This window comes from Misgurnus anguillicaudatus, chromosome 18 (assembly GCF_027580225.2).
Source record: "Misgurnus anguillicaudatus chromosome 18, ASM2758022v2, whole genome shotgun sequence".
In the NCBI taxonomy this organism is placed as follows: Eukaryota; Metazoa; Chordata; class Actinopteri; order Cypriniformes; family Cobitidae; genus Misgurnus; species Misgurnus anguillicaudatus.
Window position 1 is genome coordinate 1,630,865 of NC_073354.2, and position 144,179 is coordinate 1,775,043.

Below are 144,179 nucleotides of genomic sequence, written 5' to 3' on the forward strand. Positions count from 1 at the left end.
AGGCTTCCTGGTTTAATGGGGTTATTTTTGTTTATACAGCTTGTTAAAGGGCCATAACTTTTTAGTCACTTTACTAGTTGTTCTTAATCAATAATGTTAAATGTACATTTTCTTTATATTGTTGCAGTATTTTCAGTTTACGTGCAGTTTACTATAGTTATAGTCTATACTTTACAGATATTTGTGTACAGAAGTGTGTTGCTGTCCAAGGTCCTGAAACAAATCAGCACTCCATTTGCCATGGCCACAGAAATTCAAAGTCAGGACTTCAGCTTTACTGTTATAAAGATGTATGCTTGGAAGTGCTGGTGGGGTAGCTTGTGTAAGAAATGCTTCCTGGTTTGGTGGGGTTACTTGTTCACACAGCTTGTTAAAAGACCCCAACCTTTTAGTCACTTTCCAATTTGTTCTTAATCAATAGTGCTAAATGTAGGATACATTTTATTTATATTTATAGTATTATAACAAAATATTTAATGTACATTATCATTCAAAAGTTACTATTTACAATATTAATAGAAATTATATGATACCTGTCGTATCTCATACTAATAGGCTAAATGTGTCAAAAAAGTATACTGTAATTAGTCAACTTTTATCAATATACCATTTCCTTACAGACAATTCTCTTTACAGTTAGTATCACTACTATACTTCTTACAGAACATTTGATGTTGTTAATATGACTGTTAATATAATATTCCAATTACAGTCCTTTAGACTGCTCATTCTAACAAACCAAAACTAAAACCACCAACACTAACACATGTATTGCAATGAATTGCAATTTGATTCCTGTGAAAGAAGGTGAAATGTGCTTTGCTAAAGAGATAATTCCCTAAGTCTAGTTTTGTCTGAATCCTAAAAAGGGTTAGGGAGACCAACCTATAAGAGCCTTGAAGGAAAAGGATTCACCTCCTCATAAAGACTTTGATCCTCTGGTATTGTAACTAACACATTTTTGGTCAGAAATATCAAGCTGAAGACCAACATTATAAACTAAATACTGCATGAATTTAAAATTCTCATGCTGCGCAGCCACAAAGCGACACTGTCCATTATTTGTCCCAATTTCGCAATAAATGAATCCAATAGATTTCTGTCTGATATAAATGTACTCTCACAGATTGTTAGATTTAGGATTGGGTTAGAGGCTTTTCAAAAATTAATCTAAAACTATTATTTCACACTAATTTCAGGAGTAAAAATCTGTTACCCATACGGCAAAAAAATCTGGTCAAAAATATATTTTAAATACATGCTAAATAAATTTTGCGTGAAGTAAAGCTTAATTAAATATATTTCTTAATTTGACAATATAGTTTTATATTTATACAGTCCCCTCCAAAAGTATTGGAACAGTGAGGACTATTCCTTTATTTTTTCTGTAGACTGAAAACATTTGGGTTTGATCAATTTTTCAGCTTTTATTTCCAGGCATTTACATCTGCATCTGATACACAACTTAGAAGATACAAGGTGTGTTCGAGATCATCCGACGCCGCACAGACCTATCGGCGAGGTTTGCCGCTTGCAGTCAAGGGAGGAACTCAAGACGGAGCCGTCAAGCCGGACACCTGCTGCTTGTCGTAGTTACGTGTGAGCCGTGTTTCCTTGTTTTTAATCGCAAATGAAGTGAATTAGATTCTGAATTTGATAAAAACAAACCTTTTAATAAAAAGTTGCAACCAGAAACATTTTATATCGAATATTTTAATTGCTGCTTATACTGTATATAAAAATAACGGGATCCCGAAAATAACGGGAAACAAGCCTATATTATTAAAATACCAATAGAGTTTGTTATTTTCATTTTTCTTTTATTACACTACACAATATAACATATTTAAGCATATTAAAGTGTTTTTTCCTGTTTTAAAACATGAATTTATAATGTTTATTAGTGGAACTAAAGGTTGGATTAAACTTGAAACGCACGTGATCGTTGTCATCAGTGAGGCGACCAATCACGTAAAGCTGTTACGTCATCACAACTCCGTGCAGCCGCTCTGGAGAAGCTGCACCGGCTGAGCTAGCCGGCAACTCTTAAAACACTCTCGCGGTACTTAAAAACCATATGACACAGTCACGTGCCTGCAGCGCCAGCTGAAGTCGGACAAAATTACTCACCGGCATGCACTGCTTCAAGTCAGCCGCCGATCGGTCGGTCTGCGCAGCGCCGCATGAAGTCGAACACACCTATAACCTTTTGTTTGAACCCACCCATTTCTCATGTGACCAAAAGTATTGGAACATGTGACTGACAGGTGCGTTTTGTTGCCCTGGTGTGTCCTATTGATTATTCAAACAATAAATAGCACTAAATGTCTGCACTCAGTTTCAGATTTGGGTTTTGCCTGTGCTGACCAGAGTATGTGAGCGGTGCGGAATGGGAGCGGAGCGAGGAGTGGAGTGGCGTGATTTTGCCAGGAGCGAGGAACGGATTTTTTGAATGTCGGAGCGTCGTGATTTTCTCTCGCTCCGAAAAAGCTCCACTATCACTCAGTCACGAGCAAGAACCAAGAGCACTGAAAATGTTTCTAAACATATATTTTGGCCCCAATTGCATTTGTTTTGTATTGTTTAACTACACAAACATTAATATAATATCATGTTATTTATTATTTAAGTTTTAAATTATATTTTACTGACCCATTCGCGATTTCTGCCTTTGCATTATATGATGGATGAATTCATAAGTTATTAATAAGCACAGTTAAAGAAAGACAGAAATAAAGAGTTTCTGAAATACTACAGTGCAAGGGGGGAAAATACAAAAGTATTTTAAAAGGTAATGATGACAAAGAAGAACGCGATTGCGGGGAGGTGATTACAACATCAACAGATTCCTTGTGTAATAAGTTTTCTGCTTAAACTTGGAAAGAAAATCTAAAGGTCGGTATTAATACAGCTTTAACAACCTAAACCACCAACACAGAATAAAAGAAAAAGCCATTTAAATTTGTAAATAATTTGCGGCATTTACCTTGCTACAGCGCGGTCCGTGACACGCTTATGCCATATGCTTTATTAAAGTTGAACAATAAATGGCGTATTCTGCTACAGAACTGCAATGGACTCTGATGTTTTAACGAGCCAACGAGGTTGGTGTTGTTTCAAAAGAGAATTAAAATTTACAATGGAGCGAACGCGGCGCGAGGAGTCAATAAGGAAGGCGTGGGGAGGGAGCGAGGAGCGGAATATTGTACACCCAGAGCGGAGCTTTGAGCGGAGTTATTATGAAATGCTTTGAGCGCGGAGCGCAAATTCTTTCCACTCCATTCTGCTCACATACTCTGCTATAGTTAGAGGTGTAACCAACATGAAAACCAGAGAGCTGCCTATAGGTGAAAAAATTGTGAAGCTGAGAGAAGATGAAAAATCAATCAGAGCCATTGCACAAACATTGACCATAGCAAGTACAACCATTTGGAATATCCTGAAGAAGAAAGAAACCACTGGTGTACTAAGTAACAGACCTCGAATGGGTAGACCAAGAAAAACATCAGCTGTTGACGACAGAAACATTGTGAGAGCTGTAAAGAAAGACCCTAAAACAACTGTTAGTGACATCAGCAACAACCTCCAGAGGGCAGGAGTGAAGGTATCACAATCTACTGTCCCCAGAAGACTTCATGAACAAAAGTACAGAGGCAACACCAGAAGATGCAAACCTCTCATTAGCAAGAAGAATAAGGCCAGGCTGGAATTTGCCAAAAACTACAGAGACAAGCCTCAAACATTCTGGGGCAAAGTTTTATGGACTGATGAGACAAAGATTAACCTCTACCAAAGTGATGGAAAGGCTAAAGTTTGGAGAAAAAAAAAGAATCTGCTCATGACCCCAAACATACAAGCTCATCTGTGAAACACGGTGGAGGTAATGTCATGGCTCAGGCTTGCATGGCTTCTTCTGGGACGGGCTCATTAATCTTCACTGATGATGTAACACATGATGGCAGCAGCAAAATGAACTCTGAAGTTTACAGAACATTTTTTTCGGCCAATTTACAGAAAAATGCAACCAAACTGATTGGGAGATCCTTCATCATGCAGCAAGATAATGACCCAAAAACACAGTGCCAAAGCAACAAAGGAGTTCATCAGGGGCAAAAAGTGAAAGGTTTTAGACTGGCCCAGTCAATCTCCAGACTTAAACCCTATAGAGCATCAATTTTACCTGCTAAAAAAGAGACTGAAGGCAGTAACCCCCCAAAACAAACAACAACTGAAAGAGGCTGCAGTGGAAGCCTGGAAAAGCATTACAAAAGAAGAATGCAAAAGTTTGGTGATGTCAATGGGTCACAGGCTTGATGCAGTCATTGCAAGCAAAGGATTTTCAACTAAATATTAAGTCTTATTCACTTTAATCTATTTTAAGTTAATCTGTTCCAATACTTTTGGTCACATGAGAAATGAGTGGGTTCAAACAAAAGGTTATATCTTCTAAGTTGTGTATCAGATCTGGATGTAAATGCCTGGAAATAAAAGCTGAAAGATTGATCTTTTGTCTCATGTCAAACCCAACTGTTTTCAGTCTACAGAAAAAAATAAAGGAATAGTCCTCACTTTTCCAATACTTTTGGAGGGGACTGTATATTTGTCAGCAGCTTTTATCCAAAGTGACTTAAAGTGCATTACAAGCTATACATTTTATCTTAATTAGGCTTTGACATAATTCGAACACTGAATTTGACTGATGGCGCTCTGAAAAGTAATCAGACATCAAATATATATGTGCTGAATTAGAGATGGTAAAAATGAGTGGGAACTAAAATTGGTCTTAACAAGTGGGTGGGTGTTGTCCCACCTACATACAACGGTTCTGGCACTAATGGCTTGTTTTAAATTTAAAACAAGGGTTCTCAAACTTTTTACAGCCAATTACCGCTTACAGGAGAGAAAAAAATTCAAGGACCCCCCTTAAAATTCTAAGCACTTGTAACAAGGGCTGCTTAGAGAGAGAGAGAGAGAGAGAGAGAGAGAGAGAGAGAGAGAATCCAAATACAAGGAGGTTTATTGTAAAAATCCCAGAAGGGCAAGCAAACAAATCCAAAGGGTAATCCACAAAAGTAGTCCAAAAGCAGGCAATGGTCATAACATGAATACAGGATACAAAACAAGAAACAAGAATGCTTGGTATGCAGGGTTACACTGACAATACTTAGCAAAGTGTGATGGTGAATGAACAGGCTTTATAGGCCCTGTCCCAAATGGCGCACTTCATGTGGACTTTTGGTCTCGTGGCCTTAAATTGCATGTGCTCGCTTAGTCCACGAGTCCGTAGGGTGTCCCATCTGTCATTTTTATGCTTTGAAGTGTGCTCATCAGCGCCTCCTTTGCCCCCTTGATGCGGCCTTCAGCGAAGCCCGCACTGCAGACTTCAAACAAGACTTCAAAATAAAAGACCCAAACAACACAAGACAAAACCATTACAGCACTGAGGACCACCAAGGGTCCCTAGAGCTCACTTCGAGAACCCCCCAAAATACTAGCCATGTTCACATAAACCTCTGAACAAATGAGTTAAGTAACTGAGTAATTGAGTGCAGGGGCATAGCACAGGATTGTGGGCCAAATACAAAGAAACTGTGCAGGGGCCCCCTTTATCACTTTTTTAAATGATAATAAAATGAATAGTAATTAGTATATTTTTTACTATACACAGGACATTTGATTCACTGCCTTACAGCATTGAAGTTGTATATCATGTGAATAAAGTACGTATAACAAAGTGTTATTTGCATTCATGCCCTATGTCAACCTCTGGGGCTCTCGCCATAATGCTGGATCAACAGCTACAAACTGAGAACTAAAATCATTCCTTTCCTTCTTTAACACTGCACATTACCCTTCTCACTGTCCTGTGGCTGTCATTTGCTTTTGTGTCTACACCTTCTCTGACGCTACTGCTGCATCCTGCATCTACAACTTTTTCTTTCTGTAGTGTGGGTACCTCTAGAATCATGAATACAGGATTACAATCTGATGTTTATTCAGTCATAAACCCAATGGGATTTACCCCGAGGAACAATACAGTCTCTTTTCTGAAATATCTGGCGAACATGTTTATTGTTACATTTCTTGTCATAAATGCCAATGCCGCCCAGCAACAAAGCCGACTCCTTTATATCTTTTTGGGTGTATAATAAGTGGCTCTTAACCAGATGCATTAGGCCTGAGGGAATGGCTCCAAAAACAGTATTATATTCTTTGAAAGGAATAGGGAAGTTATGGACAGTCATGAAGCGTTCATAGGACAAGATATTGCCAAAATCGTCAAATAAAGAAAGAATATAAATTAAACCTCTATTAAACCAATTAGTAAAAAAAAGGTATTTGTTCTAACAGTTATATCCATATTATTCCACAGGAGAGTTTTATGTGGTGAGAAGTTGTGAACATAACACAACTTCCAGGCAAGGAGAGCCTGTTGATGAAAATGAGCCAATTTAACCGGGAGTTTATTATGCATATAATTACATTTTAAGATAAAGGGGAGGCCTCCAATTTTATTGAATATATAATTAGGAATAAAAAACCATAAGGAATTTGGATTTATTAAACATCTTCTTAGCCAGTTAATTTTAAAGGTGTAAATGGTGTTATGAAAGTTTATAGCTTCCAGACCCCCATCACTTCTACAACTAGCTATCACTGCTTTTTTAAGTTTATGACACCTATTTTTCCATATAAAGTCAAAGAAAAGTTTATTAACACCTTTAATAGTACAATCCTTGACATATGAAGAAAGGGATGGATAGACGAAGCGAGAAAGACCTTCCTCTTTAGAGAGGAGAACCCTGCCATAAAGAGATAAGTCTCTTTGTAGCCAAAGATTAAAAATATTTTGAGTTTTCTTTAATCTACTAGAAAAATTAAGTTGTTGTCTGGCTATTAAATTTTTTGATACATAAATTCCTAAATACTTTATTGTATCTTTAAATGGAATTCCATCAATGAATGCGTCATCACATTTATGTAGTGACATTATCTCACATTTGGACAAATTTAGTTTGAATCCAGAAGCACACGAGAATTGTTGAATTATCTGAATAGCTATAGAGAGCTGACTTTTATCTTTTAAAAAAAGAGTGGTGTCATCAGCTAGTTGAGACATTTTAATTTCCCTGTCAGAAATCGAAATACCTTTTAAATTCTATTTATGCATAATACTTAAAGATAATAATTCAGTCACCAAAATAAATAAAAAAGGGGAAATCGGGCAGCCCTGTCTGACACCACGTTTTATAGAAAATCTTTGTGAGGTGAACATATTAACTATGACAGAGCTAGTAATTCCTTTATAAAACACAAACGAAAACACAAAACCAAACAATTTAAGAGATTGCAGAAGAAATTCATGCTCGGTGGTGTCAAAGGCTTTATAAAAGTCTAGGAAAAGTACAATAGCATCAGATTTCACAAAGTCAGCATAATCCAGTAAATCTAAAACAAGTCTTAAGTTATTACTAATATGTCTGCCTTTTACAAAGCCTGATTGTGTTTCTGAAATAATATGATTAAGCTTAACTTTTAATCTATTTGCATACACCAAGGCCAATACCTTATAATCAACTGTAAGAAGTGTGATTGGTCTCCAATTATCAATGAAGAGCTAGTCTTTCTCAGGCTTTGGGATAAGAGAAATAATGCCCTGTTTCATGGATGAAGCTTGATTAATTTGAAGATTTAACTCTCTTAAATGCAATTCTTCTTCCGGACTTAATTTTTTTTGCAATAAAATATTTATTTTATTTAATAGTTCACATATATTTTTATTTTTAGAGGCTTTTAATTCTTTACTTCGTTTAATAGCAATCTGCCTAGCCTTATATTTAAAGAATTCCCATTTCACTTTATAACTTTCCTCATATTTTTGGGAAAATATACTTGAAAGTAAGTTTTTAATACTATTATTAAAGGAAGCATCTTTTAAAAGTGAATTATTAAATTTCCAATAACCACGTAACCTAGGGATTTTATCAGTATTGCTACATAATTTTAAACTTATTTGTTTATGATCTGACAGGGGGCGCAAATGAGTGAGAAATATCTTTTACAAATGGAAATGCAAGAGTAACCTAACGTTGTCATACTCAATTCTAGTCAGAATTTGAGTCTGATACCGCTCCATTGAGCTATAATTATGAGGCGTGTCTCAACCGAAAAATGCCTCTGCACTCAATTGGATAGACCTACGACCAATCAGAGCAACGGAGTGTGTGACGTATGTTGAAATTACGTCTTTGCAACCTGACCGCTAGTTATTTTGCTACAATGACACTAACACTGTGATTATACTGAGTTAGCGAATGTACATCAACACCTATTATGTTTAAAACATTTCGTTTATATCACAACATGAAGTATTTACTAAGTCATAGAGTAAGACTATCTCTTACCATTTGTACGTTAGGTGAACTTCATCCACGACGATACCCATTACGTTGGCTTGAAAATATTGGAGCCTAGCATGTCCCTCCACTTATTCAGCAACCACGATTCCGGGCTTCCGAAAAGAAGCTGGCAACGACCGCTAATTATATCCATCTCGTCGTGCACGCTGAGTTGCATCGCTGTGATAACGTTAGCCATTTCAGTTGCGACCAACTTTTGCCGAATAGGAAGGATGGCAAAAACATCAACAAATGCCCTGCTCGCGTTTCTCTGTTCCTCTTTTAAAATCAATGCTCTGTCGATATCTTTTAGAACAGACTCAATGTCAGAATCCACACAGCTGAACTCTACAGCGGCAGCCATTAAACACACGCGCTCTTTGGTGACGTGGTTCATTACGTTACTGTTGATTATCTGTCCATCATCGTATAAAGCCCGCCCTGACAATTTGATTGGTTCGACCAGCATTTGTCCTAGCATAGTAGCTCCTCAACGCAGAAACCCCAGACCGATCTTCCCATTTTCTAAATCTAGTGGGTGGGGGGAAGATCGGCTGGCACCCAGGCTAGAGCAAGAGAGCAAAAAGAGATAAATTCTTGATTGGGAGGACCTATTTCTATTAGACTAAGTGAATTCGTGTAAATCAGGGTGAAAAAAACGCCATGTATCAGTAAGAGAAAATTCTGTACAAAATGATAAAATGTTGCTATTAACATGAAAACTGTCGTTACAATATACAATACACTTGATTTGATTAGACTTAACTTGACAGAGTACTCACAGGCTTGAAACAATGGCATGGAACAACAATGAACAAGCATAGAGTAGTGATGGTCGTTTTCGAAGCACTGCTTCGTGAGGCTTCGAAACATTTACGAATCATTTGTTTCGAATCACTGGTTCGGAACTTGTTTCAAACTGGCCAAAGTCACGTGATTTTAGCAAATGAGGCTTCATTACGTCATAACTTATCAAACGAATTACATTTACTCACGTTACTGTAATTGAGTAGTTGTTTTGTGTACTTTTACTTTTTTGAGTAGTTTTTAAAATCTGTACTTTTACTTTTACTTAAGTATGTTTTGATTAAAGTATTGTACTTCGTTACATTTTAAATCATATCCGTTACTGAGTAAAAAAATATTTAAAAAAGCAAGGTGATAAAGACACGCAACAGATGATTGATGGGCGGGGGAATGCGCAAAAAGAACCATGGAGACGGACGAGACAGGCGCGCGCTAATGCAGACCCGCCTCAGTTCAACTCTTATGAAAGAAACCCCTGGTCATATTTAAGCGACCACTTTCAACTGACGCGAAACGAGTGCTTCATTCCTATGAAAGGTAGCATTCATGCTCTTCAGTACGAAATGGCAGTTTAAAAGTCTAACATCAGGTACCCAGTTCAGGGAAGCTAGAAGACAATAAACGTGTCAAAAGTATATAGACATGGCACTCATCTCATTATATGCTCATTTAAACTAGGTATATAGTTTAATAAAATAATGTATGTTGCCAGCAATACATCAATTACAACCTTACTATAGTGATTGTATTTACTAGCTGCTGACCACCTTCATAAGTGCATAACTCACCTGTAAAAATCATTAAACAATTCCATAAATGTTTCTTAGTTTAAAAAAAGCTTTTTATTTTATTAACTTTTTGTTATTGCACTTTAATTGTAAAGATGTTCCTACAATTAGTTTGAGATTTATATTCCCTTGTCGTTTTTGAACTATACTAGAATCCTCCACCTCTTCCCGCTCTAAAAAAAGTAACTTTTACTCTGAGTAAAGTTAAAATGACTTACTTTTTACTTTTACTTGAGTAGATTTTTAGACAAGTAACTTTTACTTACTTAAGTAAAATATTTTTAAAGTAACTTTACTTTTACTTGAGTACAATATTTTATTACTTTTCCACCTCTGTCCAAAGTCACAGGGGCAAAGGCAAATTTTACAAAAATGTACAAATTGACAGGATTCTGCCGGAGTCTTGTTTGGTATTAATATCTAGTTCAGTATGGCAGGGTTCTGACAGTACAATGTTTTGTGTGTGAAAGCGTGGTCTTAGTATTGTTATATTAGACCACGTTTTTCCTGTGTCTCGTCACTTTTACCCCGTTCCCTTGTCATCCTCTCTTCATTATTGTTTAACTCATGTCACCTGTTCCCCTCTTGATTTGCTCCCTTATTTAATGCCCTTGTGTTTGCTGTGTCCTTGTTTTGATACCTGTGAGAAACTGTAAAATGTCAAGTCTAGGTCTTTGTATATTTAGTGTTTAGTCTAGAGTATTGTTTAGTGTTATCCAGTTTAGTGTTTAAGTGTAGTTTTGTGTCTTACCCTGTTTGGTATTCACTCCTGTTTTAGTTATCCTGTTTATGATGTTTTGCCCCCTCGTGGGTTTTGTTTTCTGTTTAGTTAATTAATAAAAGTCTTTCATGAAGATCTGCTGTCTGCATTTGGGTTCTATCCACCACCACACCCTAATATGGTCATGTGAAATACTCAGACCAGACCTGTCACCAACAACCATACAACGTTTAATGTCACCTACAGTAATCCCCTTTCTTCACCATGACTAGATGTCTAAATTGAGTTGCTGCCACATGATTGGCTAATTAACAATTTGTGTAAACAAGCAATTAGCGTGTCCAGTGAGTGTATATAAATTTACATTTTTTACTACAATCATTTTTCTTGAAAAATTCTGGTACTATAATACAACAAACTGAAAACCAAGTACTACAATATAAATGAGGAGAAGCCTATGTTGTACTAGTCCAAAAATACAAACACAAGATGTTACATTGGTAAGAAAATTAGTTGATGAATTATTTAATTAATGAACGAACGAACAAACAAAGAACAAACGAATGAATACTGAAATTAGGGTGACGATAAAACTGAAAACTGATTTTTGAAAGTTATTAAAAGATCCTTGCAGTGTTTAAAGATGATCTTATATAATCATAATAATAAGTGATGTTTGCAATTTTAGTGGGCTTAAGTGCTGTCCTAGTAATGGCATATAAGCCAGCTTTAAACTTGCATCAAAACTGACATCATAATGACTTTGTGGCTTAATTTAACCATATTGTCATAAAGTGACAGTAGTTTGATGTGCTTGCCTAGTGTATGATATGTAACCCATGCTCATTGTTTTCTGACGAGTTGTGACTGCATAAGATTTTTACAATGTTTAAAGAAGGTCCCTTATAAATATCATGGTTATAATTATGGTAGATGTTTGCAATTCTAGAGGGCGTAAGTGCTGTCCGAGTATTAAGTGCCTATGCCAGCTGAATAGCCTATTCGTTACGCAAACTGATGACTTCATGCACGGGTTAGCTTCTATGACGTAATGCAGACGAATTCGATGCTTGCTTGCAGCATTTCTTGCCAGCTGTCTAATATGCGTTTTGCCGTTGAATTTATTGCATGAAACAAATTCTCAAAATAAATCCCAAAAGCAGATGTATTTCTGACTGTCGGTGTCTGCACCAAAGAATCTTGACAGGAGGAGACGAGGCTCCGTAACATGAATATTACTCATAGCTGAACTTAGGATATCACAGAATCGGTTTTCTCAACACTTGCGCAACAGTGCAGTAAAAACGGGCGAGATTCAAGGAAAGCCGAGCTATAGCTGGAGCCCCGTTGGCGGTGTCTCAATACTGTGGCGGTTAAAAAGCTTCTAGAATAGTAAGACGTGAAGCGCTCCGACAATGCCTTCAACAGCGCGTGGACCTATGCTGCACTTTCACTGTTTACTCCTCACACAATAAGGTCTAATGCGTGGAAAATGGTGCAACTGGCAAAAGGCGGAGTAATCTGGGACTCTTCGGAAGCATAAGGAAGCAGAGGCAGAATCATGCTACTCCCGAATAATCTTCATTTCTCCACTCGTAAACCGCAAAACCAACACGCATGAAGATGATGTTTTCATGTTTGCGCTCATTTACCTCACTGTCTCGTTTAAAAACAAGGCATCAAAGGAAATTTGCTTCATAATCAAACGGTCACGTTGATACGTTTTTTAGCCTACTGTTAATCAGACGTGTTATTTCATGAATTAAATCGCAGCTCAAAATGAAATTTCCAACGGAAAACCCAACAAAACCGGGGAACTGGAACCCTCCACCAGGTAGGTTCATTTGATAAAATGCGTGTTCTGTATGTTAATTGACATTGAGATGTTGATGCATCATAGACAGATGTTATAAAAAGCATAGTTACGCACTAATGGCAGCCAATTGTTGTGTATATCAGTTGAATATTTCCACGTTCTACATTGATCTAAATGGTAAAATCGAATTAATTCAATAATAAAAGCACTTGGTCGTATGCGCAAAATATTTCAAACAGTTGTGGAACTGGGTTACCAGTGGGCGGTTTAGTATGGATAAGCTCTTGGTAAAAACAATGTAATGCACCTGTTCATTGTCATGATGGATATACCTTGACAAGAACGCATTGCCAGTGGTCATCCCAATTATGATTCATGTCCACGCGTTTCATAGCCAAACCCAGCATCGCTTGATGCAGGAAAGGTATGTGTTTCCCGAAACATAAACAGGCACGACATGCCCGACCTTTTAAACGTGTGGGGTTTTTGTGCAGTTTAGTTTAGCGAGTACGACCAAAGTCGTAGAGACTGAGTATAAAGGTTTTCTACAACTTAGCAGCATTACCAACAACAGCTACTAGGGCTATGCAGTGATACGCGCGATGCATAATTAAATGTGGGAGACACGCGTTACGTATAAGACGCAGGCACAGTTGAACAGATTACTCCCAAACGAAAGATCGTGGCGTTTATCTAAGCAGGTTCTTTGTCCAAGTGATAAATATTTCGGTTTATGTAGTTACCAGTCTATTAGTTATTTTATGTTTTGCTACATTTAGTGGGTGTTTGCAACTGATCACAACACCCCCTATCTTATTTGCATAGCTACATGGTTTATAACTATGTAATATGTATATTAATATCAATATATATCTTTATATATAAATAATTAAACTTTCTTATTTAGTGTCACTAAAATGATAAAAATTAGTGAATTAAACTCAGGTAAATAATAGCCTAGATTATAAACATCTACTTGTATTATCAAATGCAGACATCAAATAGACATCTACTTGTGCTATCTGTGTAGTCATTTTGTTGTTGTTGTTGTTGCTGTTTAAATATAAAGATTTAAAAGCAGGGTCAAACAAATTGACTTTTTGCATTTCTTCATCAAATTAATATATATTTAATAATATAATATTTGTTTGAATTTTAGTTATTATGGTTTTTTTTATCTACAAAGTCTACAGTAGTGTAGGCTCACATTGCTCCACCCAAGTACTGCTGCTTTCTACTGTAATGGGATTCCAGAGAGCCCACAAATGTGTGTGTGTGCACTGTGCAGGCGTGTGTGTGTGTGTGTGTGTGTGTGTGTGTGTGTGTGTGTGTGTGTGTGTGTGTGCGTGTGTGGGTATGCAGCAATAACCGGAGGCTCCATCTGAATCCATTACCTGTGAAAGACTATATTCTCACTCATCTAATGTAGTTACGTTCATTTCTAATCGTCTTTATTTCAAGAAAGAAAAAACAACAGAATAAATACAAAACTTAAAACATAAATTAAAGGAAGATCAGGACTTGATTGAAGTCAATGACCCATAAATGGCATGTCTCAGTCATTTAAACCATTTTCAATATATTTTGAGTAAATGATGTATATGACATGATATACGGAAAAGTTACAACTATGTTGTCTTCTCTCTTCTTCTTCTTCTCTCGTCAATAGTGCCAGTGCAGACAAACCTGGTACCACCAAAGAAAGTTCAGCCAGGGATGTTGCAGTCCAGCTTGGTGCAAGCAAGCGTGGCCACCATGCAGAACCCTATGGGGTGCTCCTTACCTCGCCTGTCTGTCTCACGACCCACAAGTATGGTGGCCAGCATGGAAGCGGTAGCGGATGGCTCAGCTTTGCTTACTGTCATGAAGTGGAAGACGGTTCTAGCTGTGTTTGTGGTGGTGGTTGCGTATCTCGTTGCCGGTGGTCTGGTGTTCAGAGCACTAGAGCAACCCTTCGAGAGCAACCAGAAAGATACCATTACCTTGAAGAAAGCAGCTTTCTTGCAGAAACATCCCTGTGTGACCCCCGTTGAGCTGGAAGAGCTCATCAAGGTAAAACAGTTGCTTCTCTGTTCTAGAGCTCTGTCAGTGTGGGATCTAGTGGAATCTCAGATCTAGTGTAATAATAGACATTTTATTGATCTATCAGAAACATGAGCTTCACTCATGGAGTAGAATGGAGGGGTATTGGTTTGACAATGCTAAATTGAGCAACAGATAGCAGTAAATGTAAAAGAAGTTAGAGCAGACTTATGATGCCAAGCGACTTGAAGTTTTTGATAAATAGTAACCATTATGGCAAAAATCTATCTATTTTAGCATTGTGCAAAAGTCATTTATTCTGAAACTGTTATTATGTAACAGGACCTTTCAGAAATGCTTTCAGCAGAGGACAAGTGTAGATTTAGATCCTTCAATAATTGAAATCTAGCATACATTACATTTTGGTAATAAGGGACCCTTTAAACTAATGAACTAAAATGTTTTTTATTCTTATATATATTAGATTTTACTTACATTTATAATGTAAGTGTTTGGTAGAAGGATACTGTGGAGTTCATGTTAAGGTCAAAGCAATATATGTACTGTATATGTAAACACTCTTTTTAGATTTGTTTTTTATGGTTAATTACGGAATAAAAAAAAACTACAAAATGTCCTTATAAGAAATGCGTACAAATTCTGCAATCTCTATTTAGCTTAGTTTACAAGGGTTATGCTCTGGTCATGACTGAAAGAAGGTGTTTGTCTTTTTTTACTTCAAGCTCTATTTTGCAAGTGCAGGAGTTTTTAGGGACCAGTGCTCACAGCTTCTCGTAAAAAGACAATGTGATATAAGCGCAGTCACCTGATTGATATTTACTCTGCTTTGCCAGTGACCTTCCAAGATGGTGGACAAAAGGTGAAAACCATTCATTATAAATCAATAATACATTAAATTAAGTTTAGCATAATTAAAACGTTCATCTAGCCTGGATGCCAGCCGATCTTAACCCCACCCACAACATTTTGAGGACAGGAAGATCAGTCTGGGGTTTCTCCGTTGAGGAGCTTCTATGCTAGACCCAAAGCTGGTCGAACCAATCAAATTGTCAGGGTGGGCTTTATACGATGATGGACAGATGATCAACAGTAACGTAATCAACCACGTCACCAAAGAGCGAGTGTGTTTAATCTGTTTACAACGAAATGGCTGCCGCTGTAGAATTTAGATGTGTATGTGGATTCTGACATTGAGTCTGTTCTAAAAGATATCGGCAGAGCATTGATTTTAAAAGAGAAACGCGATCAAGGCATTTGTTGATCGGAAAGATGTTTTTGCCGTCCTTCCTAAGGCATTCGGAAAACGTTTCATTAATCAGCTAGCTCCGATGGTCGTTATGAAGACGGGACATGAAAACCCTATTGTTGTTTCTTCTTTGGTCGCACTTATGGAGGACCAAGTTAAAGAAGCAACTGAAATGGATATCACTGCAATGCAACTCGGCGTGCACGATGAGATGGATATAATTATTGGTCGTTGCCAGCTTCTTTTCGAAAGCCCAGATGCGTGGCTGCTGAATAAGTGGAGGCACATTCTAGGCTCCGTTATTTTTCAAGCCAACGTAATGGGTATCGTCGTGGATGAAGTTCAACTAATGTACAAATGGTAAGAGATAGTCTTACTGTATGACTTAATGTTAAGATATAAATGAAATGTTGTAAACATAGTAGGTGTTGATGTACGTTCGCTAACTCAGACTTAGTATAATCACAATGTGTCATTGTAGCGAAATAACTAGCATTTCAACATACGTCACACACTCAGTTGCTCTGATTGGTCATAGGTCTATCCAATTGAGTGCAGAGGCATTTTTCGGTTGAGACACGCCCCATTATTATAGCCCAATGGAGCGGTATCAGACTCAAATTCTGACTAGAATTGAGTATGACAACATCAGGCTAACATTCATCCATTTTTTTTGGCACTTTGTATTCCTATTCCTATTAGAAATTCTGAGCTTACCTAATGCTTACCTCTGTTAAAATATCCCCTGCTTTTTAACATAGATACTGCCAATGAAAATAGTACAAAATCAGGATTTTGTCTTTGAAAATGGTTGTCTATTTAGACAAGGTATACATTTTAATGCATAGGTGTCTCTAACAATGCTCCTGGTGAGCTACTGTCCTGCAGACTTCAGTTCCAACCCAGCTCCAACACACATTCTGTATATGTAATTATCAAGCAGCCCTGAACACCTTGGGTGCATCCCAGTTCAAGGGCTGGATCCTTCTAAGGACCCGGACTTTAAACGTAAGACTCTGTTTTTGAAGGCTGTAGCCTCTGAAGTCCACGAAGCGAAATCAAATGGGTCGGTCTAGCCTATGGGAGAGGCTACATCACTTGCTGTTCCCACCCACCATCCTTGTCTGCGGGACACAAAAGCGGAGACCTTTCAGACTAAGGTCAAATAAATATGGAGCCAGATTTATATAAAATATTTATATAAAAGTATTTATATAAAATACATTGATGCAGATTAAACTACCCAACAAAATTTACCAACCTTAGAAATATACCAAAGTAAAACTCAACATGCACAATATTGCAGCAATAATATTAATTCACATTACTATAACACAATTTATAATAGTAAACCAGTGCCAAAGACTTTTAGTTTGCAAAATATACACTTTTATTTAACTACAGTTCTCAATGTTTATTTCAACCCACACGCCACAGGCACATTGAATCTTGTAAAGCTGTGAAGGATTCCTCTATGGATCCTAGGTTTCATGGGAGAAAGAGGGCTGGAGCTAGGATCTGGATGACGGTACAGTAGCTCACCAGGAGCAGGGTTGGAGACCCCTGCTCTAGGTCTATAATACTCATAAAAAATATAGTAGAAGTAGAAGATATAGCGTATAATCCCTACAAGACCTTGGCCCATATTACTGTAATCTGTCTGAAAAACCTTTTGATGTTTTACAATGGTAGGCAGTGGTATCTCAAAACAGACCCTGACAGACATGATTTACATTCATAACAAACTGAACTGGCAATGTAGGGGGGAGCGGGGCACAAACTAACATATGGTTAACGCAGCTACTTTACATATTTATACAGGGCCGAGCAATCTGTGCTTTTGGTCTTTTTCTCTTGCTGTCAGAAGATCTCCTGTGAATTGTGATGTGTTTTTTTATATATATATATATTGAACAAAGAGTGTTTTGGAGACATAAAAGTAAATTTATATTATTAAACTTATTAAACTTTATATTATTTTAATCACTTTCTTGTTACCTAAAACATTATACCATGCTGAAACATGTCAGCAACTCGTATCTGATAGCTGTAATTGAAATTTTTACACAGTGGGGTTAGTTGTCGCACAGTGTTACAAGCTAAGCCTCCAGAATACAATGATAATGAAATTAAAACAATGTAAATACTATTCATCAAAATGATAATTGTAAATACAATATCAGGGGAAATAACTCATAATTATGATGTTTATTGTCTTAATTGTGCAGCCCTTTCAAAAATATAAATTTCTATGCATTGATGCTTACAAGGATGGTTAGATGAAGGATCATGGATGGATGAATGTGTGGATATCTATCTATTATAGGCAGATATATAAACATTATCCACCTTTAATAACTAGACAGAATTGTATTGAATTATTTGTCTTTTAACCAAATTTTCTAGCAGGTGTTGCAACAAACGTAAGTAACGTTTGCACTCCTGTCACTTTCGGTGTAATTGTACAATAAGGGTAGGTCCCACACACTAATTTTAAGTGTTCATTTGTAGCAGAGATGTGTATGTTGATTGTGTAAAAAAATGTATCTAACCAAAGTTAAAGAACCAATAGAACCAAAGCCAAAAAGCGTTAGGTTGTGCCGTGCTCTCCCCTACTTCTTTACTTATATTTTTTACAACCAATAATGGACTAAACGATGGGAAGCAAGAATGTTATTATGTTATAGGAGGCAAATAAATTTCCAATCCAGAATCACTACTCTGAGCAGAAGACATAGTGGACGTGTTCACAGGCTTTCAAAAACTCTGGTCTTTGGATATACAGTATAGGATATATAGAATGCTTTGATTTTACTGTTTACCAGGCTGACTGGGTGGCAAACATCCAAAAACGTAGTTGTGTTTGTAGTGCCAACTGCAAAACAAGAGTAAAACAAACAATTATCCGATTAAATTATAGGCTGCCGAAATAAAGTGCTGGAATTTGCAAAAACAACTGTATTGGAGGAACCAATAAATTTAATTGCCACTTGGTCAGGCATGTTGAGGAAATCGAACACAAAGCTTATTACAAAAACACAAATTACAAAAACACAGAATATAAAATGCTTAATTTAATCAATGATTAGCCAATACCAGATAACCAAGTAGAAATTCACCCCAAACTTTGAACAAACCTGAGACAAAATGGAAACTGCAAACACATGTTTTAATACCTGGATGTTAGTTTATTTATTTATTTGTTTATTTGCAGGGACAATGCAGGGAGACACATTGTAACAGGTTACAGTAACTTGAACAGATGTGTTGCACACAGGGTTTCTAGCCGAAGCTAATTTGCAACCCCTGTCCCTGGTTAGGCTACATATATCCCCACCACCAATAAAGCCAAGACAAACAGCCGAAACAACAATAAAACATAAAAAATAACAATTAATAAAATCACAGTGACATAATCAGTGATCGCCGATTTGGTTTTGTTTCAGCCAGTATTTCACATTTTCATTAAATGGTTTCAGATTGGTTTCTGTTTTTATTTCTGTTGGTAGGGCATTCCAAAAATGTATCCCTTTTACAGAGAGCGATGACTGACCAAAACTAGTTTTACGCTGTGCCACCTTGCAGTTGCCATGTGCTGATCCCCTGGTGGTGATCCTATTACTACTTATTTTTTGTACATATGGACAAAGTGCTGGTGGCGCAAGATTATTTACACATTTAGAAATCAATTTGATGAAAGAAAACTTAATAAAACTATCATAGCTAAGAAAATTATACTTTTTCAGTATTATACAGTGATGCCATTTCATTGGTTTTTGATCCATTATTTTCAAAGCTTGTTTATATAATGAAATAATGGGTTTAACAGTAGACTGTGAACCCTGGCTCAATGCAGTAACACAATAAGAAAGATGGGAAAATATCATGGCATGCATAAACAATTGAGCTGCCTTAAGGGGTATGTAAAAGAGCCCTGCGCGGGACTGTTTTTTTAAACCCGCGCCCGCCCGCACCCGCTGAATTTATGACCAGTCCCGCCTGCTCCCGCAACCTGCGTGTTCCACTCCCGCCCGCGCCCGCAATATTTGTGTCCACTCCCGCGGATTTTCTCAGAGCTTGTGAAAACTGTACACAAATGCATGCTCATACAAAACATTGGTTCAGATTAACATCCAGAATAACAGACTTTCAACACTATTGTGTTTAAAATTAGGGATGTGCATGAATGGTCAAATATTTGATCTGCAATAATAATTCTAATGGAAAAGATGCTATTGGAATGTTAGTTTGTTTTTTAATGCGCCACCGCACTGACCGCAGGGTAAATGCTATTATTCATTTAATGTTTTCACTTCATGTATTGTCTTTTACAGTCTTTAATGTAAATATACATCAAATATAAATTACATATAAATGAAAATTTATTTGTTTGTATGTCTGATTGTTTTGGCAATTCAGATCGCAGGCTAATTTAAGTATTTAGAGTTTTAACACCGGGTTGTCTGTTTTTGTCCACCGGCTCAGGTTTAATTTAGACATGCTTCTCCGCCGCATCAGCGCGCATCATGAGAGATTTTTTAGCTTCTTGTTATGGCTTATTTTATTTTGTTATTACAGCTAAACGGGAAAGACATGGAAAACGAAACGGAGAACATTTATTATATGCGGTGCTCTATATGGAAAATGAAGCGGAACTGCAAATGCCTGTTTAAGCAGAGTTTTCTCCGCTGGCATTAAGAACAGGCTTTCACCGGAGCAAGTAGGCTAAATATGGTTGTCTTTCTTCATAAAACATGTCAAACCAAATAAAGATGATATTCATATGCCGACCGTGCAGTCTGTTATGTAGCCTATGTTTATTCGTTCGCTCTGGGCTCTTACTTGGTGTTTCGAGTCTGTTTGATAGCGTACTTTGTCATGTCCTCAAACTTTAAACTTTGCTTGCGTTTGGGGTTAGAGTATAATATTTGCTATACTATAATTTCTGTAAGATCAAACAGTACTGAATTCGTACTAACGACCGCATTGAAACCAAGGATTTGACTCAGCCTTCGCTCCGCGTAGGGTTTTACGCAGTTAAAATTACATAATTTTTTTAGCAGTGATTTGTAACATTAACCGTTTAAACAAAACCTCAGTTTTCAAATGTATACTGCATGATAAACACGCACCAAATGATTAACTAAACAAACAAACAGTTTAACTGTTAACAACCTGATTTGTCACTAGTGCTCACCAGTTCTTCCAGACGCGAGGCACATAGTGTATAACAGCATTGGGCATGTGCTTCCCGAAGTTGCCACGGTAAGTCCCACATAATGTTTAGCTTAATTTTCTTTTCAACTTCATGCGTTGACCCCATTTCTATTTCATGCCAAATCCCACCGGGACCCGCGGGTCTCCCGCAAAAAAATTCTGACCGCCCACTCCCGCCTGCAGCAAAGGTGAATCCCGCCCGCTCCTGCGAGATTTGCGTTGGGTCCCGCGGGTGATTTAAGTTCAGGGTCCAAAATTACACCTAAGAATTTAAAATCTTTGACTTCCTCTATCTCCTCTTGATTTAGTTTAATAATAAGCTTTTCTTTTACATTCCTTCTCATAGAAAAACACATTGACACAGTCTTTTTCAAATTCAGAGTTAGGTGATTGTTTTTAAGCCATAGGGATACTCCCTCCATTTCACTTGTTAATATTTCAGCTGCTGCCCGAGGGTTTTTGGCTGATAAACAAGGGCGTAGGTTTGATTCTGGCATTGGTGGGGACATAAATATAATGGTCGCATTGCAAAAACTGTTTATCACTGTTTACTTGACATAAACAACAGACAACTCAGTATGCACTTTACTCAGTGACATCTGACTCGCCACCCCCGGTGCCATCCCAAATTTTATGTACTATAATAAACAATTTGTTATGTCCTATAGAGCCTAATAAACAGTAACTGTTTAAGTCTTTGTCAAAAAAAGAAAATCACATTGTAACATATATCCAAATTTACTTAATAACATTGAAGAATATGCAATTAATATTTAATTCTTAATTTAATTTTGCCAAAAAAATCCCAGTGTTGAAGTAGGCATGTATATCATGCTGTTTCCTGAACAACATTTATTAACGTTTCTGTAGTTCACATTAAATCTTCTTTTCATTAACAGTTAATCAGTGTGAAAAAAATAGTTTAAGTTTAAAATGCAACCTTACATTATGTCTACATTTGTGCAAGTAATGACCACAGTGCAGTAATGTAAAGTATTCAGCAATCATGACATGAATTCATGTTTTTACCATGTTGGGTTTATTTTCTTTCATGGATTAGGGACCCCCTAAATAACCTTGCCACCCCATTTATAAAAGGTTGACACAAGTTTGCAACTCCTCAGGTTAACATGGGATTGGCGTGTATTGGTGAAAACACTGTCCTTGAATCATTATGTGACACAACTTTTTTTGTGCATGAAACAGTTACAGTGGGTATAATAATACTTTCTTCCTCACTTACCTGTAGCCCGAATAATCACCCGCGTCTTGTTGAGTGAACTTTGGCGCGTTGTACAAAGTGAAACCATCCTATCACACGTAGCGAGTAAAGACAAGCCCATCAGAAAGTAATGTGAGTTAGAGAGGCGGGACTCAAGAAATGCCAATCCAATCATATTAGCAATGTAAGTTAGAGAGGCAGGACTAAAGAAATGCAAAGCCAATCATATTAGCGATGTGAGTTACGGAGGCGGGCATTGCAGAGAACGAAAGCTGTTAACCGTTTGTGTACCACATAGAGCGTTATTTTTACAGAACGGAATCGCAAAAGATTTCTAATCTCATTTAAATGATTCCTGAAAAAAATATAATAAGTAAAAAATAGAAAACACAAGAATAAGACGGACATCAGTGGTTATATATAAATACAGATTAATTGTTTGGTCGAAATTATTGCTAGGGACAATTCAGTCTTCCCTGAATATTGGTAAGGACATGTTCCTAGCGTCCCACCCTAAATCTACGCCCATGCTGATAAATATATAATTGTATCATCAGCATACATCTGACATTCAGCTTTTTTACAACAAGATGGCAAGTCGTTTATATATAAGCTGAAGAGCAGAGGCCCCAAAATTGAGCCTTGAGGAATTCCCATTGTAGACTGTCTAGGGGTTGAATATTCTGTATTGATTTTTACACATTGCTCTCTTGATATGAGATAGGATGTAATCCAACCAGTTGCTTGCTCAGAAAAGTTAAACGTACTTAATTTGTTCAAAAGCAAGTTGTTTTGTGAATTGCAATGATGTACTGTATTTGTTTATTTTTCTTGTAGCTTTTGGTAATCTGTGAAAAGATACCTCAGTTTATTTTGTGTATTTGGTATTATACACTGTATTCACTTGTTTATGGTTCAAAAAACACATTATTTTTCACTTACCATACATTTTTGTAGCTCAAGATGTATCCTTGTCTTTTTGAAATGCACTGATTTGGTACAAAGCTCATTGATATGAAAACTGCTGTGTACCTGATTGGCCAGCTAATCTGTACGTTGGTATTGGTCTGAATACCTCTGACGTCAGCCGGAAATGTGAGGCTCCTTACCATGTTTGATAGATTCGCTCATAAAGCAATGCTAACAGGAGTTAACTTGCAGGCGGTCCAAAGCAGGCGGAATAATAATGTCAGTCTTGTCCATGTCAACAGGCCTATGAAGTAAACTGTTGCCTACAATCTGTGTGTTTGTTTTAGTGCAAGAAAAGAGATTTACGTTGGAGATGATAACTCGCGTCATCATTTACTTTGGGGTATGTACATTGTTAACATGTGCTAATACACACTTACACACCCAAGGAAATGTAAAATTGTGAATCGGACGATAGGCGCCTTTTAAAATATGTTTTTATCTCAAATAATACAGTCAATGACACAACAGCTCTTTTGCATTGTAAAAATGTTTTGTGTTTTTCTGCATTCAAGATGAACCATTAACATAACACAGTTTGCTCAGTGAGCGTAACCAAAGTCCTTTTAGAGAAGTTGCGTCACTCCGCCGGCATATTTGCAACGCCTCCAGGTAGGGCTGAACGATTTGACCTAAAATCAAAACCTCAGTTAATTTAACATTTGACATCGGTTACGATTAATAAACGATTATTATTATTTTTTGCCTCATAGTTCGCTAGCAAGGTTTGTATTTTAAATATGCTCAGATATAAGAGGTGGGATATATTTTTGATATATTTTTTTGAAAGGGCATTTGTTGTTATCTTTGTGATTTTAAAAGAATTAAGTGGAGAGGAAAGTATTAGTAGTTAAAGTTATTTATTGAACATTTTGACTAACTAAAATCAGAGCACACATTGCTTGAAATGAAAACAGTCACATTTTAGTTTACTGTATACTGCAAGTTTCCTAAAAAAAAAGGTAGAAAATAAATAACTTTTTTTTTAAGTCTAGTAATTCAGGGCTCCAGACTAACTTTTTTGTTATTAGGAGTACTGTACCCCCTGGAGTACCCCCTGACTGAAAATTTTAGGAGCACAAGCAGAAAATTTAGGGCACACCTTAAATCAGCCTGCAATGCAATTATTCACATTTACCCCCAAAATAACTGCATTACTAATAAAATACTAAATAGACTTGACCATATGCAGTTGCTGCACATGTTCAAAGCAAAAACTCCAGTGTTAAATGGACTCTCGCAGAGTTGATTTCAACACTTTTTCAGAGTTTATATAGCTCCACACCTATCAGAGTTAAATGAACACTTTCAAGAGAGTTAATTTTTTAACACTAGGTCAGAGTTAAAATTTTAACACGAGGTCAGAGTTTCTTTGACTCAAATAAGTGTTAGTTAATTTTTTAACAGTAGGTCAGAGTTAATATTTTAACACTAGGCCAGAGTTTCTTTGACTCAAAAAAGTGTTAAAGGGGTCATAATATGAGATTTCTAACATGTAAAATAACTCTTTGGTGTTCCCAGAGTGCAAATGTGAAGTTTTAGCTCAAAACACCCCACATGTAATTTACCTGTTAAAATTACCACTTTGTAGGTGCAGGCAAAAGTGTGCCATCTTTAGCTGTGACCATTAAAATTCAAATGACCTAATGAAATGGAAACACTGATCACAATGATGGTGACTTTAAATAAAACAGCCAACAAACTTTACAAGTTAGATGTAAAATGCCATTTTAGGTTTCAAACAGAGATGGTGATAGGGAAGATAAAGTTACAGAGGAGCATTAAAAAAAATAGTGTAAACAATTTAGTTTTACTTACAATTCAATCTGCAGGACACATGGAAATGGAAGACTGAAATGTGTGGGCGGAGTGTAATTACATCTCCAAGGAGTTAGTTTAACACCGCCATGATTAACTCTGTAGATTAACTCCAACTCTGAACAACAATTTACTCTAAATATGTTAAATTTACTCTTTGGGTGTTGAATTAAACTCAGAAATGTTTAACACTGAATTTTTAACTCTCCAGTTTTTGCTGTGTTATTATGCCCAATTGATTAAACTTTCAGAATAGGAACTTATGAACCAGATATTCATACAACCCACATGACTAATTCTAGCCATAATAAGATACATACATATACAATAAGCTATATACAGATAATGAGATAAATGGCATGGTAATACACATTGTATCCTTTACACCTTTATTCTTTTATTCAGTTTTCCTTAACTGGGCACTGCTATATAAGACCTTTACTCTCATCCATAATGTTTCTGGTGTAATGTAGATTAGAGGTTCTCGCGTTCTCTCTCTCTCATCTCTGCCATGTCGAATTAAACCTGCTTTCACGCGTCTTTTTGCGGTTCTGATGTATGTGTTGACTTTACCCGGGCTGCGTAGACTCATCAACAGATTCAACTGAGCGCAAGGTGACATAAAACTTTTACGCGTCACTTAAATTTGCGGTAATAACCCGATCACGCATTCCGTTGTTTTATCACGGGCACCCGCACATGCGCGACTACTTGGCACTAGATGACCTGCTCAGTTAACACCAGTGGTGGACAGGAACAAAGTAAATGTAATTTGTTACTGTACTTAAGTAGTTTTTTCACGTATCTGTACTTTACTCAAGTACTTTTATTTTGGGAGACTTTTACTTTTACTTTACTATTTATTTTAAAGTCAAATATCTTACTTTTTACTCAACTACATTTTGAAAATTCGGTCGTTCCTTTTTATTTATCAGTGGATAAAAATACTTAACTGGGCAAACTAAAGCTGCACGTTTTGAACTTGTTTTGGTTGCCGCGCTGGTTCACGTAAGCTACGCGAGTGCAGCAGCCAGCGTATCGTTTGGAGAGTGAATCCGCATTCACAAACAACGGAGGAAATAACTTGACCCGCCACAACAACAATGGCCTTATTTACGCGTTTTTTAAAGTCCTTGAATAAAAGAATGAGTCCTTTGTGTCTTCTCTGCCTGCCTTGAAACTGTGCTATTTCTTTTAACAAGAACACTCCTTCAAATCTAAGGAAACGCGTAGAGGTAAGCCATTTTTATTCTGGTTATATTTTTAAATGAGCAATCTTAACAGTAGCTTGCAGAAAACTGTTTCATTGTGTAGTTGAAATATATACGACGTTATCATGAAAGAATTTTAAGCAAGTTAGCTATGCAGGCTGAACTATTTTTAGCTGTATAGTTAGCTGTGTAGTTAGCTGTTTCACTTAAAGGAATAGATAGTCTACTCATTTTCAATATTTAAATATGTTATTACCTTAACTAAGAATTGTTGATACATCCCTCTATCATCTGTGTGCGTGCACGTAAGCGCTGGAGCGCGCTGCGACGCTTCGATAGCATTTAGCTTAGCCCCATTCATTCAATGGTACCAATCAGAGATACAGTTAGAAGTGACCAAACACATCAACGTTTTTCCTATTTAAGACGAGTAGTTATACAAGCAAGTTTGGTGGTACAAAATAAAACGTAGCGCTTTTCTAAGCGGATTTAAAAGAGGAACTATATTTTATGGCGTAATAGCACTTTTGGGAGTACTTCGACTCGCCTGAAAAGTCCGCTCCCCTTCTCACTCTCATAATGGGAGAGGGAGGGTGTTACTGCGCCGAGTCAAAGTACTCCCAAAAGTAATATTTTACCCTGGGTATCTTTACTTTTACTTAAGTACATGATTTGTGTAATTCGTCCACCACTGGTTAACACAGTGTAGAGTTCTCCTTCATGTGTCTCTATGCTACTGACTGGATTGGGCAGAGCCACGTAACATCACATGCGGTAGTGTGTTTTAAAGAGAAAGTATTAAAAACAGAAAATAACCGACATGATAAAATGGGGTCGGTTAACGTTTCTGAATTTCGGTTTCGGTTATTTTTCAATGAATCATGCAGCCCTACCTCCAGGTCTTGTTATAAACAAGACAAGCGAGACATGTGAATTCTGTGCATTCACAAAGTCCCTCTCGCAGCGGATTCCAAATGACATTTGCCTCTTTTTACTGGGAGGCAGGACTAAAGCGGCCATTTTGACTGTCTCAATCTTCCCCATGCATATCAATACCAGTAAAGCATCTTGTTAATATTAAATATCTTTGGTGTAACTGCAGTGACTTCCACCAGCCAGAGGCAGAGACAGGCAGTGGCGTGTTTACTTACCACGCAAAGCACGCAATTGTGAAAAAGGTGTGCGCAAGTATGTTACGTTTATTCAGACCCAAATCTAAGAAACAGATAAAGTACGCACGAGTGAGAGATGTGTGAGTTTGCACGCAGAATAATATTTGCGCACATCCTCGCGAGGGCACATATAGGCTACTTCATGAGCGAAACTCTACGGGAAAGCTCACAAATGCAGCCACACAAGTGCTGGAATGAGCACTTGCTCAACTCTCTCTGTGCTCTTGTAACTGCACAACATTTACTCGTTTACTTTAAAGACTTTGGGCTTCACACCTGTGATTGGTGGTTTGGTTTGATTAGTGACACGCATCCATCTTTACACACTCGTACAGGTATAGACATGATAAAGACACCACGCATGGGTTAAAATCATGTCAAAAATACATAAATCATGTTCTGTATCTCATCATTGTCATTAAAATCTCATCTTTAGTGTATGTCTAGTCTATATGCTTGTTGTATCTCACAGTAAGTTTGTTTTTGCAATATGAACATGAGAGTTATGTGATTCCCATCCATAAATTCAAGCAATAACCAACTCACAATTTTGTTTGCTGGTGTTTGTTAGTTCAGTTTGTTTGATCAGTCTGAATCGTAATCTAATGCTTCCTCTTTTTCCTCATTTAGTGTTTTTTAGTAAGATGTCAGACACTGAAGTTGCAGTATTAATTACATTGTTTTAAAACAGCCTAAAAGACATTTGCAAGCAAAAGATATATCTGAGAGGGGCGTGAAACATTTTTTTAAACCAAGAATTTTTGTCATACCAAACTGTAACAATTTAGTGTAATAAAAACAGGTGGTGGTCCTACATCTTCATATTATCATTAACATTTCACTACTCGCTTCATTATTTACTTTGATGTCTCTAGGGTTAAATATAAACTAAAACCCACAGCCAATGCAACATTTCATTACTGATAAAGGAATGTTTCATTCTCTTTTCATTGTAAGATGGTGTTTTCCCTTCTTTTGTGAAGTTGTAGATAATACACAAACACTTTTGTGGTTCCCAAGAATGTGGTAAATGAAGCATATGCAGTATGTGAATTTTTAATATTAAGTTTAAATCAAAAGAGCAAAAAGTGCAACTGTTTCTGAGCCATTTATGTTCAATGCACAGGACAGTAAATAATTCCTCTCAGATAACAGTCCTTCAGAGAAACTACCTGCAAGTGCTTAAATAACTTTACTTCAATTGCTTTTTTCTCATAACATATTTCTGACTACAATATTTACATAAAAATAAGAAAATTATGCTAAAATAAAAAGGAAATAATTTGGTTTGTTGCATTTGGTTTTTGGTTACGTAGGCAAATTTATTGATCCAGGAAAAGGACAATCCATTGGAATTAATTGATCCTCATTCATGTCTAAGAGACTCAATAATAATCTTTTACATTTTAATCCTTTAATTTTTCATATTTTAAAACGTTTATGTGCTCCTGCGCATCCATGTAATAAGCAAACACGCGTTGTTGTCCAATTTATAGGCGCATAACGCGCTCATTAAAGGTGGAAAAGAGGATGTTTGTTTAATACATTTTTGCAATGTTACCTGAAACTGTCTTTACTAAATGATAAAAGACTATTTATTAGGCGCACTGAAAGTAATAAAATTAATATATGTCATCTGTGCATAAGGTAGGGCCTTATAAACATCAGCCAATCGTTGATGCAATCATCGCAATCGTCATTGGCCCTCTGGCTTGTCAATCACTGCCATTACGTTTCTTGGGAGAGACGTGCGCGCTCCAGTAACGTTACACGAGTGACGCATGCGCATAGCGCATGAAACTCCGTCTTAAGTTTCGGTTTATTTTCATTTTCGCTCCTGCTTTCCTCCTCGAATCTGCACCATGGAAGAGAAGAAACCCGAAGGAGGACGCAAAAGAAAGAGTTTTTAAGTCGCTGAGAAGAGGAGAAATTTGTCAGAAGAATGTTATCTAACCAGAGTCGTTATTGGAGAAACATTTCAACACTGGAGAGCAATGAAGGAACAGAGAGGTGTCAAGACAGACGCGCAGGTCGCAAAAATTCTCTTCGACAGGTAACAGTGATTATTCTTTCTTTGTGGAATAATTATTGTTGTACTGTTATTCAGGTATATCGACGTTGTTCTTGTACTGTAGTTGTAAGTGACCAGGCTGCTACACGCTAGTTGAAATGGGAGTAGCGTCGACTGATCTAACTTTACGTCTTATGTGTTTATTATCATATCTTTTCACATAATGAATCCACTGACGCGACACAGCATATGCCAGTGGTAAACAAACACTCGTGTTCAAATACTCGTGCACGAGTTATGGAAGGCGTTTCCTAGATATGAGCTGTGAAGGAGGGAGGCTGTTCTTGCGCATGCGCTTATTTAAAAAACTCAGTAACGGTCTTTGGATTCTCAGTCGGCGGAAACATCCTCTTTTGCGCCTTTAAATAATAAAAACAATATTGCGCCATTGACTTTAGAGCAGGTTTTTGTTGGTCAATGGTGTAGTCTATTTTAGTTGCCTCAAAATAGCAACGCGCCAACAATGCGGCTGAACACACCTGATTTTCAGACCAGAACGCCAATGGACACAAAATTGGGCGCAAATGCATTTTCTATTTAAACAACGTGGCGCTAAACGTGAAAATTAAAATTGCGCCGTGTTGAAACTAGCAAAAGACACTTGCGTCCAGGTGTATGATAGAGCCCATACATTTTCTACATTGTGTAACTTCTTTTTGTGCAATAGCAGTTTTGATTATATATACTTTGTTCTGCCTACAGTAAATTCGCTCTTCATCCAATCTCACTGCTGTCTAGGAGAAACAAATAAGATATTAAAAAGACAAAATACCTAATTTGTAATTTTTACCTACATATGAGTATCCAGTGTTTGTATTATTAATTCCAAAGGTTTTGTTGGTGCTGGTAAAGTACACACATCTCATGATGTTCTTGAGAGTTAAATACAAGAGTAGTTATAGCTACCCTGCATATGTCAAAATTTGCTTTATGACCTAACAAAATGATTTATGACCCTCTTTGACAGGGGGCGGGACTATCAATCAAAAGCTGCACAAGCTGTCCAGTTTCTGGACTGTCGTATTTTATGCCTTAGACAGCGGCTGTCCGGAGCTGCGTGTGTTTTACGATGTGTCAATCAACTTGTTGTTTTTCCTCTGTGCATGTGTGTTTTTTGTCACGCGAATGTTGTCATGTTTATTGCTGTCAAAAAAAAGTTAAATGATTTAGACTGTCCAGTTTCTGGACTGTCAGCGATCTCTCTCAGATCTCTCTCCCCCTCCATTCTCACCAGCCCTCAGCCCACTGCGTGTCTCACAGCGGGGGCCGGTGTTCAGAGGTCCTGTCTGTTTCTTTAGACGAAAACCTATATATTTTAAACTAAATAAAATTGTAGCCGTTTCATGAGATCCGTGAGTCTTTTCACGACCCGTTCTCTATGTTCACGCGCATTAAAGCACGCTCACCGGCGGTGCCTGAGAACGCGCCGGGTGTGCGGCCATATCTGCAGTTTTAAAATAAACTTAATAAATGTAATGCCGTCCACGTTGACAAAAAGTAAAGGTTTATTTTAGATTTAGGGATTTCTTTAATCAAGTCTCTGATTAAAACTTTTGAGTGTAACATCACAAATATTTAATATATTCCGTATACGTGTATACTGCCCTCCAAAGGCTAAGTGCAGTATCTACGCAAACACTGAAACTGAGAAAAATGGCTTTAAAGTTTTTTACACCAGCCAGTCAAACATGTTACTGCAATTTTGGCACACACATTTCTCTGAAATGGGACAAAACTTAACCAGGAGACTTTGTCACAAGACACAACAGATCTCACAAAGCCCATTTTAACCTTAACTCAATTTTGACCAAATGCGTAGTTACTGCGCTTTCGCTTTGTAGGGCAGTATAGTTTAAGCAATCCCCTATGCCATAACCTTCGGCGCCGTCAATACTACTTTCTTTAGACTAAAGTGTATTTATTTTAACCTAAATAAAAGTTTATTCGCATCACGAACTCAGTGAAACTGTTCATGCACCGCAATCTATTGTTCATGCGCATTAAAGGTCGATCACCGGCGGTGACAGAGAACGCGTCGGGTGCACGTTCATATATTCCGTTAAGAAACTTTTAAACGATTAAAGACATTTTCATCTCATCTTCAGAGTTTGTTTTTATTATTGGCTTCTTAAAACCATGTGTGAATATGTGTATATTATACAACGAATCTTACATTGTCTGCTCTGACAAAAATAAAGTATTATTTTAGACTTTAGGTGAAGTGGCAGCGTGCATTTTATGACAAATACAGCTTGATATAAACGTTTGTTTTGTCAAGAGCTTCTTTAAAGTCACGCAAGAATCAAATATTTTAGTTGTATCTGGTTAAACTTAAATCTGCTATTATCTTTTCAACTATACGCTATTTTTCTGATCAGTCAACTTACAGAAGCTGATCTGTGAGCGTCTGTGTGTGTGTGTGTGTGTGAGATAATTCACAGCAGGGGCGTATTGTAAACTAGTGTCTTTTAAAACCGTGTTGGTACAATGTAACATGGTCCACTCTGACAAAAAGTAAAAGGTGTATTTTAGATTTAGATTTGTTATTTTAGTAACATCACAAATTTATTTAATGAAATATTCAGTACGTGTATAGCAATGAATTGTGCAAAAACCACCGGAGGCCTACAATTCTTTAGACCAAAGTCTATTTATTTTAAACTAAATAAAAGTTGAATCTTTTCATGCACAGTATTCTGTTCACGCCATTACAGATCGCGCTCCGGCGGGTACAATAGAAAACATACGCGGAAGCATGTTCATCTGTCGCTTTAAAATAAACTTAATAAATGTAATTCTGTCCGCTCTGGCAAAATAAGGGTTTATTTTAGATTTAGGGAATTCTTTAACCAAGTCTCTGATTAAAACACGTTATTGTTTTGGGCAATAAGCACATGCACACACATATCTGTGGTTTTAAAAATAAACTTTTTAAAGTTTAAAGCTCACGTAACACACGCTGTTTCTGCATTTCTGATGTTAATCTGGAGTACCTATAGAGTAGTATGACACCCTTTATATCTCTGAAGAGTCTTTAGTTTAATCAGATTTATAAAAGAAAGATTAGCTTTACCGAATCTTTCCGATAACGTACGAAAAAATGAAGAAGGAGGAGTTATACCGCGGGAGGAGCAAGTACGAGTCATGCAACACTATACAATAGTGCTGCACAATTAATCGCATCGCAATCGCAATCGCGATGTCAGCCTGTGCGATTATATGACAGCAAAATGTTGCAATTATATTAAATAAATAAATGTGTGGACTTGTTAACACAAACTTTCTGATAACAGTTTAAAAAAAGAAAGAAAAACGAACAAAAAAGGCAGTGCACGTGTGGCATGCATGTGTGGGGTGTGCGTCGTCACTTATACCAGAATGAAGATGGATGCAGAGGAGGTTGACAGTGATCTGGTAGCTAAAAAAAACTCTATGTCTGTTGTATGGCGGTATTTTGGATTTTAGGATTGCTGACGCTGAGCGGTTGCTGCGTCGCGTGGCGGTGCGAAAACATTTCTGGTTTTGCAGGTACACATTTTAGCTGGGCTGTGTGTGGATTTTCCTTAAAACCCATCAAGTTGACTCATGATACCATTTAGTATAATCGCAATCGCACATCGCAATATTAGCATCAATAACCGCAATGGGAAAAATTACCCAAATCGTGCAGCCCTACAACACTGTTTTAACGTATGATTCACTACATGTTCGTGTCATTTATATAATATGCACGCGACTATTTCCAACATAAGACAGAGGTCTTACTTACCGCGTGCAACTCGTCATGACCCGGTTGGGAAAATCCACTGCATCAAACACACATGCAAAACTCCGCTGCTACCCCGGATAATAAACTATATCCATTGTTTCCATAAGGCTGGATGTCTTATCCTTACATCCATAAACACACTTCTTCTTTCGTGGCATTGTTGACTTTTGAAATTAAACAAAGCTGAGTGGCGTGATAAGCTGTTAGCAGCTCTAGCGTCTCCTGCTGATTGACGGGTGGGCGGGGTTTTCCGGGGGAAGTTTTCCGGTGGAAGCTCATATAAAGAAGTGATACGTATCGAAAACCCCTGAAACGTCAGTTAGAACTGTAATTGAAAAAAATTTGTACGAACCCTGGCGAAGTGCATTCGGCACAGAAATACTCTGTAACACGTCCAACTGCTGTTTTGACACTTTGCCTACGTTTAGCATGAGGAAACAACTCTATAACTGTGTTAATAAGTCAGAATGCTTTAAATACCATTGAACCCCCCCCCCCCCTTTAAGACATTTAAACATTTACAAAATCTCAAACATAAGTTGACACTAGCAAAGAAAAAACTGAACAAAGTATGAAAAGACAAAAGTCTGAAGCCTGCCTAAGTTTGTTTAAGAAAACATAAGTAAGTACATCAGATGAGTTTACAAAATCTGAAACATAAGTTGACACTAGCGAAGAAAAACTATGAACAAAGTATGAGAAGACAAAAGTCTGAAGACTGCCTAAGTTTGAAAAGCAAAAGTTTGTTTAAGAAAAATACACGAGTAAGAACATCTGATGAATTTACAAAAATCTCATACACAAGTTGACACTAGCGAAGAAAAAAACTATGAACAACGTATGAAAAGACAAAAGTCTGAAGACTGCCTAAAGAAAACACAACTTGGAACATCTGATGAATTTACAAATCTCAGACATAAGTTGACACTAGCGAAGAAAAAATATGAACAAATGTATGAAAAGAAAACGTTTGCCTAAGAAAAAACACATGACTAGGAACATCAGTAACAAACCATAGGTAAATATAATTTCATGTTTGCTTATTACCCAATGATACATGCTAACCTAAGTTGAACCTAACCACACATGCTGACCAGGGGCTGCTCCGCTTCATAAAGGCCCTGCCATTGATCATTTGGGGCCCCTACCACGTGATAACCACGCACGCACACACATGCACACAAACGCACACACACTCACAGCCTCTCACACTCACACCCTACGCCACAAGCGCATAAACACACATAATACATAAACAGACACAAACACACACACAGACACGAACGCGACACGGTACGGTTCATATGACATTAGAATAAGTTTACTCAGACAAATCTAAAATGTTTGATTTTTTCAAATGTATAAAATGTCTTAAACTTTAAAAAGTTTATTTTTAAAACCACAGATGTGTGTGTGCATGTGCTTATTGCCCTAAGCAATAACGTGTCAGAGACTTGGTTAAAGAATTCCCCAAATCTAAAATAAACCTTTTATTTTGTCAGAGCGGACAGAATTACATTTATTAACTTTATTTTAAAACGACAGATATGAACACGCACCCGGTTCGTTCTCTGTCACCACCGGTGATCAACCTTTAATGCGCGTGAACAATAGATTGCGGTGCATGAACAGATTCACAGAGTTCGTGATGTGATTAAACTTTTATTTAGGTTAAAATAAATACCCTTTAGTCTAAAGAAAGTAGTATTGACGACCCCTCGGAGATTATGGCCTCAGGGGCATTGCTTATACACGTACTGTATAATTCATTAAATTCATGGTGTTACAAACTTTTAGAACCTGAAGTGTTAGGCGCTGGTGCACCGCCTAAAATCTAAAATAATCCTTTTACTTTTTGTCAATGTGGGCTGAATTACATTTATTTTACCGACACAAAGTTTTAGGAACAATACGGACCTCTGAACACTGGCCCCCGCTGTGAGACACGCAGTGGGGGCGAGTAGCGCGGACGGGAGAGCACACAGGACGGAGAAGCTGTCATAAAACCTTGCAGCCCACAAACTGGACAGCCTAAAACTATAAACCTTTTTTTTCACCTCAATAAATATGACAACATTCGCGTGACAAAAAACACGCACTGGAATACCATGTTCAAGAAACCCTTTTATTTTGACAATGCGTACCGTGTTACATTTATTGTAAATACACATGTACACATTTGGATGTTAGGTGACATTAATGAAATCAAACCAGTAGAGGGGCTGAAATGTCTTAAAACGTTTAAAACGTTCTTAACGCCAGATATAAGAGCGCATCAGCGTACGTTCTCTGGCAACGTTTTTGCGCGCATTTACATGTTTTAATCAGAGACTTGATTAAAGAAATCCCTAAATCTAAAATAAACCCTTATTTTGCCAGAGCGGACAGAATTACATTTATTAACATTTACTTTGGTCTAAAGAATTGTAGGCCTCTGGTGGTTTTGGCACAATTCATTGCTATACACGTACTGAATATTTCATTAAATAAATTTGTGATGTTACTAAAATAACAAATCTAAATCTAAAATAAACCTTTTACTTTTTGTCAGAGTGGACCATGTTACATTTTACCAACACGGTTTTAAAAGACACTAGTTTACAATCCGCCCCTGCTGTGAATTATCTCACACACACACACACACACAGACGCTCACAGATCAGCTTCTGTAAGTTGACTGATCAGAAAAATAGCGTATAGTTGAAAAGATAATAGCAGATTTAAGTTTAACCAGATACAATTAAAATATTTGATATTTGACACGCAGTGGGCTGAGGGCTGGTGAGAACGGAGGGGGAGAGAGATCGCTGACAGTCCAGAAACTGGACAGTCTAAAACAATAAACTTTTTTTTGACAGCAATAAACATGACAACATTCGCGTGACAAAAAACACACATGCACAGAGGAAAAACAACAAGTTGATTGACGCATCGTAAAACACACGCAGCTCCGGACAGCCGCTGTCTAAGGCATAAAATACGCAAGTCCAGAAACTGGACAGCTTGTGCAGCTTTTGATTGATAGTCCCGCCCCCTGTCAAAGAGGGTCATAAATCAATCAATTTTTGACATATGCAGGGTAGCTATAACTACTTACAAGACTGCCAGAAGTCAAAAGTAATAGAAGCTTCTCTAAAAGAAGAGCAGCAATAATAAACTGCAGGTGAAAACCACTCAAGACTAAAAGCATTTTTTAGGGTGTCAGTGAGTCTTTTTTACACTAACAGTGGTTCTCTGTGATAACTTTTAAAGAGGAGAATCATGTGCTTCTAAGAAGAATGGGCAGAGCAAACCGTGAAATCCACCATCACAAGGCTCTCATAATCTCACCCATAATTTAATCAATAACCTGACACCCATATTTAATCTTAAACCAGCAGCATTTGAAAGCAACATAACAAAACGAGCTAGCCTGACTGGCTCCGGTAGAGAAGAACATTGTTTGTTCAGGTAGGAGTTACAGTTACAGAGATGCAAAAGCTGCAAAGCATTGATGATGCAGGCTTGTGGTGCATGAATAAGCTGTTGCACCCTGCAAGCTGTGCATATGTATTGCAGTCTAGCATTTATGTAACTGGAGGTAATGACTTTGAATAAATGCCAAGACAGTTGCTGGAGCTGTATACTAGACAGAGAATGTACACTACTGCCTGTGGTAACGTGCAAAACAGTTTGGCCATTATCCATCTGTGTTTGCTAGTACAGGAAAAGAAATCTTCTACATTTGCTTTTATTTATTTCTGTTGGCCACATCTCTGAAAAGCACTATCTTTTTCTGATCTATATGGACCTGGTACAGCCAAACACCCCTGAAACAGTTAATAAATCACTTCTGCTACAGTATATTAAGTCTGACTTCACAGTACAATGAATCTCTTATTTGAATCTGCATACAGTTGTTTATAATAAACCCACTGAAGACATGGTACGCTTTAAATAAATTCTTTAATTTGCACCAATAACTAATTTAAACACCACAGATTGGGCATTACATTACATTCATCCGCTCAACAGGCATGACTGTGATTGGTTGTAATTCTTCACTGCTGCAAAATGATGTGTATAATGTAATCTGATGCAGATTGTCTTGAGTTTAGGGGGCATTTTTATTCATCTTTGTTGCATTTTTGCTCAAAGCCCTCATTTATTTCCTTCCTTTTTTTAAGATGTAAAATAAATCTTTGGTGTGCCCAGAGAACGTATGTGAAGATAGATTATTTATTATAACATGTTAAAATTGCCACTTTGTAGGTGTAAGAAAAAATGTGCCATTTTGTGTCCTTTAAAATGCAAATGATCTCTGCACTAAATGGCAGTGCCGTGATTGGATAGTGCAGAATAAGGGGCGGTATTATCCTCTTCTGACACCACAAGGGGAGCCAAATTTCAATGACGTATTTTTTCACATTCTTGCAGAAAATGATTTACCAAAACGTCTCGCCTACTATTGTAAACTCTGTTCCCTGAGAGACGGGAACGAGACATTGCATCCGGTGACGCTATGGGAACTCCTACCTCTTCTGGTCTCTCTGAAGCTTTTATTGAACAATGCCAGTGTACTGGCCAGTGCCGCCCATGACGACATATAGAGGCGGGATTTCCACTACTATTATAGCCTGTTTAGGCAGCAAAATACTCTGAACGAACAGTAGAGCGGATCTAAGCAGTGACATGGCAGCTTACGCAATATCTTGTTCCCGTCTCTCAGGGAACCAAGGTTACGATAGTAACCGAGACGTTCCCTATCGAGAGCAGTCACTCGACATTGCATCCGCTGACGCTATGTGAGATTGTATCCAATTACGCTGTGAGAACAGTGAAGAGCAGCCCAAGTTGAGCTTACTCAAGTCCATGCACCGCAATGCTTGGCGGAGTACATAGCACAATCACAACTTGAAGTAGATTGGATGCCTGAGTCTCTAGGGACTCAATCAAAGCTCATCCAGAACAGAGTGCATACAAGCACAGCCTGCATTTAGGTCTTATTGCAGCACTAAACAAGATAATCAAAATGTAACAGCATGACAGCAACGGCTAGGCTGAGACCAACGTGAGCAGTAGCAAGCATACCTGCTCTCAACATCTGCTGGCCTTAACATATGATGCACGATGAGCCAAGATAGGGTGAAAGAACGAGGATAAAGCAAAAACGCGGCTCTGTACCTCAACATCAGCAGTAATACTAGGGTGAACATACGTGCCATTTTTCCTGGACGCGTCCTGGCCATGATTTCGGTGCATTTTCCGGAAGTCGTATTTGTTGACCGCAAACGCCATTCAGTTAAAAACATAAGACATAGAGGATTATTATTATTATTAGATTATAGATTGTATGTCTTATGTTTTTAACTGAATGGCGTATGCGGTCAACAAATACGACTTCCGGAAGACAAACCCGAAATCCTGGACAGTACATGTCCAGGAAGAATGGCACATATGGTCACTCTAAGTAATACAGTGGTACTGGCAATGCGTTACACTGTCAGAAAAAAGGTACAAAGTTGTCGCTGGTTCTGTCGCTGGGGTGGTACCCTAAAGGGTACCTTTTTGTACCTTTATGGGTATAAAACACATTGAAATGTTGTACCTTATGGGGTACAATATTATACTCTAAGGACCTATTGTGTACCTTATGGAACAATTTTGTATCAGTTAAATTTCAGGGGTACAAAACAGTTAACTGTACCTTTAAAGGTACAAAATAGATCCTTAAGGAACAGTTATGTACCCCAAAAGGTACAACATTGTATTATGTTTATATACCTGTAAAATAAAAAAAATTCTGACAGTCTACAAACTTTTAATAAGCGTTGGATAGTACGACTGCCAAATTAGAAACACACCACTATCTTAGTGCGGTGGTAATGTGCTGCCCTCCCTTAGCACCTAATCCAACTCGATAGCCTCTGCGTTATAGAGACAGGCTGCCCACAGCCCATCTCTGAAGCATAAAGAGTGGAGTGCTCAGATAAACGTATAACACCCATAACGGGCATAGCTCACATCGGCTAAATGGGAGGTAGAAATGCAACCGTCTATGCTCTGGCTGCGCTGAGGGTGGTTTAGGCACATAGTCCCTTAAAGGCCAATACAGCCCATGACAGCACTACAGTAGGCGAGTGTTTCGGCCATTTCTCTCACTTACGAGAATGAATTGTGCCCAAGGCACCAGCATGAAACGCAGTAATTGCTTCGCTGTCATCTGCTCTTTGCTGCAAAGGTAGAACGTTCGACACGTGACAGCTCACCGGGTCATAGTCATGGGTTTACACCATTGCAGGCACTGCGTAAAGATGGCCATCTAGTAGAAAGGGCTTGTTGTCCTGAGCAATTTTGCGTGTATAAGCAGCAAAACCCAACTGGGCAATACGTAACTGCTAGCACTTGGCCGAGCACAACGTGTTTCATACAGGATCACAACAGGTAGAAGGACAAGCCGCATACTTTTCTCCCATCATGTACCGATTGATTAGGCCCGAAGCAATCTCAAAAGTCTAAACCCCTGAACAGCAAGTCTGTGTTGCATCTGTGGCGGCCGAGACATGGGCTGCCCAATGAAGAGCAGGTGCGCTGCGCACTTGTCAACCAGAGAGGCATTTGTCACCAGCGCAGTGTCTCGGGTGGAATAGCTCAGAGCAGACCAATATCTAGTAAACGCTCCTGAGAGAGAGGGGCTCGCATGAAGCCCGCGTCCATATCCCTAACCAAGCACATAAACGTAAAGCTGGTATGCAGACTGTGCTTATGTGATCGCACACACACATGCAGAAATCCCTTTAATGAAAAGAGTCAGTTTGTGGCCAGTTGGTACATCCCCAAATAGGCAACCAAGATAGCAGGATTGGCATTTCGCTCAGCCCCGCCGTAGTGCGCCTAGTAGCGCAATGGGTCATAGCCTAGGACAAGAGGAGGACCCGTAATCGACAGCACTGACATTGTGTCTAGCGCCTGGATAAACAGGAGACCTAGGAACACAAGATCTTTTAGGGTAGTCCAGCCAAGGCGCGATTTAACCCCTTAGTTTCCGAGCAGTCTGCTGTCTGCTGCTATTGCGGCTGTACTGTGTGAAATAAAGCAATAGGCATGACTTATACCCCACACAGCTGGTCAGGATTCAAGTGCAAGATTCAACCTCACGCACCTGGAACATTCTGTAATGGCTCGCAGCGCACAGGGTGCCAGTTAAATATTGTGTGGTGTAAAGCAACGGTGTGTGTTGCACAGAACCATAGAACAACAGAGCTTGGTTCTGCAGCAGCACCAAGCAAGGAGATAAAACTCCTTATATGCTGAAACAGGTAGTACTGGCCTGCCGCACGCGTGTCGGGTGCCAGGTATATACTGTGTGCTTTAAAGCAAGGTTGCTGTTGAATAGAGGGTTGTGTGCAGGATGTCAATGGCTGTACAATGATGTTGCAAACTCCTGAACTGTACCACACAGTGCGCAACGCAGACGTGCGTGCATAATCTAGTGGAGTGATCCGCTACAGGGCACCGGCTAGAAAACCAAGTTTGGGTCTGCAGAAGTTCGCTGCTTTGAGCAGAATTGGATGCAGAACCCGAGCGAGAACGAGAAACATTACCTTAATAATAGCTCGCTACATGCACGCAGGAAGTCAGATACCTGTGTTTGTAGTAGGGATGCCACAATTCTCAATACATTATTGAACCGTTCGGTTCGACCCCCACGGTGCAATACGCGCAGGTGAATTGCGGTTTTTCGGTTTATCCATCCAAATCTGTCAGTTTTATATTCCCTGCACTTTTGTTAATGTGCGCATGCGCGTGATCTGCACGCTTATAAACGCCACAGCGAGTTGATATCCAGTCACTGTGCGCTAACTGCGTTAAACTCTGCTTGAACTCTGCTTGCAATGCTGGTGTCAGATTTCATTCGCCTACACACACACCCAACAGAAGTACGACAACAAAAAGAAGCAGCACGACTGTCTTTTAAATTTGAGGTGTGGATTAATTATTTGCGCGTGTAGATTACATACAACATCAATGTAAAGATGCAAATTCGCGTAGTGCAATGCGAATGACGCAATTTGGGCTTGTTATTGATACAAACGCGCGTTATTTGCCTCAAACACGTCTTCCGCGCAAGTTCAAAAAGTTTAACTCAAGAAGAGAATGCGCATGATGCTAAAATAAATCCCACCAGTAATCTTGATTGAGGAACGCATTTTTGGTTTCTACACAGTACAGCATGATGTTGGATTTAACAGTAGTGCAGTAAGGTATAGCCTTCATTTACAATGTAAAGTTTAATTTACTGAGTACAGGTATATAAAATGGCCAATTTATGTAATGTAATGAATTCACATGTTCCCCAGTTTGAACAGGATATCATTTTTATATGTCTTTATTTAATTATATCTTATATTGTTGTATCAGTACACTAGAAATATGTAAGATGATTTTTGCATTTACATAAAATAAAGAGAACTGCAATTAAAACCAGTATTTTTTCTTCTTAACATCTCAATGTTCCTGTTACCTAAGCATAGAATAATTAAAAACACTTTAATAGGCCAAGGCATCAGAACCGAAACCGAACCGTAAACCGTGAACAAGAACCGAAATATGTATTGAACCGTGTATTGTTGCATCACTAGTTTGTAGTGAGATATTCTGCTGCTTATCACAAGCTTGTAAGGATAAACGTGCTGGCACAGCTGGGGACATAACCCCTAAAGAATTTTGCATCCACATCGGCTTGACGCATTCAGCCGAGGAGCTAAGTGCAGGATTGAGTGAGGAAAGAGATAACCTCTCTGTTCAATGCCAATATACATAAATAGCCAGGCATGCAGGCTGCTATTAGTAATGTATGTGTGTGTGTGTGTGTGTGTGTGTGTACCTGGTAATTATCACCAATTAATTAGGGAATGGGGTAGGTAAGGGGAATAGAACATACTATTTTAGAATGCATTACGTCTATGGAATGTCCCCACAAAACATGAAAACCAGAATGTGTGTGTGTGCACTGCTTGGGGTGTGTGCGCTAAGTTGAGACAGATCACAGTATAAAGTGAGTGGCCACACTTGACACACTTCGCTATGCTCTGCAGCTGATGTGTAATGGGTGCATTTTGTGAGTGGGGTTGAACATTATATTGAACAACAATATAAAAAACAAACCTAAACAATCTAAAAGTTCAAGCGTGTTAAAATTCCAAATGTGCAAAAGTTTTCACCGTGTATATACACTCCCTGACAAAAGTCTTGTCGCTTGTGTACAAATTGACCAGAGGCGGACAGAGTACACAGCTTCAGTACTTGAGTAAAAGTACAGTTACCCCTTGCTAAATTTTACTCAAGTAAAAGTAAAAGTACTATAGTCAGATGTCTACTTAAGTAAAAGTACAAAAGTACTTGTTTTTAAAAGTACTTGAGTCTCAAGAGTACAAGAGTACATTTTCTAAATGTTGCATTACTACTGCCACAGTGCACGTTGAACCATGTGAGATGATTGACAGCTGTACAGCAAATGATAGAGCTCTGAGCTCAAATCTGAAGCAAATCAGGAAGAGGAGACACAAATCGCTCTGTTCACTGTTTGAGCTCTTCAGATCGCATAAATCAGTGGAAAATTAATAGAAATGTTATTCTTTAAGACTAAATATTTTACTAACATGTGATAATTAATCATTATTTCCCCAAATATGCTCACCATTGTACTAATAGCCCCGGCGGATTCTGTATATTTTATCTATTTGAACACAAATAAACCAGAGAAGAACAGAATAAATGTTTTACGAATTATGATTTCTATTCAAAATAACGAGCGTTACAGATTCATTATTTTGGACCCCTGGCATAAATTAAGAAATTAATGTTACTGCAAACCAGTTTAATCATAAACAGTGGTCAAATGTCGAAGCTGGAGTCTTAAACCTGTCTTGTGATGCTGAGTTTGTCCAGATCAAGTAAGAGTGTGATGTTTTGACGAGTAATTCATTTTGAACAACAATAATCCGGGCTCACCAGTGATTCCGGCCGCTGAAGTTTTGTTTTGGTAAACACAGCAAACACTTGAAAAGAAAATGATCATTAACTTGTTCAGAAAATTTAAATAGTCTGGCGAGGTGGGGCCACGGGTTGACACATTCCCAGAATGGACCTGCTGCGTCTTCATCCATTGTTTCGTGAGTGGTTTCGTATCTTATCTAAATCTGACCATGGTGACTTTGGCGGAAAGCTGAAGGTGATTGCTGATAGGCTGTCCCAATCAGTTGCGCTGCACAATCCAATCACGTTTAAGAAAGGGAAACAACAAATTGAGGGTTTCTGATATTTTTATTTTTTCCTTGTTTTTTAAGAAAAAGTAACTTGTACTTACGTTTATGGATAGAAATGTAGTGGAGTAAAGAGTAAAATATTTGCTTCTCAAATGTTCTTGAGTAAAGTCATGAGTACTCCAAAAAAATTATACTTGAGTAAAGTACAGATCCCTCAAAATTGTACTCAAGTACTGTACTCAAGTAAATGTACTCCGTTACTGTCCGGCTCTGAAATTGACCTGATGTGCTGCTAAAATATATTTCTAAACAAGATTTGTTTGTAAGAAATGGCTCATTTTAATCCCAACAACTTTTGTAATAATGTTTCAGTGCAAAATGAAACTGTCAAAAAGTATTTTAATATTCACAGCTTGGTAAAGCCCATTGAGTCAATTTTGCAAAGACATAAGTGTAGTCGCCGTGTCATGAGCTTCATCTGTGACTAATAATGGATCAATTAGGTCTCAGGTGTGTATAAAAAGAACCTCGGTACACTAGACCTTCACATCAACTGCAAACATGCCTAAGATTCACCCTGAGACTAAAGTTTTGATTATCAAGAGGCTGAAGACCAGATCCACTGCTGATGTGGCAGACACCTTCAATGTGTCTTAGAGTCAACTACGGAGGATGGAAAAAAGATTTGAAAAGACTGGAGACATTTTTGCCAAGCCCAGGTCAGGGATACCACGCAAGACAACTACTCGAGAGGACCGTTTGTTCGCTCGAAAATCCAAGGCCAGCCCATTTTCCACTGCAGCAGAGCTCCATGAGACCTGGTCACCTGAAGTCCCTGTGTCAACCAGAACAGTTTGTCGGATTATGTCTCAAATTGGCCTCCATGGTCGAATCAGTGCCCAGAAGCCAGCACTAAACAAAAGACAATTGAAAAATCGTGTGGCACTTGACAAAGCCCACAGCCTGCTAAAAGGATGGACGATGGAAAAGCAGAAGGTTGATTTTTTAGATGAATCTTCTGTTGAATTACACCACAGTCACCTCAAATATTGCAGGAGACCTACTGGAGCCCGCATGGATCCGAGATTCACCGAAAAAACAGTGAAGTTCAGTGGCAGAAAAATCATGGTCTGGTTACATCCAGTATGGGGGTGTGCAAGAGATCTGCAGGGTGGAAGGCAACCTCAATAGTCTAAAATACCAAGAAGTCTTAGCTACCTCTTATATTCCCAACCATAAAAGAGGCCAAATTCTGCAGCAGGAGGGTGCTCGCATACTTCCATCTCCACATCAAAGTTCCTCAAGGCGAAGAAGATCAAGATGCTTCAGGATTGGCCAGCCCAGTCACCAGACATGAACATCAGAAATGCAATTAAAATGTGTAAAAAGTGAAAATATACGTTTATTTACACTAAATTTTTGCTCCAGTCGCTTCCTTGGCCGCCATTTTATTTTTTCGAACTCGACCACTGTTGTCATGTGGTTTAAAACGTCAGTAAAGGCGGTGACAAAGGGTCACATGGATATTAACGTCATTGACATGAGACTGCACTGCCCCTTAACAATGTTTTGAATGGAAATTTTCTCACGATTTACAAGTAGTTGAAAACATTACAGATATTGATAGTAATCAGCTGGACAAAATATATAACACTGGCCTAATGGTTTTTGGACATTTTACTGCAAATATCTTACAAATTGCACCTTTAACATACATATACCAACTTAATGGAACAACACATTTCTATTTTAATACTTCTATTTAATGTGGGCATATTGAGACCATTGACTCAGAAGTGTTAAATGATGATCTGTGTCCTGATGCATTGATTGCATTCTGTACTTTTTATATTCATTTAACCAATTTGTCTCCACAGCCAACAGAGAAATCTGTCTTTACTGTCCTGATGCAGTTTTGGTTTGTTTGAACACTGGGCTTATTCCATCCTGTTGTGAATTAAAAACGCTTTGTGTGTAAGGACATGATTAAACCATAACTACTGTAGTTTAAAAGTGTTTAAACATGGGTTCCATATGTTACCCAAGACGTTCCCTTTCAAGGGAACTCGCGCTGTGTCGCTGTAGTGATGTTTTGGGAATGCTATACCCAATCTGCCAGACTACAAGTGCCTGTCTGTGTATAAAAGCACAACTAAAACCTAAGCATCCAGATCCAGAAGTAGAAGTGAGATCCAAATCATTAAACTGTACATAAGTGAGCGATGAGGACCAGCCTGCCGCATCACAAACGTTCTTTGTGATGCGGCTTTGAGATGCTGCCATAGCCCTTGGTGAATGCGCTCTGACGGTTAAAGGAGAGGGCTGTCCAGAGGTTTCATAAGCAAAAGAGATAGCCTCAACTATCCATTTAATCAAAGTCTGCTTTGCTGCCGGGAAACAAAGCATAAAAATAACTGCTCTGCTTTCCTGAACTTAGCTGTTCTGAGAACATATATGTCACAGCACAGTACTTTTATGATTTTCACAAAAGTTTTATTGCTTATGGAAAATGTTCGTCTTTAAATATATAAACATACAATATATCAAATGAAAGAACAGACCCTCTGCTTTCAGACAAAAACCAAAAATCGTCCTACTTTTATTTGTTGAAAATTTATTTACATTTTTATTTTTTGGATTAAAACCTTTAAAAGTCGTTTGTTTAAAAAAATAGCAGTATGGCTAGCCTACATGATCAGTGTAATCTCAAAGAATTATTTACAAATATGGAAATAAAGGTTTGTACTCCTAAATATACTTTATTTGTAACAAACAGGAGATAAAGAATTTACTAACATTTAGAGAGCCGAAGGCACCGTTTCAGCACCCGAACAGTGCCAGCCAGTGAGTGCTTTGTAAAGCATTACTTTAAAACGGTTCTCATCTCACCATATCCACAGATATAAAGTCATCATATACAATAAATCCATGTGGTAGCATTTAAAAAAAAACAACATTTAATAATAGATGCAATATTTCCATTTGTTTAAAGAAAAACAATCAATTACTAGCCTTACCAGGCTACAGGTGAAACTGTTCTTTACGTCTTTTATTGTCTCATAATCGGTCCTCATTTATGTCCAAAAGACTCAATAATAATCTTTTACCCGTGTTGTCATCCCGTTCCCGTATATAGGCGCATATTACTAACGCGCTTATTAAATAACAAAAACAATATTGCGCCACTGACTTTAGACTTTAGACCAGGTTTTAGTTGGTCAATGGCGTAGTCTATTTTAGCTGCCTAAAAATAGCAACGCGCCAACCATGCGCCTGAACACACCTCATTTTCAGACCAGAATGCCCATGGACGCAAAATTGGGCACAAATGCATTTGCTATTTAAACAGCATGGCGCTAAATGTGAAAATGATAATTGCACCAGGTCTAAATAGCAAAAGACACTTGCATCGGCTGCATTGCGCCGGGTGTATGATATGGCCCTTAGTATTAAAAAATCTTTCTCCTGAGAAAGTGAAATTTTGTTTTTTACAATAAGTGTTAGCAGAAAATAATCCAAGGTTAAATTATATTTTTTAATTATTAACTCTTACATATTGTTCATATTTAGGGGATGGTTAGAAAATTTCATATCATGATTATAGTGACCAAAGTTATCACGGTTATCAATATTATCATGGTTTTCTTAAATTGAGATGGAAATGTTCAAAAAGAACTGATACACACACTGAAAACATTTTAACAAGTTTGATTTGTGAAAATCAGCAAACAACAAATTCAATTAGCAGCTATATGCACTTTTTTAAGCATAAACATTAAATCAGGGGTGTCCAGCCTATTTTTTGTGTGGCAATCTACTTTTAAAATGATAAAGCCGACGAGACCTACCTGCTAAAACTTTTTTTTTAACAAAACACTGTTACATTTTTTAATAACACTTGTGTGTTAGGAGGACTATACTGCATATATCTCTCTTGAATTTAGGGCTGTCACCATTACTCCATTCTTTTTGAGGAGTTAAAAAAATACTTGCCGAGTACTCCTTATAGCGGAATAGCGGAGATGCGGTTTTAATGAAATAAACTAGAAAATTACAACATTATCAGAAGTATCTCTCTCTCTCTCTCTCACATTCGTTCGGTCGGTCAATCGATCGCACGGACATACACCGTGCATGTGGATCAACTCCTGCATGAAGGCAAGAATGTGCATCCAAATTTCGGAAGTTAGACGACTCCGCTGCAGCAGGCAGGCATAAGATTTATAAAAACACACTTGAGAAGAAATGCACAGCAACTCAAAAAGACTTGTTTCTAAGACCATAATGCCAATTTGGTGCTTTGTTTTCTGAAGCTCGTGGAGGCGTGGAGCAGCATACACAGTTATTAACTTATGTGCGATCTACTGGCATTGCATTTGCGATCGACTGGTCGTATTGGACACCCCTGCATTAAATGAACATTAACATGGAGCCCTGAGAGGTATGAACCTGTTTTAATGAACAGCTTAAAAAAGAACATCAAATGCACACATAAGCAACGCATTAAAACACAGTGCACCTGTTACTGCCTTCAGCAACGCCTTCTCGTGCAAAAAACAATAAGTGTATTCGACCTTATGCGGCGTTGGGCAGGCCGATCGGCGGCTGACTTGAAGCAGTGCATTCCGGTTAGTAATTTTGTCCGACTTCAGCTGGCGCTGCAGGCACGTGACTGTGTCATATGGTTTTTTAAGTACAGCGAGAGCGTTTCGAGAGTAGCCGGCTAGCTCAGCCGGTGAGAGCAGCTGCACGGAGTTGTGATGACGACACAGATTTACGTGATTGGTCGCCTCACTGATGAGAAACGATCATTCAATTCATTTCAATTTTATTTATATAGCTCTTTTCACAAGTGTTAATTGTTGCAAAGCAGCTTTACATGAGAATCTGTAGAGGAGAACACAGAAAATCAATAGATAATATAAGTAGAGATAGCGGCTAAGGTTAAACCGTACAAGCTAGCATATTAATAATGTAACGTATACAGTAAAGTGCTAAGTTAAGCCAAAGTTGGCTGACTCTCCCTGGGACAAAAAAACCCCTAGGAAAAAACCCAATGGGAAAAACTCCTAGAAGGACAAAAACCCTTGGGAGGAATTAATATATATATTCCACGGTAAGGAACTTAGGTGTGATGTTCGACAGCAACTTATCCTTCGATAGTCATATCGCCAACGTCTGCCGTACAGCTTTCTTCCACCTTAGAAATATCTCGAAAATACGCCATATACTGTCTACATCTGACGCAGAGAAGCTTATCCATGCTTTTATGACCTCTAGAATAGACTATTGTAACTCGCTACTCGGGGGATGCCATGCAAATCAAGTAAATAAGCTTCAGCTAGTTCAAAACGCTTCCGCAAGGGTACTTACTCGATCTAAAAAGTACGACCACATAAGCCCAATTCTGGCATCTTTACACTGGCTACCAGTTAAATATCGCATACAATTTAAAATATCACTACTCACCTACAAAGCTTTAAATGGCCTAGCACCCTCATACCTTAGAGAATTACTATCAGAATACAATCCATCACGCACACTACGGTCACAAAATTCTGGTCTCTTGATTATCCCTAGACTATCAAAAGTGTCTAAAAGTGGAAGGTCATTTTCCTACTTAGCCCCTAAGCTCTGGAATGATTTACCAACCGATGTCCGAGAATCAGACACAGTCGATAATTTTAAATCTAGACTTAAAACTTTTCTCTTCAACAAAGCATTCGCATAATTTGTCTAGTAAAAGTACTTAACTCGAAATAGTTATTTGTACCGAACAAAGCACTCGCGGTCATAAAACAGACCAACCAAATAAATAAATTAAAACCTTATCTTAACGTATAGTCGGATTGCGATTTTGGAACTTTCGTGTTCATGTGAATAGTATGCCATACAAACCCGTTTGCCACTGAACCTGCATTAACGACGACAGTGGGGCATCCGGCCTTAGTCAAACGGGTTGGCACGTACGGTTGGGTTGGGCTTTTGGCGCTTTCTTTATATTGCGAATACTATGCCATACAGACCCGTTTGCCACTGAATCTGCATTAACGACGACAGTGGGGCTTCCAGCCTTAGTCAAACGGGTTGGCACGTATGGTCGGGTTGCGATTTTGTAGCTTTGTTGTGTCGTGTGAATAGTATGCCATACAGACCCGGTTGCCACAGAACCTGCATTAACGACGACAGTGGGGCCTCCAGCCTTAGTCAAACGGGTTGGCACGTATGGTCAGGTTGCGATGTTGGCGTTTTCTCATGATCATGTAAATAGCATGCAATATAGACCCGTTTGCCACTGAACCTGCATTAACGACGACAGTGGGGTTACAGGCCTTAGTCAAACGGGTCGACAGGTTTCATTTTCTCTTTCTCTTAAAAATCAGAAGGTGACCCTTAGTTACCATATATACCGTCGCAGTGGGCCCCCAATTTGCAAAATCCTCAACTGTGGATAATATAATTATGCCGCAATAGTTAGTCTGTCTGAAACTAAGCTGATTAAACCACATCACTGTGTGACACTTGCATTACATGTGAACGGCCCCTACGCTAATATGATTTTGTTTTTCTCTCCCTGTCCTGTCCTCGACCCTGAGGACAATGGGACAAACAGACCCAGTTCCGGTAGATGTGAAAGTCGACTCACCTCTGATCTACTGGTCGTCCATCACTGTGATGCCCAGCTGATGCCTGACCAACGACCACCGGCAGAATCCGCTTAAACCCCGCTTAATCCCCGCTTAATCTCCTTATCCGTTTATATGTGTTTATATACATATATATCTCCCAAGGGTTTTTCCCTCCTAGGACTTTTTATTTTTTTTCCTCGGCTCAACAACCCAGGGTTTTTGTTTTTTTCTCCTAGGGGGTTTTTTACCCCGGGGAGGTAGCCTGCTTGGGCTTAATTTAGCTTCTTCTCCTAGACGTTACATTAGTAATACGCTCGTTCATAATGTCGAGTCATAGCCTCAGCAAATTTGACAGCTTATGCTATTGTGTATTATGTTGTGCTATCTGTCATTTTTCTGTGCTTTTACTGCTTCTATTAATGTAAAGCTGCTTTGAAACAATTGATTATTGTGAAAAGCGCTATATAAATAAAATTGAATTGAATTGAATTGAATATATACATTGAAGGACAGCCAGTAGATCAGTGGTGCGATGACCTTCACAGCAACAGGAACCGGGTCTGTTTGTCTCATTGTCCTCGGGGTCGAGGACGAGACAGGGAGACAAAAACAGAGTTCTATTAGCGTAGGGGCCATTCGCATGTAATGCAAGTGTCATACATTATAGTGGTTTAAGTCAGCTCGGTTCCATACAGGCTAACTATTGCGGCAATAGTATATTACTAGGGCTGGGATAAACGATTATTTTTTAAACGATTAATCTAGCGATTCTTTTTTCGATGCATCGATTAATCTAACGATTCATTTTATCAGTCCGATTCGACTTCGATTCGATTCGATTATCGATTATCTCCCCATTAATTAACTAATAGCAATTTATACATGTTGATTTACATATCTGAATGTAAACATTTCAATATTATGTTGATTGCTCTTGAAATTTAAAAATAAAATAAGACTATACAAGTGCAAAATAATGCATTCTTAGTCAGAGGTAGCATTTCATAAAGCGTTTGCAGCTCATTCTGTGCTGTTTAGTAACAGTATAAAAATCTCAAGTTCAAATGACTTTATTTTGCATGCATTTATGAGCAAAACCTCTTCAATGTGCCTTTTGATGGTCCCACAGTGTAATTTTTATAACTTGATTTGTTACATTGTTTTCGTGCTGTTCTAGTCCATGTAATGACAGATATAAACACAATTAAACTTAAGAAGCACATACATTATTAAATCTCTTTCTCTTAAGTTTATTAAGATAGATGAGGACTCATTTACTGCTGTACAGAGAGTGAATGAAAACGCAGTCTTCTGGCAACAGTGTGTTTTTACATATTTCATTGCATTTTGTTAAATTGCTCTGTTTAAAACACACTTGGCATCACATTCATGATTTTATGGTAAAATGACACTCTTCGCGTCAATCCACGAGCATTTAAACCATAAACAAAGCACTTTCACTTTAAATGAGCTTGAGCAGCGCAGCAGAACCCACGCAGAAACAATTGCAGCACTGTTGCTACAGAGCCGCGAGCTCACGCTGCTCATGCGGCAGGGTGCATGCTTGTTAACATGGGCGCTGAAAAAACATGCGCCACTTTCGCACTGCTCACACTTGCTGTGAAGCCGGCGTGGACTGGAGCCACTCGCGTTGCTACTACTCAACGGCGCCGTCTTTTTGGGTCTGACGAATCGACGCGCATATTTTGCGTCAACGTATTTTTTGCGTCGACGTCGTCGATTACGTCGACGCGTTGTCCCAGCCATATGAGGTGTGTGAGTACTTTGCTCTAGACAAAATAACTACTGCAGGAAAAGTACATTTACTGGACATTTTATGTGAATGCTTTGTTAAAGAAGAATGTCTTAAGTTTAGATTTAAATTGATCGACTGTGTCTGATACTCGAACATTATTTGGTAAATCATTCCAGAGCTTAGGGGCCAAGTAGGAAAAGGATCTACCACCTTTCGACACTTATTCTAGGGATAATTAAGTGACCAGAATTTTGTGAGCGCAATTTACGTGGTGGATTGTATTCTGATAGTAGTTCTTTAATATACAAGGGCGCTAGGCCATTTAAGGCTTTGTAGGTGATTAGTAATATTTTAAATTGTATGCGATATTTAACTGGTAGCCAGTGTAATAAAATCATGTGTGTTTCAAGTTTAATCCAACCTTTAGTTCCACTAATAAACATTATAAATTCATGTTTTAAAACAGGAAAAAACACTTTAATATGCTTAAATATGTTATATTGTGTCATGTAATAAAATAAAAATGAAAATAACGAACTCTATTGGTATTTTAATAATATAGGCTTGTTTCCCGTTATTTTCGGGTATACAGTATAAGCTAAGGTGACCAGATTTTTTAAATGAAAACCGGGGACATTTCCTAGTTCAAAATATCATTAAAATCTCATTTGTTGTTATCTATAAATAAAAAAATGGGGACCGAACGTTTTTGAAAGTTTTCTTTTTATTGTTGTGGGTTCACTGCAAAAAATGACTTACTTCTTACTTAATAGTATTTTTGTCTTGTTTTCAGTACAAATACCTAAATATTCTTAAATCAAGATACATTTTCTTGATAAGCAAATTCCCCTAAGAAAAATCTAGCTTTAAGACAAAAAAATCAAATTGAAGTGAATTTTTTTGTGCTTAAAACATGCAAAAATCTTTTTCTTGAATTAAGTAGTGGAAGATTTTTTTTATTTACTTGTTTTAAGCACAAATTTTTTATTTCTTTATTTCTTAAACTTATTTTCTTAGGTCATTTTGCCCATCAAGAAAATGCATCTTGACTTAAGAATTTTTTTATATTTGTACTGAAAACAAGAGAAAAATACTAAGAAAGTAATTTTTTGCAGTGTTTCTAATTCAATTAATTGAACAATTTCTGTAGCCTAAATCCTATTTTTTTCCCTTTTTATACAAGAGACATACCTCATCAAAAATTACTTCTAAAGTACTACTTCAGTTCACTTCATTGGTTTATTACTTTAATTTAACATGAGTAGTTAGTACCTTAACCCCAGATAACTTTACATATCTTATGATAACTTGATTGATGATAATGACGCTCTCTCTCATGTGTCTCGTAGTAAATTCTTTATCGCTAAATCAGTGGCGTGCGCAAGTAACCTCGCGGCCCCCTCTGCTGGTGAAAATAATCATTACATGATTGCTCTGGTACTACAAACACTACATGTTGATCGGGTTTTCAGTGTATTTGCTTGTTGTTCTGGACGTGCTGAAACGGGGACATTTCCGGGGACAGCTCTAGTCGGGGACAGAACACCAAAAAACGGGACTGTCCCCGGAAAACGAGGATGTCTGGTCACCTTAGTATAAGCAGCAATTAAAATATTTGATATAAAATGTTTCTGGTTGCGACTTTTTATTAAAAGATTTGTTTTTATCAAATTCAGCATCTAATTCACTTCATTTGCGATTAAAAACAAGGAAACACGGCGCAGACGTCACTACGGCAAGCAGCTGGTGTCCGGCTTGATGGCTCCGTCTTCAGTTCCTCCCTCGACTGCAAGCGGCAAACCTCGCTGATCGGTCTGCGCAGCGCCGGATGATCTCGAACACACCTAATGTTGCATGTGCGCGCCTGATTCTGGCTGGACAGGATTTACCGCAAGTTTTCAAAATCACGGTAATCAAACAGGGTTGTAATGATAATTACATTTTAAACGATAATACTAACCGCCAGGACATTTTATCATGGTTAATTGTGAAAACCGGTAATCGTCCCATCCCTATTCATATTTTAAAACTTCACAGCATGGAGTGAGGCATTTCTATCTTTTATGATTACATAGAGTAATACATTCTTTACTAAAATTGACCATAAATCCATTTTGCTTTAAAGTGTCTTGTATCGATCATCATTCAATAATGTTTCAGAGAGGACAGAGTGTTTTCTTTAGGTTTGAATGGTCTGGGCGATTTAGCTTAACAATATATAACATATTTCAGATTAGTATATAGATATTTAATCATCTTTAATTGCCTATTCAATGAAGACCAGAAGAAAAGCTTGTATTTAACCGCTTTATTTTAAACTTCATTTTGATTTTGACTTTCAAATTATAAAAAAGCACCAATGAATCTACGATTATTTCACATTACCCCACATTATATAAATATTATTTTTGCCCTGCATGCGTTACTGCATGCATTATACTAACTGTAAGATGTAAACATAATGCAAGGCTGAATTTTAAACTTCTCACATTTGATTTGCTGTCTGAATGAAGCAAAAGCTTCATGTTAACTGCAGTAACTTTAGTAAAAGTTGTTCAGGAAATCAAAATTCCATGATAAACCTTAAACTTACTTTAAATAGCAGAGCTCAACACTATAGAAAGAAGTTACAGTCACAAGTTACAGACAAATTTCCAAGTTCAGGAAAGACAGATTTTACACAGTTGGTTCACTGTTAAACTGCGGCAACGCTGGTGAGTACCATCTGTAGTTAGCTGCCACAAAAATCAAAGGAAACAGCCCTGTTGCAAACCGTTCCTGTAAGAACTTCAGAACTGATCCTATTGGGCAGTTTACTGGGTCATGTGAGTGCCTGTGGCACCACGCAGCAAAAAACTTCCATTTAGTCTGCACAACCTCGGTTGAGAGACCCGTTTCTACAAGTCTGTCCTCGTCAGAAGTCAGACACACCTACTCATTCGCTCTAAGCACCTAACCTCGCCTGAGACCACAATTGCCTCCTGATTGGTACCTGAAATGTGGAGCCCAGGGAGACCAGGTTTGAAAACCATACTCGGGCTGGCCAACGCAGGGCTATGAGCAACAGCTGTGCCTTTTGCCGGACCCTCTTCAGAACTCCTAGGAGTAGAGCAATTTTGAAAAAAACATACAGGAGGCCCAGCTAGGGTTGTTGCGGTGACAGAATTTTCCCACCGGTTAATCAGCGCATGACAAACCCGGTGATACCGGTTTCACTGGGTGGGAGGGGCTTACAAATGCACATACAGACATGCGCATTTTACTTTCACTTTTGAATTAGATGCAACAATTGTTAAAATCCAGCCTTGCATACGCTGCGTTAAATCGCGTATGAGTTTGCGTGCAAATGTGCGTGCAACAGCTGGTTTAAGTGCTTGAGTCAATGTTCACAGGTACTTCTGACAGAAACCCACCAGTCCCAAGCAGAGCAACCGGCTATTCCTCCATAAAGCGCTGCTTGAATGATGGGTTTATTATTATTCTTAATAAAAAACACAACAACAAAACAATCTTGCTTATATTAAACATCATATATGTATATTATAACAAAAACGAGTAAGCATGCGGCTTCTGCCATCGTCTGCTCGCCGCAGTCTGACAGGAATAAATGAAATCTGACACCCGCAGCCGATACTCTCCGCTGAATTCAGGCAGCAGACACATTCAGTTGTAAGTGTTTGCTCTCTCTAACGAAACTAAATGATTTAATTACAAAAATAATATCAAAACGATGGTGAAAGACGGTGTCGCGGTGGGCAAGTGATCTAACCGATGAGAGGCTGAAGCACCGGTAATCACCGTTTCACCGACTATCGCAACAAGCCTACATCCAGCCCAAGTGGAGCTGGGAGAGTGAGAGAAAACCAAAGAGGACATTGTGAGTTCTCCTGAGTCGCAAAAAGGTAAACTTTCACTTGGTCGAACCTAAGCCACAACGTCTGAGTGGATTCTCTATTCCACTGAGCTCAACGTCTTTGAACTTACATAGATTTTCATCCTATGGTCTTCCATAGCCACTTCCCAGCCCTAGAGGGATTTATCCATCGTAAGCCTGATGTGACGACCCTTGAGCCCACAATATTGGCCCTGGTCATTAATGTCATGTGGCGACAGACCACACCTAACTTCGGGCCTTTAAACAGAAACCCGACATCTTTCCACATTCTTAGGGCACGAAGACATGCGCACGTAACCCTGAACATGCGAAAAGGCCAACACTGGTCATGGTTTCTTATATATTACTAAGGCACAAAGCATCTGCGTATGACCTTGATCATGCAAAATGAGTTAATGAAGAAACAAGCTTATAAATCAAACAGAATCATTTTTCAATCAAGTAGAATCAAGTAGGAGAAAGTTTTATGTGATGGTTGGGGTTAGGGCAAGGGAATAGAATATACAGTATAAAACCATTACGCTTATGGAATGTCCCCACAAAACATGGAAACCAGCATGTGTGTGTGTGTGTGTGTGTGTGTGTGTGTGTGTGTGTGTTTGTGTGTGTGTACCTGGTAATTATCACGTTGTGGGGACCAATTGTCCCCACAAAGATAGGAATACCAGTGTTTTTGTGACCTTGTGGGGACATTTTGATGTCCCCATGAGGAAACAAGCTTATAAATCAAACAAAATTATGTATTTTGAAAATGTGAAGTAGTAAAAGGGTTTTTGTGATGGTTGGGGTTAGGGAATGGGGTAGGTAAAGGGAATAGAATATACAGTTTGTACGGTGTAAAATGCATTACGTCTATGGAATGTCCCCACAAAACATGGAAACCAGAATGTGTGTGTGTGCATGTGTGGATATACACATATAAATTACTTCATGTATTAATGAAAATAATATTTATGGTGGAAACAATAAAAAAACTGATAAACTTGTGTTCCTTGTTTAGTTAACTCCTAATTTGTGAAATGGTCTTGACTGAAACTTACGCATCAGTGTTGTGCGTTCTGTCCAGACCCTGCCCTTGTGTACCTGCCCTTCAGCTGCCCACAGACTCATTTCTCACACCTGAGCTGCTTCCTGTTGTTTTCAGTATGAGATTTCCATCTGTTACTAAAACCCCTGTAGGGATGAGTGACCTGCTGTGACTTGCCTTATCACTTTCTCTCCATTAATGATACATTTGATCATCAAAGGCACATTAATGGTCATTTCGTTTATACTGCTCCTGTAGGATGCCTAAAGTTGTGTGTCAAAAGTTATTTGATTTACATAGGAGTATGTTTATTTACAACTTTTGTTGTAATTAGAGGTGTACATTTGTGGAAAAAGAAACAAATTAAAGTGATCATTGTTATTTTTACATATACCAGAGACCCATTTTAGAAAGTATGTTAACGCTGAAATGAAGGAAACTGTTTCACAATGGTAGGTATGTCAACCTAAAGAAAGCTGGCCAGTCAAGCCCATTTCTTAAAGAGAGATAATTAACAATCAGTTACTATGGTAACTTACTCTGTGGACCTGGTTGAAAGCAGGTTTTCTTCAGAATACTCAGAATATGCCTTTTGAGGCAGTTCATGCTGTGTCATATGTCAGCACTTTGTGGAACGCCACTGCGTGATTGTGTGTAAGAATGTGTGCAACTAGTCCAATTCTGATTCTGACTGGCTGTATGTCACGGCATACATTTAACACAAGTTCCACTCACTGTGGGATCACCAATCTTGTCTATGAGAAACACTACTGAGAAAAAAACCTGGGGTCAGATTCACAAAACATTCTTGAGAAGAAAATTCTGCCATTTTTATCTTAAATTCAAGCTTAAGAACAAATGTAAGAATATTTTGTATTCTCAAAAAAGCTTCTTAAGAAATTTTTTTAACTTAAAGATGTTCTTAAGAAAAAAACTAAGAAGAATTCAAATTCTCGAAAAAGAAACTGACTTAACATATTAAAGGTAGGATAAAGTCTCGGTTACGTATGTAACGCAGGTTCCCTGAAGGAAGGGAACGGAGACGGCACGTCGTGACCGACGAATTGGGAACTCGCTTAGAGGGACCAATCTGCTTCGTATACTACTAAAACGCCAATGAACTTGGCATTGAGATATTTGCATAATGCTGGCGCCGCCCCGCCAGGTGCGTATATAAGCTGCAGGTGCAAATATGGAAATTAGCTTTGTTTCGCTGAGAAAGCCGGAAAGTGTGACCGGCCGATAAACAGCAGGGGCAGCCCTGTGGCGACGGGACGTGACGTCTCCGTTCCCTTCCTTCAGGGAACATGGGTTACATACATAACCGAGACGTTCCCTTTCAGTCAGTCAATACGACTAGAGATCGACCGATACTCATTTTTTTAAACCGATGCCAATAACAAATATTTGGATGCTTATGTGCCCGATAACCGATATGCTAAACCGATTTTTATTTATTGTTATACTTCTGTTTTTGACATAATAATTACTACTACTGAACTGAACAAACCCTTATAATAATAATCATCATCACAATCACTCCCTCTTTGCATACAAAGTCATAAATAGAGGGGTCTGAAAGAGTGAAGAATAATATTAATTGAATGAATAATGTAGAAACTATATTCCCAATACATGGACCATTCCAAACACCCCTATCATTTCGTCAGAAATGGACTGATCCAAAGTTCGGCAGCGGTTGGCAGCGGGAGAGAGAGAAAACTATAGCGGAGTTGGCTGCTTGTTATACATAGTTTATAGAGTAAAACAGGTGGATTATGTGCCTTTTTTGGAATAATATGGTTGTTTTGACCAGCAACATGTAGCCTTCAGCAGTCCAACAAGTAGTTGGCAAAGAGGTTTTACAAATAATATCACTGACTGAAATACTACATTCAGGAAAGTAACAAACAAAACGGCTTATATATCACTGAATTTCTTAACTGGTAATGTTATTTGATGTCAGAATAATTAATATTTTGTTGTTATAGCTTATGAAATGGCTGTTGACAGCGCTGTTATCTATGCATTTACTGTATCACGCATTAACTGTATCAAACTGTGACCGCTTGCGGAGGTAATAAATAATTAATTAATATCCACAGACATTTATATAGATATTTTAGCAAAATAATGTTTATCTGGTAAATTTTAATATAACTTAGGGTAAATCTTGTTAAAAGCTTCAGCCTTCAACCCCGGTAAGTGAACAGCACGTGATTTTGTGAGTTCGTCTCTATTCTTAGACAAACTGCATACATTGCTTTTAATATATCAACTTATTTAACATAACATACATTAATGCACAAAGAAGATGTGTTATAAATGCCTCAGATGCAGAGTGAGTATACTCAAAGTTCTTTTAATGAAGTTGCGTCACTCCGCCGTCATATTTGCTGTGCACGCTGCTGCTGCTGCTGTGAGCTCCTCTCCTCAGATGCGTCCAGCGCGCAATTCTCAATTCTCTCGTTTATCGTCAATCCGATATTACAAACCCGATATCCGATCATCGGAAAATGCTCAAATATCGGGGAAAATATCGGAAAACAGATATATCGGTCGATCTCTAAATACGACATCACGGTGTTACCGACGAATTGGGAATCCCTACCAAAACGCCACTGAGGGCTGACCTCTTCCAGTGTCTGCGTAAAGCCCTCCGGTTCCACTTAAGGAGAAGGAGAATTAGGTTTTAAGGCAGAAGGCTGGGCACTAGATGTTCCTTTACCCCACAGTAGTGCCAGCGACTGGGAAGCGCCCTATCTGAGCGGTATAGGAACGCTGCGGAAGCCACCGCCCCGTTAAGGGCTATTGGTGGGCGAAAGTCAACCGTAGTTGAGGTATAAATGACAAATCAAACCATTATACATTTTTGCCTAGATGGCCTTCCATATTGGTACTTAATTTGGAGCACCAGTTGGAGGCTGCAAGCCGACCTGCGAGCCAGTTCTCTGTGCTTCCCATAACGAGGAAAGAACACGAGAGGAGACAGGCTCGACACGAACACTGTAAAACCTAATGAACGTGTTAGGTGTCGCCCAACCAGCAGCTCTGCAGATGTCTGTTAGCGAGGAACCACGAGCGAGTGCCCAAGATGAGGCAACACTTCTAGTAGAGTGAGCTCTCAAATTAAATGGACAAGGAATGCCCTGCAGATTATAAGCAAGGGCGATAGTATCAACTATCCAATGAAACATTCTCTGCTTAGTGACAGCTTTCCCTCTCTGCTGACCACCGTAACAAACAAAGAGCTGATCTGAGGTCCTGATGCTTTGTGTGCGATCCACGTAGAGGCGCATCGCGTGTACGGGACATAATAAAGCCATGGTTGGGTCTGCCTCCTCCGGGGGCAGCGCTTACAAGCTCACCACCTGATCTCTGACGGGAGTGGTGGGAACTTTGGGCATGTAGCCTGGCCTGGGTCTGAGTGTTACGCTCGAGACATCAGGACCAAACTGAAGGCACGATTCGTCGATGGAGAATGCATGAAGGTCACCTACCCTCTTAACAGAGGCCAATGCGAGCAAGGTCAGAGTTTTCATAGATAAAAACTTCAGACTCACAGACTGCTAAGGCTCGAAGGGGGTCCCTGCAGGGCTTTCAGCACCATGGACAGGTCCCAGAGAGGAATAGAGGGAGAGCGCGAGGGGTTTAGCCTACGAGCGCCTCTTAAAAACCTAATAACTAAGTCGTGCTGGCCGACCGATCTGCCGTTAATAAGTGAGTGATGAGCAGAAATAGCGGTGATATCAACTTTAGTGGTGGAGGGTGACAGCCTACCATCTAACCTATGTTGAAGATATAAAAGCACAATGTTAATGGGGCATTCTTGGGGGTCCTCCCGTTGCAAAGAGCACCAATCGACGAAAAGGTTCCATTTAAGAGCGTAAGCCCGTCTAGTGGACGGAGCTCGAGTCACGGCGATGGTGTTAGATACCGCTTGCGATAAATCACCTAAACCTTGTGTGCGCTCAAGGACCATACATGGAGATCCCACAGGTCGGGGCGCGGGTGCCATAATGTGCCCCCTCCTTGAGAAAGAAGGTCCTTCCTCAGGGGAATCCACCAGGGAGGGGCTGTCGCGAGGAGTATCAGTTCTGGAAACCAATTCCTGGTCGTCCAGTAAGGCGCGACCAGTAGAAGGCTCTCCTCGTCCTGCCTGACCTTGCACAGTGTCTGTGCGATTAAGCTCACTGGTGGAAATGCGTATTTGCGCATGCCCCACGGCCAGCTGTTAAGTCTCTGTGCTCGCCGAGAATGCGCTATTATAAGCCAATCGTCGAGGTAAGCCAATATGCGAACACCGCTCTCTCTCAGGGGCTTTAAACGCCGCTTCCACTACTTTTGTGAATACATGGGGAGAGAGAGACAGCCCGAATGGTAGTACTTTGTATTGGTATGCCCGCCCTCGAACGCAAAGCAGAGAAACGGTCTGTGACGAGGGAGAATGGACACATGAAAGTACACGTCTTTCAGATCTATTGCTGCAAACCAATCTTGGGGGCGTATTGACTGAAATATAGCTTGAGTGACCGGATGGAATTCAAGCGTAGTTCAGGCAGATCACTGATCGCTAACTACTCCAGCTGACGCTCAGCTGCTTAATCACTCTCACCTGCTTTAATCAACAGTATTTAAGCAGTCAATCAGACGCTCTGTAGCTACTCTGTCGCACAGACAATTTTACCGAGTCTGTCGCACAGACATTTTTACCGAGTCTGTCGCACAGACATTTGCATAGCAGATTGTAGACTGAGCAGTAAGTTACTCATGCGATTGATAGAATTTTATTCCTTACCCTTTTCGGCGTTACCATGGCTTGCTCGGAATCGGAAGATGTTGCAATACTCTCTGTGGAAGTGCCGGAAGACATCCATTCTGTACAGGTATTAAGATAATTTGTGCGTATATCTCCTGTCAAGCCCAAAGAACTTATGTTTCCGTGATCTTTGAACGCGCTTTTCAGTGCGTGAGCTTTGAGTTTGTGCAAGTATGCGCACTGGAAAAGTTCACTTTAGTATCTTTGTCGCTCAAATAGTCTAAAATCGCTATGTCACTGTAAACAATAACTTTCTTATCAACAGTTTAGCAGGATGTTCTATTAACAGCATTTCATGCAATATTTAGCAGTTTTACCATATTTACATTTACGTATTTACAGCAGCAGGCCAGTAACGTTAGACCAATGTGACTACAAGCAAGGAGTATGTCCGTCATTCGTTCCAATTCATTTCGATATAAAATCGTTCAGGTCACCTTGCAGTGTCAGTGTATATATGTTGTTTTAATTGATTGCTAAAAATTCGACAGTTATAGTTTTACAGCATTTCGTGTCTTACACTTGATTTAACGTCCCGAAGGCAGTCGCTCTACGCATCTTCAACAAGCATGTAAAGCATAAGAAACCAGTGTTGCCAACTATTTTCAATGGAAAGTAGCTAAAGCTTGCTTGGAAAGTCGCTAAATGTCGCTAGATTACGTCATCGCATCATTTGCATAACAGTGACGTCATCACGTCACATTTGCATTCTTACTTCACTGGCTTACTACATTATTTCACGTTTCTCTTTCTTTCTGAACTGTCAAAAATGTTATTTTAAGACACATGAATGCTTGAAAATGTTTTCTCGTTTGTTTATCTGCTTATGTTCTCATAAAACAAAATGTGTGTATGTTCATGTTTATATGGCCAAACAGTCCAGTTTCAAAACATACACTGATAAATGATGGGAAACGTTGTTTTGTAGGTAAATAGCCCATTAACGCATCAGCTCCGTACAGTTTGTCTGTTCTAAATGTGCTGCTGCTCAGCTCCCTCAAGTACATTTATTTTATGTACAGTGATTCATTTTATTCAAAGACCATTTTATATTTATATCTCGCCATTAATGTAAGCCATTGCGGGATCCGCCTGCTCCAGCTTCCCGCATGCACGATTATGCCGTCTGGACTCGGATAGATAATAACCACTTCTCCTGCCCTGATTGCAACTGGGAGAGACTCTGCTCTGCTGCGCAAGGACTAGACCGCCTGTGAATGCTTTGGGTCGGGGGTGGAGCCCACAGAAGCAGCGGTAGCTGCTCATTGAGAAGAGTTAATGTCACGTAAAAAGTCTCCAACAATGCCAAGATGTAAGAAACATCTTGCACGCGTTATCTTGTGTTGGGGGTCCGTTAATTAATGATTAACTAATGTCAACCTCAGCTGTCCTTCATTTTATTTCTCTCCTCTGGACCTGCCTGTTCCAAATCTGATGAATATCAGGGAACCGCGTTCCCTTTTGAGGTATGCTACCCAATATGCCAGGAGCCGCGTACTCCGAGACAAGCAGTCTCTAGAAGTTATGCACTCAACTACGTTGTTGTGTTTGGGGGATACATGCAAAGGATGCATCTTAAAGGTGCAGTATGACAACCGAGCCCCTTGATTCCTCAGCCTTTGGCCAAATTCAGATATTTGTTATAATATATAAATATATTTTATAATTTTGGTATTCTTAAGTGGTCCTGACTGAAATATAGCTTGAGTGACCGGATGGAATTCAAGCGTAGTTCAGGCAGATCACTGATCGCTAACTACTCCAGCTGACGCTCAGCTGCTTAATCACTCTTACCTGCTTTAATCAACAGTATTTAAGCAGTCAATCAGACGCTCTGTAGCTACTCTGTCGCACAGACAATTTTACCCACCACCTCCCCTTCACCTCCAATATCTCAGTTTTCACAACCATTGCACCCCTTTTAATTATTTTCATGTGTAGCATACTAAAATGTTGGTTATGACAGGCTGGGGGGTTCATGCAAAGGATGCATCTTAAAGGTGCAGTATGACAACCGAGCCCCTTGATTCCTCAGCCTTTGGCCAAATTCAGATATTTGTTATAATATATAAATATATTTTATAATTTTGGTATTCTTAAGTGGTCCTGACTGAAATATCAGTTTCGGTGTTAACATTCTGAAGGATCGTTTTTGGAGAGTCCGGTTCAGAACGCGCAAATCCAAGATCGGTCGTAACCCACCGCCCTTCTTTGGAACTATGAAATACGGGCTGTAAAAGCCTGAGCTCATCTCGGCTGGAGGGACCGGCTCGATCGCGTCCTTCGCCAGGAGGACATGGAGTTCTGCACGCAGTACATGTGCATCGGACCCTTTCACTGTAGTGAAACGAATGCCAGAAAATTTGGGTGTGTGCCGGTTGAATTGAATTTCGTAGCCGAGGCGGATCGTGCGTAATAACCAATGGGACGGGCTGGTAAGCTGAAGCCAAGCTTCCAGAGACCGTGTGAGGGGAATTAACGGCACTACCGGAGAGCTTGCAGTGGGGCAGACGAGCGGAACAGGTGAAACTGCTGGTGCGCGCTGTAGGAGCACACGCAACTACAGTGTGTGTGTGTGTGTTGTGACACTGACCTGAGACCGCTGAGGGTGCTGGTACTTTGGGCTCCTCAGTGGAGAGCTCGGACTCTTCAGGACACCCGCTGGCGATGGAGGAGAGGAAGGATGAGCAAATGAATGCCCTCTCATGGCTCTCTCGATCCTCTGAAGACCTGGAGAAGGAATAGGAATGCACTCTTTTTGTGGTTTTGTCGAGCGGGTGGGGCGGGCTGTCGACGGCTGTTCCCCCTCCGTTGCCTGGATGACATCCTGGGGGGGCGGAGGCAGCCGCCGCAGGGCGCCCTCGGCGAGGAGCAGACTGGGCAGCCGGTGCTGGTGGACGAGAGGCAGGCTTCTTGCGCTGGGGCATGATCTTAGAGATCACTTCAGTCTGCTTCTGAGCGGCGGTGAACTGCTGAGCAAAAGACTCCACCGACTCACCGAATAGGCCAGTCTGTGACACTGGAGCGTCCAGGAACTTGTTCTTTTCTGCTTCCGTCATGTCAGCCAGACATAACCATAGGTGGCGTTCTTGGACCACGAGTGTAGACATCGCACGACCAATCGCCTGGGCCGTCACCTTCGTTGCGCGGAGAGCCAGATCAGTGGCAGCCCGGAGCTCCGAGAAGACGGGTGAGTCGTGTCCTCCCTCGTGCAGATCCCGTAAGGCCTTCGCTTGATGTACTTGCAGCAAAGCCATTGCATGCAGAGCCGAAGCTGCCTCTCCACAAGCCTGATGGGCAGCGCTCGTTAAACCGGACGACTGTCTACAAGCCCAAGAGGGAAGGGTTGGGCGGTCCTTCCAGGAGGCAGGGGTGGCCGGACACAGCTGCATCGCGACCCCCCGCTCCACAGGAGGGATCCCCGTGTAACCCTTAGCGGCTCCGTTGGTGAGGGAGGTGAGGGGGGAGGGCTGAATCGGCCGTAACCGGGTAGAGTACGGCGACTTCCAAGTCCGTGACAGCTCCTCGTGCACCTCGGGGAAGAAAGGTACTGATGGAGAGGGCTGTGAAGCCCAGGCAGCTCCGAAGAACCAATCATCCAGGCGGGACGGTTCGGGCTAAGGGGGGTTAATCCACTCTAACCCTATGGTCTCCGCCACTCAAGCGAGCACAGCCACCATCTCCGGGTCAAACTCTGGCGTCACGACCCGACCAGAGGGAGGAAGAACGTCGGAGTCAGCTTCGGAAAGAGGGGCCCCACCCTCGGGTGTTGCGGTCGAAGCGGGTCCAGAGGGAGGCACAACGGATTCTGCAGCGCTCGTAGAACACGATGCTGCAGTCTCCATAGGCACCTCCACCGGCTAAGGAGGGGAAGGCTGAGAGCCGGAGGACGAATCGCCCGACCGGCTCAGCACAGTTAGACGCAGATCGTCCTTAGAGAGCTTTGCGGCCGCTCCGTGGCGGCGGTCAGAACTCACCAGAAGCGGGCGCCGTTCTTGTAGAAATGACAACTGCCTGCATAAATCCAGAAGAGACATCTCCTCGCAGTGAGAACATGCATCCCCAGGGAATGCAGCCTCCGCATGCTTGATGCCCAAGCATGAAAGACAGCGCTCGTGACCGTCCTTTGGACCCATGTACTTGCCGCATCCAAGAACACATGGACAAAAAAGCCATCCTGAAAAGGACGCTGATATCCGGATATACGAGAGAGTGGCTGCCTTTAACAAGGCACAAAGCTCTCCGTATCACTCTTTTAGGGAAATTCAATCTAGATGCTCAGTTGATGATGCACACAGGGATCAGCAACGCACTCACTAAAACTTAAAACAAAAAAGATGCAGAGTAGTGGAAAAACTGAGGCGTCCGCTGTGGTACTGCTTGTCCAACCAACTTCAGCAATCGTTTCTAACCAGAGCAGAGAGTAGCTTCTCAGTAGCAAATACTGCCGGCTTTCGAAGCAAAAAAGCGTATTTCCATATTTGCACCTGCTGCTTATATACGCACCTGGCGGGGCAGCGCCAGCATTATGCAAATATCTCAATGCCAAGTTCATTGGCGTTTTAGTAGTATACGAAGCAGATTGGTCCCTCTAAGCGAGTTCCCAATGCGTCGGTCACGACGTGACGTCGTAGTGACCGACTGAAAGGGAACCGTATAGTAGTCTTAAATCTCAAAATGTACAATGCTTTTTAAGTTAAATTGATTGTTTTTAGTTTAATGAGGAATTTCATACTCGTATAATAGGCTTTCTTCAGTAATGTCACAAAACACAAAAGTATTATTGATAATATTAGCTTAAAGTTTACTTACTTCATAATACATTCATTGTGAAATTACTAACAGTTCTTCCCAAAGATGCTCTGAGCGGGAGTCAAACCGGCACTCAGTCTGTCATGTCCGAAAGCCCGGGCACACTTCACACTCTGCATCTTTCTGTTGTGTGGGCGCTTATGGAGAGTGAAACACCCGCATGACGGACCGATTGGGAGATAAGGGAATGATTTTTACTCGCCACACTGTCTTCATACACCAGCTGGCCTCTGTTACAACAGTGAATAACATCTTCTATAGCCTTAACACATTAATCATTTATGTAGTATATATCGCGGTAATGATTGCATGGTGGTAAAAAGATTAATGGACAAATAACCTCATCAGCAGGACAGAATAATTTATTTATCTTAAGACAAAAATGTAAGATGTTCTTAAAGGGACACTCCACTTTTTTGAAAATAGGCTAACCTTCCAGCTCCCCTAGAGTTAAACATTGGATTTTTACCGTTTTGGAATCCATTCAGCCGATCCCTGGGTCTGGCTGTACCACTTTTAGCATACTTTAGCACAATCCATTGAATCTGATTAGACCATTAGCTTCTCGCTTAGAAATAACCAAATAGTTTCGATATTTTTCCTATTTAAAACTTGACTCTTTTGTAGTTACATCGTGTACTACGACCGACAGAAAATTAAAAGTTGCGATTTTCTTGGTAGATACGGTTAGGACTATACTCTAATTCCAGCATAATAATCAAGGACTTTGCTGCCGTAACATGGCTGCAGGAGGCACAATGATATTATGCAGCAGCCTAAAATGGTCCCCAGTAACTTTATATAATAGTAACTTTCAATAGCAGGGGACTATTTCGGGCACTGCGTAATATCATTGCGCCTCCTGCAGCCATGTTACGGCAGCAAAGTCCTTGATTATTACACCAGAATGAGAGTATAGTTTAATGAGGTTAATGCCTTCCAGGAAATGTTCTTCTTTAAATATATATACAAATAATATATCAAATGAAAGAACAGAACATCTGCTTTCAAAAAAAACAACGTTTTATCCTACCTTCATTAGTTCTCTTTTTATCACCTCTCAAATATTGGTAGGTTTCTTCAAAAACACCCAATTTTAAGCAAAAAGCTGAGATAATTCTTTGTGAAGGACTTTTGAAAGAGATCAGATTCAGAGAGATCTTTAAAACATACACAGAGTTCTTTCACTTGATGCGTTACTTCCGTTGTATAAGTTACGGAAGTGCGCCACCGGGTGGATAATAGCTGTATTGCGGAAAGCTGGAAATTCTTGTCATTGGCGGGGAAATGTTTTCTCTTTATTGACAAAATAACTTGTCAATGGCAGAGAGAGAGTTAATAGAGAATGTAAATATAATTAACTATAAATAATCAAAATATAAATAACTCATTGTTGAACATTTTGCCAGCATAGGTCACATAGGATGAGTCTCCCATTTACTATTGCCTGGCCCTCTGTAATTTTACAGCTGGAACACTAATCACAGAGTTTGTTGCACTTAAAGTGACCGCTGCGCAGACCAATCATTATGAACGTGAATAACGCAAGATTAGACAGCTTTGTATGCTTTTAAAAATGCATACAAATTTAAAAAAAAAAGTTTAGGTTCTCAGTGAGGGCTTGATGGTTCGCTTGTAAAATATACATATTTGCACAAGTGAATTTTGCCTAATAGTTCTCATTTGAATTTCTCATAAATTGTTTCAATTAAAGTCATTTTAATGCATTCTTATGTTATTGTAACTAATTTAGTTGAAGTGTAGTGAAATTTTAAATATAAGTAGAAATAACTTTTAAAGCCAATATGATTATACTTTAAAATTTTAAACAGCAAAAAATAGTTTACAGTGTACAGACTGTTCAAATGACTTCAACAGCATTTCCTTTTATAGAGGATGCTGTAGATCAGTGGTTGTCAACTCCAGTCCTTGGAACCCCCCCTCTCAGAATGTTTTAGATGTCTCCTTATATGAAACACCTGGGGCACGTTCAATCTTACATCGGTGTGCAACGTTTTCCTACGGTTTCCGGGTTGAAAGACATGTTTTCATGGAAACGGTGTGCAACGGAATGCAACAGGTTTTAGATTTGTTTTCTCTTGTTTGGTGGGTGTGTCAGAAATGTCGGCCCAATCAGCGGCAAGATGTATAAAACCACGCGGTAGAAAAGATACAGCTCGCTCAATAGGTTCAAGTTGGAATGTTGTCTTTCATTCTGGACGCCCAGGTCAGTGACTGTAACATCGAGGGTATTTTACAGTATTAAACACACATTTATAACGATTTCATCAGGCTTCAGAAACATTTAAAAAGGACACAATGAATGGCCTCTCAGCTACCGTAGTTGCAACTCTTGCGTCATCACAACAGGGTGTTCAATGCATCACTGTTTCTGTTTAATAAACGTTGTGCAATGTTTTGTCGGGGCTGAACGCAGCCCTGATTCCACTCATTAAGCTCCTTCCAGAATGTTCAAAACTTTTCCTTAATTAACACGCATACAAGCTGATGAACTGAATCAGGTGTTTTATACAGTATTGTTCAAAATAATAGCAGTACAATGTGACTAACCAGAATAATCAAGGTTTTTAGTATATTTTTTATTGCTATGTGGCAAACAAGTTACCAGTAGGTTCAGTAGATTCTCAGAAAACAAACAAGACCCAGCATTCATGATATGCACACTCTTAAGGCTGTGCAATTGGGCAATTAGTTAAAGGGGTGTGTTCAAAAAAATAGCAGTGTCTACCTTTGACTGTACAAACTCAAAACTATTTTGTACAAAAAAAAAATTTCTGGGATTTAGCAATCCTGTGAATCACTAAACTAATATTTAGTTGTATGACCACAGTTTTTTAAAACTGCTTGACATCTGTGTGGCATGGAGTCAACCAACTTGTGGCACCTCTCAGCTGTTATTCCACTCCATGATTCTTTAACAACATTCCACAATTCATTCACGTTTCTTGGTTTTGCTTCAGAAACAGCATTTTTGATATCACCCCACAAGTTCTCAATTGGATTAAGGTCTGGAGATTGGGCTGGCCACTCCATAACATTAATTTTGTTGGTTTGGAACCAAGACTTTGCCCGTTTACTAGTGTGTTTTGGGTCATTGTCTTGTTGAAACAACCATTTCAAGGGCATGTCCTCTTCAGCATAGGGCAACATGACCTCTTCAAGTATTTTAACATATGCAAACTGATCCATGATCCCTGGTATGCGATAAATAGGCCCAACACCATAGTAGGAGAAACATGCCCATATCATGATGCTTGCACCTCCATGCTTCACTGTCTTCACTGTGTACTGTGGCTTGAATTCAGAGTTTGGGGGTCGCCTCACAACCTGCCTGTGGCCCTTGGACCCAAAAAGAACAATTTTACTCTCATCAGTCCACAAAATGTTCCTCCATTTCTCTTTAGGCCAGTTGATGTGTTCTTTGGCAAATTGTAACCTCTTCTGAACATGCCTTTTTTTTAACAGAGGGACTTTGCGGGGGATTCTTGAAAATAGATTAGCTTCACACAGACGTCTTCTAACTGTCACAGTACTTACAGGTAACTCCATCCTGGAGGTGATCATTGGCTGAGCCTTTGCCATTCTGATTATTCTTCTATCCATTTTGATGGTTGTCTTCCGTTTTCTTCCACGTCTCTCTGGTTTTGCTCTCCATTTTAAGCCATTGGAGATCATTTTAGCTGAACAGCCTATCATTTTTTGCACCTCTTTATAGGTTTTCCCCTCTCCAATCAACTTTTTAATCAAAGTACGCTGTTCTTCTGAACAATGTCTTGAACGACCCATTTTCCTCAGCTTTCAAATGCATGTTCAACAAGTGTTGGCTTCATCCTTAAATAGGGGCCACCTGATTCACACCCGTTTCTTCACAAAATTGATGACCTCAGTGATTGAATGCCACACTGCTATTTTTTTGAACACACCCCTTTCAACTAATTCAACTAATTCAACCAATTGCCCAACTGCACAGCCCCAAGAGCGTGCATATCATGAATGCTGGGTCTCATTTGTTTTCTGAGAATCTACTGAACATACTGGTAACTTGTTTGCCACGTAGCAATAAAAAAATATACTAAAAACCTTGATTATTCTGGTTAGTCACATTGTACTGCTATTATTTTGAACAATACTGTATATAGAGACATCTAAAATGTTCTGGGAGGGGGGGCCCGAGGACTGGAGTTGAGAACCACTGCTGTAGATAATAATGTTGCCTTGGTTCGTAGAAAGTTTTATTTATATTTGGGGAGGATTTCTGATTCCAAACATTTTTATTTGTGCAAAAAAGTCATTAAAACACATAATCTCATGCTTGCAATATTAGCCATTGTGGTAGTGCTCTAAGATCCAAGCAGATTCTTTGTGTTGTGTTACGTTGCTTCACAAATTGTAGTTTCTACACAACACTGGGGCTGCTAATTATTCAGCACATAATTCCTATTTAAACAAAATTATTATTCTAATAATTAGTATTCTTTCAAAACTTGGTACAATTGATCATACACTCCCCTCTAGTTTGTTTAAGGATCCTTTTGGGTTCATTTTTTAGGAAATGAAATTTATTTAGCTGCTTAACCAGTAACTTAAAATTAGGGATGGGACGATTAACCATAATAAAATGTCCTGATGGTTAGTATTATCGTTTAAAATGTAATTATCATTACAACCGTCTTTGATTACCGTGATTTTGAAAACTCGCTGTAAATCCTGTCCAGCCAGAATCAGCTTGACGCATGCAACATTGTTTTTGCACGAGAAGGCGTTGCGGAAGGCAGTAACAGGTGCACTGTGTTTTAATGCGTTGCTTATGTGTGCATTTGATGTTCTTATTAAGGTACTGTTCATTAAAACAGGTTCATACATCTCAGGGCTCCATGTTAATGTTTATTTAATGCAGGGGTGTCAAATACGACCAGTCGATCGCAAATTCAATGCCGGTAGATCGTACATAAGTTAATAATTGTGTATGCTGCTCCACGCCTCCACGAGCTTCGGAAAACAAAGCGCGATTATGGTCTTAGAAACAAGTCTTTTTGAGTTGCTGCGCATTTCTTCTCAAGTGTGTTTTTATAAATCTTATGCCTGCCCGCTGCAGCGGAGTCGTCTAACTTCCGAAAATTTGGATGCACATTCTTGCTTTCATGCAGGAGTTGATCCACATGCACGGTGCATGTGGGCTCTCCTGATTTTGCCAAGTGGTTGATGTCCTCAGGGCAACATTATGTTGACCCTGGGACAACATTTCAATCAACCAATCAGATTTCAAAAATAAGTTTACAGTTTGTTTTAAGTTTAAGCTTACAACCATGATTAGCTGTTTCTAGACTATTGTTTTTCACTTATCATGTCCCTTTGATTTTGGGGTTTGGTTAGGGTTGGGGTTTGGGGTGGGTTTAGGTTTTATTTAGAAAAAATTTGTCCTTGGGTCAACACAATATGTTGCCCTGAGGACATCTCTCACTTGGCAAAATCAGTTCGAGCGTCCTGCCCCTTACCATATTGAGCTTATGAGGAAACGCCTGCTGTAGCTTTTTAGATGTTAGCCTCACCCTTAGACGTCATACCCACAGCTAAACATCTAATGTTTACATCAACTGCACTACTAATTGGAAACACTTTGGTCAACAAGCCAACACCTCATTTGCTGAAATCTACAGAAAGTCTGACAGTTATCTGTCACGGCCAGACTGGAAACAAAGCAAATATATTGAAGGAAGATATGCATACACATAAAAATTTACTACGAGAGATGCAGCAATTAAAATTTTTGAGATATATAGGTATATATATATATGGATTTGTGTCAACTCCATCAGACACACTAAAAAGTAAAAAATTAAAATTCTTTCAATCCAACCAGAATCTAAAGTTCTCAAGTATATTGTTACAGTGTTTAGTTACTCTGATATGTAAAAAAAATACAATATATAAACTTAGGTTGTGATTCCACACTATTCTGAAAACTCAGATTTCTAAATATTAGCATTTGCAAACATTGATTTTAACTTTAATATTGTAAAAACAATTTCCTTAAATAAATAAAACATAAGAGATGGTAGATCAGATGGTCCTTTATTACAAAAACAACATAAACTAAAGAAAGAATATTTTTTCCCCAAAAGATTAACAAAAAATACATCCAACGCTGTTGGAAAATCTGACGGTGTTGACAGAAAATCTGACGGTGTTGACAAAAAATATGTGTGCATTGCTGATTATTGAACAGATGTGCTCTTCAAACACTACTACTAAAACTATTCATTGTTATTAGAGTATTGAACTTACTGTAAAGCAAACTATAATAAAGATATTGCACATACACCATTTCCTACTATCAAAAAAAGAACAATAAGGGAAACCTGGGGCCCTCCCCCGCCTCTGTTTTCATTTCACATGTGTGTGTTTGGGTGTGTTGGATGTATGATTGCCCTGCATCATATATATACATATATATACACACAGTCACCGGCCACTTTATTAGGTACACCTGTCCAACTGCGCGTTAATGCAAATTTCTAATCAGCCAATCACATGGCAGCAACTCAATGCATTTAGGCATGTAGACATGGTCAAGACGATCTGCTAAAGTTCAAGCCGAGCTTCAGAATGGGGAAGAACGGTGATTTAAGTGACTTTGAAAGTGGCATGGTTGTTGGTGCCAGACGGGCTGGTCTGAGTATTTCAGAAACTGCTGATCTACTGGGAATTTCACACACAACCATCTCAATGGTTTACAGAGAATGGTCCAAAAAAGAGAAAATATCCAGTGAGTGGCAGTTTTGTGGGCGCAAATGCGTTGTTGATGCCAAAGGTCAGAAAAGAATGTCCAGCCTGGTTCGAGCTGATAAAAAGGAAACAGTTACTCAAATAACCACTTTTTACAACCGAGTTATGCAGAAGAGCATCTCTGAACACACAACACGTCGAACCTTGAGGCGGATGGGCTGCAGCAGCAGAAGACCACACCGGGTGCCACTCCTGACAGCAAAGAACAGGAAACTAAGGCTAAAACTCACACAAGCTCACCAAAATTGGACAATAGAAGATTGGAAAAACGTTGCCTGGTCTGATGAGTCTTGATTTCTGCTGCAACATTCAGATGGTAGAGTCAGAATTTGGCATCAACAACATGAAAGCATGGATCCATCCTGCCTTGTATCAACGGTTCAGGCTGCTGGTGGTGGTGTTGTAATGGTGTGGAGATATTTTCTTGCCACACTTTGGGCCCATTAGTACCAATTGAGCATCATGTATTGTTTCTGACCATGTTCATCCCTTTATGACCACAGTGTACCCATCCTCTGATGGCTACTTCCAGCAGGATAACATGCCATGTCATAAAGTGCAAATCATCTAAGACTGGTTTCTTGAACATGACAAAGAGTTCACTGTACTCAAATGGCCACCACAGTCACCAGATCTCAACCCAATAGAGCTTTTTTGGGATGTGGTGGAACGGGAGCTTTGTGCCCTGGATGTGCAGCTGACAAATCTGCAACAACTGCGTAATGTTATCATGGCAATATGGACCAAAATCTCTGAGAAATGTTTCCAGTACCTTGTTGAATCTGTGCCACGAAGGATTAAGGCAGTTCTGAAAGCAAAAGGGGATCCAACCCAGTACTAGTAAGGTGTACATAATAAAGTGGCCGGTGAGTGTGTATATGTGTGTATATATGTATATATATGTATATATATAAAGTTACATGTTACACAATGACAAGCAGACCACTGCCTGCCTATTCTTTACAAGTCAGATGCGTATGGTTAAATAATGTAATGCATGCTATATGTGCATTATGTGTAAATAAAACCCTGAAATAACGGTTTAATCCTTCACTATATTCACAAATAATATTATAATCGCACATTAAGAGGTTATTGGGGGATTTGTCAACTCCATCAGCTTACAGGTCAACTCCGTCAGACATAGAACCTGACGGAGTTGACGTCTGACGGAGTTGACATAAGGGCATGTATTTTCCCTCCAAAACATGTATTGTACACTGCAGCTAGGTACTTTTTCCTCAGTTGCTAGCTGTCCCAATAACCTCACTAAAATGCTTAAATTCAATCCACTATGGTTTAAAAAAAGTATCTTAACAGAAAGATGGTGTTGACATGGTACCGCTGTGACCATAGGAATATTCACATTGTTTGTCTAAAATATATAAAAAATGTAAACATAACAGAGAATGTGTGGTAGTGCTGCATTCACCACAGGCAGGGAGATGAAAATGGGTCCTCAGGGATATTAGCTGACCTGAATTTCCTGATTTAAATAGCTTTATAAAAAAATCTGACGGAGTTGACAGAAACTGAGGACACAACTTTAATAGGTAGATTTTTATGGAAAATATTGTTTGATGTTCACTTCATGCATTGTTTTTTATATTTATACCCCTTATTTTCTATTGGATATATATGTTTTCATAATTGTAGAGCTTTTTTAAAGTTTTTGGGGATGATTAATATTGTGACCTCTTGCTGAGGACAAGTGCAATAACATGGACCTTCTAACCACAGACCACACATTTTTTTAAAAATCCCCCCAAAAATAAAAAAGTCAAAATCAAATTGGTATACACAAATCCTATAGATTTAACTTTGTAATTATGTCAATCGTGATGAATTTCTTAAATTTTGCTATAAATTAGACTTTTCTAAATGGGACATGTTTTGTCCCGACTCTCAAGAATCAGTGATATATATTAGTAAGAAAGGTCAATAAATGTCTTCAGAGGACCTAGTTGAACCCTGTGCAATAGCATTACAAAGCCAAGTAGAGCTACAAAATTGATTACTGTACCTCAGATTGTGTTTAGCTTTAAAAGAAGGATTTTAACGCCCCAGGGCAAAACCCCTATCGGCACCCCCTCAAACAAGATCATGCAATTTTACATGCTATATTACATACAAAACCACAAATCATATAAAGATTATGTGATCATGTAACAATCAAATCTTAAATGCATTAAATTCAACAATGCAGTTTAAAAAAATGTACCTTTTTATGTATTACTTTTGTGTATTAAAGTTTTATGGGAAAGATTATTTAGTGTGCTTTTTTCTAAACCAATTGTTTTATGGTTGTCTAATTTAAACTGTTACTGGTGTAATACAAATTTAAATAAAAAAGACATGGACTTTAAAAGAGCATGTCAGAACAGCTGAAGAAGGTCCATCACATTTTGCAGCACAGATTAACAGAGTTCACAGATATTCATTAAAGTGGCAGCCTTGTTCTGTAGAATTCATGTGAAACTGATGTAACTCAATCTGCATTTTAAGTAGGGATGGGACGGTTAGAAAATTTCATATCATGATTATAGTAAACCAAAGTTATCACGGTTATCAATATTATCATGGTTTTCTTAAATTGAGATGGAAATGTTCAAAAAGAACTGATACACACACTGAAAATTTAACAAGTTTAATTTTTTAAATCAGCAAACAACAAATACAATTAGCAGCTATATGCACTTTTTTAGGCATAAAGATTAAATCAGGGGTGTCCAGCCTTTTTTTGTGTGGCAATCTACTTTTAAAATGATAAAGCCGACAAGACCTACCTGTTAAATTTTTTTAACAAAACACTGTTACAGTTTTTAATAACACTTTAAATGTGTGTTAGGAGGACTATCTCTACGTTGAATTTATGGCTGTCACCATAACTCCATTCTTTTTGAGGAGTTAAAAAAAATCCTTGAGTACATGCCGAGTAGTCCTTATAGCGGAATAGCGGAGATGCGGTTTTGATGAAATAAACTAGAAAATGACAACATTATGAGAAGCACCTCTATCACTCTCTCGGTCGGTCGGTCGGTCGATCGATCGCGCGCACATACACGCTCGAACTGATTTTGCCAAGTGTTTGAGTGTTTGAGACAGGCTGGAAAAAAAGTATCTAAAAAATGGTAAAAAAAGACCTTAATTAACCATTGCTGCTTATTGTTTAATATCCCAAACTGTTTGTGTGTCATCTTTTCTTAGCACTCTGTGGATGCTGTAAATGCTGGAGTGAGTCCTATTGGAGACACATCATACAACTCTAGTCACTGGGATCTAGGAAGTTCGTTCTTTTTTGCTGGAACCGTGATCACAACAATAGGTAACTTAAATACCTAACATCCCTAAATATTATACTGTACATACACTGTTTTTTTGTTAAATCAACTCAGATTTACAAGTCATGTCAACTTACTATAATTTATCTTGACAAGAGATGAGTTGTTACAACTTTTAAAATGAATTTGACTTTTTTCAACTATATTTAAAAGTTTATAACAACATGTGAATGCAAGAAAAAATGCTTCAAATGTCTGTTATTTTGGAGATTGGCACGTAAGTGCATATAATATAAATAACACAAACATGCAGAAAATGATAAGTTATCCAGAAATGCGATAATGTTTTGTGTTTTGACTTGCTTCTCCGGCTAGTTGGGGATTTCATGCTTTTCCGGAAACATTCACTAGAGCTGATCTGTATTTTATAAATCTGAAAACTAAAGACTTTTCAGAGATTTGAAGGGTGCAATACTACTCTATGTCCCCAAATTTAAATTAGATGAGCAGAAACACTGTGTGTTATGTAACCTTTAAAGGGGCGGTGAATTTGTCGATTTTATTGTTTTATACTGTTATCTGATGTCTACTTATGATGTTTGCATGGTTTTTACATCCAAAAACATCAAAAGCAATAAGTAATAGGCTATTTTGTAACATGGATTAGTGGATTTTGGATTTTGAATTTTGTAACATGGTTCGCATTAAAGATAATGAGGTCAGCCAGGAAAAACTGTACTCACTTTACTTCAATGCAGATTATATAAACAGGCAATATTTAATTTTGGATTATAATTGGCTTGTTTTAAAGTAGACATTTCAGGCTTTTTTGGATATGTGTATCATGTTTGTGTGACGAGTGAACTGATTTTTGTAATAACCCTGTTTATTTTCTTTATTTGACAAAAACACAAAGATCTGTTGTTATTGTGAATGAACATTAATTAAAGAGGACCATTCACAGTTTCAAATGATGTCAAAAACGTAAGTGTATGATTATTAATGATTAATGATGAGTATTTAAAGTTGATTCTGCTATGATAAGGAGAAAACACATCAAAGCGCAGCATTTTTAGACCCCTGGGGGATAAAGTATACTGTGTATACTGCTGTGTCATTTTTGTCAGATCCAATATTAGTGGTGCTTTTAATAACAGTCTCTCTGCAAATCCAGCATCCACTTCTTTATAAATGAATCCGCGGAACACAAAGTAAACAAACACTCCACGCGAGCTGGGACTTCTTCAAAAACAAACTTTAACCATGCATTCGTAATGTTGAGACTCCGTTATCCAGCGTCTGTGTTCTTCCCATAGACCGTTCTTCCACAACCGTTTCCATGGTTACTCTATCATAACAGATTACAGCGTCAAAATAAAAGTCTCTCAGAAAAAATGTATTTAAAAATCATTTTGGTTACATTTGACAATCTTTAAAGACATGTTTACTGATTGAGACACACGTGTGTCACGTGAAGCTGTGGGCGGGGCTACAAAAGTGGTCCTTGTATTTGGCTATGGGGAGGTGCTTCAATCCCACTTTGACGTCATATTTCTCTGAATTCCTCACTCGGTCGTAATACTGGCTTGGTGCCAAAAACTGTTATATTTCAGTAGTACGGACGTTTTCAGTTCTAAAACTTGCAGGATGTTCATTTTAGTATGATGACCTCTTATATAACAAATTATCAAGTTAAAATTGAGTATTTGATTTACCGCTCCTTTAACAAGTCTCTTCTCCAAACCACATTATACTTTTAACCTGAGCAAAATACAAAGCATCCTCTTGTATCATGCATTTATGGTAACACTTATCATCAATATGCCAGACCACCAACCGCTTATAATCACAAATCAAATTTAATCAATTTAGCAAGACCTAATTCATGTATGAAACTGGTCTTGCTTCGGGCTGTCAAACAAAATGGAACTAGTAATGCCTTCTGAACGATTCATTGATTTTTGTTGTAAGTATTCTTTCTAAGAGTTATAGTCTTGGTGAAATTAAAGAAAGTAGTGAAAATCTTTTAAGTAGTCACATAAAACACATCAAATGCATGTGCATTTTCTAAAAGTCAAAGTCAGGAGTGAAAAAGGAGGCAATATTTTTACCACTTACCTTGCATTTCATTTGAGGTCGGTTGAGTCCATAAGCTGCTCACTTTGTTACTTGTCAGCCTTTGATTGATTACTTGAAGCTGTTGTGCAATACATGTTATAGCTAGATGCTGACAGAACTCTTAATGTCATTTCTTATTGGCTCAGCCATCCAACAGGCAATGGAAAAGGGCATAAATAAGATTGGTTTTTACACTTCAGTTGAACATGCTCTCAGTATACACATTTTGACCCATGGGGACCATATGCGTTGTTTTTCTATAACAGTAAATCTTGTATTTGATGGAAAAACAATCAATTAAACTATTAAACTTATGTTGAGTTGGGCATAGAAACTGTGATGTGCATTAAAGCAATCTAACTTTTCAATTTATTTGATTTTGTGTATTTTGCCTAAAGACTTTTAAACTTAACAATTAACTTATTTAATATTCAATAAAATCACATATTTTGTGAGCACCAGACATATCTGTATTAGTATTTCAATTCCTGTACAATATATTACAATTATTCACTGGTGCACTGTCTACTGGTTTCCAATTATTTCACAATGATTTTTATTTGAGCAAATAAGAAACAAATGTATACTCTCAAGATCAGAATCTTTCAGATATTTACAGTACAGCTGTGAATTGTGATATTTCCTCACAATGCATAAGGAATTAGAAATGGTTACAGATAAAAGAGAAATGGAAGGTCAAATTTAATGTAAAAGTTTCTATTCAAAATTCAAAAGGAAGATAATAACCAGATTTTTTCGAACTCCACAGATAATTTCAAAATGGAATTCATTATGCTCAGTGCTGGAGAAACACATTGGTAACCATTCTTTGGTCATGTCCAAAGTTAAAGGTCACATACACACAGTTTTTGCTAATCTCATGTTTACATTTACATATGCATTTGGCAGACGCTTTTATCCAAAGTAACCTACAGTAGATTGTGAAATGTATACATTTTTTCAACATGTGTTCCCTGGGTTCAAACTCGTGACATTTTGCGCTGCAATGCTCTACCACTGAGCTATACATGAGCACATAGATAATGTTAAAGCAACACTATGTAGTTTCCATGTAAAAATGACTTACAGCTCCCCCATGTGGTTGAAAAGCGCAACAGTGCCTGGTATCAAACACTCTTCTGCAGGCAGGGGGAGGGGCGGGGCTGTGTTTCCTACCCTCCACCACCACTTTCAGAGTGGGCTTGTAGCAGCTAGGAGGCTGATCAGGTTGCAGCAACAGTACAATTTGTCCAGTTAAAAGTTGTTCTATCACTGAAATAATTTTAGAGACATTATTTAAAGGTAAAAAAAACTACATAGTGTTGCTTTAATATTGTTGGGGTAGTTTCCCAGACAGGGTTTATCCTATAGTCCCAGACTAACATGTATGTTTGAGCTGCCTTAATTTAAAAACATTTTGCACTGACATAGCTTAACATATTTCAGTACTATTGTTTTGTCTCAAGATGCACAAGATGTTTTTTAAAAGTACTTAAATGTCCTAATACAACTAACCCTACTGAAAAATCCAGCTAAAACCAGCATAAGCTGGTAACTGGTTTTAGCTGGTTTAAGGTGGTTTACGCTGGTCTTCCCAGCCTGACAAAGCTGGCCATGCTGGTGGGCCAGCTGGTATTCCAGCCTGTCCAGCTAGACCAGCTTAAAATGTGTCCAAAACACAGCTAGACCAGCTTCCTACACCAGCAAAACCAGCTAAAACCAAGCTGGAGACCAGCTAAAACCAGCTCACCAGCTTATGCTGGTCTTAGCTGGATTTTTCATGAGGGAAGGCTTAGTCCTGGATTCATCTAAACCCTGTCCAGAAAACCACCCTGTTATGTTAATTTTGGGTACCTATATAGACGAGGACTGCATCCTTCATATCTTCAAGTTCAATGTTTCATCAGATTCATAAAAGACAAATACAAGTGAACTGATTTTTTTGTAAAGAGCCAAGCTCCTGGAAGCGAAACGTGGGCAGAGTGAGTCCCAAGCATGCAACACACACAATACAATACAATTGTTTACATTACAGTATATGCTCTTGTGCACTGATTACCAACAAAACACAGACATTTGATGCAGTTTTATTTTACGGATGCAGTTACGACCACATGACAAGGTCTTTTATTTCTGGGGCTGCACTATCATTCAATTTAGCATCGAACTGGGCCTTGTTTATAAAACATTCATCACTGAAATGCCTGGAACAAACAAACACACTTGCAACTCCATTGCTTCCCCAGAAAAACAAACCTTATCCACTGTTCCCTTAATGGTTCAGAATACTTTATTCCTAAAAAGGTGGGTCCCTGTGTTTGCTTATGTTGCTTATCTTTTTTATCCTCCCCCTCCCTTGTACTAGGTGTATTGTTTTTCTCTGTATATTTTGTCTGATAAACAATTATCAATTGAACAGTTGCTTATATTGTTTCAATATGAATAAACTTACCGTTACACTGCAATGTATGTTATGTTGTGGTTAAAAAAGGTAAAAAAATTACCGTATTGTAAATTACTGTATTATTGTACTAATTTTTACGTTTTATTGCAATAAATGTTTCGTACTACATGCATTCTTATAACTTAAAAATATTAACTTCATATTCCATTATCCTATATTATTTTAGATCTAAAAGTAAACCATCAATTTCTTGTCTATTCTAAGGTTATGGCAACATCGCTCCAAGCACAGAGGGTGGGAAGATTTTTTGTATACTCTATGCAATATTTGGTATCCCACTCTTTGGTTTTCTGCTGGCTGGTGTTGGTGATCAACTGGGGACTATTTTTGTCAAAAGCATTGCAAAAGTGGAGAAGATGTTTAGGGTAAGTTAAATGTGGAGAACACAACTGGGTTTTTTGTGTGTGAGAGTATACACCATATATATGAGCTTTTTGAAATATGTATTTGTAATATTAATATTCAATTCAATTCAATTTTATTTATATAGCGCTTTTCACAAGTGTTAATTGTTGCAAAGCAGCTTTACATGAGAAGATGTAGAGGAGAACACAGAAAATCAATAGATAATATAAGAAGTAGAGATAGCGGCTAAGGTTAAACCGTACAAGCGAGCATATTAATAATGTAACTTATACAGTAAAGTGCTAAGTTAAGCCAAAGTTGTCTGACTCTCCCTGGGACGAAAAAAAACCCAATGGGAAAAACTCCTAGAAGGATAAAAACCCTTGGGAGGAATTAATATATATTTATATATATATATAGATACGGTAGGGATAGGAGGTGGGTAAGCGGATTAAACTGGTTTAGCCGGTGGTTGTTGGTCGGGCATCGGCTAGGCATCACGTTGAAGGACAGCCAGTAGATCAGTGGTGCGATGACCTTCACAGCAACAGGAACTGGGTCTGTTTGTCTTATTGTCCTCGGGGTCGAGGACGAGACAGGGAGACAAAAACAGAGTTCTATTAGCGTAGGGGCCGTTCGCATGTAATGCAAGTGTCATACATCATAGTGGTTTAAGTCAGCTCGGTTCCAGACAGGCTAACTATTGCGGCAATAGTATATTACCCATATGAGGTACGTGAGTGCTTTGTTCTAGACAAAAATAACTACTGCGGGAAAAGTACATTTAGTGGACATTTTATGTGAATGCTTTGTTAAAGAAGAATGTCTTAAGTTTAGATTTAAATTGATCGACTGTGTCTGATACTCGAACATTATTTGGTAAATCATTCCAGAGCTTAGGGGCTAAGTAGGAAAAGGATCTACCACCTTTAGACACTTTTGATATTCTAGGGATAATTAAGTGACCAGAATTATGTGATCGCACTTTACGTGATGGATTGTATTTTGATAGTAGTTCTTTAATATACGAGGGCGCTAGGCCATTTAAGGCTTTGTAGGTGATTAGTAATATTTTAAATTGTATGCGATATTTAACTGGTAGCTGTCACCAGTAGCCTCGTGTGTGTCGTCTCATTCTTTATATGAAAGTATGTAAAATACATAACATGGTGTCAGAACGGTATTGAAGAAACGAAAGCACAACTGAAAGAAAGTTAACGATAACAAGATGTCGATGCTGCAACCACCGTTGATTCTGTCCTTGCAAGGCAACCTCGCGGAGAATTGGAAGGTATGGCTTCAAAAATTCGAATTGTACCTCATTGCCAGCGGTATTGCAGAGAAATCGGAGACAGTGCAGTGTGCTACTTTTCTTCATATCGCGGGCGATGAAGCCATTAAAGTGTACAACACATTCCAATTCACAGAACAAGAAGTAAACAAAATGGAGGAACTAAAAAAGAAGTTCAAAGAATATTGTGAGCCTAGAAAGAATCTGCCATACATTCGCCACATGTTTTTTACAAGAGCACAAGGCTCAGAGGAAACAATTGATGCATATGTTACAGATCTCAAAAACAAGGCAAAAATCTGTGAATTCGGAGATTTGAATGATTCGCTCATCAGAGACAGAATCGTATGCGGGATCAGAGATGATGGTGTTCGTGCAAGATTATTACGTGAAGCAGACCTCACGTTGGAAAAGGCAATTGACGTTTGCAGAGCCAACGAGATAACATTAAATCAAATGAAAATGTTAGTCGAGGAAGCAGATGTAAATAGGATTAGCAGCGTCAGAAACACAAAGAGAGGCAAAACAGTGAAAAGTAAACCACACACAGCGGAAAGTCAACACGAAACAAACGTGAAATGTTCAAGATGTGGTTACCAACATGCATACAAAAAGTGCCCCGCATATGGTCAAGTGTGCAAAACATGCAACAAAAGAAACCACCAATGTGTAAAACTCAAGCCTTTACTAAGAAAATACAAACAATAGAACACAGTGAACAAAGTGATGAACCAGATTATTTTGTTGGGACTATTGATGTGCAAGCAATGAGAAATGTACACACTGTCACCACTAAAATGCGAAATCAAAACGACAAGTGGACTGAGATCTTGAAAATAAAAAACAAGGATATTGCATTTAAACTAGACACAGGAGCTGCTTGCAATGTAATGTCTAACAAAATGTTCAAATCACTGGAAACTCAAAGGAAGCTAAATAAATCCACCTGTCACTTAATTACCTATTCTGGCCACAAGATGTCACCAGTAGGACAGGTTAACCTCACTTTCAGTTACAGACAGCAAAAGCATAACATTCAATTTCAAGTGATTGACAGCAACGTACCGGCAATTCTTGAAGCCCAACAAAATGCGTATATGCATAGATCCACAAGATCTAAATAAAGCAATAATGCGTGAGCATTATCCTTTGAAGACTGTGGAAGACGTGGTATCCAGCATGCCCAAGGCAAAAATATTCTCTGTAATTGACGCTAATCAAGGATTCTGGCAAATAAAACTGGATGATGAGAGCTCAAAACTCTGCACATTCAACACACCAATTGGGAGGTACAGATTTCTTCGCTTACCATTTAGCGTGTCCTCAGCCAGTGAAGTCTCTGAAGGCATTGGCGCAGTTATTCTGCAAGATGGCAAACCAGTGGCTTATGGATCACGTGCACTCACAGATGCGCAAAAAAGATATGCGCAAATAGAAAAAGAGTTACATCAGTATGTCTACGGCAAGGAAGTGGATGTTGAAAGTGATCATAAACCATTGGAAAGCATTTTCAAGAAGTCGTTGCACCAAGCTCCACCCAGATTACAGCGCATGCTTCTCAGACTGCAAAGATACAACCTAAAGGTAGCCTACAAACCAGGTAAAGAAATGCACATCGCTGATGCACTAAGCCGTGCATACCTGAATGAGCATACAGAAGACTTACTTGGTCAAGAGTTAGAGCTATGCTGGATATCAAAGTATCTGCCTGTGTCTGAAGAAAAGCTGAATGTTTTCCGCAAAGTAACTGCTGCTGATCAGGAAATGCAACAGCTGCGGAAAATGACCATGGATGGATGGCCTAGAGAAAGAAGTGATGTTCCAAAGATGATTCAAGCATACTGGACATTCAGAGAAGAGATAAGCTTCACTTCAGGACTACTTTTTAAATCTGCAAAGCTCATTGTACCAATCAAATTGAGACAAGAAATGCTGACAAAGATTCATGAATCCCATCTTGGAGTGGTGAAATGCAAAGAAAGAGCCAGGGATGTTCTGTTTTGGCCGAACATGTCGACGCAAATAGAAGAATTTGTCTCCCAATGTCCGGTGTGTAACATGCACAAGAACAGCAATCCAAAGGAACCGTTGGTGTCACATCCGATTCCAGGAAGACCATGGTCAAAAATAGGCACAGATCTATTTCACTACAATGGTTCAGAGTACCTGCTGTCTGTTGATTACTACTCTAAATTCCCAGAGATCTGCAAACTGTCTGATACGACATCGCAGGGTGTCATTGTAGCTATGAAATCGATGTTTGCGAGGAATGGCATACCAGATACTGTAATCTCGGACAATGGGCCACAGTTTGCCAGCACAGAGTTCAGTAACTTTGCCAAAGCGTGGGAATTCGAACACATTACGTCGAGTCCAGGATATGCACAATCGAATGGACAAGCTGAAAGAGCAGTACAGACCATCAAAAATCTGCTAAAGAAAGCACAGTGTGGCAAAACTGACTCCTACATTGCTCTGTTAGAATACCGAAACACACCTTTGGATGGTATTGGGTACTCACCGGCTCAGTTACTAATGGGACGTCGGTTAAAGTCCAAGATACCTACCTCTGCAACCTTACTGGCACCCGAGAGCAACATACAGATCCAGGACAACCTGAAACAAAGACAAGACAAGCAAAAAGCTTACTTTGACAGACAAACAAAGCTATTGTCAAATGTTCACATAGGTGACCATGTAAGAATGCAAAGAGGAGATGTCTGGCAACCTGCAGTGATCATTAAAGAGCACGAGCAACCAAGATCTTTCATCGTGCAAACTCAAGATGGAAAAACATACAGGAGGAACAGAAAACATCTTCTTAAGACTATAGAGAAATGTCTTGCAACAAACAATGCAGTCGATGATACTGATGGTGAAATGGATTCACACGTGACTGACACTCAATCATCTACGGTTGACTTGGGTTCACAAGATGTTGAATTATCTGAATCACAACCACAAGGTTACACTACCAGGTCAGGTAGACAAATCAAAATGCCCTCGAGGTACAAAGACTGAGTACCGTGTTGTGGACTATAAGTGTGGACTGTAATAGAATTTTCTTTAGTAATACAAGTTTTGTTATTGGTGCTATTCAGCTGTATAATTGATATTGTTTATTGTTGCTATATACGTTAAATAAGATTTGTTAAAGTTTGTTGGTTCAAACTTAAGAGAGGGGATGTCATGTATTTTGACTGAATGCTTACCCGTAGCTGGTGACGTCATATATATGAGGAAGCACTTTAAGTAAAGCAGACGCATGTTCCAGTAGCCTTGTGTGTGTCGTCTCATTCTTTATATGAAAGTATGTAAAATACATAACAGTAGCCAATGTAAAGATGCCAGAATTGGACTGATGTGGTCATACTTTTTAGATCGAGTAAGCACTCTTGCGGCGGCGTTTTGAACCAGCTGTAGCTTGTTTACCTGACGATAAGAGCTTTATCTACAGTGACTGTAAGGTCAGACAGGAAGTCCGCTATTTCTTTAAGAAAATCTGTGTGGTGGCCCGGAGGCCTATATATGGTAGCTAAAATGAATGAAAGCCGTTTGTTGTTACGATCAGTTATTTCCATATTTAACAGTATTATTTCAAACGAGTTAAATTTTAGGGTTGGATTTATGGTTTACTTTGAATATTTTATTGTATATTGTAGCTACACCACCCCCTCTCCCTTTTAGATGAGGAACGTGTTTATAATAATAGTCTTGTGGGGTGGATTCGTTTAAACTGGTGTAATCGTTTGCTTTAAGCCAGGTCTCTGTTAAACAGAGTGCATCTAAGTTTTGGTCAGTAATTATTTCATTGATAATTGGTTCTTTATTGGTAAGCGATCTAATGTTAAAAAGGCCGAATTATAACATTTGAGTTTCATCTGTTAATGTATTGTGTTCTAATTTTATGTTAATACGATTTGTACGAGACGAGGTAAACGGTGCTCTGTATTTATTTGTTCGAGGAACAGACACAGTCGAGATGTGTTGGTACTCTGGTAAAAAAGGCTCTATGTGCTGGGATATAGGTGATCTTGACTGATGGGTAAGCCGATCTGTCTGTTTCCTGACCTGGGCCCTGGATAGTCAGACAATTTCAAAAGCAAGACTATTGGTCAGATTTCTAGAGAGTATAGCACTTCCCTCCGGAGACGGATGGAGGCCATCTCTCTTTAGCAGGTCAGGTCTTCCCCGGAAATGCTTCCAATTGTCTATAAACCCTACGTTATGCTGAGGGCACCACTTTGACATCCAGCCATGAAGAGACACTAATCTACTGTAAGTTTCATCCCCCCGGTAGGCGGGGAGGGGACCAGAGCAAATTACATTGTCTGACATTGTTTTTGCAATTTCACACACCTCTTTAATAGTATCTTTGGTGATCTCCGACTGGCGGAGTCTGGTGTCATTCGTGCTGGTGTGAATAACAATCTTAGAAAACTTACGTTTAGCATTAGCCAGCACCTTAAGTTTGGATCTAATGTCAGACGCTCTGGCTCCCGGTATACAATCGACTATGGTGGCTGGTGCCTCAATGCCAACGTTCCTGAGTATAGAATCTCCAATAACCAGGGCACCTTTAACAAATGTCTCAGCCAGTGTATTGCTGAGTGGAGAAAATCTGTTTGACATTAAAACAGGAACGTGATTTGGATGCCGAATGTGACTAGGCCGCCTGACAGTCACCCAGTTAGTCAGCCGCCTTGACTCTGAGGTCGGAACCGAGCCATGTGTATTATGTTAACACTAGGCGCACCCGGAACGGTGTTCCTAACATTAACATTAGCGGTCTTACTGTCCTCAACTAGCGTTCGGATGCGCGCTTCTAGTTCTGCAACCTTCTCCGTCAGCCTTACTACTTCAATACACTTAGCACATGTAAACTCCTCTATGCTGACGGAAGAAGCTAAACTGTACATGTGGCAAGTAGTGCAGGTTACAATGACAAGCGGAGTCTTACCGTTTTCATGCTGGGCGATGGCGTCTCCGTTCGCCCGAACGCGGTCCGTGAAGCTGCATCGAGATGGGTGCTTGCTCGTTGCATGCCTCGGTCGTCTCTGGGTGTCTGGAGCCAGGGTGATGTGAGGCACGCTGTACCACCTGGTGCGAATGCCGGGACACAACTCCTCCACAGCTTCCCGCTCTGGTGAGGAAAGGTCTGAAAAACATACATTGGATGAGTCCGCCATTAGATCGAAAGGAAGGCAGATTTACAGTAAACAGACAGTGAGTCTATGTGATAGGATCAACATCAAAACGAACACAAATAGCAACCATTTCATGCAAATAGAAAATATGCTTCTAGGAAATATTGTGACCACTGATTATGTTGTCTAATTTGTCACAGTATGCACAGCCCATTTTCCATTTGGTCATTTTACAGGCCGTTGTGGAGATGTATGTGATCTTAAATAATTTAATGGGACCATACAGCTCCACTCCAACCCTGGGATTTAGGCTTCTTTCTGATGTTAAAGATTCTAGTATTAAAATATTTACCCTTGCATGTCAAAGTAAGCATATCAAATTAGATGTTTATCAAATTATGAGAGGAGACTGTATTGTGCCTTATAGACGCACAACATTTGGACAATATGCACTATCAATCAAAGGGTCAGAGATCTGGAACACGCTACCTGTTGATGTGAGAGAATGTCCGACCTATCTCAGTTTTAAGAACCATCTGAAACTATGGCTAAATACACATCAAGTGTGTGAACACTAAGGGAATAGGAGAATATCTTTATTTTTATAGAATAGCACTTTACTGCGTTTGTCTAAATCTGTATTCTATGTCATGAGTCTGTCTACGATGTTAGAGGGTATGTTTTGTTAATTGTGGTACTTCATGTTGTTAGTATAAACAGGAGCTTGTGTTGATCTCATTGTTGTGATGTCTGACTTATGCTAATTCATAGTTAAATATTTTGCTGTGTCATTAAGGACTGTCGGTGACCTGGTAAGGGACTACAGATGTAAAATAGCCCGGGGGCTAATTCTGGCATATTTATATTGCTGAAAAGCTATTATGTTCTCTTAATATGCATTGTCCCTTTTAAATAAATAAATAAATAGAGTATACATGGTAATTTCTGTCCATGACTTCCTGGAAGGCATTAGAAATGGATATTGGACCATTGGGTTGTAATAGGTCGGTCCTACCTTGTGATCCTAGCAGTTTAGATCAAACTTCATTAGACCTAATCAGTCTGCTTCAGATCATCATTATGCCCTGCAGAGAGCTAATGAACACACATGACCTTGACTAAGTCACAAAGTGTCTTGCAGCATGTGGCTGCTGCTAGCAGTGATGATGTGCTGTCGGCATGACTAAGAATGACTCTCATACTATTTTGCTTCATTTACTGTATCGTGTTGCTTTGTTTCTGTTTCACCCCTGCAGCACAAACACAATCAGATAAGCCAGACTAAGATTCGAGTAGCCTCTACATTGCTGTTTATCCTGGCTGGGTGCATCCTCTTCGTCACCATACCAGCTGTCATCTTTAAACACATTGAAGGATGGACTGGGCTAGAAGCCATCTATTTTGTGGTTATCACCCTGACTACAGTTGGCATCGGAGATTACGTTGCAGGTACATACAGAATTAAATTTATACTAGGCACATGTAAATATGAGTATTGTTGGAGTTATGTACACTGTCTCATAGTGCTGTGTTCAAAATATCGATACGACGATACATCGTCACGAACGCCTGACGATGTGCGCATCGATACAGCACCTTCCGTATCGATTCGGATGCACTTTTGAAAGTAACGGGACGAATCCCTGTTGATCCGTGATTTATATGGAAAGGACGTCTCGCGGGCACACTGTCTCTCTTTCGCGCGCGCATTCATATTTAAAATCAATGAGTTCTGTATAAAGCACAGATATCTTAGCCTATACTACTGCAAAGGGCTGTATCAGACACTCGACCCTCTTATAAACAGTATAACGCATTTGAGAAGAAACACGACAAAGAGCTGCATGTGAAAAGTGTACATCTAGAGAAGAGATACAGAGCTACTTCAAGCTGTCACATTAATAATCTGATTTCTGTTAAATAGTATTAAGTCTGACTGCATGTTTGTATATACAGTCAGGTCCATAAATATTGGGACAGAGGCACATTTTGTGTTTTTTTTATTTGGATGTAAATACCCTCAAAATAAAGCTGAGAGTGTGCAGTGTAAGCAGTCATATTCATAATATTACTGTAACTGGAATACATTTTGGTTAACAGCTAATAACACAAAATGTATATATATATTTATACAACAGTTCTTTCTGGTTCTCGAATCTGATTGGCTAAGAGCTATGTGATATTGTGCTGATAACGGCACTGTAACCACTTCACCTTTCGTATCATTCCGCCACCTAGTGAATGGAGGTCCTAAGCAGGCTCATCTCTGAATGGAAAAACACAGACGCCCTGTTTTGAATCACTCTCCGTGTGTCTCATTATTTTACTAGCTCATAAATCAGTCTGTGAATCCCCAATTGGAAGTTATTATTCCGTCAAAGATCAGCGCTCTTGGATGTTACGTTAAAGTTAATGGGAGAAATGTCTTGTCACATCGTGTGGACGATTAACACTTGGAAAGAGGAATATAAACACTCGTTTTTTTCTGGAGCTATATCTCTCATCAGAACGCAAAAACACCGTGGAACTGCAGGTAAGCACCGCAGCTTTTAAATGTGGACATTGATCATTTACTTTATCGTGACGTGACTATTAAAACATGTTATGAGATATTGCCACTGGTATATTTATAAGCAGCATGCAAAAACATCTCTCTGACACTTAAAAAAAAACGTTTTATATAGTACTGACAAGAACAAAGTTTAATAATAATAATCGAGGGCTCATATCGCGTTAAGAATAAATGAGAAAGCAATAGTAACGTTATACAAGTATAGTTTTATTCAGGTTTACCTCGCCCCAAAACAAAAACAACACAAAAGACACTAAATATGAATAAAAAACAAGTAATAGTTTGATCATGACACCAAATACTGCTGATTTGATCTCATTTTGACGATCATAAACAAACAAGGCCAACATGAGAGCCAGGGAATCCCTGTCAGAGATGTAGCCCAGAGAGGGCGGTGGTCAGCGGGGCGAGTGAACACTGACGTCCACTCATGCTTTGGTTCTCATTCGTACCGAATTTCACTAAGCAAACGTTCAAACTGGCGCTATCTTTACTAATCGACTGCAGATTTAAATATAATACATATACATTCTCGACTGAACTAATCTTAAAACTACACTTTGTGACCAAGAAACGGTAATATAAAGTAACGGCTTTTCCATCCATTGAGTTGTCATGAGCTTCAAAGCAGCCGAAAGTGTTTCCTGTCATTCTGGCCGCCCTCAAATCCGTGGCGGAAGAAGTAGTTCTCAAACAAAGAGGCTTTTAAAATAACTCCGTTGTTGTTTTCTAGTTTTCGTTTTTCAAACGTGTGCCGTCGAACTGTTGTATAAAAGCAATATCGCTCTCGGAGTCGTGTGATATAGCTCTATATCATCACGGCTGTTATTGCCTCCGGCACTCGGCCTACGGCCTCGTGCCTCTGGCCTAATCACAGCCGTGATGATATAGAGCTATATCACACTCCTACTCGAGCGATATTGCTTTAATATATTCATAGATATAGACTTATTCAATTAGAGACAAATATAATGCCTAGGTTAAAGCACTATCTTTGTAAAAACTGCTTTGAAAAAAACATAAGTTAAGTACTAACTCTGAGATTTTAAGTTTTTCTATGAGTTTCCCCAAAAGCTAATATATGAATGGCAAAAACACAACTGTTACAGCACTGCTTATTTAATGTACAATAAACAGATGATAATAATAATAATAATAATAATGTTACTAAATTCTGAACAAAAATGTAATTAAAAATAGACTTGTATCGTGATGTGCATCGCACCGTATCGTACCGTGGCCTTGTATCGGGGATACATATCGTATTAGGAAGTTGTTGGTGATACACAGCCCTACTGTCTCAGGTCAGAAAGTCTTGAAAGGGTCTGAACAATAGTCTGATTGGGGCTATTAGATAGCCAGACAATAGCTGCCCATGGCATGGGCATAAATGGGTGAAAAGATCTCACCTAAAGATCTCACCTTTCATGCCAAGTCTAGGATTTTCACCCCTTTATTCCAATCTTAGGTCAGTAAGTAAGAGGAGCTTTATATTTATTTTATAGCTTGTAACAGTGAAATAATTAACCTTGCTGTGTAAAAATGTTTTCAATCCCAGCTATCAGTTAGTCAAAATGCTGTTATGTTTTAGGTAACAAGACAGTGATTAAAATAATATAGAGTTGGATTTGGTGACTAACACACCCAACTCAGAAATTTGAAGATGAAGAAATGTTCAATATCATTATTGTTCAATATCTTAATCAAAACACATCAAAACTTTTCACAAATTCACAGGAGATCGTCTTCTGACAGTAAGAGGAAAAACAAAATGACAGATTGCTCGGCCCTCTATAAATATGTAAAGTAGTCGACGTGTTACAATTAACCCTACGTTAGTTTGTGCCCTGCTCACACCTACCGATTCACGACCTCAGCAGCTAGGGAGCTGCCGTAGTCTTGTCATGTTTCCCTGCCCTAATTGTGTCCAGGTGTGTCTATTAACGCTTGATTGTCTTGTGTAAATGCCACACTGTTTCCAATTGTTTCTGTTGTTAGGTGAGGTGTGTTCTCCTTTTATGTTTTTGCTAATAAAACTGCACTTGGGTCCGTTGTGCTCGCCTATCCGTGGATTATTGTTACACCAGCTTCGATATAAAACTGTCATTGTCTCTTTCAGGGGGAAACAGACGAATAGATTACCGTAAATGGTACAGACCTCTGGTGTGGTTCTGGATCCTGGTTGGACTGGCTTACTTTGCTGCTGTTTTAAGCATGATCGGAGACTGGCTGAGGGTACTTTCTAAGAAAACAAAAGAGGAGGTGAGGCCTTTTGCTGTGTACCTTGAGTATTCAAGAAAAAAAAAAGTTTTCTCTTGCAATTTTTGCCTGGATAGCTAAAGGCACCCAGATTTATAAAGTGTTGTCTTTTTGCCTAAGGTGGGAGAAATTAAGGCCCACGCTGCTGAGTGGAAGGCCAATGTCCGAGCAGAGCTTCGAGAAACCAGGCGTCGTCTCAGCGTGGAAGTCCACGATAAACTACAGAGGGCCGCCACTATTCGTAGTATGGAGCGTAGGCAGCTGGGTTTCGACCAGCGGGCCCATTCGCTTGACATGCTGTCACCTGAACGTCGAGCGGCTTTCAACAGCTTGGATGCCACAAATTTCAAGACATCCTCCCAGGAGAGCATTGATACCAAGCTAAACAACCTTCGTCTACGAGTTGAGCAGAACGAACATCGACGTAGTGACCCAAGCCAGGCGTACTCTGAAGATAACATCTTCAACCGTCTCAGTTCTGTCACAAAACTAACCAAGAGGAACAAGAACAAAGAGTTGAAGAAAAACATCCCAGACGATGGTCGAAAAGCTTTAGACTCCTTTAGTTGTAATAATCCCACGATGGATGAAGAGAAGGAGGTAGAGGATGATGAGCTTGATAAAGAGGTGAACATCAGTCTAACCAGCTTGCCTCTATTTGTGGAAAGCCCTAATAAACTAAATGGATTCATTCCTCTGCCACCACAGTCCAAAGATGAGGAAAATGAGAAAAAACTTGAAGACAAGGAGTTTCATTTGCAGATGGAACCCTAGAGTACGCACTGGAATGGTGGTTAAAATACTAATACCAAAAGTGCCTTGTGTCCTTACCGTGTTCTGCTGTTCATTTAACTGTTCACTGTGTCCTGAAAACTTGATAATAGTAATTTGGCAACATTAGCACCTGGAAATCTTTCAGGCAGCTGGTTTACATCTTCAGTTCAATTCATTATAAAAATGGTTGTATGCAGTCGAGTAGGAAAAAATCACATATGATGGAAGTTTTTTGCAAATGACTGACAGTGCTGCAGCATGGAGTAATTTGCCTGCAAAACATAACTGTTTTAAAAGCAGTGTTTGACATTCAGTCCCATCCATTCCATGTGAAGAAACTTACAGTACCTAATGACTCACTGATATTAAAAATGAGAAAACCTTAAATATTTAAATATTGACATAGTATATGCACGAAGCTATACTTTACTGTAAAATAAGTAAGTGCACAGTTATGTGATAGATTAATAAAGTTAACTTATGAAATCTCAGGTCTTGTAGTCCTACTGTAGTAGTTAAATTGTTTGGCACACTGTGTTCAACATACAAATTGCCGCTTTTTCATGAAATATCTGAGGCTGTTTAAAAAGATAGTTTTCATAATTTGGGATGGAAGAAAAGCCATAAGATAGAAAGACAAAGTAAGGCATGGATTGTCTAGCAGAATTTAAAACCACTGAATTTTTATTCACTTTTGTTCAGATATTCTGAACAGTCTTTCCTGTTGCCTTACCACTAGTTGCCTGATGGTAAGAATTCCACAGTATTGTAACCCGTCCACCATTTTACATCATTAGACTTAAATAACCAGGGTAGCATATTAAATATTTTTGTCAAATTAATCGAACACTATAAGAAAGTACATTTTCATACATTTTTGTTATGCTATTTAACACTTTATGTGTCATTTTAACAAATTATGCATTATTTTGTGTTAAAATAAAACACAAGTTGTGTTAAAAGTAGCACAAAATGTGTTGTCCCAATAATAACACAAATGTGTGTATTCTGGGACATCGCATTTAGCGTGTTGTCCCTAAACTAACACTGATTGTGTTGCTTTTAACACATCTGTTCGAAGAGTAAATGCTGCTAGACATTCTATGATTATGTGTAGGAAGGACAACCTTTGCGATATATGACATACTTGGGTTTAGCCTAAAGGTGTGTGCACTCCAAAAGCATTTCAATTACTTTCAGGATAATACTTATTTTTCACATAACTCACACAAATGAAAACCGGACATGTCAAACTGGACTCTTTACTGATTGGCTTGCGCAACAGGGCATCATGTAAATTTCATCCTGGAGATGAAATTTTTCAACTTGGGTGGATGACGCAACTGAGGCGACTATTGTATGTTCGCTGTAATCCAGTTTGCGGCATTCGCTTTACCGGGCAAGAATTTGTGTCTATTAACATCTTTGTTAACAATGACTTTTATATATTCGCTTTTGGTGTGCACACACTAATTCTGGGTATAATCAGAATTGGGATGCTTCATTTAAAAATGTCAATTTCATTTATTTATTTATTTTTAACCTGAAAGCCTTTGTTTATATTAAATATCTGCATATTTAAAGCAAAACTTTACAAAGTTGTTTCTTTGTGTTATGATTATTGCCCTCTTCCCTACAAAAAGAACGTTTGGACTTTTGGCGCACTGATAGATATTGAAAGGGTTGTTTTTGCTTCTCACCCAGGAGCATATAACATATTTGTTTGTGTTGAAGAAATGTTGCATCATCTGATGTGTTTGTTGTCTTGTTGACTGTATTAAATAAAAACTCCCTGAGGCAGAACACCTAACAAGTACCTTATTTTCACCAAGTCAAAAGCGCACATACAAACATCTAGAGCTGCAGCAAGGTGCTTGTTGTTAAGCTACTTTCTTCATTTTGCAACATTTTACAGTGAATTTAATGATGGGCTTTCTATTTGTAATAAAAAGGCTACAAAATGTAAAACATTTTAAAGCATTCAAAACATGTTAGAGACATGGATCCCTATAAGCATGCCATTGTGTTAATGTTACCATGCTATGGTAGTGATTGTACCACAAACGTGCTTTTTGAGACTGAAATGTCCATGTTTGAGCTCTATTGGGATGCATATGCTAATAAATTGCTGTCTGCAGGATATATTGTGCAACCATTACATTCAGTGTAGTGAGTGCCTTTTGGAAATAAACACAGTTGAATAAAAAACAGAAATGTTGTTTTTTATTGTATTTTCTCTTAATTTGACTTTTGCCATTAATCCGCAGATATTTTATCACTCTGAAATGTATACATTTAGAAATGTTTAGGTTAAAGTCCCCATGAATATGAATTACGCATTGTGACATACTTCTGGGTGAAGGTTTTATGAGCCAAATGTTTTGTTTTGTAAATAATGACCCACATATAATTTGTTTGTATTTGAAATTTAATTACTTTTTGTGTGCTGGGTATAGATTAATCTAGATCAGTGGTTTTCAATTCCAGTCCTCCCCCCCTCTCCCAGAACATTTTAGATGTCGCCATAAATAAAAACACCTGATTCAGTTTATCAGCTCGTTAGTTTGTTAATTAAGGAGCCTGATGAGTGAAATCAGGTGTTTCATATAAGAAGGCATCTAAAACATTCTGGGAGCGGGGGCCGAGGACTAGAATTGGGAACCCCTGATCTAGATTAAAGGGGCGGTGAATTTGCCGATTTTATTGTTTTATACTGTTGTCTGATGTCTACTTATGATGTTCGCATGGTTTTTACATTCAAAAACATCAAAAGCAATAAGTAATAGGCTATTTTGTAATATGGATTAGTGGCTCTCTGGAGACATGGTTTGTTTGAAGGGGCGGGCCGCATTGAAGACCTGGACGTACACGCCCACTGATATGATTGGACAGCTTCATTCCCCGTCATTACATGTGAGGAAATGTTTTAAAAACATTAATGTAATAAAAATAGCAGCCGAACACAAATATGTTTGAGCCCCAAAAGATTCTGGGTGCCAAAGATCATACACATAAATGACAATACATATATTAAAGTAGAAACAAAACTCGACGTGACTAAATTACCGTATACAACACAGTAAGCGCGCATCAGAATCTAAACTGCGGCTGATAAATCCTTATCAATAACTTTGTATATTTCTATTGTGCTTGTGAGGTTGCTTTTACATTTACGTAATGTTAAATACCACAGTTATATGATAAAAAATAAGCTTTGTTGAGTGTTTGACCTTTCAAACGCAACTCGCCTAAATTACCGTATACAACACAGTAAACGGGCATCAGAATCTAAACTGCGGCTGATAAATCCTTCCTTATAACTAACTTTGAATATTTATACCTTTAAATTACAGTCGTATTGTTAAGTGTTGCACCTTTATTAATCGTTTAATGTTTTTAGTAAATTAAAACAGTCAAACAAACGTGTTTAGACAGGATGTTACAACAGGACATATCAAGCGATATCTTCTAACAAAGCAATAGTGAAACGTAGCCGCGCACATTTTGGCCACGTCACTACGCGAGCTATTTTGCGTAGCGTCATACGTACACAAGGACCTGCTATTCTTCGGACGTACTGAAGGGGGCAGCAATACACTATTAATGTGTCTAAGTTGCCGCAAAAATTATACGAGAAGAAACGTTACGTATACAGAGAGTTATACTTGTGCCTGTTATCCATGCTACATTTATTGCTCTTCGTATGATCAGTGATGGTACCGCATCACACACCACACACACATTCACGCCCCCCATCTGTTTTGGGTGACGACGGGAATATGTGTTGGCTATGCTTAATGCTTTCAGATGTTGTGTGCAATGGCCGCTGACGGGCAGCGAGCTACCAATCAGCACAACATACTTCTGTGCCCTGTATATTGACATTCCCTCTGCACTTGTCCTCTTTGTGCCAATAGAGACCATATATATAGCAATATACAGCTCTTACGGAGGATACTCAGCGCGCAGCGCTCAGCCATACTCTGAATGTGCCCGTTAAACGCGCTGCAAAGAAAAAGGGGGGAGGATAATGTCGGGTTTGATCCTTCGCACTGAGTAGCGATCCGTATTGAAACGCAATGCACAACGCACAATGCTCAACCCCGTTCACTAAATGCATCCGTTACACACGAGCTGCAGAGCAATGGGGACAGACCGAGTATAGCAAAGTGTGTTGAGTGTGGCCGCTCGCTTCGCACAGCGATCTGTCTCAACACACACACACACACACACATCTAAGCATATATATACGTATATTTGTATATATACACATTACTAATAGCAGCCTACACGCCTGGCTATTTATGTATATTGGCATTGAATAGAGAGGCTATCTCTCTCCTCACTCATCCTGCTCTTAGCTCCCTGGCTGAAGGCAGTGAGCCGATGTGGATGTAAACTTTTAGGAGTTTTGTCGCTGTACCAACAGAGGATTACTATTGTGCCTTACACATCCGTGCAGTGTTCGGGCAATATCTCACTACAAACACAGGTATCTGACTCCCTGTGTGCGTGTGGCAAGCTGTTACTAAGTTGTTCATTCTTAAGGAAGTGTCTCTCTTTCTCTCTCGGGTTCTGCATCTGACCTTGCACAAAGCAGCAAGCCACTGCAGACCCAGACTTGGTTTTTATATGGCTCTATGTGCGGCAACTGAGCCAGTGCCCTTCAGCGGATCACTCCACTAGATGATTCACACACGTCTGGGTTGTGCACTGTGTGGTACAGTTCAGGAGTTTGCAACATCACTGTACAGCCGTTAACTCTATTAAATGGCAACCTTACTTCAAAGCACACAGTATGTAACTGGCACCCGACACACACAGACGACCGGTTACTATCCGTTCCAGTGTATAAGGAGTGTATCTCCTCGCTCGGTGCTATTACAGAACCAAGCTCTGTTCTTCCATGGCTCTGTGTAACACACCATTGCTTTATGCCTCACAATATGTAACTGGAATCCTGTGCTCTGCAATCCGTTACAGAAATGTCCCAGATGCGTGGAGTCGAATCTGCACTTGTATCCTGCATCCAGCCATCCAAGCGGTGAGCTGTGACAGGTTTGACTGGTTGGCCATCAGTGCGTGTCTGAACACACAACCCCTGTGGCCCTACAGCAGCCTCTCAGGCACATATGGCTCGCTCTGCGCTATTATGGTTTGTCATGGGTTTGTAACGTCTCCATATGATGGGTGGTTCACACACCTATGTTTAGCAGCAGGCTTGTTCCACAGCTGACAACATATACTATAATAGGCACACACATGTGTGATCGGAGCCATTGCAAACATGTCAATATGGAGCTACAACATCCCGATCGCTCTGCAATGTTTAGCCCATTACCTTACCCTGTACAGCACTCAATTCCTCCCTTGGCTTACGCCGCTGTGATACAGAAGGAAGAAAATTATGAACACCCGCTTTATAGGGTATTTGTATATATTATTACCCAGAGCAGCTGCCAATTTGATTCGACACACACAACCCCAGCTGTGCAGACCTGTCGCACAATCTGCGCAGCGCGCCGGTACTGAGCCTGGAGTTTACGAACGGGTAATATAGTTTTTACCTGACGAGAGAGGTAGAACAGCTTGTGCAGCCACTATTCTCTCACCCAGACTATGACCTCTGTTGTGATAGGAGACTACTAGCCGCGCCGGTGGTGCTTATAGTAGGTTTTATGTAGACCCGCACACATTCACAGGGTGTAACGCTGTTCCCTCTTAGCTGAGCGAAATGCGCATCCTGCTATCTTATTGCCCGTTTGGGATTGTACCAACCAGCCACAGACACACTCCTTTGATTAAAGTGGTTTCTGCATGTGTGCGTGTGAGCATATAAGCATGGTGTGCATGCCAGCTTTACGTTTATGGGCTTGGTTGGGGATACAGACACAGGCTTCATGCGAGCCGTCCCTCTCAGGAGCACTCTGGATATGAGTCTGCTCTGAGATTTTCCACCTGAGACACTGCTGTGCTGGTGACGAACGCCTCCGTGTTTGACCGGCTTACAAGTTCACAGTGCACCACCTACTGTACCAGACAGCAATTTGAGCCTGCTCTTCATTAAGCAGCTCATGTCCTGGCTGCCGCAAATGCGACACAGACTTAAGGGCTGTTAAGGACTTTAGACTGTTTGAGATTGGTTTGGACGTAATGAATCGATACATGATGGTGGAAAGTGTAAGCTTTGTCCTTATCCCAGTTGCGTTTTGTATGAAACACGTTGTGCTCGGCCAAGTGCCAGCGGTTACGTGTTGCCCTAATTTGGTTTTGCTGCTTATACATGCAAAATCAGTAAGGACAGCGAGCCCTTTCTACAAGACGCCCTCTTTACCCAGCGCCTGTAATGGTGTGAAGCAATGACTACGACCCGGTGCACTGTCACGTGCCGAACGTTCTATCTTTGCAGCAGTTAGCAGATGAAGGAAAAGTGGGCTGTCTATCCCAAAGGTTTTTTTAATGCAGCTATCGCTGAATTTCATGCTGGTGCCTTGGGTGCGCAGTGGCCAGGCACAATTAATTCTCTTAAGTGAGAGAAGTGGCCAATCATTTGCATATTTTAGTGCCGTCATGGGCTGTATATGCCATTAAGCGACTATGTGCCAAAACCACCCTCAGCGCAATTAGAGCATAGACGGTTGCATTCTACCTTCCCATCTAGCTGATGTGAGCTGTGCCGGTAGGGGTGTTATACATTCATCTAAGCACTCCGCTCTGAGATACTGTTAGAGCAACTCCTTATGCTTCAGAGATGGGCTGTGGAATTCGTTAACGATCGCTGTGACCTGCCCAGCTCATTCTAAGAAATTTCCCTGCTCCACCTAAGCAGTCAGCTGCTGGGTTCACTGGATCATTAGGTGTTAATGAGGGCAGCACATTACTGCCACACTGGCATAGCGGTGTTATTCTAATTCGGCAGTCGCACTATCCGACGCCTATTCATAGTTTGTACTGGATTGCCAGTACAGCTTATGTATTAATATGGAGCCGCGTTTTCGCTTCTTCCTTGTACTTACACGCTAGCTATCTTGGCCATCGTGCATCATATGTTAATACCAGCAAATACTCTGCACGGATATGCTTGCTACCGCCCACATTGGGTCAGCCTAGCCGTTGCTGTTGTAATGTTACAGGTTGCTTATCTGCTGTAGGGCTGCAATAAGACCTACATGCTGCCTGTGACTGTATGCATTCTGTTCTGTATAAGCTAGAGACTCAGGCATCCAATCTACTGTGCGTTGGCTTACACAGACTGGGCGGGGATTGTGCACCGACTCAGCTAAGCATTGCGGCGCACAGACTTGAGTAAGCTTCACTGGAGCTGCTCTTCACTGTTCTCACAGCGTGTTTGAATACATACCCCATAGTGTCAGCGGACGCAATGTCGAGTGACCGCTCTCGAAAGGGAACGTCTCGGTTACTATCGTAACCTCGGTTCCCTGAGAGAAGTAACCGAGACGTTGTTGTTGTTCCCACGCGGTTCTTCCACAACCGAAAATGCGTTTCCATGGTTAGTCTATCATAACAGATCACCGCGTCAAACTAAAAGTCTCTCAGAAAAAATGTATTTAAAAGTCATTTTGGTTACATTTCTCAATCTTTAAAGAGTAACTAAACCCTAAACCAACTTTTTTTAGTTAATGATCTGTAAGAATGATGGTTTATTAGTACTGTTCATTGATTTTAGTAAGTTTTTTGACATTTGGATATAAAGTGTTTCAATACTACAATATATGGTGTAAAAACGTCTGAGTGCTGCCCGCTACAGGTTGAACGGTGGCTACTGCAGTTGAATTTTTTTATTGGATGTTGGGTCCAGAAAATAACTTGTGACGTAAGCAGATTCAAGCTCACCACGCCCTTGTTACGATCTCACCACACACTTGGTACGAGCTTAGTTCGTCCACTCTATCTCCGTTGGTATCTGCCCACTTTTTTTGCATTATTCAAATATTACCAGTGGGTGGAGTCAGGCTCTGACCAGGGGTTTAGTTACGCTTTAAAGACATGTTTACTTGTTGAGACACACGTGTCACGCGAAGCTGTGGGCGGGGCTACAAAAGTGGTGGTTGTATTTGGCTTTGGGAGGTGCTTCAATTCTACTTTGACGTCATATTCTTCCAAATTCCACACTTGGTCTTATACTGGCTTGGGGCCAAAAACTGTTATATTTCAGTAGCACGGACGTTTTCAGTTCTGAAACTTCCAGGATGTTCATTTATCTCTTTCACCGCCAGCGTTTTTTAAAAAGTTGCCAGCCAGCGCCAGCGTTTTTCATGATTTTCACAAAAGTTTAATGCCTTCCAGAAAATGTTCTTCTTCAAATATATAAACATACAATATATCAAATGAAAGAACAGACCCTCTGCTTTCAAAAAAAAAAAAAAACGTTTCATCCTATCTGCAGTAGTTCTTTTGTAATCAGCTTTTGAAAATGGGTAGGTTTCTGCAAAAACACCACATTTTGAGCAAAAAGCAGAGATAATTCAATTTTTGTGACGGACTTTTCATAGAGATCCCATTCAGAGCGATCTTTAAAACAGACACGGACATGCAACAGCTTGTCATAGGGACAAAAACTTCCAGTTTTTTTAAAAAAAGTTGCCACCTAGTGGATAATAGCGGTATTGCGGAAAGACGGAAATACTCGTCATTGGCAGGGAAGCGTTTTCTCTTGATTGACGAGATACCTCGTCAATGGCGGGGAAAGAGTTAAGTATGATGACCTCTTATATAACAAATTATCAAGTTAAAATTGAGTATTTGATTCACTGCTCCTTTAAACTCATACAAAATAAAAGAAATGTTTTGCATAATATATGAGTTTGTGCTGTGTGTAATTATTATGTATATATAAATACACACACATTCATGTATGTATTTAAGAAACATTTACATGTGTATATATACAGTGCCCTCCATGAGTATTGGAACAGAGGCACATTTTGTGTTATTTTAGCTGTTTACCAAAATGTATTCCAGTTACAGTCATATAATGAATATTGGCTTAAAGTGCACACTCTCAGCGTTATTTTGAGGGTATTCACATCCAAATTGGCCGAAGGATTTAGGAATTACAGCTGTTTTATATGTAGCTCCCCCTTTTAAAGGGGTGAAAAGTAATGGAACAGTTGACTTAAAAGCTGTTTTATGGACAGGTATTGTCTATTTGTTAAATAATTTCATCATTAATGACAGATGTTAAAGGTCTGGAGTTGATTTTAAATGTGGTATTTGCATTTGGAAGCTGTGGCTGTGAACTCAAATCATTCGGTTCAGGGACATCTCCATGCAAGTGATACAGACCATATTTAGGTTTCAAAAACACAACAAATCCATCAGAGAGATAGCAGGAACATTTAAGAGTGGCCACATCAACAATTTGGTACATCCTGATTAAAAACAAAAACACACTGGTGAGCTCAGCAACATAAAAATCCTGTTTGTCTATATATGATAACAGTGGTGGATGATCACATTATCCTCTCCATGATAAAAAAAACCCCCTTATATATGGTATAGGAATACCAGTGTTTTTGTGACCTTGTGGGGACATTTTGATGTCCCCATGAGGAAACAAGCTTATAAATCAAACAGAATGATGTTTCTTGAAAATGTGACGTAGTAGAAGGGTTTCTGTGATGGTTGGGGTTAGGGAATGGGATTAGGTAAGGGGAATAGAATATACAGTTTGTGTGGTATAAAATGCATTACGTCTATGGAATGTCCCCACAAAACATGGAAACCTGTGTGTGTGTGTGTGTGTGTGTGTGTGTGTGTGTGTGTGTGTGTGTGTGTGTTTAAATATACATAATATTTACACACAGCACAAACCCACTGCTTCGCGGGGTTTATTGCATTTATAAAACGGTTACTTCATATGCATAGCAGGGTTTCACAAAGTGAAACACAAATAAGTTGTAATTATATTAGTACAAATATTACTCTTCCGCGAAACAAAGTAGTTCTTCAGAATCAAGTGTGACTGAAACACACCGAGTGCAATTCTCAAGCAACACAGATGCAGCAAAGACACAATGAAAATATAATTTAAGACTGTGGTGTTTATATTTCAACCCAGTATCACGCTAAAGCGTGTAATAGACACGCTGGTCCACTAGAGGATGCGTGTCAATGTCACGCTTTGCCTCCTCAAGGCGTGAAAATGACACGCATTTATGAGGATGATAACCAATAGGGGGCGATAATTTCTTATTGCCAACAACTTCAACAAGAGAAGCGACGCAGTGATATGCGTTCTCTGGAGCTCCATGGGTAAGGCTTTCTTGGAAATTTGGTGATTAATGTTACTAAAATTGAGTAAATCCTGTGTTTATGTTAAGTCTTTGTTGCAACGTTAGCAATATAATATCACCGCTAAGGCAACAGACAAGTCAGTGCACGCGTTTGGTCAGAATCCAATAGGCTCATATTTAGGACATAATTGTTTGTTCAGGTGCGGTCATTTAAGAAATCCTAAAGTTGGTGCAGCATAACATTTAATTTGCGTGTGTGGACTATGGAGTTATCTATAGTGGTTTTTACGTTACTAAGGTCAGAAACATTATTGTAGGTATGTTGCTAACTCCGCTGTCGCGGCTGACGTTTTGGTTCCACTCAGCGAAACTCAAGATTTTCTCAGGCGGCGCGCGGTGCTGTTGAAAATAATGCTTCTGTTGGTTTGTTGATGGCGAAATTTCTGAGTTTTTATTGTTAACACCACCGGAAGAACCATAGGTACCTTCTCGTTTTCAGTCACAACCTTTCATGTTTAACCACTGGCCGTGCGAGCTCGCCAAAGTCGGTTGTTTGAAAAATAGTCGTTGTTTTTGCTGAAGTTGAGTAAAGACATTCTTGAAATTGTAAAGACATTTAGTTTAATTGCTAAACTACAAGTGAACGAAATTTTAAGAAATTTGACCGACTACCAAAGGTGGTTTTACCTCTACCAAAATCTGCTTGAATGGTAAAGAATGGGACGCAGCCGTATAGCCATGTAGCTGATATCTGTATATATAGACTGAATAAAGAGTGTTATTTGGTGTAATTAGTGGTTTGTTTTTTTATATATCTGACTTTTCAGAAGTGGAATATGTAGAGGATATATCAAACAGCTTATCCTGAAAGATTCAGGTCAATATCTTAACGATTTAAAAAGTTATAGCTAAAAACTTCATAATTTTCATGATTCGGTCACACATTTTCTTGAATTTTAATGGAAAACATGGGACCAAATAAAGTGATGATTTTCGAGTTTCAAATGGCCAGTATTTTGTTATTCTTTAACCCATATACATGATCTTGGTCTCATTTAAAAGCTTTTTTCAAGCTCTTTCTATCTGAACAACTCGTTTTAGCATTTAACCATTTTGAAAATTTTAGCAACATACCTAATTATTGGATGACTGTTTGATAATCAGCTAATGTATTAATCACAGAAAGCTGCAGTGACTGCATTATATTATGTTGCTAAACAGTTGTTCTAGCGTTTTTAAACCAGTAGTTTTATTAATTTCGCGCGGAATACAGTTCATGAAATAGGCTCTAAATGAAAAAAATAACCGTTTTAAGTAAATAATTGTGTTCATTGTAAATCTGCTCATCTAAACATACAAGGCGGAACCAATCGATCACAGAGAGCGATCGCTGCTGACACCGTCAGCAGCACTTACATTCAGATTACAATAATATTTCACATTATTACATTCAGATTACAATAATATTTCACATTATAAGTGTTTTTATATCAAATAAATGCAGCCTTGGTGAGCAGAATACATTTATTTAATTATTTAATATTATATAATAAGGCTAGTTTGTGCAGTTACATTTATGTCAATTGATCGTTAGAAGGGATTAAAATTGATTGTGTTATGTTCTGTAATTGTTGTTAATAAATCTTTCAGAAGAAAGTGTGTAAAAGTTTGACTACAGTCACCATATCTAACCAAGCTTCATGTACCAAGATAATTATTTCATTTATTTCTCTGAATTCAGAATTCAGAACTGTTCATTTATGCAGTTTATGCTTTATTTATAGGTAGCATAACTGTTACCTTTTTTTTTTACAGTTCTGCATATATAATATGACAAACCTAGGAGACTTTGCTGTAAGAGAATTAATCATGTTTTTGTTTTCTTTTCTCAGGTCCGGTCAGGACCCACCACCCTTCCCTGTTCACCCACAGTTTATACTTTTTCTTAGAAAACCAACGGCTCTTTTAAGAGCCACTTCAATAGACCCTTTTACAGCCCACGTGATCAAATAGCCTGCGTGCGCATTTTGGCAACGGAAGTGATGTTATCTCCCAGTGGTTCTAACGTGTAAGCAACTCAGAAAGTTTATTAAAACGATTTCCCCACATCAAAACGTCTGGTTGTAGCATTTGGTTGCACTAATATAATATATGTTTAGTATTTGGCCATCTTCTAACGTCTTCTATCCACTCCACTATAGTACACGGATTTGGTAACTGTGTAGAAGATAAGTCAACTTTTTAAACTAACTTTCTCTGTCTGTGTTGCTTCACTGCTGATTCTTGCCGTGCTTCCGTTGCCAAACTGCGTGCGCATACGTTGCCACGTCATCATTGTGTACAAACAGTAAAAGGGTCACTCACTCACTCACTCTTTCGCAAGCTTCTCTGTTTTCAAGTATTGTAATTTTATTCATTTTACTCTCTCTCTCACTGTCCAAAACACCTATGCCTCTTTGTCTGACCAATGTAGTATTGTTGAAATGGCTGCTGAGCAAGACAGAGGGAGAGCAAAGGATGTTATTTTCATAGCAGACATGCTTCTTGCTCAAATCAAGGTGAGTATATTTGTTGAGATTGTGTTCTTGCAGTATTGTGATAATTCTAAAGTGTGCGATTTAGAGTGCAATAATTGTGTGAACTGCTCAAGAGTTGGCTGTATTTCAGTATTACCATACAAGGCACACTTTCTTTTATGCAAGGCAGAGGAACCCAAGGGCAAAGCAACAGCCATTAAAGGGAGTACATTTAATGTCAGATAGGTGGAGAAAATGCTGAAGGAGGTCCACTACTAAAAAGAAGCAGAAGTGAAGAGATACAAAGCTTCAGCTACAGGTATCCATGTTCTACCAGATTATTTGTGATTTGTCAGCCTCATTTTTTCTAAGCTATATTACTGTGCCCATTGTTAATGCTTTCTCACAAATTATTGAACTTCTGTTTTCAGTCTGTTTATTGCCTACAGTGAGACCTCCACATTTCTGCACTTGTGATCATGCAAACATCCAGTGTAGAGCACTTCACCTGCCCGGCATGTACACCCAACAATGCTTGCTCTTTGTGCAGATGGCAACAGAAAAACCTACAGATTCCGTCTGTCAAAAGAGTAAGTTCTTTTACTCTTGTAGTTTTAAGGAAAAATAAACTTTTTGATTTAAATCCATCATTTGAAATGTGTAATTTTTGCTTTATTAAATAGTTAATGTATCCCAGCTGTTGTGAGCTTATATAATACGTAAGGAATATTTGACAGTGGGCTGCTACGCAGCAGGTGTGCATTATTTTCAAATAATTTAAAGGACTGGAGTCAATTATTCTGCTTATACCACAGTTACCACAAACATTGCTTTGGGTATTTTAAGACATTTGGCAGGTTAGGTGTGCGTTTTACAAAAATAATCATTTGGATATGGGAATGTGTGCTGGCACCCAAAGTGGCTAGTTTAATAGCTTGGTCATTCATTATTACATATCAATTTGTCACCCTGACTTTCAACTAGTTTGTGTACCTGGAGTAGAGAAAGCAGAAGAATAACTTTTTAATGCTCCATGAATCCTGAAAAACCTTTAGTTTAAAAGTAAACCTTTATTGTCTACAATCATTATAAAGATGCCTGTTGGTGTGATGTAATTTGAAACTAACAGAAAAGTAAGCAAACTTGATGAAGAGGGCCTTGAGGTGGTTGTTTGCAGACACGGAGTGCTACTCAAAGCTCTTAATGTGCCGGGGAGTAATATTTTCTTATCCACCTATACCTACCTGCAGAAGGAGCTTCAAGCAGCCACAAACGGAGAGTTCTTTTGAACAGATATTGCTTGCAAGTATTGGCCATACCTTGAGAAGGCGTCAGTCTCCATGTTGGAACTCAGACCTTTACTGCAGATGAGACCTTTCCTTTCTGTCATGCATACCAAGGCTCATTCAACCAAGTGTCAGGTAATGCATATTCTTTATCGTACCATCTGAAACTGTATTTGTATTACTTATTAATACACTGTAACTGTTTATGGTTGTAATATAGGTGTCACACATTTGTTAGATAATCTGGCAAAAATCAGGAAGGTGCTGGTACAACTGCAGTTGAGGAGGTCGAAATGGTCAACAGCTACCTGTCTCGTTGTGGCCTCACAACCAAGTATCTAATTGATGCCTATTTATAATATTTTAGGAAACCTGTCTTTATTAGGGGTCAAGCCCCGAAGGGGCGTAGAACCCTATTGTTATTGTTAGTTTTCTTATTATTATTATTAGGGGTCAAGCCCCGAAGGGGCGTAGAACCCTATTGTTATTGTTAGTTTTCTTATTAGGGGTCAAGCCCCGAAGGGGCGTAGAACCCTATTGTATTTGTTAGTTTTCTTTTTATAATAATTATTATTAGGGGTCAAGCCCCGAAGGGGCGTAGAACCCTATTGTTATTGTTAGTTTTCTTATTATTATTATTATTATTTATCTTCCTCGTTCTTCCGCCGAAAGTCAATGGCAGCCCATAGAACCGTACATAGGAAAGTTATGAAATTTGGCACACATGTAGAGGACAGTCTCAGAAGTTACTATAGCAACATTGGTGTGTCTGACTCAAACCCTCTAGCGCCACCAACAGTCCAAAAATCCACTTATGTTCATGCTCATAACTTCTGACCCATGAGTCCTAGAAACTAAATTCTTGTTTCCTCTGAATCCTTGGCTCATGATGATTCAAATGCACACATTGATGTCATTTGTGTCATGCACATCTTTCCGCCATTTTGAATTTTCCGTAAAACATACTTTTTCGAACTCCTCCTAGACCGTTTGTCCGATTTGCATGTCCTTTGGTATGTAGCATCTAGAGACACCCAAGACAAAAAGTTATCAAAAGCTTTTTGATAGACCAATGCGTTCTCATATTAACTGACAACATATATGGCGGCGAGCACGCCAAAATGGACGTGAGGCCTTATCTTCGCAAAACTTTATTGTATCGACACGAAACTTGGTATATGTCATAACAGTCATGACCTGAGGGTGCCTGCAACGTTTCGTCACAGCGCCACCTAGTGGTCACGAGATTCGAAAAATGCCTATTTTCGCTTATAACTACTTCAAACTTGAGTCTAAAATCATGAAGGTGGTCTTGTTAGATTCCTTGAGGCATGCCGAGTCTAACGATACCAAACGGTTTTCGGTCGGCCATTTTGGGTGTCGGCCATTTTGAATTTTCTCATTAAGTTCAGTATTTCTCAAACAGAATGGCGTATCGCTACGAAATTTGGCATGGTTCATCAGTGACATGTTCTGAGCGCACCTATAAATCTTTAGGACGGCGCCACCTAGTGGTCAAGATATGTAATTTTTTTTTAAAAATCTTTATATCATTTGATTAAATTGCCACTATGACATTAGACTTCACTCTATTGATTCCTTGGCTCATGCTGAGTCCGACTGTACCAAATATGTCTGAGTCAAACCTACTTCCTGTCGGCCATTTTGAATTATATTGAACACCTACTTTTTCGAACTCCTCCTAGAGCGCTCGTGTGATTGGCTTGATTTTTGGTATGCATCATCTAGATACACTCTAGACAAAAAGTTATCAAAAGCTTTTCGGTAGACCTATCCGTTGTCGTATAACGCATCAAAGAATGCGAGGGCGAGCACGCCAAAATGTGTTTGAGCCTGTATCTTCGCAAAACTTTTGCGTATTAATATGAGACTTGGTATATGTCATAACAGTGATGACCTGAGGGTGCATGCACCATTTCGTCACACTGCCCCCTACTGGTCACGAGATATAAAAAATGTCTATTTTTGCTTATAACTACTGCAAATTTGAATGTAAAATTATGAGACTGGTCTTGTTAGATTTCGTGAGGCATGCCGAGTCAAACGATACCAAATGGTTTTTGGTCGGCCATTTTGTGTGTCGGCCATTTTGAATTTTTCTTTAAGTTCAAGTATTTCAGAAACGCAATTGCGTATTGTTATGAAACTTGGTATGATTCATCAGCAACATGTTCTGGGAGGACTTGTAAACTTTTCGGTGCCCCCTAGTGGTCAAGAGATTTGAAGCTATATCTCTGCATCCCTTTATTGTATTTACACCAAATTTGGTGGGTGTCATCACAATCAAGACCTGAGTCACAATTTATTTTTTGGTCAGTGCCCCCTAGTGGTCAAGTCATTTAAGGCTATATCTCTGCATCTCTTTATTGTATTTACACCAAATTTGGTGGGTGTCATCACAATCAAGACCTGAGTCACAATTTATTTTTTGGTCAGTGCCCCCTAGTGGTCAAGTCATTTAAGGCTATATCTCCGTATCGCTTTATTGTATTTACACTAAATTTGGTATGTGTCATCACAGTCATGACCTGAGGCACCATCTATTCTTTCGGCACAGTGCCACCTAGTGGTCTCAAGATACGAAAAAATTGTTTTTTTTTTCATAAAACTAATGCAAACTTAGATCTTAAATCATGACAGTCATCACGTATGAATCATTTTTTGCCATGTTTGGCTTGACCCCGGTATCGCTGCTTGCAGCTATATTTATTATTAGTTATTCTTCTTCCGCCATTGCGGTCTATGGCAGCCCATAGAACCGTACGTAGGAAAGTTATGAAATTTGGCACACTGATAAAGGACAGTCCAATGTGTCCCCACAGCAAATTTGGAGTCTCTATGTCTAACCCACTAGCGCCACCAACAGTCCAAAGTTGCACTTATGTTTTTGCTTATAACTTCTGATCCGTAAGCCCTAGAAACAAAATTCTTACTTCCTCTGATTCCTTGGCTCAAGACGATTCGATTGGACCCTATGTCGTTATTTTCCGTCATAAAAATTGTTCCGCCATTTTGAATTATTCGTAAAACCTACTTTTTCGAACTCGTCCTAGGGCTTTTCTCCGATTGCCACGAAAATTGGTATGTATCATCTTGAGACACTCATGGCAAAAAGTTATCAAAAGAATTTCGATACAGCAATCCGTTGTCGTATACCGCCTTAACGAATTTTACGTAGAGCGCAAAAAAACTGATTTTAGGCTGTATCTTCGTCAAACTTAGGCCTATTGACACGACACTTGGTACTTCTGATGCCAGTCAGGAACCGAGGGTGCATGCACAGTTTCGTTGCAGCGCCACCTAGTGGCCAGAGAAATGTTTTATACACCTATAACTTTGGCTCCGATTGACGTATTTTCACAGGACTTGTTTCTTTGGAGTTCTGAATAGTTGCCGAGTCCAACGATACCAAACATGCCAGATTTCGCCTTACGGTTAACCCTGGGCAGCAAAATAGCGCTTAAAAAACACGCGTGAATATCTCCGCGAGCGTTATTCCGATCGTCTCGAAAACACCATAGGAAGAAACTAACCTTACCTTCTGAACAAAAAGTTCTATTGGCGTTATATTAAAATTTTCATCAGAAATTGCCGAAAATTGCAAAAAACGAAAAATTACATTCAAATTTTGTGTTTTTTACACATAAATGGTTGTAACTTCGTAACGAAAATATATTTTTTCACCAGATTTGCTACGCTGATGCATGAGCACATTCTGAGGCAACACAAAAAAAATTGTGTGCTTGCACCACTAGATGGCCTTATAATTGAACAAAACCTTTGATAACAAGCCAGCCTTATGGTCATACAACTGTTTCTTAACTAAACTAAAGTGTATTGTCATAAAACTAGCTAGATGTAACACAATCATGACCTGATGTTGCATGCACAATTTTTTCATTGCGCCACCTACTGGTTTTGAGATAGAATATAGTATTTTTGCCTAAAACTACTGCAACAACACATCTAAAACCATGAGTCATCATGGATTATTCCTTTCATGGCTTTGACTATAATCACTGGTGGTTGCCAAGTTACTCCCTAGCAACCATTGAGAATACCTTATCGACCGTTTTTGCAAAAGCTATATCTCAGCATCAAAACATCGTAGAGACACGGGGATGGTCTCTTTTGAGTTATTAAACTTGTTGTAACATGATGTGACCCATGTTTTGCCACTGCAAACACCACTCACATGTCCTTCAGTGCTCTAATGTTTCATGACTGTCAATAACAGAAGGACGATTGTAGTAGACAAGAACTTAGATTATTTTTGTTGATAACTTTTTTGTGTTTTCATCTAAAATTATTAGGTTTACTTAGGTTCTTCAATCTGCTTATCCAATCTCAATTTTACATCCTTTTGTACCCTTTTCGGCTTGACCCCGGCATTGCTGCTTGCAGCTATATTTAGGGGTCAAGCCCAGAATGGGCGAAGACCCCTATTGTATCTGTTAGTTTTCTTATTATTATTATTAGTTATTCTTCTTCTTCCGCCATTGCGGTCTATGGCAGCCCATAGAACCGTACGTAGGAAAGTTATGAAATTTGGCACACTGATAAAGGACAGTCCAATGTGTCCCCATAGCAAATTTGGAGTCTCTATGTCTAACCCGCTAGCGCCACCAACAGTCCAAAGTTGCACTTACGTTTTTGCTTATAACTTCTGACCCATACGTCCTAGAAATTAAATTCTTGTTTCATCTGATTCCTTGGCTCAAGACGATTCGACTGGACCCTATGACGTCATTTTCCGTCATGAAAATTTTTCCGCCATTTTGAATTATTCGTAAAACCTACTTTTGCGAACTCGTCCTAGAGCTTTAGCCCGATTTCCACGAAAATGGGTATGTAGCATCTACAGACCCTCACGGCAAAAAGTTATGGAATTCATGTCAATTCGTCAATCCGTTTCTGTAAGCCGCGTCAACGAATTTTACGTAGAGCGCAAAAAAACGGATTTGAGGCTGTATCTTCGGCAAACTTAAGCCTATTGACACGATACTTGGTACTTGTGATGCCAGTCAGGAACTACGGGTGCATGCAGAGTTTCGTCACAGCGCCACCTAGTGGTCAGACTTATGCTTTACACGCCTATAACTTTGGCTCCGATTGACGTATTTTCACGGGACTTGTTTCTTTGGAGTTCTGAATAGTTGCTGAGTCCAACGATACCAAACATGCCAGAATTCGCCTTACGGTTAACCCTGCGCAGCAAAATAGCGCTTAAAAAATACGCGTGAATATCTCCGCGAGCGTTTTTCCGATCGACTCGAAAACACCATAGGAAGAAACTAACCTTAACTTCTGAACAAAAAGTTCTATTGGCGTTATATTAAAATTTCCATCAGAAATGGCCGAAAATTGCAAAAAACGAAAAATTACCTTTAAATTTGGTGTTTTTTACACATAAATGGTTATAACTCTGCAACAAAATGAGATTTTTACACCAGATTTGATACGCTGATGCATGAGCACATTCTGAGACTACACAAAAAAAATTGTATGCTTGCACCACTAGATGGCCTTATAATTGAACAAAACCTTTGATAACAAGCCAGCCTTATGGTCATACAACTGTTTCTTAACTAAACTAAAGTGTATAGTCATAAAACTAGCTAGATGTAACACAATCATGACCTGTTGTTGCATGCAAAATTTTTTCATTGCGCCACCTACTGGTTTTGAGATAGAATATGGTATTTTTGCCTAAAACTACTGCAACAACACATCTAAAACCATGAGTCATCATGGGTTATTCCTTTCATGGCTTTGACTATAATCACTGGTGGTTGCCAATTCACTCCCTAGCAACCATTGAGAATACCTTATCAACCGTTTTTGCAAAAGCTATATCTCTGAATCAGAACATCGTGGAGACACGGGGATGGTCTCTTTTGACTAATTAAACTTGTTATAACATGACGTGACCCATGTTTTGCCACTGCAAACACCACTCGCATGTCCTTCAGTGCTCTAATGTTCCCTGATTGTCAATAACAGAAGGACGATTGCAGTAGACAAGAACTTAGATTGTTTTTGTTGATAACTTTTTTGTTTTTTCATCTAAAATTATTAGGTTTACCTAGGTTCTTCAATCTGCTTATCCAATCTCAATTTTACATCCTTTTGTGCCCTTTTCGGCTTGACCCCGGCATTGCTGCTTGCAGCTATATTTATTATTATGTTTTCTCTTCCGCCATTGAAGTCAATGGCAGCCCATAGAACCGTACGTAGGAAAGTTATGAAATTTGGCATACATGTAGAGGACAGTCTCAGAAGTTACTATAGCAACATTGGTGTGTCTGACTCAAACCCTCTAGCGCCACCAACAGTCCAAAAATCCACTTATGTTCATGCTCATAACTTCTGACCCGTGAGTCCTAGAAACTAGATTCTTGTTTCCTCTGAATCCTTTGCTCATGATGATTCAAATGCACACATTGATGCCATTTGTGTCATGCAAATCTTTCCGCCATTTTGAATTTTCCGTAAAACCTACTTTTTCGAACTCCTCCTAGAGCGTTCGTCCGATTTGCATGTCCTTTGGTATATAGCATCTAGAGACACCCCAGACAAAAAGTTATCAAAAGCTTTTTGATAGATCAATGCGTTCTCGTATACAGTAACAACATACAAGGCGGCGAGCACGCAAAAACGGACGTGAGGCCGTATCTTCGCAAAACTTTAATGTATCGACACGAAACTTGGTATATGTCATTACAGTCATGACCTGAGGGTGCCTGCAACGTTTCGTCACAGCGCCACCTAGTGGTCACGAGATTCGAAAAATGCCTATTTTTGCTTATAACTACTTCAAACTTGAGTCTAAAATCATGAAGGTGGTCTTGTTAGATTCCTTGAGGCATGCCGAGTCAAACGATACCAAACGGTTTTCGGTCGGCCATTTTGGGTGTCGGCCATTTTGAATTTTCTCATTAAGTTCAGTATTTCACAAAGAGAATGGCGTATCGCTACGAAATTTGGCATGGTTCATCAGTGACATGTTCTGAGCGCACCTATAAATCTTTAAGACAGCGTCACCTAGTGGTCAGGATATGTAAATAAATTGTTTAAAATCTTTATTTCATTTGATTAAATTGCCACTATGACATAAGAATTCACTTTATTGATTCCTGGGCTCATGCTGAGTCCGACTGTACCAAATATGTCTGAGTCAAACCTACTTCCTGTCGGCCATTTTGAATTATATTGAACACCTACTTTTTCGAACTCCTCCTAGAGCGCTCGTGTGATTGGCTTGATTTTTGGTAAGCATCGTCTAGAGACATTCTAGACAAAAAGTTATCAAAAGCTTTTCGGTAGACCTATCCGTTGTCGTATAACGCATCAAAGAATGCGAGGGCGAGCACGCCAATATGTGTTTGAGCCTGTATCTTCGCAAAACTTTTAGGTATTAATATGAGACTTGGTATATGTCATAATAGTGATGACCTGAGGGTGCATGCACCATTTCGTCACACTGCCCCCTACTGGTCACAAGATATAAAAAATGTCTATTTTTGTTTATAACTACTGCAAACTTGAATGTAAAATTATGAGACTGGTCTTGTTAGATTTCTTGAGGCATGCCGAGTCAAACGATACCAAATGGTTTTTGGTCGGCCATTTTGTGTGTCGGCCATTTTGAATTTTTTCTTTAAGTTCAAGTATTTCAGAAACGCAATTGCGTATTGTTATGAAACTTGGTATGGTTCATCAGCAACATGTTCTGGGAGGACTTGTAAACTTTTCGGTGCCCCCTAGTGGTCAAGAGATTTGAAGCTATATCTCTGCATCTCTTTATCGTATTTACACCAAATTTGGTGGGTGTCATCACAATCAAGACCTGAATCACAATTTATTTTTTGGTCAGTGCCCCCTAGTGGTCAAGTCATTTAAGGCTATATCTCTGCATCTCTTTATTGTATTTACACCAAATTTGGTGGGTGTCATCACAATCAAGACCTGAGTCACAATTTATTGTTTGGTTAGTGCCCCCTAGTGGTCAAGTCATGTAAGGCTATATCTCTGTATTGCTTTATCGTATTTACACTAAATTGAGTATGTGTCATCACAGTCATGACCTGAGGCACCATCTATTGTTTCGGCTCCGCCCCACCTAGTGGTCTCAAGATACAAAAAAATTGCTATTTTTTCATAAAAATATTGCAAACTTAGATGTGAAATCATGACAGTCATCACGTATGAATCATTTTTTGCCATGTTTGGCTTGACCCCGGTATCGCTGCTTGCAGCTATATTTATTATTAGGGGTCAAGCCCCGAAGGGGCGTAGAACCCTATTGTATTTGTTAGTTTTCTTTTTATAATAATTATTATTAGGGGTCAAGCCACGAAGTGGCGTAGACACCTATTGTTATTGTTAGTTTTCTTATTATTATTTTTCTTCCTCGTTCTTCCGCCGAAATTCAATGGCAGCCCATAGAACCGTACATAGGAAAGTTATGAAATTTGGCACACATGTAGAGGACAGTCTCAGAAGTTACTATAGCAACATTGGTGTGTCTGACTCAAACCCTCTAGCGCCACCAACAGTCCAAAAATCCACTTATGTTCATGCTCACAACTTCTGACCCGTGAGTCCTAGAAACTAAATTCTTGTTTCCTCTGAATCCTTGGCTCATGATGATTCAATTGCACACATTGATGTCATTTGTGTCATGCACATCTTTCCGCCATTTTGAATTTTTCGTAAAACCTACTTTTTCGAACTCCTCCTAGACCGTTTGTCCGATTTGCATGTCCTTTGGTATGTAGCATCTAGAGACACCCCAGACAAAAAGTTATCAAAAGCTTTTTGATAGACCAATGCGTTCTCATATAAACTGACAACATATATGGCGGCGAGCACGCCAAAACGGACGTGAGGCTGTATCTTCGCAAAACTTTGGTGTATCGACACGAAACTTGGTTTATGTCATAACAGTCATGACCTGAGGGTGTCTGCAACGTTTCGTCACAGCGCCACCTAGTGGTCACGAGATTCGAAAAATGCATATTTTCCCTTATAACTACTTCAAACTTGAGTCTAAAATCATGAAGGTGGTCTTGTTAGATTCCTTGAGGCATGCCGAGTCAAACGATACCAAACGGTTTTCGAGCGGCCATTTTGGGTGTCGGACATTTTGAATTTTCTCATTAAGTTCAGTATTTCACAGACAGAATTGCGTATCGCTACGAAATTTGGCATGGTTCATCAGTGACATGTTCTGAGCGCACCTATAAATCTTTAGGACGGCGCCACCTAGTGGTCAGGATATGTAAAAAGAAATTTTTAAATCTTTATATCATTTGATTAAATTGCCACACTGACATAAGACTTCACTCTATTGATTCCTTGGCTCATGCTGAGTCCGACTGTACCAAATATGTCTGAGTCAAACCTACTTCCTGTCGGCCATTTTGAATTATATTGAACACCTACTTTTTCGAACTCCTCCTAGAGCGCTCGAGTGATTGGCTTGATTTTTGGTACGCATCATCTAGAGACACTCCAGACAAAAAGTTATCAAAAGCTTTTCGGTAGACCTATCCGTTGTCGTATAACGCATCAAAGAATGCGAGGGCGAGCACGCCAAAATGTGTTTGAGCCTGTATCTTCGCAAAACTTTTGCGTATTAATATGAGACTTGGTATATGTCATAACAGTGATGTCCTGAGGGTGCATGCACCGGTTCGTCACACTGCCCCCTACTGGTCACGGAATATAAAAAATGTCTATTTTTGCTTATAACTACTGCAAACTTGAATGTAAAATTATGAGACTGGTCTTGTTAGATTTCGTGAGGCATGCCGAGTCAAACGATACCAAATGGTTTTTGGTCGGCCATTTTGTGTGTCGGCCATATTGAATTTTTCTTTAAGTTCAAGTATTTCAGAAACGCAATTGCGTATTGTTATGAAACTTGGTATGGTTCATCAGCAACATGTTCTGGGAGGACTTGTAAACTTTTCGGTGCCCCCTAGTGGTCAAGAGATTTGAAGCTATATCTCTGCATCTCTTTATCGTATTTACACCAAATTTGGTGGGTGTCATCACAATCAAGACCTGAGTCACAATGTATTTTTTGGTCAGTGCCCCCTAGTGGTCAAGTCATTTAAGGCTATATCTCTGCATCTCTTTATTGTATTTACACCAAATTTGGTGGGTGTCATCACAATCAAGACCTGAGGCACCATCTATTGTTTCGGCACGGCGCCACCTAGTGGTCTCAAGATACAAAAAAATGCTATTTTTTCATAAAACTAATGCAAACTTAGATCTTAAATCATGACAGTCATCACGTATGAATCATTTTTTGCCATGTTTGGCTTGACCCCGGTATCGCTGCTTGCAGCTATATTTAGGGGTCAAGCCCCGAAGGGGCGAAGACCCCTATTGTATTTGTTAGTTTTCCTATTATAATAATTATTATTCTGGTTCTTCTTCCGCCATTGCGGTCTATGGCAGCCCATAGAACCGTACATAGGAAAGTTATGAAATTTTGCACACTGATAAAGGACAGTCCAATGTGTCCCCACAGCAAATTTGGAGTCTCTATCTCTAACCCGCTAGCGCCACCAACAGTCCAAAGTTGAACTTATGTTTTTGCTTATAACTTCTGACCCGTAAGTCCTAGAATCGAAATTCTTGTTTCCTCTGATTCCTTGGCTCAAGACGATTCGAATGGACCCTATGTAGTCATTTTCCGTCATGAAAAAATTTCCGCCATTTTGAATTATTCGTGAAACCTACTTTTGCGAACTCGTCCTAGAGCTTTTGCCCGATTGCCACGAAAATTGGTATGTATCATCTTGAGACAGTCATGGCAAAAAGTTATCAAAAGAATTTCGATACAGCAATCCGTTGTCGTATACCACCTTAACGAAGTTTACGTAGAGCGCAAAAAAACAGATTTTAGGCTGTATCTTCGTTAAACTTAGGACTATTGACACGATACTTGGTACTTGTGATGCCAGTCAGGAACTGAGGGTGCATGCACAGTTTCGTTGCAGCGCCACCTAGTGGCCAGACGAATGTTTTATACGCCTATAACTTTGGCTGTGAGCAACTTTTTTTCACGGGACTTATTTTCTTGGAGTTATGAATAGTTGCCGAGTCCAACGATACCAAACATGGCAGAATTCGCCTTACGGTTAACCCTGTGCAGCAAAATAGCGCTTAAAAAACACGCGTGAATATCTCCGCAAGCGTTTTTCTGATCGACTCGAAAACACCATAGGAAGAAACTAACCTTACCTTCTGAACAAAAAGTTCTATTGGCGTTATATTAAAATTTTCATCAGAAATGGCCGAAAATTGCAAAAAACGACAAATTACCTTTAAATTTTGTGTTTTTTATACATAAATGGTTGTAACTTTGTGATGAAAAGAGATTTTTTCACCAGATTTGATACGCTGATGTATGAGCACATTCTGAGGCTACACAAAAAAAATTGTATGCTTTCACCACTAGATGGCCTTAAAATTGAACAAAACCTTTGATAACAAGCCAGCCTTATGGTCATACAACTGTTTCTTAACTAAACTAAAGTGTATAGTCATTAAACTAGCTAGATGTAACACAATCATGACCTAATGTTGCATGCACAATTTTGTCATTGCGCCACCTACTGGTTTTTAGATAGAATATGGTATTTTTGCCTAAAACTACTGCAACAACACATCTAAAACCATGAGTCATCATGGATTATTCCTTTCATAGCTTTGACTATAATCACTGGTGGTTGCCAATTCACTCCCCTTCAACCACTGAGAATACCTTATCAACCGTTTTTGCAAAAACTATATCTCTGCATCAGAACATCGTAGAGACACGGGGATAGTCTCTTTTGACTAGTTAAACTTGTTGTAACATGATGTGACCCATGTTTTGCCACTGCAAACACCACTCACATGTCTTTCAGTGCTCTAATGTTCCATGATTGTCAATAACAGAAGGACGATTGCAGTAGACAAGAACTTAGATTATTTTTGTTATTAACTTTTTTGTTTTTTCATCTAAAATTATTAGGTTTACCTAGAATCTTCAATCTGCTTATCCAATCTCAATTTTACATCCTTTTTTGCCCTTTTCGGCTTGACCCCGGCATTGCTGCTTGCAGCTATATTTAGGGGTCAAGCCCCGAAGGGGCGAAGACCCCTATTGTATTTGTTAGTTTTCTTTTTACAATTATTATTAGTTATTCTTCTTCCGCCATTGCGGTCTATGGCAGCCCATAGAACCGTACGTAGGAAAGTTATGAAATTTGGCACACTGATAAAGGACACTCCAGTGTGTCCCCACAGCAAATTTGGAGTCTCTATGTCTAACCCGCTAGCGCCACCAACAGTCCAAAGTTGCACTTATGTTTTTGCTTATAACTTCTGGTCCGTATGTCCTAGAAACACAATTTTCGTTTCCTCTGATTCCTTGGCTCAAGGCGATTCGAAAGGACCCTATGACGTCATTTTCCGTCATGAAAATTTTTCCACTATTTTGAATTATTCGTAAAACCTACTTTTTCGAACTTGTCCTAGAGCTTTTGTCCGATTGCCACGAAAATCGGCACGTAGCATCTAGAGACACTCATGGCAAAAAGTTATCAAAAGAATTTCAATACATCAATCCGTTGTCGTATACCGCCTTAACAAATTTTACGTAGAGTGCAAAAAAACTGATTTTAGGCTGTATCTTCGTCAAACTTAGGCCTATTGACATGACACTTGGTACTTGTGATGCCAGTCAGGAACTGAGGGTGCATGCACAGTTTCGTCGCAGCGCCACCTAGTGGTCAGATTAATGTATTACACGCCTATAACTTTGGCTGCGGTCAATGTATTGTCACGGGACTTGTTTCCTTGGAGTTTTGAATAGTTGCTGAGTCCAACGATACCAAACTTGCCAGAATTCGCCTTACGGTTAACCCTGCGCAGCAAAATAGCGCTTAAAAAACACGCGCGAATATCTCCGCGAGCGTAATTCTGATCGACTCAAAAGCACCATAGGAAGAAACTAACCTTACCTTCTGAACAAAAAGTTCTATTGGCGTTATATTAAAATTTTCATCAGAAATGGCCGAAAAATGCAAAAAACGAAAAATTAACTTTAAATTTTGTATTTTTTACACATAAATGGTTATAACTTCGCAACGAAAATAGATTTTTTCACCAGATTTGATACGCTGATGTACGACCACAGTCTGAGGCTACACAAAAAAAATTGCTTGCTTGCACCACTAGTTGGCGTTATAATTGAACAAAACCTGTGATATCAAGCCGGCCCTATGGTCATACAACTGTTTCTTCACTAAACTAAAGTGTATAGACATAAAACTAGCTCAATGTAACGTAATCATGACCTGAAGTTGCATGCACAATTTTGCACAGCGCCACCTAGTGGTTTTGAGATAGAAAATGGTTATTTTTGCCTAAAACTATTGCAACAAACACATCTAAAACCATAAATCATCATGGATTATTCATTTCATGGCTTGGATTATAATCACTGGTGGATGTCAATTTACTGTCTAGCAACCAATGAGAATACCTTATCAACTGTTTTTGCAACAGCTTTTTCTCTGCATCAGAACAGCGTAGAGACATGGGGATGGTCTCTTTTGACTCATTTAACTTGCTGTAACATGTTGTGACCCATGTTTTGCCACTGCAAACATCACATACATGTCTTTCAGTGCTCTAATGTTCCATGATTGTCAATAACAGAAGGACGATTGCAGTAGACAAGAACATAGATTATTTTTGTTGATTACTTTTGCGTTTTTTTCATCTGAAATCATAAGGTTTCCCTAGGTTCTTTAGTCTGCTTATCCAAACGCAACTTTACATCCTTCTGTGCCCTTTTCGGCTTGACCCCGGCATTGCTGCTTGCAGCTATATTTAGGGGTCAAGCCACGAAGTGGCGTAGACACCTATTGTATTTGTTAGTTTTCTTATTATTATTATTATTATAATAATTATTCTGCTTCTTCTTCTTCTTCTTCTTCTTCTTCCGCCATTGCGGTCTATGGCAGCCCATAGAACCGTACGTAGGAAAGTTATGAAATTTGGCACACTGATAGAGGACAGTCCAATGTGTCCCCACAGCAAATTTGGAGTCTCTATCTCTAACCCGCTAGCGCCACCAACAGTCCAAAGTTGCACTTATGTTTTTGCTTATAACTTCTGATCCGTAAGCCAGAAACAAAATTCTTGCTTCTTCTGATTCCTTGGCTCAAGACGATTCGACTGGACCCTATGACGTCATTTTCCGTCATGAAAATTTTCCGCCATTTTGATTATTCGTAAAACCTACTTTTGCGAACTCGTCCTAGAGTTTTGTCCGATTTCCACGAAAATTGGTATGTAGCATCTAGAGACACTCACGGCAAAAAGTTATCAAAAGAATTTTGATACAGCAATCCGTTGTCATATACCTCCTTAACGAATTTTACGTAGAGCGCAAAAAAACGGATTTTAGGCTGTATCTTCGTCAAACTTAGGCCTATTGACACGATACTTGGTACTTGTGATGCCAGTCAGGAACTACGGGTGCATGCACAGTTTCGTCACAGCGCCACCTAGTGGTCAGACTTATGCTTTACACGCCTATAACTTTGGCTCCGATTGACGTATTTTCACGGGACTTGTTTCTTTGGAGTTCTGAATAGTTGCCGAGTCCAACGATACCAAACATGCCAGAATTTGCCTTACGGTTAACCCTGCGCAGCAAAATAGCGCTTAAAAAACACGCGTGAATATCTCCGCGAGCGTTTTTCCGATCGACTCGAAAACACCATAGGAAGAAACTAACCTTACCTTCTGAACAAAAAGTTCTATTGTTGTTATATTAAAATTTTCATCAGAAATGGCCGAAAATTGCAAAAAACGAAAAATTACCTTCAAATTTTGTGTTTTTTACACATAAATGGTTGTAACTTCGTAACGAAAATATATTTTTTCACCAGATTTGATACGCTGATGCATGAGCACATTCTGAGGCTACACAAAAAAAATTGTATGCTTGCACCACTAGATGGCCTTATAATTGAACAAAACCTTTGATAACAAGCCAGCCTTATGGTCATACAACTGTTTCTTAACTAAACTAAAGTGTATAGACATAAAACTAGCTAGATGTAACACAATCATGACCTGATGTTGCATGCACAATTTTTTCATTGCGCCACCTACTGGTTTTGAGATAGAATATGGTATTTTTGCCTAAAACTACTGCAACAACACATCTAAAACCATGAGTCATCATGGATTATTCCTTTCATGGCTTTGACTATAATCACTGGTGGTTGCCAATTCACTCCCTAGCAACCATTGAGAATACCTTATTAACCGTTTTTGCAAAAGCTATATCTCTGCATCAGAACATCGTAGAGACACGGGGATGGTCTCTTTTGACTAATTAAACTTGTTATAACATGATGTGACCCATGTTTTGCCACTGCAAACACCACTCACATGTCCTTCAGTGCTCTAATGTTCCATAATTGTCAATAACAGAAGGAAGATTGCAGTAGACAAGAACATAGATTATTTTTGTGGATAACTTTTTTGGTTTTTTCATCTACAATTATAAGGTTTACCTTGGGTTCTTCAATCTGCTTATCCAATCTCAATTTTACATCCTTTTGTGCCCTTTTCGGCTTGACCCCGGCATTGCTGCTTGCAGCTATATTTAGGGGTCAAGCCCCGAAGGGGCGTAGAACCCTATTGTATTTGTTAGTTTTCTTAATTTTATTATTATTATTAGTTATTCTTCTTCCGCCATTGCGGTCTATGGCAGCCCATAGAACCGTACGTAGGAAAGTTATGAAATTTGGCACACTGATAAACGACAGTCCAATGTGTCCCCACAGCAAATTTGGAGTCTCTATATCTAACCCACTAGCGCCACCAACAGTCCAAAATTGCACTTATGTTTTTGCCTATAACTTCTGACCCGTACGTCCTAGAAATTAAATTCTTGTTTCCTCTGATTCCTTGGCTCAAGACGATTCGATTGGACCCTATGACGTCATTTTCCGTCATGAAAATTTTCCCGCCATTTTTAAATATTCATAAAACCTACTTTTGCGAACTCGTCCTAGAGCTTTTGCCGGATTGCCTTGAAAATCGGTATGCACCATCTAGAGACACTCAAGGCAAAAAGTTATTAAAAGAATTTTGATAAACCAATCCGTTGTCGTATAGCGCGTCAACAAATTTTACGTAGAGCTCAAAAAAACGGATTTGAGGCTGTATCTTCGCCAAACTTAAGCCTATTGACACGATACTTTGTATTTGTGATGCCAGTCAGGAACTAAGGGTGCATGCAGAGTTTCGTCACAGCGCCACCTAGTGGTCAGACTTATGTTTTACATGCCTATAACTTTGGCTCCGATTGACATATTTTCACAGGACTTGTTTCCTTTGAGTTCTAAATAGTTGCCGAGTCCAACGATACCAAACATACCCGAATTCGCCTTACGGTTAACCCTGCGCAGCAAAATAGCACTTAAGAAACACGCGTAAATATCTCCGCGAACGTTTTTCCGATCGACTCGAAAACACCATAGGAAGAAACTAACCTTACCTTCTGAACAAAAAGTTCTATTGGCGTTATATTAAAATTTTCATCAGAAATGGCCGAAAATTGCAAAAAACGAAAAATTACCTTCAAATTTTGTGTTTTTTAAACATAAATGGTTGTAACTTTGTAACGAAAAGAGATTTTTTCACCAGATTTGATACGATGATGCATGAGCACATTCTGAGGCCACACAAAAAAAAATTGTATGCTTGCACCACTAGATGGCCTTATAATTGAACAAAACCTTTGATAACAAGCCAGCCCTATGGTCATACAACTGTTTCTTAACTAAACTAAAGTGTATAGTCATAAAACTAGCTAGATGTAACACAATCATGACCTGATGTTGCATGCACAATTTTTTCATTGCGCCACCTACTGGTTTTGAGATGGAATATGGTATTTTTGCCTAAAACTACTGCAACAACACATCTAAAACCATGAGTCATCATGGATTATTCCTTTCATGGCTTTGACTATAATCACTGGTGGTTGCCAATTTACTCCCTAGCAACCATTGAGAATACCTTATCAACCGTTTTTGCAAAAGCTATATCTCTGCATCAGAACATCGTAGAGACATGGGGATGGTCTCTTTTGACTAATTAAACTTGTTGTAACATGATGTGATGTTTTGCCACTGCAAACACCACTCACATGTCCTTCAGTGCTCTAATGTTCCATGATTGTCAATAACAGAAGGACGATTGCAGTAGACAAGAACTTAGATTATTTTTGTGGATAACTTTTTTGTTTTTTCATCTACAATTATTAGGTTTACTTGGGTTCTTCAATCTGCTTATCCAATCTCAATTTTACATCCTTTTGTGCCCTTTTCGGCTTGACCCCGGCATTGCTGCTTGCAGCTATATTTATAATAATTATTATTATTAGTTATTCTTCTTCCGCCATTGCGGTCTATGGCAGCCCATAGAACCGTACGTAGGAAAGTTATGAAATTTGGCACACTGATAAAGGACAGTCCAATGTGTCCCCACAGCAAATTTGGAGTCTCTATGTCTAACCCACTAGCGCCACCAACAGTCCAAAGTTGCACTTATGTTTTTGCTTATAACTTCTGATCCGTAAGCCCTAGAAACAAAATTCTTACTTCCTTTGATTCCTTGGCTCAAGACGATTCGATTGGACCCTATGTCGTTATTTTCCGTCATAAAAATTGTTCCGCCATTTTGAATTATTCGTAAAACCTACTTTTTCGAACTCGTCCTAGGGCTTTTCTCCGATTGCCACGAAAATTGGTATGTATCATCTTGAGACACTCATGGCAAAAAGTTATCAAAAGAATTTCGATACAGCAATCCGTTGTCGTATACCGCCTTAACAAATTTTACGTAGAGCGCAAAAAAACAGATTTTAGGCTGTATCTTCGTCAAACTTAGGCCTATTGACACGACACTTGGTACTTCTGATGCCAGTCAGGAACCGAGGGTGCATGCACAGTTTCGTTGCAGCGCCACCTAGTGGCCAGAGAAATGTTTTATACACCTATAACTTTGGCTCCGATTGACGTATTTTCACAGGACTTGTTTATTTGGAGTTCTGAATAGTTGCCGAGTCCAACGATACCAAACATGCCAGATTTCGCCTTACGGTTAACCCTGGGCAGCAAAATAGCGCTTAAAAAACACGCGTGAATATCTCCGCGAGCGTTATTCCGATCGACTCGAAAACACCATAGGAAGAAACTAACCTTACCTTCTGAACAAAAAGTTCTATTGGCGTTATATTAAAATTTTCATCAGAAATTGCCGAAAATTGCAAAAAACGAAAAATTACATTCAAATTTTGTGTTTTTTACACATAAATGGTTGTAACTTCGTAACGAAAATATATTTTTTCACCAGATTTGATACGCTGATGCATGAGCACATTCTGAGGCAACACAAAAAAAATTGTGTGCTTGCACCACTAGATGGCCTTATAATTGAACAAAACCTTTGATAACAAGCCAGCCTTATGGTCATACAACTGTTTCTTAACTAAACTAAAGTGTATTGTCATAAAACTAGCTAGATGTAACACAATCATGACCTGATGTTGCATGCACAATTTTTTCATTGCGCCACCTACTGGTTTTGAGATAGAATATAGTATTTTTGCCTAAAACTACTGCAACAACACATCTAAAACCATGAGTCATCATGGATTATTCCTTTCATGGCTTTGACTATAATCACTGGTGGTTGCCAATTTACTCCCTAGCAACCATTGAGAATACCTTATCGACCGTTTTTGCAAAAGCTATATCTCAGCATCAAAACATCGTAGAGACACGGGGATGGTCTCTTTTGAGTTATTAAACTTGTTGTAACATGATGTGACCCATGTTTTGCCACTGCAAACACCACTCACATGTCCTTCAGTGCTCTAATGTTTCATGACTGTCAATAACAGAAGGACGATTGCAGTAGACAAGAACTTAGATTATTTTTGTTGATAACTTTTTTGTGTTTTCATCTAAAATTATTAGGTTTACTTAGGTTCTTCAATCTGCTTATCCAATCTCAATTTTACATCCTTTTGTACCCTTTTCGGCTTGACCCCGGCATTGCTGCTTGCAGCTATATTTATTATTATTATTGTTATTCTTGTTCCTCGTTCTTCCGCCATTGAAGTCAATGGCAGCCCATAGAACCGTACATAGGAAAGTTATGAAATTTGGCACACATGTAGAGGACAGTCTCAGAAGTTACTATAGCAACATTGGTGTGTCTGACTCAAACCCTCTAGCGCCACCAACAGTCCAAAAATCCACTTATGTTCATGCTCATAACTTCTGACCCGTGAGTCCTAGAAACTAAATTCTTGTTTCCTCTGAATCCTTGGCTCATGATGATTCAAATGCACACATTGATGTCATTTGTGTCATGCACATCTTTCCGCCATTTTGAATTTTCCGTAAAACCTACTTTTTCGAACTCCTCCTAGACCGTTTGTCCGATTTGCATGTCCTTTGGTATGTAGCATCTAGAGACACCCAAGACAAAAAGTTATCAAAAGCTTTTTGATAGACCAATGCGTTCTCGTATACCATGACAACATATATGGCGGCGAGCACGCCAAAACGGACGTGAGGCCGTATCTTCGCAAAACTTTATTGTATCGACACGAAACTTGGTATATGTCATTACAGTCATGACCTGAGGGTGCCTGCAACGTTTCGTCACAGCGCCACCTAGTGGTCACGAGATTCGAAAAATGCCTATTTTCGCTTATAACTACTTCAAACTTGAGTCTAAAATCATGAAGGTGGTCTTGTTAGATTCCTTGAGGCATGCCGAGTCAAACGATACCAAACGGTTTTCGGTCGGCCATTTTGGGTGTCGGCCATTTTGAATTTTCTCATTAAGTTCAGTATTTCACAAACAGAATGGCGTATCGCTACGAAATTTGGCATGGTTCATCAGTGACATGTTCTGAGCGCACCTATAAATCTTTAGGACGGCGCCACCTAGTGGTCAGGATATGTAAATAAATTGTTTAAAATCTTTATATCATTTGATTAAATTGCCACTATGACATAAGACTTCACTCTATTGATTCCTTGGCTCGTGCTGAGTCCGACTGTACCAAATATGTCTGAGTCAAACCTACTTCCTGTCGGCCATTTTGAATTATATTGAACACCTACTTTTTCGAACTCCTCCTAGAGCGCTCGTGTGATTGGCTTGATTTTTGGTATGCATCATCTAGAGACACTCCAGACAAAAAGTTATCAAAAGCTTTTCGGTAGACCTATCCGTTGTCGTATAACGCATCAAAGAATGCGAGGGCGAGCACGCCAAAATGTGTTTGAGCCTGTATCTTCGCAAAACTTTTGCGTATTGATATGAGACTTGGTATATGTCATAACAGTGATGACCTGAGGGTGCATGCACCATTTCGTCACACTGCCCCCTACTGGTCACGAGATATAAAAATGTCTATTTTTGCTTATAACTACTGCAAACTTGAATGTAAAATTATGAGACTGGTCTTGTTAGATTTCGTGAGGCATGCCGAGTCAAACGATACCAAATGGTTTTTGGTCGGCCATTTTGTGTGTCGGCCATTTTGAATTTTTCTTTAAGTTCAAGTATTTCAGAAACGCAATTGCGTATTGTTATGAAACTTGGTATGGTTCATCAGCAACATGTTCTGGGAGGACTTGTAAACTTTCCGATGCCCCCTAGTGGTCAAGAGATTTGAAGCTATATCTCTGCATCTCTTTATCGTATTTACACCAAATTTGGTGGGTGTCATCACAATCAAGACCTGAGTCACAATTTATTGTTTGGTCAGTGCCCCCTAGTGGTCAAGTCATTTAAGGCTATATCTCCGTATCGCTTTATTGTATTTACACTAAATTTGGTATGTGTCATCACAGTCATGACCTGAGGTACCATCTATTGTTTCGGCACAGCGCTACCTAGTGGTCTCAAGATACGAAAAAATTGCTATTTTTTTCATAAAACTAATGCAAACTTAGATCTTAAATCATGACAGTCATCACGTATGAATCATTTTTTGCCATGTTTGGCTTGACCCCGGTATCGCTGCTTGCAGCTATATTTAGGGGTCAAGCCACGAAGTGGCGTAGACACCTATTGTATCTGTTAGTTTTCTTATTATTATTATTATTCATCCTTGTTCTTCCGCCATTGAAGTCAATGGCAGCCCATAGAACCGTACGTAGGAAAGTTATGAAATTTGGCACACATGTAGAGGACAGTCTTAGAAGTTACTATAGCAACATTGGTGTGTCTGACTCAAACCCTCTAGCGCCACCAACAGTCCAAAAATCCACTTATGTTCATGCTCACAACTTCTGACCCGTGAGTCCTAGAAACTAAATTCTTCTTTCCTCTGAATCCTTGGCTCATGATGATTCAATTGCACACATTGATGTCATTTGTGTCATGCACATCTTTCCGCCATTTTGAATTTTCCGTAAAACCTACTTTTGCGAACTCCTCCTAGACCGTTTGTCCGATTTGCATGTCATTTGGTATGTAGCATCTAGAGACACCCCAGACAAAAAGTTATCAAAAGCTTTTTGATAGACCAATGCGTTCTTGTATAAATTTACAACATATATGGCGGCGAGCACGCCAAAACGGACGTGAGGCCCTATCGTCGCAAAACTTTATTGTATCGACACGAAACTTGGTATATGTCATTACAGTCATGACCTGAGGGTGCCTGCAACGTTTCGTCACAGCGCCACCTAGTGGTCACGAGATTCGAAAAATGCCTATTTTCGCTTATAACTACTTCAAACTTGAGTCTAAAATCACGAAGGTGGTCTTGTTAGATTCCTTGAGGCATGCCGAGTCAAATGATACCAAACGGTTTTCGGTCGGCCATTTTGGGTGTCGGCCATTTTGAATTTTCTCATTAAGTTCAGTATTTCACAAACAGAATGGCGTATCGCTACGAAATTTGGCATGGTTCATCAGTGACATGTTCTGAGCGTACCTATAAATCTTTAGGACAGCGCCACCTAGTGGTCAGGATATGTAAATAAATAGTTTAAAATCTTTATATCATTTGATTAAATTACCACACTGACATGAGACTTCACTCTATTGATTCCTTGGCTCATGCTGAGTCCGACTGTACCAAATATGTCTGAGTCAAACCTACTTCCTGTCGGCCATTTTGAATTATATTGAAGACCTACTTTTTCGAACTCCTCCTAGAGCGCTTTTTTGATTGGCTTGAATTTTGGTAGGCATCATCTAGAGACACTCTAGACAAAAAGTTATCAAAAGCTTTTCAGTAGACCTATCCGTTGTCGTATAACGCATCAAAGAATGCGAAGGCGAGCACGCCAAAATGTGTTTGAGCCTGTATCTTCGCAAAACTTTTGCGTATTAATATGAGACTTGGTATATGTCATAACAGTGATGACCTGAGGGTGCATGCACCATTTCGTCACACTGCCCCCTACTGGTCACGAGATATAAAAAATGTCTATTTTTGTTTATAACTACTGCAAACTTGAATGTAAAATTATGAGACTGGTCTTGTTAGATTTCTTGAGGCATACCGATTCAAACGATACCAAATGGTTTTTGGTCGGCCATTTTGTGTGTCGGCCATTTTGAATTTTTCTTTAAGTTCAAGTATTTCAGAAACGCAATTGCGTATTGTTATGAAACTTGGTATGGTTCATCAGCAACATGTTCTGGGAGGACTTGTCAACTTTTTGGCACCCCCTAGTGGTCAAGAGATTTGAAGCTATATCTCTGCATCTCTTTATCGTATTTACAACAAATTTGGTGGGTGTCATCACAATCAAGGCCTGAGTTATAATTTATTGTTTGGTCAGTGCCCCCTAGTGGTCAAGTCATTTAAGGCTATATCTCCCTATCGGTTTATCGTATTTACACTAAATTTGGTATGTGTCATCACAGTTATGACCTGAGGCACCATCTATTGTTTCGGCACAGCGCCACCTAGTGGTCTCAAGATACGAAAAAATTGCTATATTTTTCATAAAACTAATGCAAACTTAGATCTTAAATCATGACAGTCATCACGTATGAATCATTTTTTGCCATGTTTGGCTTGACCCCGGTATCGCTGCTTGCAGCTATATTTATTATTATTATTATGTTTCCTCTTCCGCCATTGAAGTCAATGGCAGCCCATAGAACCGTACGTAGGAAAGTTATGAAATTTGGCACACATGTAGAGGACAGTCTCAGAAGTTACTATAGCAACATTGGTGTGTCTGACTCAAACCCTCTAGCGCCACCAACAGTCCAAAAATCCACTTATGTTCATGCTCATAACTTCTGACCCATGAGTCCTAGAAACTAAATTCTTGTTTCCTCTGAATCCTTGGCTCATGATGATTCAATTGCACATGTTGATGTCATTTGTGTCATGCACATCTTTCCGCCATTTTGAATTTTCCGTAAAACCTACTTTTTCGAACTCCTCCTAGACCGTCCGTCCGATTTGCATGTCCTTTGGTATGTAGCATCTAGAGACACCCCAGACAAAAAGTTATCAAAAGCTTTTTGATAGACCAATGCGTTCTCGTATAAATTGACAACATATATGGCGGCGAGCACGCCAAAACGGACGTGAGGCCGTATCTTCGCAAAACTGTATTGTATCGACACGAAACTTGGTATATGTCATTACAGTCATGACCTGAGGGTGCCTGCAACGTTTCGTCACAGCGCCACCTAGTGGTCACGAGATTCGAAAAATGCCTATTTTCGCTTATAACTACTTCAAACTTGAGTCTAAAATCATGAAGGTGGTCTTGTTAGATTCCTTGAGGCATGCCGAGTCAAACGATACCAAACGGTTTTCGGTCGGCCATTTTGGGTGTCGGCCATTTTGAATTTTCTCATTAAGTTCAGTATTTCACAAACAGAATGGCGTATCGCTACGAAATTTGGCATGGTTCATCAGTGACATGTTCTGAGCGCACCTATAAATCTTTAGGACAGCGCCACCTAGTGGTCAGGATATGTAAATAAATTGTTTAAAATCTATATATCATTTGATTAAATTGCCACTATGACATAAGACTTCACTCTATTGATTCCTTGGCTCATGCTGAGTCAGACTGTACCAAATATGTCTGAGTCAAACCTACTTCCTGTCGGCCATTTTGAATTATATTGAACACCTACTTTTTCGAACTCCTCCTAGAGTGCTCGTGTGATTGGCTTGATTTTTGGTATGCATCATCTAGAGACACTCTAGACAAAAAGTTATCAAAAGATTTTCGGTAGACCTATCCGTTGTCGTATAACGCATCAAAGAATGCGAGGGCGAGCACGCCAAAATGTGTTTGAGCCTGTATCTTCGCAAAACTTTTGCGTATTAATATGAGACTTGGTATATGTCATAACAGTGATGACCTGAGGGTGCATGCACCATTTCGTCACACTGCCCCCTACTGGTCACGAGATATAAAAAATGTCTATTTTTGCTTATAACTACTGCAAACTTGAATGTAAAATTATGAGACTGGTCTTGTTAGATTTCGTGAGGCATGCCGAGTCAAACGATACCAAATGGTTTTTGGTCGGCCATTTTGTGTGTCGGCCATTTTGAATTTTTTCTTTAAGTTCAAGTATTTCAGAAACGCAATTGCGTATTGTTATGAAACTTGGTATGGTTCATCAGCAACATGTTCTGGGAGGACTTGTAAACTTTTGGCACCCCCTAGTGGTCAAGAGATTTGAAGCTATATCTCTGCATGTCTTTATCGTATTTACACCAAATTTGGTGGGTGTCATCACAATCAAGACCTGAGTCATAATTTATGGTTTGGTCAGTGCCCCCTAGTGGTCAAGTCATTTAAGGCTATATCTCCGTATCGCTTTATCGTATTTACACCAAATTTGGTGGGTGTCATCACAATCAAGACCTGAGTCACAATTTATTTTTTGGTCAGTGCCCCCTAGTGGTCAAGTCATTTAAGGCTATATCTCCATATCGCTTTATCGTATTTACACTAAATTTGGTATGTGTCATCACAGTCATGACCTGAGGCACCATCTATTGTTTCGGCACAGCGCCACCTAGTGGTCTCAAGATACAAAAAAATTGCTATTTTTTCATAAAACTAATGCAAACTTAGATGTGAAATCATGACAGTCATCACGTATGAATCATTTTTTGCCATGTTTGGCTTGACCCCGGTATCGCTGCTTGCAGCTATATTTATTATTATTATTATTCATCCTTGTTCTTCCGCCATTGAAGTCAATGGCAGCCCATAGAACCGTACGTAGGAAAGTTATGAAATTTGGCACACATGTAGAGGACAGTCTTAGAAGTTACTATAGCAACATTGGTGTGTCTGACTCAAACCCTCTAGCGCCACCAACAGTCCAAAAATCCACTTATGTTCATGCTCACAACTTCTGACCCGTGAGTCCTAGAAACTAAATTCTTCTTTCCTCTGAATCCTTGGCTCATGATGATTCAATTGCACACATTGATGTCATTTGTGTCATGCACATCTTTCCGCCATTTTGAATTTTCCGTAAAACCTACTTTTTCGAACTCCTCCTAGACCGTTTGTCCGATTTGCATGTCCTTTGGTATGTAGCATCTAGAGACACCCCAGACAAAAAGTTATCAAAAGCTTTTTGATAGACCAATGCGTTCTTGTATAAATTTACAACATATATGGCGGCGAGCACGCCAAAATGGACGTGAGGCTGTATCTTCGCAACACTTTGGTGTATCGACACGAAACTTGGTATATGTCATTACAGTCATGACCTGAGGGTGCCTGCAACGTTTCGTCACAGCGCCACCTAGTGGTCACGAGATTCGAAAAATGCCTATTTTCGCTTATAACTACTTCAAACTTGAGTCTAAAATCACGAAGGTGGTCTTGTTAGATTCCTTGAGGCATGCCGAGTCAAATGATACCAAACGGTTTTCGGTCGGCCATTTTGGGTGTCGGCCATTTTGAATTTTCTCATTAAGTTCAGTATTTCACAAACAGAATGGCGTATCGCTACGAAATTTGGCATGGTTCATCAGTGACATGTTCTGAGCGTACCTATAAATCTTTAGGACAGCGCCACCTAGTGGTCAGGATATGTAAATAAATAGTTTAAAATCTTTATATCATTTGATTAAATTACCACACTGACATGAGACTTCACTCTATTGATTCCTTGGCTCATGCTGAGTCCGACTGTACCAAATATGTCTGAGTCAAACCTACTTCCTGTCGGCCATTTTGAATTATATTGAACACCTACTTTTTCGAACTCCTCCTAGAGCGCTCGTGTGATTGGCTTGATTTTTGGTAGGCATCATCTAGAGACACTCTAGACAAAAAGTTATCAAAAGCTTTTCAGTAGACCTATCCGTTGTCGTATAACGCATCAAAGAATGCGAAGGCGAGCACGCCAAAATGTGTTTGAGCCTGTATCTTCGCAAAACTTTTGCGTATTAATATGAGACTTGGTATATGTCATAACAGTGATGACCTGAGGGTGCATGCACCATTTCGTCACACTGCCCCCTACTGGTCACGAGATATAAAAAATGTCTATTTTTGTTTATAACTATTGCAAACTTGAATGTAAAATTATGAGACTGGTCTTGTTAGATTTCTTGAGGCATACCGAGTCAAACGATACCAAATGGTTTTTGGTCGGCCATTTTGTGTGTCGGCCATTTTGAATTTTTCTTTAAGTTCAAGTATTTCAAAAACGCAATTGCGTATTGTTATGAAACTTGGTATGGTTCATCAGCAACATGTTCTGGGAGGACTTGTCAACTTTTTGGCGCCCCCTAGTGGTCAAGAGATTTGAAGCTATATCTCTGCATCTCTTTATCGTATTTACAACAAATTTGGTGGGTGTCATCACAATCAAGGCCTGAGTTATAATTTATTGTTTGGTCAGTGCCCCCTAGTGGTCAAGTCATTTAAGGCTATATCTCCCTATCGGTTTATCGTATTTACACTAAATTTTGTATGTGTCATCACAGTCATGACCTGAGGCACCATCTATTGTTTCGGCACAGCGCCACCTAGTGGTCTCAAGATACGAAAAAATTGCTATATTTTTCATAAAACTAATGCAAACTTAGATCTTAAATCATGACAGTCATCACGTATGAATCATTTTTTGCCATGTTTGGCTTGACCCCGGTATCGCTGCTTGCAGCTATATTTAGGGGTCAAGCCACGAAGTGGCGTAGACACCTATTGTTATTGTCAGTTTTCTTATTATTATTATTCATCCTTGTTCTTCCGCCATTGAAGTCAATGGCAGCCCATAGAACCGTACGTAGGAAAGTTATGAAATTTGGTACACATGTAGAGGACAGCCTCAGAAGTTACTGTAGCAACATTGGTGTGTCTGACTCAAACCCTCTAGCGCCACCAATAGTCCAAAAATCCACTTATGTTCATGCTCATAACTTCTGACCCGTGAGTCCTAGAAGCTAAATTCTTGTTTCCTCTGAATCCTTGGCTCATGATGATTCAAATGCACACATTGATGTCATTTGTGTCATGCACATCTTTCCGCCATTTAGAATTTTCCGTAAAACCTACTTTTTCGAACTCCTCCTAGACTGTTTGTCCGATTTGCATGTCCTTTGGTATGTAGCATCTAGAGACACCCCAGACAAAAAGTTATCAAAAGCTTTTTGATAGACCAATGCGTTCTCGTATAAATTGACAACATATATGGTGGCGAGCACGCCAAAACGGACGTGAGGCCGTATCTTCGCAAAACTTTATTGTATCAACACGAAACTTGGTATATGTCATTACAGTCTTGACCTGAGGGTGCCTGCAACGTTTCGTAACAGCGCCACCTAGTGGTAACGAGATTCGAAAAATGCCTATTTTCGCTTATAACTACTTCAAACTTGAGTCTAAAATCATGAAGGTGGTCTTGTTAGATTCCTTAAGGCATGCCGAGTCAAACGATACCAAACGGTTTTCGGTCGGCCATTTTGGGTGTCGGCCATTTTGAATTTTCTCATTAAGTTCAGTATTTCACAAATAGAATGGCGTATCGCTACGAAATTTGGCATGGGTCATCAGTGACATGTTCTGAGCGCACCTATAATTCTTTAGGACAGCACCACCTAGTGGTCAGGATATGTAAATAAATTGTTTAAAATCTTTATATCATTTGATTAAATTGCCACTATGACATAAGACTTCACTCTATTGATTCCTTGGCTCGTGCTGAGTCCTGCTGTACCAAATATGTCTGAGGCAAACCTACTTCCTCTCGGCCATTTTGAATTATATTGAACACCTACTTTTTCGAACTCCTCCTAGATCGCTCTTGTGATTGGCTTGATTTTTGGTATGCATCATCTAGAGACACTCTAGACAAAAAGTTATCAAAAGCTTTTCGGTAGACCTATCCGTTGTCGTATAACGCATCAAAGAATGCGAGGGCGAGCACGCCAAAATGTGTTTCAGCCTGTATCTTCGCAAAACTTTTGCGTATTAATATGAGACTTGGTATATGTCATAACAGTGATGACCTGAGGGTGCATGCACCGTTTCGTCACACTGCCCCCTACTGGTCACGAGATATAAAATATGTCTGTTTTTGCTTATAACTACTGCAAACTTGAATGTAAAATAATGAGACTGGTCTTTTTAGATTTCGTGAGTCATGCCGAGTCAAACGATACCAAATGGTTTTTGGTCGGCCATTTTGTGTGTCGGCCATTTTGAATTTTTTCTTTAAGTTCAAGTATTTCAGAAACGCAATTGCGTATTGTTATGAAACTTGGTATGGTTCATCAGCAACATGTTCTGAGAGGGCTTGTAAACTTTTCGGCGCCCCCTAGTGGTCAAGAGATTTGAAGCTATATCTCTGCATCTCTTTATCGTATTTACACTAAATTTGGTATGTGTCATCACAATCATGACCTGAGTCACCATCTATTGTTTTGGTCAGTGCCCCCTAGTGGTCCAGTCATTTAAGGCTATATCTCCGTATCGCTTTATTGTATTTACACTAAATTTGGTATGTGTCATCACAGTCATGGCCTGAAGCACCATCTCTTGTTTCGGCACAGTGCCTCCTAGTGGTCAAAAGATACAAAAAAATTGCTATTTTTCCTAAAACTAATGCAAACTTAGATCTTAAATCATGACAGCCATCACGTATGAATTATTTTTGCCATGTTTGGCTTGACCCCGGTATCGCTGCTTGCAGCTATATTTTTTTCACTTTTTTATTCTTTCTGTCTAGTACTTTGGGATTGCATAAGAGTAAGCTGTAACTGTTCAAAGTACATAAAAAATTGGCATGTAGTTCTCTCTTAAATTTTAAACTCCATTGTCAGTTTCTGGATTAATTGAAATACGACAAGCATTAATGGGACCTTTCTTCCTTCATCACATACATGTCTTGTTAATAGCCAGGAATGACATGCTAACTGTCCATGCTATTGGGTGGAACCAACGGAAGCAAGAAGGCCTTCAGCATTATCCAGCAGATACATCAAGGTCTTATATTATGACTGAGTTATATAGACACAAAGATTTTTCTCACTTTTAAAGATTGCAAGGACAAACATATTTTTATGGCATTCTTTCAGAAAGGCTGAGTCTCAGAGACGGGAAGATTTGAGCAGTGAACTGGGGTGTCCTGAGAACATTGTGAATCAGTGGGTACAAGATGTCAGACAAAAGGCTACTGATGGTAATGTATTTTATGGACATTATTGAAATTGGTTTACAATATTGCAGTGTGATAATCAATTTTGTAACTGAGAATCTTTGCTATGTATAAGTATTTTAAGTAAAGGTATGTCCTGTTTTAATCGCAATAAACTTGTGTCCTTGTAAACAACTTTGAGACATTAATTTGATTTGGGACATGTACAGCCTAAAAGACATCATAATCATTTACTTGTATTATTTTTTTTGCTTTAGGATTTGGTAGGTACCAGATGTGATGACCTACACAACCTTCAGAAATGAATTGAACAAATGTTTCTTAGTCTTCACCGAAAAGCCAGCCTTTATAATCACACTGGTATGTTGATAACTCATCTAAAACATTTAGTCATTTTTGTTGATTGCAGTTATACCAGGGGTATGTTGAATGCTGTATTCTGATTGGCTGAGAAATGTTCTGTGGGTATGCATTAATTTCTGATAACTGCACACCTAACTTGTCAAATGTCTTAAAAATAGGCACCAGAGCAATGTTTGTGGTAACTGTGTTATAAGAGGAATAATTGACTCCGGTCCTTTGAATTATTTGAAAATAATGCACACCCACGGGGCATCCAGTTGGCGTCGTGCCTCATTGCACCAAATGTGCTTTTGCACCAAAAGTGCTTTTGAGAGAAACAACAGATAAAGAACAAACATAATATTTTTTGTCTGTACTTTTAAATTATTGAATGACACAATTACAATATTCATTTTAATTTTACTGCTACTCTAAAGATTTAGTCCATTATTTTTCATTAGGGTGATGTTGAAACTAGGTCTTCAGCAGGCTTACACCACATGTGATATAAGGAGAATTATTTAAAGGCTCATAAGCAGCAAATAAATGTTTCTTATATAGATATAAAGATAAAGGGAGACAATCTTTACTATGTGAGTGTTTCTTTTTAACCTCTCATAGCCGACTTTCTGAATCAAATATTTTGCACCCTGCACCAGATTATGGGCTGTACATGCACTGCTTTTGTTTTGCTTGCTTTTCAGAATATACCAGTCAAAATTGTGTTTAAGATGTTGTTATTTGTGTGACTTCAGAATCCAGCAACACCCTCACCAAGAAGATTTCAAAAGTGCGCCTTCAAGAAGCAAAGATCATTGTGATGAGGGAGATAAGACACCACTGCACCGCACCTATCTCAGAAGCCTGGCTAGGAACATCAGGAAAATGATATCAGAAATGTCTTCAGGCAAAAACAGTGGTAAGAGGTTAACTTTTATTACCATCTTGCAATGATACATGCCATTGGTTTCTATAAATAAGGTTTACAAAAGTCTCAAGACACATGTTAGTTTCACATTCTGAAATCAAGTTCCTTTGTCATTTGGTGATAAAAATCACAGCTAATCTAGATGATTAGACGCACTGAATAGCAAATACGACAATAAAACCCCACTCATTTTTAGATCCTGAAGTGTTACGTTATAGTTTTCTTGTGGTTGGATCTTAATGATCTGTAGTTCTTTACATAGAATAGAAACAAAGAAAATCAAGACACAATGAAAGCATGGCAATTGTTGTATATAGTTTAAAAAGGAGTACATGGAGGTATTTAAATTTATTTCCTAATAGTATAATGTAATTAGTAATACTAATGTGAAATCTTTAGGAATATAATTGGACCTTCATAATGAAAGCAGTATTAACATAATGTACAAAATAAGCCTCAAGTAAAACCTCTAAGTATTTTCATGCATCCCTTCAATTTTTTCCTTTTAGGCAGTTTAAGTGAAGAGTGTCATCGCTGGCTACTGTGTCGTCTTCAGAAAAGGCTTGCAGATGTAGAGAAGAAGTTCCAAGTTTGCTCAAGTTACAGCCAGGCTTTGGGACGGTGTTCTTCACTCCCAACCCTGGAGAGCCGGTGTCCTGCAGACTTTAGCTCCAACCTTAATCAAACTCATCTGAAAGCTAATCAATGTCTTCATGATCTCTAGAAAATCACAGGTACGTGTGTTTGATTAAGGTTGGAGCTAAGCTCCAGGATAGAGGGTGAAGAACACTGCTTTAGGACCAAATGCTGTTTCTCTGCTGGAGGATGAGCCTGAGGAGATACTGGAGGACCACAAAGAGCTGGATTATGAGAGTTCAGATGACATTTTGGATTTGGAACTCTGAACTGGTGTATGCATTTAGACTGTGTGTCACACTGAACTGCAGGTGTGTTTCATGGAAAACACAAAACTATTTGGAAATGTAATGGATGTCTGATACAGTGCTTTTATTTTAGACAACCGTTTCCTGCAGTCTGTAAGCAACATTAGCCTCATAGATTGATGGGAAACTACTGTTAAATAAGTTTTTGTATGATAATCCATATCTCCGTTTACAAGCAGCAGGTTAGCTATTAGGTTTCCCCTCCACCTCCGATGTTTCACAGACTACTCCTACAGTCAACTGTGTTGCTACAACTTGCAAATGCCACAATCCTCTTGCAGTGGTTACTTCACCAAACTGTGCCCAGATCATCTTGTCAACATAATGACATGTACTGTAGAAAAATGTGCAAATCTATTTTGCCTGTGTTACATATGTTACTATTATTGTTATATAGTTTTATACTGTATCAAGTTTTTTTCACAGTGATTGTGGATACTTTTGGAGTGAACTAACTGTATGTCATTAGATGAAATACTTTACATAAATGACTGATCAATAACCTACCCATATTTGATGCATGAGTCTGTTTGTTTGTTACCTTTTCAATGAAAGGAAATGTTTTACAATGCCATTTTCTTGAGGTAATTATTAAACTGTTTCATATATGTACCTGCAAAATTGTTTACTTTTCCCTGTTTTGAAAAAGAGATGTAAAACTGCTTTATTTATTTATGCCTTAAAAATATATGATAGTTTAATACAGGGTAAATATTAATAAAAACGTGTTAATTAGTTAGTATATACAGTTGTGTTGTATTATTTATGGCATAGTTGTTACAATTAATACAAGTTTTTCATTACACTGCTGCATAACTTTGCTCTAGATAATAGTAGGGTATTAATACTAGACAGTTCAAAGATGATTAACTTTTAAGTTATGTATACTATAAATACATATATTTACATATAGTATGTGTGAATGCTTTTGGTCTTTGATTAAATGCTTGTCAGCACAGGAAAATGCTTTGTAAATAAAGTTATTTTTATTATTTGCTGTGTTTTCTGTATTAAAACCTAAAAGTTAGACATACTAAACTTAACCCAAAGAATACAATAGGATAATTAGACCCTAAAATTTCTCTGGAGTGTTGTTTCTATTAGTAAATCAGTGATGGTGACCAGTCCGACTTGAGGGTGTAGCAAACACCCCGTAGCCCAACCAAACGGATAAGCAATGGATGGATAGAAATAAATAGCCAGCCCCTAACTTTTAGTGCTTAAATTTCAATCTGAAACACAATTATAAATAATGACATTTTAAATGATTTCTTAGCAATATCAGTATCTTTTCCCCCCAATACGTTTACCTTACTTAGGCCTATATGTGTCTGTGGTCAGGCTGTTAGCTTAGCAACTAGCATGAACTCGTTTGAATTCTTACAATATGTTTTATTGTTTGGCAATAGCATGTCTGTTAGAAAGTCACTTTATACTATAGTTCTTTTGAAAAGATGTAAACAATATAGGCTACTGGTCCAGAGGCACTTCCTGTTTCAGTTTGTGACTGTTATTTTACACATAGGCTATATCATTATCTTTAAGATGTTTGTTTAACTTTTTGACTCAGTTCTATATGTTCTGTTGGTTGTAATTTATCCCAACATTTATCTAGTGTTAAAAAACTGAAACAGGAAGTGCTTCTGGACCAGTGTTGTTTACATCTTTTGAAATGGTCTATTTACAACCCTAGTTTGCAAACCTAAGAACTACATATTTAACAGTCTATATTACACTGCAACAGGGAAATTATTTGTAGTGTTTTTCATGTCTGGAATATTAAACCCTAATGGAAAAAACAGCATAGACCAGCATAATTCCCATGCTGGTTTGGTGCTTGTTTAGCTGGTCACCAGCATACCAGCACCAAAACACAACATATAGCATGCGGTTCTTGCTGGTATGACCTGCATGGGATTGGTGGTGGTATGCGATGACCACCAGCACCAACCCAGCATGGGAATTATGCTGGTCATCAGCAAACCAGCACCAAAACACATCATTTCCCTGCTGGAAAAAACAGCATACCAGCATGAGTATGCATTTAGGGTTATGCAGAAGTGAAGCACAGTAGTGTTGTCAGAATTAATAATTATACATGACAGCAAAGTGAAATTTAATTTGTATCACATTTTGTGATGCTATCTAGTGATCACACCAGTACTCCTCATGATGGAAGAGTTCAAGGGCTTTGTAAAACAGTTGGTCTCATCATTGTAGTCCCTTTCCTTTTCTGAATGATGAGACTCACATATATGCATCATTTTTATAGTTCAGAGGTCAATATATCAAAGCAAAGCAACTGTATATTTGGTTTAGTCCTATGACAACATTTTTAATTTCACTCTGCCCACTCAGCCCTTGTATCACACATTTCAAAGACATGAAATGGTCCAGCGCATTTGTCAGACATAGTATTCAATTCCTTAATGAATTTTTTTCTTATTTGAATCAAACACTACTGTGGGCCTCATAACAGTGTCATTATAGATGGCCCTCAAAGCAGCAACAGTTGAGGGGGGCTGATCACATCCCAATTAGCTTCAAGTAATGTACTGCAGAACTCCAGGGTCCATCCTCTTAATTTTATGTCTGTCTGTTTGGGCTGTGCACATATGGGTAAGTGGTTATTTTCAGAATCATCATCTAATTTAAAGAGCTATTATATGACACACTGATGTTTTAAAACTTTTCTATTGCTCAGAAGTTCACAATGCATTTGGCAACATTTAAATGATGGTGTGATTACTCAACACCTTATGTATTGTTGGTTTATATACTGAGACTATTTCTGGTGCACTTATGTATTGTTGTTCTTGTGTTGCTCTTAATGCTACCTCATTTGTAAGTCGCTTTGGACAAAAGCATCTGCAAAATTATTAAATGTATAAACAATTACTTATTTCCCACCATCAATCTTCAAGTAAAAAAAGCTTTGTATAGAGTTGTCTATCAACATTAAAAATTGAGGTGCTCTAAACCACATCATTTCCATTGCTTGATAGATAAAATGTGTAGGTAAAATATGTGATCAGTTAGAATGGATGATTGATTTGTTTTTAACACCACAAGACAGGCAGAACAAAATATCTTGTTTCTAGAAACTAAACAGTTTTCCTATAAATAATACAAGGATCAGCATCTATGGATGTTTTTTATTCTCTGAGCAAATACATTTTATGTTGTCTTGAATGTTCACCAAGTAGACTTTTTAATAAATAGTGTGTGTGTGAAAATAAAGAAACCAATGAATTCCTCAATGTTTAATGAAAAAAGTAAAGTAAATAGACTCACTGTACTTAACATCATTACATCACAGTAGGATATAACATCAATTAAAACAGTTAAATTGACAATAATTTGGTTGCAAAACAGTTTTAACAGTATTCAGTATTAATATCCAAAAAAGAGCAAAAAAGCAAGTGAAAGGAGGAGCAATAAAAGGGTCCAGGAAACAATGGTTTGTTTACAACATAAAAGAAAAACAAGTTACACAGAGAAAATAATAGTGCTTCTTATTGTATCAGGTCCCCAAGAAGATGCCGAAGCACTAACAAGTGTCCCCATCCGCCACCCACTCCAATGGCCACTTCTTTTATCTGTAACACAAAAAGAAAAAATGCAATTACATGTTTGGTTGGGCAAATAAACTGTAGACACATTAAAGGAGAACACCACAGTTTTTCAATATTTACTATGTTCTTACCTCAACTTAGATGAATACATACATAGCTTTTTTCAACGCGTGCACTTAATCTTTGTACAACGCTTCTTGAATGTGTTAGCATTTAGCCTCGCCCCATTCATTCCTTAGGATCCAAACAGGGTTCAATTTAGGAGCCACCAAACACTTCCATGGTTTCCACACTTTCCATGTTTTGTTTTGTGCCACCATACTTACTCGTGTAACTACTCATGTAAGAGTCTTTAAATATGGAAAACATGGAAGTGTTGTGGCGGCTTCTAAATTCATCCCTGTTTGGATCCTAAGGAATGAATGGCGCTAGGCTAAATGCTAAAGCATTCAAGAAGCACTGTACAAAGATTAAGTGCATGCATTGAAAAAAGATATGTATTCATTTGTCTAAGTTACATAGTAAATATTGAAAATGGTGGTGTTTTCCTTTAAGACACACATTAAAACTTCAGCTGTTTTCCTAAAGCTGTGTTTTGGTGGGGTTTTATTAAATCACAGTAGGATATGCAAGTCAACAATGCAAAAGAAAGCCTTCATTGTTCTTTTACATCAATTTTGTGTTAAAGCATTACTTGACTTATTGCATTTTGTTCTGGTAACTCCAAAGAGAGGAATGTGAAGTTCACATTTAACTTTAAGACAACATATGTGATAAATGAATCACAATGTTAACATTGTTTATGTCTCAATTTGGTGTTTTTAACAATTAAAGACAAGCCATGTGCAAATTCATTATTCAACAACTTTGTCTTTAATTATATGGAGAAAATATTCCGCAGTCTAATTCCCGTAGTTTAAAATCACCTGCGTTTCCAACGTCACAAACATAATATAACCAATCACATCAACACAGTTGAACGCGTGCATCAGTAGTATGTATGCATGTATGAATGTGTGTATGTATGTATGTATGTATGTGTATATAT

The 144,179-nt window shown here is 39.0% G+C and overlaps 1 protein-coding gene and 2 long non-coding RNA genes across 4 annotated transcripts; all 3 read left to right on the plus strand.

Moving 5' to 3' along the window:
* The first annotated feature begins 11,751 nt into the window (after positions 1-11,751).
* Positions 11,752-95,719, plus strand: kcnk10a (potassium channel, subfamily K, member 10a). Its single transcript, XM_073855494.1, has 7 exons — positions 11,752-12,549; positions 14,201-14,583; positions 76,469-76,586; positions 81,329-81,489; positions 89,164-89,356; positions 92,599-92,741; positions 92,859-95,719. Exons 1-7 carry the CDS (start codon positions 12,495-12,497, stop codon positions 93,510-93,512), a joined length of 1,707 nt encoding a protein of 568 aa, XP_073711595.1. The 5' UTR covers positions 11,752-12,494; the 3' UTR covers positions 93,513-95,719.
* A 7,860-nt stretch (positions 95,720-103,579) lies between these two features.
* Positions 103,580-107,947, plus strand: LOC141350405 (uncharacterized). Of its 2 annotated transcripts, none has more exons than XR_012358502.1 (7): positions 103,580-103,787; positions 105,661-106,166; positions 106,242-106,326; positions 106,471-106,603; positions 106,716-106,874; positions 107,535-107,705; positions 107,791-107,947. It is a non-coding gene; the product is annotated as an uncharacterized lncRNA (long non-coding RNA). The 2 variants fall into 2 exon arrangements; XR_012358503.1 differs by having other exon boundaries at positions 107,809-107,946.
* A 29,036-nt stretch (positions 107,948-136,983) lies between these two features.
* Positions 136,984-139,370, plus strand: LOC141350406 (uncharacterized). Its single transcript, XR_012358504.1, has 5 exons — positions 136,984-137,170; positions 137,263-137,366; positions 137,600-137,702; positions 138,440-138,603; positions 139,122-139,370. It is a non-coding gene; the product is annotated as an uncharacterized lncRNA (long non-coding RNA).
* Positions 139,371-144,179: the final 4,809 nt, after the last annotated feature.

Coding starts and splice junctions, on each gene's coding strand:
- kcnk10a (XM_073855494.1), top strand. CDS start 12,495: ATGAAATTTCCAACGGAAAACCCAACAAAACCGGGGAACTGGAACCCT. Junction 76,587..81,328: donor AACCGTGATCACAACAATAG/GTAACTTAAATA, acceptor GTCTATTCTAAG/GTTATGGCAACATCGCTCCA. Junction 92,742..92,858: donor CTAAGAAAACAAAAGAGGAG/GTGAGGCCTTTT, acceptor TTTTTGCCTAAG/GTGGGAGAAATTAAGGCCCA.